Raw genomic sequence first — 135947 nt, forward strand, 5'->3', positions numbered from 1 at the left:
TGGAGGGGGTGCAGGGGGTGCAAGATTTGGTGCAAGTGGTGCAAACGACCTGGCCCTGGCTCCAGAAAAATCTGGAGCGGGCAAAACGCAAATACAAGGATCAAGCTGATAAACATCGGTCCCCCGGGTGGGAACTCAAGGTGGGCGGTCAGGTTTATCTCTCCACCAAAAACTTACGCTCGCTACGCCCCTGTAAAAAGCTCAGTAACAAGTATGTGGGTCCTTACCCTATTACTCGGGTCATCAATGACGTCACAGTTGAGTTGGCTCTCCCTAAGTCACTTCAAGGGGTACATCTGGTGTTTCATATTAGCCTGCTCAAACCATACACCGCAGCACCCCAGTTCCATCCTCAACCCAAACCAGAAATTCCTACGGTTGTGGGGGGGGGGGGAGGTGCATATTGAGGTCTCTAAAGTATTGGATTCTAAAATGAAAAGGGGGAAATTGTTTTATTTGGTTCTCTGGAAACATCTGAGCCCCGCCCAGGACGAATGGGTGGCGGCCCTGTAAAGAAAAGCAACCTTGCTCTTCTTCTGATCACCAAACTTTGGTTCAGTCTGCGGCCTTCTATGTCTTCAATGTCTTGATATCAGACTGGGAGCTGATGACCAGCTCTCTCACAAACCATTCCCGTGAGAAACCATTCCCATTTCCCATGAGAAGCCACTGCACTTCGGGGGGGAAAGGTGTGGAGACCGGAGGCATTGCCACCTCCACTTCAAAGCACCTCCATTTCAAAGCCTTCCTATTGTAAATCAGCTATCTGTTCTTTTGGTGACAATCCTTTTAGAAGCCTGACATCTCAAAAGATTGAAGGAGCCCAGATGTTTTGTATTGCTGCAGAGATGCAAATACATCTGTAACTTCAAAAGGCCTAGAGGTGTCATTCCAAATATCTTACAAATTTATTGCGTCCCCAACATCTCATTGGGCGGAATGGCCATCACCCAATGAGATGGGAGAGATAAATATGAACTCTGTTCTAATCAAAATCATGAAGCTTGGGAGGGGGACATGCTGGTCATGTCTCCAAGCGATCATCATCTGGCAACCATGAAGGACTGACACTCTGCGTGTTAGGACCAAAACTGGGTCTTGGTAACTATAAATCAACTAAAACCTTGCATTTGTTACTCTCTTGGAAACTTTGCCTATTTTGCCTGAAACTTAAAGAATTACTGTGAAGTTAGAGATTGCTAAGATTTCTTGTTTTTATGCTATCTGCCTCACAAATAATTTCCTTTCCTGTAACGAGCACATTTTAGTAAATAAACTTATAGACTTTATATTGAAGTCTGAGAAACCTTTTTTGGGTCTCAGGGCTAAATCCAAGTGCCTGAGAGTGTGTGTGTGTGTGAGAAACCACCTACCCTAGTGTTTTGTGGCAATAAGCCTCCCCTGGCAGAAGCTCTACTCTGCAGGGACGGTTTTTGCTTGTTTTGACTTTTGGGAAACTGGCTGGGGAAGAGTAGCTCTCAGCTCATCCCTGGGAAAGCCAGCCTTTTGGAATTGAGAGCTGGTGGCGATATACCTGTACTGCGCTCAAAGGGGGAATCCTGGGGCTCAGTAAGGGATTTGGGTTTCCTTAGGGAAACATTTGGTGTTTGAACTGAAGAGGAACCGGCCTGCCGGAGAGCAGACCGAGTCTCCTTGACAAGGTAGCAGAGTCTACCCGCATTGTGCTTTAGGGGGAGTCCTGAAGCCCAGTGGGAAGTTTGGCAACTTTTGACCCAAGGAGGAACCGGTTTGCTGGAGAGCAGGCCGGACTTCCTTGACAGGCCCCTCATGTAGCGGCTCCCCGGTTGGTCCAGGAGTTCCATGCCGCTTATCCCCACAAGCCGCATCCCGACGAGGCGGGGGTAGGGGGGCCTTAAGGGGGGCAGAATGTGAGGAACTGCTCTGTTTTGTCAGGCTGTTATCTCGGTTTAGATGTTTCCTTTCGTTCCTCTGCTGAACCGTCCAGACTCAAGGACGGCTACACATACCAAAGCCTGGGAACGCCACTCCTGGGAAATAATGCTCTGTTTATGCTTTGTAATCTCCCGCCGTTTCTCTGCCTTATATTTCCAAATAACGGGCAAGACAAGCCATAGCTGTCATCTTGCCTTCCATGCACTGTATTGCCTATTTGACCAGTAAAGCCATCTGCTTGGAATCTGATTGTCTCTGTGGTGATTTCTGGTTCGATGGGTCAAGAGCTCACATTATGACAGCTAACTCTTCTTCATCGATTCTTTAGTCAGGCTGGAGCCCTGGAGGGTTCGCCTGCCACTCGGATGGGAGCTAGGAGGGCGCTCTCCGAGTGAACCGTGACAACTGCTTCCTGGAACCCTGGAGTCCTCCTCGGAGGATCCTACTCTCCTACGGGACATAGTAGCTGAACTCTTTAGAACTAATTCTGAGGTTTGCCGCTTGAGTGGACTGATCCAGACGCAGTGGCAATTTCTAGTGAGAGTTCCCTGGATGTTAACGTTGGAGGATACTAATACTGGTTTAGACCTCCAGGATTTTGATCAGTTGCTTGATGATGCCCGGCTGGCAACTGAGGACTTACAAATACTAACCGGTTTATTGGATAAGCTTATTGCCCGTGAGACTCTCTCATCCACGGCTCTAAGGCGTCCTGTCACCTCGGGGGAAGGTACCATGGCGGGAGCCGCACCGGCAGGTTTTTCTTTGGTACCCAATGCAGCTGACTGTCAAGCTGAAGCCAAGAGGATCGCTATCCAGACAGCCCTCTTCTTTGCGGATTGTACAAAGGATAGCACGATAGCCACCTTGGCTCAACGTTTGACCCCGACGTTCGGGGCCGATGCACCCGCGGTCGCGGTCCGAATGCAACCATTGTTAGGTGGGGAGCCCGACCTCCTACTCACGCTCCTGGAAACGGAACTTTTACCGCACATTACCGCAGCTGCCGCTCTGAGACTTGAAAGCACACAGGCTCTCGCGGATAGGGAAGCTGCTGAAGCGGCTAAGGTGGAAGCCGAGGCTCAAGCCGCAAGGGACAAAGAGCAGCAGTTGGCTGCGGATCGGGCGCGGACAGGCGGCCGCCCCAAAGACTCCGGACGGAGCGGTCCTCCGTTGGGTCTGTCGTTTTCCCCGGTATTTGCCCCGTCGCGCATGACCCAACGCGTACGCCGCCTCGCAGAACGACGCCAAGACTCCGAGGAGTCTGAGGAAGAGGACTTATATGGGGACAGTTCTCAATGGGCCACAAGTTTTCGGACAAGCAAACCTCATCGTACAGGTGGCCCGGGTGAGGACGTTCACCTGTTACGAGCTCAGAATCGGGAGCTATCTGGCCGTGTAGATCAACTCCAGGAGCTAATGGAACGCTTGCTTCAGGACAACAGGCAGTTACAGCGGGCCCTGACAACCCCGGCACAACCCGTTCCACAGGGGGCCGCAGTACCGGTTCAGCAGGGAGTGCCAGCCCAGCCACCCGCCAATGTACCTGTTCAACCCCTGGTCCCCGGAGGTCCCGTTTTACCTGCACCCGGGGCACCCGTGAAACCGGGCCAACCCATGCCCGGTCCTTGGAAACAACTCAAATTGAAAACTACCTACGATGGGTCTCTTGAAACCCTGCCCTGTTTCTTGCATCAGGTAGACAGCTATATGCGAGAACAAGGACAGTTCTTCCCTACAGAGGACAGCCGGGTTCGCTATGTGGCTTCCCTTTTGGCAAGTAAAGCAGCCGACTGGATGGTCCTCCAGTTCGACACCCGATCCCGCTCTATCCGTTCCCTCAACAATTTCATGACTGCCTTACGGAGGAGATTTGAGGATCCCTTTCTGGGGGAACGAGCCAAAGCAGAGCTTCTACAATTGAGACAAGGCTCTACTCCAGTTCGAGAGTTTGCTGATGAATTCCAAAGACTAGCAAGCAGAATTGTGGACTGGCCCGAAGCCACCCTAATTCACCATTTCAGGGAAGCCTTACACCCTGATATTCTGAACTGGTCGTATATGCGGGGTGATCCTGACACCCTCGAGGATTGGATTCCATTAGCCGAGGAGGTGGAAAGCCGCCGGTGCTTTATTTCCCTCGTCCGCCAAAGAAACAAGGAGAAAAGCGTCCAAAAACCCCAGCCCAAGGCACTGCTCCCCAATCCACGGAAGCCCGCGCGTCCACCCCAGGATCGCGAAACACGGTTTCAAAGAGGAGCTTGCCTCACTTGTGGGGAACTGGGCCACTTTATGGCAGTCTGCCCACATTGCCCTGAACCCTTTCGCCCCAGCATGGCAACCCGAGCTCGAGGACGACCTCAACGCAGAGGCACCGCGGCCACCTGCAGCGCAGCGCCGGGAAGACCCACACCCTCTGCACTTTACGTTGAGGACTCATCTAACCTTCCTACATCGAATGACCCCGCCGGGTCCCGGATTACAAATGCCCCATTGGGGGACAACTCTCCTTCTTCTGACGAAGAGAACCCATGGGATCCTCCAGCTTTGAACCTGGAAACCCCCCTTGATTTGTCAAAAAACGGCTCCGGTCTGTGGTGAGTGGAGCGTCTCCACAGACCCCTGCAGAATCTCCTGCTAAACCGAAAGCTCCCACCAAGGTGAAGGAAGTGGAAACCACTGTTTATATGGACGCAGTTTTACAACACTATAAAGATGGTCCCCAACTACCCGTTAAGGCACTCATTGACTCCGGTTGCGGTCGCACTCTAATCAATGAGGCCACTTTTGCAGCACTCAAAGTCAAATCCGAGGCTTTACCAGCCCCCGTCCAATTTGCCCAAATGGACGGAAGCCATTTCAAGGGGGGCCCAGTTGATCATCGCACTACAGGGGTGGCGATGGGTATTGGCTCCCACTGGGAGCAAATAGACTTTACCATAGCCCCTATCCGATTTGAAGTGGTCCTGGGAATTAACTGGATTAAAGGTCATAGTCCCAGTATAGACTGGGAGACGAACACTATCTCCTTTGCCAACCCCAAATGCGATCAGCACCGACAGCAAGTTGCGGTGCTGTCTCCACCCGCTCCAGCATTAACCTCCGATGTCCCATCACCACCGTCCCTACCTGACGTATACCAGGACTTTGCGGATGTCTTTAACATTAAAGAATGTGATGCCTTACCCCCCCACCGTGCCACTGACTGTGCAATTGAGGTGGTGAAGGACTGCACATTAACCAAGAGTAAGATTTACCCTATGAGCGCTTCCGAGCGCACTGTACTACGGGACTTTTTGGACAAAAACCTTGCCCGAGGGTTCATTCGCCCATCGAATGCTCCCAACTCAGCCCCCGCATTTTTCGTCCGAAAGAAAGAGGGTGACCTGCGCCTATGCATCGACTTTTGAAAGCTCAATGCAGTTACCCAAACCAACGCCTACCCTATACCGCTGATTTCAGATATTTTGGGACAGTTGCAGGAGGGACGTATATTCTCCAAGTTGGACTTAGTGGAAGCCTACTACCGCGTCCGTATCCGCGAGGGAGACGAACCCCTCACTGCCTTCTCTAGCTTTTTTGGAATGTTTGAATTCCTTGTGATGCCTTTCGGGTTAAAAGGGGCCCCGGGGGTCTTCATGCAACTCATCAACGAAATCCTCCACGATTTACTGTACCGCGGGGTGGTGGTTTATTTAGATGACATTCTTATTTATTCAAAAACCATGGATGAGCATGTCGCTCTGGTCCGAGAAGTTCTGCAGCGCCTGCGCAGTCACCAACTCTTTGCAAAGTTGGCTTAATGCGAATTTCATCAGAGCAAAATATCTTTCTTGGGATATATAATCTCCCACCATGGCCTTAGCATGGACCCGGCCAAGGTCCAATCCGTCCTCGATTGGACCCCTCCCTCCAACCGCAAGCAAGTACAACAGTTTCTAGGTTTTGCTAATTTCTATCGCGGGTTCATCCCTAACTTCGCCCAAGTGGCGCTGCCCATCACCGACCTTCTGAAAACAAAGGGTAAGGGAAGCTCTGCTATGTTACCCTCCGCTAAGATACTGTGGACTGATCAATGCCAGGCCGCTTTTGTAGCCCTCAAACGCCTTTTCACTTCGGAGCCCGTGCTACAGCACCCAGACCCGAATCGAATGTTCATTGTGCAAGTCGATGCCTCCGACGTGGCTATGGGAGGGGCCCTTCTCCAAAGAGGACCAGATGGTCTCCTTCACCCCTGCGCTTACTTCTCAAAGAAGTTTGCGCACTCCCAATTGAACTGGCCCATTTGGGAGAAAGAAGCATCGGCCGTTCACCATGCACTTATTCTATGGCGACAATTCCTGGAGGGGTCTAAAGTACCCTTTGAAGTCTGGACCGATCACAAAAATCTAGCTGCCCTCACGGGGACCCATAAATTGTCCGCGAAACAACAGCGTTGGGCGGGTTTCTTTGCTCAGTTTCGTTTCGTCCTGAAGCATGTCCCTGGGAAACAAAACGTTCTCGCAGATGCTCTCTCCCGACTGCCTCAGTACCCGGTGAAACTCGATCGGCCAACAGACTATTTACGCCCGTGCAAAGAGAAGCCCTACCCGTACTGGCTGTACAAACCCGATCCCAAACACTGCCCCCACAACAGAAGCACGCAGTGGCCGACGCATCAACTCCTCCAACCCAACCGGCCGCCAAGCCGCCTGCAGTCAGCGCACCACCGCACGTAAGCGCTTCCCCCTCGTCGACCCCCATATCTGCTCCTGCTTCCACCGTAAAAAAGGGGGGGTTCCCGTCTCCGAATCTTTCTTAAATTCCCTTCGGGCACAATGCCTTATGGAACGCTCCGCTCAAACCCTGCCTCCCGATGTAATCGAACGAGGGGGTTGTTGGTACAAAGACTCGAAATTATACGTGCCCAAAATGCTCCGAAAAGAAGTCTTACATTTGGCTCATGGAGTAAAAACAGCTGGACACTTTGGGTTCCTAAAGACCCTTCACCTGTTGCGCAGGCAGTTCTGGTGGGGGGGAATGCGTTCTGACATTGACTCTTTCATTCGCAGCTGTCCTGTTTGCGCCACGGTGAAACGATCTCAAGGCAAACCCCCAGGACTACTGCAACCACTTGAAATACCCAGCAAACCCTGGGAAGTGATTGCTATGGATTTTATGACGGATCTCCCTCTCAGCGGGGGAAAAACTGTGTTATGGGTTATCACTGACTTATTTTCTAAGCAAATACATTTGGTTCCATGTGCCGGGATCCCCTCCGCTCAGAAGTTGGCCCGCCTCTTCGTGTCACATGTCTTTAGACTACATTCGTTTCCGCGCAAGATAATCTGCGACCGCGGAAGTAGTTTCGTTGCTAAGTTTTGGAAAGCTTTTCTCAAATTGGTGGGGGTGGAACAAGGGTTGTCTAGTGCATACCATCGCCAAACGGATGGTCAAACTGAACGTGTCAATGCTGTACTTGAATGTTATTTGCGCTGTTATGTCAATTACCACCAAGATGACTGGGTAGAACTGTTGCCTTTTGCAGAATATACCTACAATAATGCTGTACATCAATCCACAGGTTTCAGCCCGTTTTACGCGGTATATGGACAGGACTTCGGTCATATCACCCCTGTAGAAGGATCAGAGGGGGAGGGGGATGCCGACATTGCCTCATGGGCTCACACCCTCCGTACAACATGGCCCTGGCTGATTAGCAACCTGGACCGAGCCAAGCGCAAATACAAGGCGCAGGCTGACAAGCATCGTTCCCCAAGTATGGACGTGCAAGTGGGTGACCTGGGGTACCTTTCCACCAAGAACCTGCGCTCCACCCGTCCTTGCCATAAGCTCAGTGCTAGATACATTGGCCCATTTCCCATCACCCGCCTCATAAATCCTGTCACGGTGGAACTGTCTCTCCCCAAAACTCTGAGGCATGTGCACCCCGTTTTCCATGTCAGCCTTCTAAAGCCCCATGTTGCTTCCCCACAATGGCACCTGGAGCCGCCTCCTGAACAACCCATAATGGTGGGGGGGGAGGAACATTTCAAAGTCTCCAAAATCCTGGATTCCCGCATACACCATGGGGCCTTGCAATACCTGATCCACTGGAAACACTTCCCCCCTGCCTATGACGAGTGGGTTCGCGCGCGGGATGTCTCCGCCCCCAAACTCGTCAACGCCTTTCACAATGCCTACCCAGACAGACCAGCCCCCTTGCCGGATGGGAGAGGGACTTAAGGGGAGCAGGATGTCAGGCTGTTATCTCGGTTTAGATGTTTCCTTTCGTTCCTCTGCTGAACCGTCCAGACTCAAGGACGGCTACACATACCAAAGCCTGGGAACGCCACTCCTGGGAAATAATGCTCTGTTTATGCTTTGTTATCTCCCGCCGTTTCTCTGCCTTATATTTCCAAATAACGGGCAAGACAAGCCATAGCTGTCATCTTGCCTTCCATGCACTGTATTGCCTATTTGACCAGTAAAGCCATCTGCTTGGAATTTGATTGTCTCTGTGGTGATTTCTGGTTCGATGGGTCAAGAGCTCACATGTTTCTTTTTCTGTTCGGCCTGTACAAGCGGCAGGTCAGACCTTTCCTAGAATATTGGTTCAGGCTTTGGCTGGAATGTTTCCTGTATAGGCCTCTGCTGGAATGTATCGCTCGCTCTCCTCTCCTCGTTCCCTCCTCCCCCCTGACCTTGGCTTTCGCAGGATTGTGCTAACAAGCTTTCTTGAGGTCTTTGATGTCTGTTCAGTAGTCTAGCTTGGTACTGTTATCGTTTCATTCCCAAAACATGTAACCGACACCTGCAATGTAGAACTGGATATAATCTCACTCTTTTGTAATAGTAAGCACTTGCAGCTCTGGACCGTGTAAGGGCCTAGTTATACCTGATGCTTCTCAATAAACTTACCTGCTTCTGGGTGGTCGTCTGAGCGAGTGAATTTATGGGAATTGCCCAGGGTGGCTGGAAAGCCTTACAGTGGCCCATTGGCGACAGCTTGCCTTCGCACCTGACGTGCAGAATTACTTTGATGAAGTGGAGCCCGATAAAGAAGACTCAGACGACTGGAATACAAACCTCCGTGTTAGCCAAGCCTGACGGACTGGGGGGGGCTGAGGAGGAGATACATGTTTTGAAGTATCAAAACCGGGAACTGTTAGAGCGTATGGCCCAAATGCAGGCCCAAATGGACGTGCTAGTGCGCGAGTATGGACACTTGCATCAGGCCCAAACCGTACCCCCACCTGCACCGGCTCTGGTACCGCCACCCCCCCAGGGCAGCAGCCAGTTCCGGGACAACAGCCGGTACCTGGGCAGCAACCAATACCTGGGCAGCAACTGGTTCCTGGACAACCGCCACCAGCGCTGCCCCCTGACTGCCTGCCCAGCCGGGAGCCCCACTCCAACCGGTGGTACCGGTTGTACCTTGGCAGCAGCCCCGACTACGAGTGACTTTTGACGGCTCCGCGGAAGCGCTGCCCTGTTTTCTACACCAGGTGGACAGCTATATGAGAGAACGGGCATGCCTTCCCCACGGAAGATAGCCAGGTAAGGTTCGTCTCTTCTCTTCTCACTGGGAGGGCTGCAGAGTGGATGATCCCACAGTTTGATACCCAAGCCCGATCCGTTCGCTCGCTCAACGAATTTAAGCGAGCGTTAAGGAGACGTCTCGAGGACCCGTTCCAGGGGGAGAAAGCCAAGGCTGCCCTTCTGCAACTCCGTCAAGGATCTTCTTCGGACAGGGAGTTTGCTGATGAGTTTCAAAGACTCGCTAGTAAAATGGTCAATTGGAAGGTGGCTACCCGGGTGCATTACTTTCGAGAAGCCTTACACCCCGAGATTTTGAACTGGGCTTATATGCAACGGGATTCAGCCACCCTGGAGGAGTGGATCCTACTGGCGGAGGAAGTGCAAAGCCGTCGCCAGTTCATTTCTCTTGCCTGATGTCGGGCCAAGGAGGGGGGAGGCCAGAAAAACCCTCCCAAGGCCGCAGCTCCTGCCCTGCGGAGACAGGCTCAACCCTCGCAAGACCGAGTGTCGCGGTTTCAAAGGAGCCTGCCTTGTTTGCAGTGCCATGGGTCACTTCGCTGCGGCCTGCCCGTTGCGTCCGGAGCAACCGGCTCCCACTCCCTGGCTGGAGGGGATGCCTCGTGGGAGAGGACGCGCTCGGAGAAGAGGCGCCGCAGCTGATCGTTGCATCGCTCCAGGACGGAAAGCGCCCCCAGCCCTCCACAATGAGGAGTCTGCAAAGGAGCCTTCGCCAGTGGACCCGCTGGGGTCCCGGATTACAATTGGCCTGGGAGGGGACAGCTCTGCTTCGTCGGAGGAAGGCAGCTACTGGGACCCCCCTGCTCTGAACTTGGAGTTTCCCCTAGATCAATCAAAAAACGGACTGGGTCTGCGGTGAATGGCGTGACACCGCAGACCTCTGCAGGTGCTTCTGCGAATCCCAAGGCTCCCTTAATGGTGAGTGAGGTGGGAGAGACTGTGTATGTGGATGTAGTATTACAACATTATAGAAGAGGCCCCCAGTTACAAGTGAAAGCTTTAATAGACTCTGGATGTGCTCACTCTTTGATCAATGAGGCCACGGTTCAGGCACTCAAAGTTAAGTTGGTGCCTTTACCGGTACCTGTTCAGTTCGCCCATATGGATGGCAGTGATTTCAAGGGTGGGCCAGTGGATCCAGCCATCCTGGAGGAGTGGATCCTACTGGCGGAGGAAGTGGAAAGCTGTCGCCAGTTCATTTCTCTTGCCCGACATCGGGCCAAGGAAGGGGGAGGCCAGAAAAACTCTCCCAAGGCCGTAGCTCCTGCCCCGCGGAGACCGGCTCAACCCTCGCAAGACCGAGTGTTGCGGTTTCAAAGGGGAGCCTGCCTTGTTTGCAGTGCCATGGGTCACTTCGCTGCGGCCTGCCTGTTGCATCCGGAGCAACCGGCTCCCACTCCCCGGCCGGAGGGGACGCCTCACGGGAGAGGACGCGCTCGGAGAAGAGGCGCCACGGCTGATTGTAGCGTCACTCCAGGACGGAAAGTGAGCCCTCCACATTGAGGAGTCTGCAAACGAGCCTTCGCCAGCAGACCCGCCGGGGTCCCGGATTACAATTGCCCCGGGAGGGGACAGCTCTGCTTCGTCGGAGGAAGGCGGCTGCTGGGACCCCCCTGCTCTGAACTTGGAGTCTCCCCTAGATCAGTGGTCGGCAAACTCATTAGTCAAAAGAGCCAAATATCAACAGTACAATGATTGAGATTTCTTTTGAGAGCCACATTTCTTAAACTTAAACTATATAGGTAGGTACACTGTTTATTAACTTAATAAACTTTAATTAAAGTTTTAAGTCTTAATTAAACTATAGGTACACTGAATAAAACTTGATATATTTTGTGGGGAGAGGAAGGTGATTGTAAGCTGGTTTGGTTTTCCTTAAAAGGTAGAGAAAGTCAGCATATAAAAACCAACTCTTCTTCTTGTGTTCACCTGAAATTTATACTCCCCAGTCCTTACTTCCTGAGATGAGTGGACCGCTTGTGCTTACTAAGCAGGGTGGAAAAGGCAATTTGTGCATGATCAAAGGCATCTTTTTATTATTTTCTCATTTAATATTCCTGGACATTTTCTGGGCCTAAGTCCTTGTGAGCCTTATTGGTGATTGTAAGCTGGTTTGATTCTTCCTTAAGTGGTAGAGAAAGTCAGTTGGCGTATAAAAACCAATTCTTCCCTTCTATTCACCTCCTTTATGCACTCTTTAAAGTGGGGCCCAATCCACACACACCCTCAACCTTTGTGCCCAAGCGAACAGGAGCTACGCTCACACGTGCTAATCCCACCCGACGAAGCCCGGCCGCTTCGAGCTCCCCCCCCACTCCCTGGGCAGAGGCGGGCAGTGACCCTCCTCCCCTCTGCCCTCTCCCACCGCCCCTGAGACTATTTCGCATGCATAACGGCGCTTCCAGGAGGTCAATGAGAGGGGGGGAGAGACAGAGACATCCTCACAAAAGGCAGCCCAGCATGGCCTTTCCTGGCGGCCCGGAGCCCTACGCGCCCCCCTGCCCCCGACTCCTGCATGCCGCCACCGTCGCTTCTGGCATCGGAGCCAAGAGGGAAGGAGCAGCCGGGAGCAGCCCCCCCTCCCCAAGCAGCGTGGCCGTGAGAGAAGCAGCCGGCCCCGGCTCGGTGGGGCTGGACATGTCGCCGGTGAACCGGCTCTGCTTTGCCACCTGTCCCCGATGACCCCAGCCCGGCCCCTGCTAGGCACAGCGCCCAGGCGCAGCAGAGAGCTGCCGGCGCTGGGCCGGCCCCACTCGCCCTCGCCCAGACCTCCCTCTGCCCCATTTCCCGGCCAGACGCTGCAGCGTGGCCCAGGCTTGAGGAGCGGCCTCCCTGGAGCGAGGGGGGCGGCTCCGCACCGGTGCGCTCTGGGCGCATAGGCGAGGGGGAGCTGCCGCCTGCGCCTTTGGCGGGCACAGAAGGCGCCGCCTCGCTACCGCCAGGGAGGGAAGGCCGGGGCCGGCCGGCAAGCGCCTCAGAGCGCCGCCACTGCTGCAGCGAGGGTGTGTCCTTGAGCCCCCACCCCCTCGGTGCTAATGGGGGGAGGTGGAGACCGGCGGGAGGAGGAGGAGGAAGTGGAGGCGGCGGAGAATAGAGGGCCAATGGAGCCCTGAAAGGTTGCAGGAGCTGCGGCGGAGGGGGCTCCATCCTTTCTCCCCCCCTCCACCGCACACCACCCCAACCCCGGGCCGGTACCTTGCAGGCGGTGTAGACGCCCAGCTTCTTGAGCTTCTTGGCGCGGGGCGCGGAGCGGAGCTGCGCCTTCTTGCCCGAGATGCAAGCCGAGCTGGGGACCTCCTCCTCCGCTGCGCGAGCCAAACTCAAGGGGCCAAAGAGCCGCATGCGGCTCACGAGCCGCGGTTTTGCGACCCCTGCCCTAGATCAATCAAAAAACGGACTGGGTCTGCGGTGAATGGAGCGTCACCGCAGACCTTTGCAGGTGAAATTTACCATAACAATTAAAGATGTTGGGAAGTTCATGAGGAAATATAAGAAAGAGTTGTCAGGATCTACACTGGAACATCACCAAGACTCTAGCCAAGATGATGATGAGGAATCTTCAAAAGGTGCAGTAGGTGGACTTTAAAACTTTAATTCTGACATCATGGCTAAAGTTATTTCGTGGAATGTGAATGGACTTAATAAAAAAGTGAAAAGAGGACGGATTTTTAAATTTTACAACAACAAAGATTCTCCTTTGTATGTTTGCAAGAAACACATATTGCAAGGAAAGATAAGAAATATCTTCAAAGGAATTCTTTGGGGCAAGTTTTCATTGCTTCTGCGAACACAAAGACTAAAGGATTAGTCATCTATGCACATTCCTGTTTAGCACCTGAATTTGTATATAAAGATGAGGAGGGTAGAATTTTGATGATAAGACTCAAAGTGTTATGCCAAAAAATGTTGGTGGTAGGGATCTATGCACCAAATGAAGGCAAAGCACAATTTTACCAATGATTACATGAGATTTTACAACAACATGCACAAGAACAAATATTACTCATGGGTAACTTTAATGGAGTTGTAGATTGTGCTATAGATAAAAAATCTAAGGCCAAAGATGATAAAGAGGGTTCTTTACCTAAAACCTTCTTCCAACTGGCAGAGGAACTTAAAAGTACAAGACATCTGGAGAACAATCAACACAACAGCGAAGGACTGTACGTTTTATTCCTCAAGACACAACTCACACTCTCAGATTGACATGATTTGGGCAAATAAATCAATATTTACCCAACTTCGCAAGGTACATATTTTATCTAAGACATTTTCTGACCATAACCCGGTCTCTTTTGAGTGGAATAATAGACAAGCATTTCGATGGAGATTAAATGATAGACTACTGCGTGATGATAATATACAAAAAGAACTACACAAACTATTAAAGGATTATTTTGAAATTAATATGGATGGAGAAACTAATTTGAATATAGTTTGGGATGCCTTCAAAGCTGTTTTAAGGGGATTTATGATTCAAAAGAATACTGCCTGGAAGAAAAACCAGCTGCAACAAACCAATGAAATACTATGGGACCTACAAAAACTAGAACAGCAACTAATTCAAGAATGAAACGATGTCAAAAGACTTGAAATAACCCAGAAGTTAAAGATAGTGAAACATCAACTAAACTTAGTAGTTATGGAGGAAATGAATAAAAATCTGAACCACGCGAAGCAGAGATATTTTGAACAAGCAAATTGACCAGGAAAATTTCTTGCTAGTCAATTGAGGGACTCTAGACAAAAGCAAATAATAAATAAACTACAGACGGTGAAAGGATCGGTCTTTACAACTACTGCTATAAAGAATTTGAATCATTTTCTACAAAATTGTACCAAAAAGATTTGATCCCGGAGAAGAAAATGGAAACCTTTTTGAGTACAGTAAATATCAACAGGTTAACCTCAGAGCAGCGAGACATGATTGACGCATCAATTACAACTGTGGAATTAGAAGAAGCTATATCTAGGCAAAAGATTGATAAAACACCTGGCCCGGATGGTATTACAGCTATGTTTCTTAAATTGTTTAAAGAAGACCTAAAGACTCCTTTTTGAAGGTATGTAATTCTATATTGCAAACAGGTCAAGCCCCAGAGACATGGTCACATGCGTTTATATCACTCATTCCTAAGGCTGGAAAGGACCCAGAGAGAGTAACAAATTATAGGCCTATATCATTATTGAATGTGGATTATAAAATATATGCCTCAATACTATCAAACTGGTTAAAGCAGATTATAACAATCTTGATATATGAGGATCAAGTGGGTTTTGTACCTGGAAGGCAGATAAAGGACAACTTGAGAATACTATTTGATGCAATAGAATTTTACGAACAAAATATACAATGTAAAGTGGCTTTCATCTTTTTGGATGCGGAGAAAGCTTTTGACATGGTTTCCTGGGAGTTTATGAAAAAGGTTTAGGAAAACATGAATTTTGGAAATAAATTCCGAACAGGGATTGATGCCATCTACAAGGTGCAAAAAGCTAAAATATTAGTAAATGAATCGATGTCAGCTAACTGTGAGATACAAAAAGGAACAAGACAAGGTTGCCCTTTGTCGCCTTTATTGTTTATTTTGACTTTGGAAACTCTCTGTAGTAAAATACGTATTATGGAGGCTATTTGTGGTTTAAAAGTAAACAAACATGAGTACAAACTAAGAGCCTTTGTGGATGACCTGTTACTTATTTTGGATGACCCAAATCGTTCTATAAAGGAATTGCTGCTTTTGTTGAAACAATATGGTGAAGTTTCAGGATTTAAGATAAACCAAGATAAGACTCAGATACTATTCAAGAATCTTTCTAAAGAACAACAAAAGGACTTTTTGGAGATTTCTAATTGGAAGAAAATGAGTAAGGTACTATACTTGGGAGTTTGGATTACAAATAAAACCAAGGATTTACTGGTAAATAACTATTCTAAACTTTGGGAAGTAGTTAAAAAAGATATGATATTGTGGTCAAATAAAAATATCTCTTTATTGGGTCATATTGCTGTAACACAAATGAACATTTTTCCAAGGATGTTGTTTTTGTTTCAGAATTTACCAATACTAACGCAAACAAAATATTTTGACGTATGGAGGAAAGACCTGTTGAACTTTATTTGGCAAGGGAAAAAAACAAGAATTGCATATAAATATATGGTAGATGCAAAAGAGAGAGGTGGTTTTGCTCTTCCTAATTTTGAACTTTATGCGGAAGCTTCAGCTATGGTATGGTTAAAAGATTGGATAATTTTGAAAAATACACGTTTACAGGATTTGGAAGGCTTTGGGTGGCATGGGTATTTGTGGTATGATAAAACTAAAATGCATGTGGCTTTTCAACACCATATTATTAGATCATCGATAAAAACCTGGTTGAGATATAAACATCTGTTGGAGACAAAGGCACCACTATGGATATCTTCTCAAGAAATGTTAACTTTGTGACCGTTAAGACCATCACAATTTATAATATACCAAGATCTTTTAAAATGGGAAGAGAATAAATGTGCCCTGAAGGATTTTGATGAGGTTAAAGACCACTTAACATGGCTTCAATACTACCAAGTACAATCTGTATATAGCCAAGATATGAAAAAGGGATTTCTTAAAGAAAAATCAATTCTACAACAGACACTTTTGGACAATACGGATCATCTGATCTCTAGGATGTACAAGCTTCTACTGTTGCTATATACAGAACAAGAAAGAATTAAGCCAACAATGATTACCTGGGCACAAACAATTGGTCATTCTATTTCCTTGAAATGTTGGGAAAGACTTTGGTCAAGAGACATGAAAAAGATTATTTCCCAATCGATAAGGGAAAGTATCTATAAAATGATCTACAGATGATACTTGACACCGAAAAAATTGTCCGCAGTGTACAGTACAATGTCACCAAACTGTTGGAAATGTCAAGATATATTTGGCTCTTTTCACCATGTTTGGTGGCTTTGTGATAAAGCTAAAAACTTTTGGGATATGATATACAATGAGTTAAGGTTAATTTTACAACAAAATATCCCCAAAACCTCAGAGATGATGTTGTTAAGCATTATACCAGACTATATTATAACACAACAAACCTTCTTACTCTATGCCACCACAGCTGCGAGAATGGTCTATGCAGCTAAATGGAAAATGACTGAAATACCGGACAAAACTGATTGGATTCATAAAGTGTTTGAACTAGCAGAAATGGCAAAATTGACTGAGTTAGTAAATCAAAAAGATAATGATGAATTTGTCAAGGACTGGGAGGCGTGGATTGTTTATTGTAAAAATGAACTTAATGTGCAAAATGTTAAAGGCTATGACTTAGACTAATTCAACTTGATATAAGTTAAGTTTTCTTGTTTTTTCTTTCCTTTTTTAATAACTTCAGAAGGTTCTATAATTTTTTTATAAAGAATTAGAAAATAATTGCTAAGATAAGTGAAGATATAAATGAAGATAAGTTAGAGATAGAAGAAGGAAGAGGGGAAGTCAAAGTAGGGGAAGATATATATGTTAGATTTAATTGAAAATTAGAAAAGATTGAAAGGCAATGTTAATTGATTGTATAGAATGTATGAAAAAGCAATAAAAAAATTTTTTTTAAAAAAAGAATGCTACTTGCGCTGCTTCACCAATTATCACCAGGATAATTGGGTCGATCTGTTACCCCTGGCGGAGTACGCCTACAACAACTCTGTGCACTCTGCTACTGGACAGAGTCCCTTTAAGACTGTCTATGGGATGGAATTCGACCCTTTGGGGTCGGGGTTCCCCTCCTGCCAGGCGGCGACCCTCTGGAGGTATCTGCTTGGTCTAACACCATCAGAAATACTTGGCCGGGACTTGTTAAACTGCACACTACTGTTAAACAGTTGGACCAGGCTAAGGAACGGTACAAGGCGCAGGCTGACAAACACAGAGCGCCTCAGTGGGATCTTGTGGTCGGGAAAAAGGTGTACCTTTCCACCAAGAACTTAAAGTCCCTGCGTCCTTGTAGAAAACTTTGCCAAAAGTACGTGGGTCCGTTCACTATATCCCGAGTAATCAACGAGGTCACTGCTGAACTGGACCTCCCCAAAACTCTACAGGGAGTGCACCCCGTTTCATGTTAGCCTCCTGAAACCCTTTTCTCCCGCTCCTGATTGGCACCCCGAACCCCCAGAGTTACACCTATCATGGTGCAGGGGGAACAGCATTTTGAAATTTCTAGGGTCCTGGACTCCAGGCTGCAGAGGGGTCTGCTGGAGTACCTGGTACACTGGAAACATTTGAACTTGAGTCACGATGAATGGGTTGCGGCAGAACACGTGAACTCTCTGATCACCGAGTTCCATTGGAGTTGTCCCGACAAGCCTGGGAACCCAGGGAGGGGGCCTTTGGAGAGGCGGAATGTCAGATAGGGCTTCTGACAGCTCCGTCCTCAAACAAGATGGTTCCCCCGCAAACAAAATGGAGTTCTCCGTACACTCCTCCCCCCCCGTTTTGCACACGAGCTCCGGCCAGAGATTTACAATTGTATTGGGACCCGCCCGTGTAAATCTTCGATCTGATATCGGGTCCCGCGCACAAAGCCGAGAGCCCGGCCATCTCCTCCACTGATTGTTCATGATTGTTTGTTTCAGTTTTACTTAAGTCGTTACCGGCAGGAAACGACTACATTGTCTCTTTGTTCCTGTAAACCTATTGTATCAGCCCTATAAATGTATCCCCACTCCCCCTGTCGTGTATTCCAACCTTGCGCGTCTCTTACTGAAATCACTGACTTCTGAAATAAATCTTTGAATCGCTGCTCTGCCTGGATTGAAGGTCTATTGCTGAAACGCTGTGAATTTGCTGAAGCTTGACACACATGCTCACCTCAGTCAACCCCAAAGTCCAGAACTGGATAGCTGAATACAGCCATCTTGACCTTGAGGAAGACCAACTGCTCAGCATTCCAAGGGAGCAGGCATGAGCAATGTGGGCTGAGAACATCGCCCAGAAAGGGGAAAACGTACTCACTACTGCACATCGGAGGGCAAGAGGAGTTTCTGGGCCACAAGAGAGGTCCAGCCAGAATGACTCCTTCATGGCCTGGTAGTTCAGCGGGTTTGTGGACTGCAACTCATCAGGCTCCACAAGGTACTACCTCACCATTGCAGCTTTTTATCTTTATCTTGTGATGCATGGGTTTGTGGTTCCACTGGATTGGGTTCTGGGATGGTTCTGTTGGGCTTGTGTTGGTTCTTGGGGTGGGAGGCACTGAAGAAGAGTTGGTTTTTATATGCTGACTTTCCCTACCACTTAAGGATCAAACTGGCTTACAATCACCTCCCGTCCCCTCTTCGCAACAGACACCCCTGTGTGGTAGGTGGGGCTGAGAGCTCTAAGAGCACTGTGACTAACCCCAGGTCACCCAGCTGGCTTCATGTGGAGGAATGGAACCCAGTTCACCAGATTAGCATCCACCACCCAGTTCTTCGGATTAGAGGCTATCGCTCTTAAGCACTATACCACGCTGGTCGCTCACAAGCATGCTTCTTTGCTTTTCTCTGGAGGAAAAACAGGCTGTTTCCCCTCCATTGAAAACAATGGGAGGATGGGGGCCTGGGAAACTGTTTTGCTTCAGTTGCATTCAATGAGAGATTTTTGTAGGGCTGTGGGGGGGCCCTGTTTTTCAAGAAAGACGCACCAATTTGCAGCACAGCTGCTGGTGACTCTCCTCAGAAGAACCCCAAAGTTTAGTGAATTTTGGATTAGGGGGTCCAATTCTATGGGTACCCAGTTTTCCTCCATTTGAGTGCCCATAAAGTTGGACCTCATGATCCAAACTTCACCAAACTTGGGGGTTCTTCTGAGGAGTCAGCAGCTGCTGTGCAGCAAATTTGGGTGTGACATAGGTCCATTAAAGTCTATGGGGAGGTTTTGGGAAAAACAGCTCTGGGGGGGGCTGTTTTTCAAGGCAGAGGCACCAAATTAACAGCATAGTTGCAGGTGACTCTCCTTAGAAAAACACCCAAGTTTGGGGATGTTTGGGTCAGGAGGTCCAATTTTATGGGCCCCCAAATGGGGTGCTCCATCTTCCACTGCTAAGAATTAAAAACTCCATTGGATAGATGGGGGTACCCCCTTTGAGAGCCCATAAAATTGGACCTCCTGGCCCAAACTTCATCAAACTTGGGCGTTCTTATAAGGAGAGTCACCTGCAGCTATACTGCATATCTGGTGCATCTGCCTTGAAAAATAGCCCTCCCCAGAACTCCCATAAATTCCACATAGATTTTAATGGAGCCAAAAAACTTTGGAGCAACCTGGCTAGACTTTTTCTAGGGGGAGCGCGCCAGCCCACTCTGCTATGGAAACTTGCTGGGTAAACCTGAGGTAGATTAGGCTGAGAGTGAGTGGCCCAAGTTGCTCAGGTGAGTAGAGTGGTAGTCACTGCCAGGCCTAGCCAGATCATGTGAGCTGTATGGAGGTTGCTGCCGGGCTCAGGTGAGTGGTGTGGCCTCCAGTCCCGGCCACCACTACACCTGAGTGAGTTGCGCAAATGGCAGGCTACCCGGTGGCTGCTGCTGACCCTTGCCCTGCTGTGTCTTCTCTCCAAGGCAAGAAGGAGGGGAGCAGGAGTGGACTGGGAGGTCATAAGAGCCCAGGAAAGGGCCCTCCCCCTGCCTTTTACTGATCGAAACCAAGGTTTGGCAACTGCCAATACTGTTGTGGTTGCCCTGGTGTCTCTGGATTTAAGTATCCACAAGCCATATTGAGATGGATTGGTTTTTTGAGACACCTAATTAGGCAGGATAGAAATGAATCTTGAAATTTAGGATATGATTCTAATAAATGACAATAAGCAGTGTGCACAACACTTTATGGAGCAATGTCAACAAGACCCACGGGACTGGGTCTAAGAACCCATAATCTTCCCTGGAGACTGAGTAGGATACAAGCACAGCAGTATCTTCTGAATGAAACAGACATTGAAGCACAAAACTTGTACTGGAATGATTGTGAGAAATTGGTAGTCTTTTAAATAATTTATTTCCATAGATTTGTTTTTAAATGTATTCTCACATACCATACATTATTCAACAGAAAGTGGGCTGAAGAGATCAAAAGAAGAAACATTTAAACAAAACAATTATTTTACATTAGAATTGTTAATTTATCTCCTGTTGAGCATTTGCTGGAATATATTTGCAAAAAAAGCAAAATAAACCCAAATAATGCTAACTTTTGAACTTCAGGATGTTGAGAAGGAAAGTGTAATTGTACATAAGTATTTATTTTTCAACATACAAGGCAACCAAGTGAGTCAGTCATCAAGGTTAGCATCATGTTTATTTCATTCACCATACTGACATTTAAACTAAAACTTCAAACCACAAGGTCCTTTTGTGACTAACATGTAAAAGGCAAGCAAGAAATGTATGGGAAGGTTACACAGCTAAGAAGGGTTGTGGTTTGACAAAACAGGAGGATTTACGTATGGTTTCTTTTTCTTATAAGAGGCCCATCTACACACTGGACAGCAATGCTGCCCCCCAACTAGCCATGTGACAATACAATTCTCGTGAAACACATGGCCACATGGTAAGCCCATTAGCAGACATCTATTTTCAAAATTCTCTAGGCATACCACACATTCTGTACAATGCAATGTATCAGTAGGCCAAGCTGACCAATCAGGCTCTGTATCTTCCATAGCTCTGTATGACCTGGCTTTGGCACATGAACAGATCTTGGCACTGTGCAGAAGGGCTTCTTCACAGGGGTTTTGAAGGGTACTGTGCTCATCCTCAGATAGCTTTGTGCTACTACTTGGTACATCTTTGCATTCACAGTCTGAATCACTTTCACTTTGAGAGATTTCCGCCATTTCCTCTTCAGAATGGCCACCAAGACATTTAAATCGCCACACGGGCAGGTTTTTAATGTAATCTGTTGGTATTAGTGGGTGAAGCCACAAAGCAGGGAAAGCCAAGTGCTCAATGAATAGATTTGGGTCTTCATCCCAATCTGATTCGAAGGGAAAGTCCTGGAAAGACACAATGGGGTGGAAGAGATAGCTGGTGTACCAGTCCCAAAGGCTTGAGAGCCACTCCAGGTTATTGGAATTTACTTCATCACTGTTATGGTGCCGTCTTTTTTTCTCAAAATAATCTATTAATAAGCCATGGCCCAGATAAGTGCTGAGGAACAAGGCAGGGTGTGATGAGTAGAACATCCAGTCAGCTCTCACCCAGGATGCCAAGGTGGTCGTATTAGAATACCTGAACAATTTTAAACTACATTCATAGACACTGTCTAAATAAGGTAACTGCAAAAAACCTAGGACTGGTAGCCAAGAAATAATCAAGAGTGAATTATAGGTCCCCAAAGTGCTTATCAGAACAACAAAGCGCTTTATAGTGGCCCCTTGGGTAATAAATAGGTCCATCCAAGCCATCAGGTTAACTAAGACCAGACTGAGGACAAATAAATCATTCACTTCAGGTTGTAAAGAGCGCAAGAAGGAGTCCATGGCATGCAGGGAAATGAATTCACCAGTATTATTCCCATACTGATAAATGCCTTCAGGAGTTCTAAGGATGTAAGATGGCATCTTATAGATACCCATCTCTGCCATCTGACTCTTATTGTCCCAGTTTTCTACATTCACAAAAATAAACTCAACTCTCCCAGTAAACTTGACGCTTAGTGCAGAGAAGAAGGCGGGAGGCTGGTCTAACTTAGCAAACAGGTATATTTTTACTCGATACTGGTCACTTTTGTTCCATTCTTCTTTCAAATGTTCTGATTTGAAGATGGTTTTGATCCGAGAAGCTGTGTGGGCCATTATCCATTTAAAAATATGCTCCGTCTCAATTTTATGTCCACCATATTCTTTAAGCATCACTTTTCCTTTGGATGTTCTAGTTTGTGGAACTGACATAATTAGTGTGGATCTTATCCAGCCTCTCCTCTTGCAGTATCTACAAAGAAAGCAATCAATGTTTTAGAATAAAAGTCTTTATAATTTACCTTACTAATCTTAAGAATTCCAAAATGCACAAACTCTTCCAAAAATGTATACATGTGTTTGCTCTTTTTGCAATATAGTCAGAACTATTTTATCAGCTGAATCTTTAGAAGTCTGCAAAAATTCATACCCAAAGTGCCCCTCCCGTTATCTCCAATCAAGAAAGTACTAAGCCTGCCTCAAACTAAACATTTCCTTTCTTAAAAAGAAAGGTAGCCATCTAATTTCCAATATTTTAAGATATCAAAAGGCATTTCTTAAAATCTTACAGTTCTACATAAATCTCTAATAGTGTCAATGGGATACAGAATGCATCCCTCCCCCAATCTCCTGCCTAGTTTGGAAAGGGTTTGTGTGGCTGTACATGCCAAAAATGTGCCAGGTGCCACAGTGGCCTGGGTAATGGTGAAGGGGTTCTTATACTTTTAAGGATACAATTACTACCGCACCTCTTCCAAGGTGGAATGGAGGCCTGGGAAAGAGGTGTCCAGGCTCATTAGCTACTTCAGGGCTCCCCCTGCCTACTCCAGGAGCAGGAGCTAAGCTGAGTGGACACGGGACCTCCTCAGCCAGTCAGTGTGACAGAGTGGCAAGAACGTTGGACTGGGATCTTGGAGTCCCAGGTTCAAATCCCCATTCTGCCATAGAGGCTTGCTGAGTGACTCTAGGCCAATAACTCAGTCTAACCTACCTCACAGGGCTGTTGTGAGGATAGAATGGAGAACAGAACGATGTTGTAAGCTGCTTTGGATCCACATTGAGGAGACTGGTGGGCTACAAATGAATAAATGAAGTAAAACCTCTAGCACAAATTCTGTAGGAAGGGAAGAAGCCCCTCTGTCTCTAGTGAGTAAAAGAAAGGGGGGGCATAGGCACAGCAGGAGCACATCTGGAGACCTGGCACAGGCCATGGATCCTCCTTGCCTTGGCAGCTGTCCATGTGCCTCCCAGCCCTTCCCTTCCCGACCTCACTACTGCTCCTGTTGGCTGAGCCACTTGGCAGATTTACGGAGCTTGCCTTCTACTCAACAGGAGTGCCTTTCCATCCTGAAGCTGGAGGAGATACCTAGAGGCACCTGGTTGGCCACTGTGTGAACAGACTGCTGGAATTGATGGGCCTTGGTCTGATCCAGCAGGGCTGTTCTTATGTTCTTACTCCACATACATGCTTATCAAAACCACTGCCTTACAAAGAATCCTGGAGTTCCAAGTTAGCTGTTTTCAGATCTCATCCAGACACCTGTTTGTTTTCCTTCCCTGCTACCCATGCCCCCTTTCTTATTCAGGTTCTGTCTTCCCAACATCACTTGGGTCCCAAACAAAGCGGTGGAGCCAGTGCTATTAGTACACGAGCAGCCAGCTAAGTAGTCTGCCAAAGGATGTGACCCTTTGGGGTATCTGTTTGTGACCAACTTTTAGTTTCTCCACATTATGATTGTCCAACTCTCTGCCAATGTTTTCTTCCCCCTTTCAGCCTTTCTTTTCCCTCAGCTTTTCAGCACTTCCTTCTAGCATTATAGAAACCCCCGGCCCTCCCTCCCTGAATCTTCTTCCCATGCTGCCCCTCCCCACTGCCATCAGTGCTGCCTTCTTCAGGTTTCTCTTTCTCCTGCCACCCTGAAGGCTGGCAGCAGTGCGGGCCTCCCTGTTCCAACTCCTGCTCAGCTACCACCTCACTGCTTCCCCACCTCCCGCATTCACTTTGGAGGGCTCTGCCCCCATTAGCATCCCTGTGCTGCAGCCACAGCACCTCCTGAAAAGCAGGAGAATCTTCTGTCAGCTGCATCTGCCTCGCCAGCTCTCATTTCTTAGATGAGCTGTCTCTGCTGAGCCCTGCTTCTGTACCCTTATGATTGGATTACTGTACCGTGCTCTCTCTGTGGGGCTGCCCTTGAAGACAACCCCAAAACTGCAGCAGGTCCAGAATACAGCAGGGGCTAGCCAATGGGAAACATAACACTGTCCATTTGGTAGCATCTACATTGGCTGCCAGTTTGTTTGAGTCCAACTCAAGGTGCTTCACAGCCTGGGGCTCGCATGTCTGAAAGACCTTCTCCTCCCATATTCTCCTGTGTGCCAACAATGGTCTTCCGGCTGTTGGCTGTTTCACCTACTTAAGTGGCCCACCCGGCATCCACCAGAGTCTGGGCCTCATCCACCTCTGCCCCAGCTCTGTGGAAAGGGCTTCCCGAAGAGGCAAGGAGCCCCCTCCCTCACTGGAGGTCTTCAGGTACAGGGAGGCTTCTTTGTTGGCCAGAGCTTTTGATGGGATGTGAACAGGAGCCATCTTTTAGGAGGGGGGGGAGATTTTGGGGGAGAGGTATTCTACGGGGTTTTAATTTGTAATGTTTCAATTATTATTACTTGTAAGCACACTTGAGACCAGAGGAAAGGCAGGGTGAACAATTGTAATAAAGTACATTTTCTTCCTCTGGAAACATTCCACCTTTCTTTCTGGCTATTTAAACATTCATGGAACAATCTCTCTGACCCAGCTGCTTCCGGTCTCCTTTCCCAAACTTCCCTTTTCCCTGACCGTTCCTCCTCCCCATTGCCTTCTTCTGTGCTGGGCAGTACCCAGTGCCAGACTCTCCCCTTCCCTATCGCACAGCGTCCATCTTCACCATGCTGTGCCTCTTGCTGCTTGTGTGACCTGCTGCTCACTGAGTCAGTGGCTTTCTTGGAAGCATCACCCCCCTCCCTTTAGTCACTTCTGAGATTTTGCAGTCTTATGGCCCCTTTGTTTGCCCGGTCTTCACAGGGATCTCTCCAGTCAGTTTTGTCTTTGGCTCTCTGCTATTCTCCTTTTACTCACTGGAGTGACCCCATCAAGTCTGAACCTGCTTTCACTATCTGCTGATCAGGCTCAACTCTGTCACTCTGGCCTTGAACTTGCTTGGATCCGAGGACTCCTCGCACACGTCTGCTATTTCAAAACCATCCCAAATTCAATTTGTCCAATAGTGTCTAATTTTGTCTAATTGTCAATTTGTCTAATTGTCTAAACACAGATACACCTTTCTTCAGCGGTGGTGGAAGGGTGTCCCTGTATCAGCCTTCTCCTTCCTCTTTGGGCCATTTTTTAAAGGCTTCTACTATCCTGAGGAGGCGCTCAACTCCCACAGCTTTCCTACCTTGCTTATTAAAAACACAGGCAAAGATACCTTGAAAAATCTCTGCCTCTCATTTATGAACTGTGACAGTGGAGGAAAAGTATATGAAGCAGTCTCAGATGGAACAATTCCTCACGGCAGCAACAGAAGCTGAGCCAACACGAGAGGTCAGGCAGGCAACTCCTCCCCCCGGGGGCATGAGCAACGGCCTCTGTATCCACAGCGCCTGTTCTTCAGCTGCTGCTCTCTCCCTTGCAACAGTGCTGGCAGGGATGGGGAGCAGACAGCCGGCCCTCTCCCATTTCAGAGTACCAGTGGTGGACAGGACCACCGACGGAGCCACCAACAGCTCTTCTGACCACCACAAAAGTGGTGGTCAGCTGCTGTTCTATTCTCCCCTGCTCCCCTCCTCTCAGCTGTTGCTCTCCTCTCCCCTGCTGAAGCACCGGCAGGGACAGGGGATGAACAGCAGGCCCTTTCCCGCTCCGAAGCACCAGGGGTGGATGTGCTGGTTGATGGAGCCACCTACAGCTCATCTGAGCGTGTGCCTTTCAGCCCATCAACTAGACAAGGCCAGGAGGCCTTGACAAGTACTAGAGCTAAAAGGTGCCCCCCCTTCCTTGGCTGCAAGAAGAGACCCCCAAGGCAAGCAGGAGCGTAATAGATAACTTGACCACCAGGAGGGACTCTCCTCCTTCCTCCCCTCCCCATCATCCTTGACAGGATTTCACTTACCTAGCCCTCTGCCCCTACGTTATGTCTGAGCATGAAGGATATTGTGTGATCTGAGGGGGGGAGGGGGAGAAGTGAAGAAAGAAAAGAAATACAAAGCTTCTCTTGTTCTTCACCTTCCCTCCCCCACTCCAGGGGAGGCATCCCACTGATCCAGCCATTCCTTGGAGCTTCGCTCCTGGTCCCTGGCTCCCAGAACTACTCACAGGAGCAGCCATTTTAGCTCTTCTTCAAGGCCAACAGACCGCAAGGCAGGCATTCGGCTCCATCAACACTCTCTGGGGCAGTATGCTCTGCTCTCCAGCTCTGCTTCAGACTCCAGGGCTTTGGTTTAGAAAGAGGGGGAGTGGTCAGGGAGCTTGTCACTTCTTCTAACCCAGCCTCCACCGGCCTTCTCCACTGGGAGGATCTTCCACTCCTTTCTGGGGAAGGCCACTGTGACTTAAGGCCTTGCAGGACAAACCGCTCGGTGTCCAGCTCGAGCTCCTCCTCTTCTGCTGCCGCTGTCCTCTACCTTCAAAAAGTACTGGCAGGGCCGGGGAGTGGACAAGTGGCCCTTTCCCACTTTAAAGCATTGGTGGTGGACGGGTTCATCTATGGAGCTGCTCACAGCTAAGCTCAAGCTGACGCCTCGCATCCCATTGAGTATGCATGGCCAGGAAGTCTTGGCAAGCATATGTCGATTCTAAGGGTCAACCCGACTGCCGTCTTGTTTCCAAATAGATGGGGATAACTCCCTGAAAAGGCCCAGGAGGTCCTGAACCCTGCCCTGAGAACAGTGATGAGCTTTGCTCCCTTCAGGAGGATTGGGTGACCTTATGCACAAATCCCTCTTTCTGGCCACCTGTTAACTCTTTGTTCCACAGGGGCCAAGACACCTGTTGTTCTTCAATCTGTAGTCATCCCAGCCATCCTATGGAATGGGTCTAGCCTGAGTTAGATGTCCAGGGAAGTCCCCATATCTACCTAATTTGGAAACAGCCTTCAAGTGCTGGATTCCTACTGATCACCTTCTTACCCAACCACAAAGAACAGCATCATTCGAAAACATATCCAGATGTGTCAGAGCAAGCATTTCCCTGGGTTATGACAGTCCACATCTCCCATTAAACTCAAAGCTTACTGTTTTTTTTGTGTTGCAAAAGCGGCCACTATGTACGCAACAATCTCCAACGAAGCATCTCTTGCATGCACAAGTAGGCCAATGACTTGGGCTTCGGCATCTACCTTGGTAAGGCGCTACCAGCTAAACAAGGTTGCCTCAGCTGTGGCTACTTTCGACAGAAATCTTCTCAAAAAAGTAGTTCTTTAAATTGTCCCTTTTCAATTTTTCCCCACCCAGGATAAGAGAGCTTTTCAATAATCCATTCAAGGAAACCGTCATTCTGTGATGGAGAACAAAACAAAACATTTACTGTGAAAGTTTCTTCTCATCAGTGGACTGGAAGTTATCCTTCCCCGCTCTAGTTGGCAGAGGAGGAATTGGAAGAACTCAGGAAGTCAAAAGGGGACACTATCTTTTTTTTCTTCAGCCTTACAGTATCTCCACTTACAGGTCTTCAGAGAGAATTCTCTTTTATATGATTATGACGGTAGAGGTGGATCTGTCTCCGCTGGAAGCTTGGCAACTGGGGAACTGAGTGCCTCTTCAGGATAGTAGAAGCCTTTGCAAAAAAAATAAAAGCTGCCTATGCCCTGCCCAGAGAGCAAGGAGGCACACAGCCTCATACCAAGATGCCCTTCCAATCCACCGATGAGAGGAAACCTTCACAATAAGTCCAATGGTTGTTTCGAAGCCCCCTGACTTCACTAGATTTAGAAGGGTGTAACTGTTTAAAAATGGCCCAAAGGCTGGCCTGATCTCGTCAGATCTCAGAAGCTAAGCAGGGTCAGCCCTGGTTAGTATTTGGATGGGAGACCACCAAGGAAGTCCAGGGTTGCTATACAGAGGAAGACACTGGCAAAAACCACCTCTGTTAGTCTCTTGCCATGAAAACCCCATAAGGGGTCGGCTGCGACTTGACGGCACTTTACACACACACACAACTCTGTTTAGGATTACACTGTAAGACTGAACTTCTTTTCTTCAAAGCCTGCATCTTCTACAGTGTCAACATCTATCCTGTGGAACAGACACCAAGCTGTAGTCTTATCTTTGATTATTTTATCTCCTTTATTTCGTTTGTTGCTAACTTACGTCAGTTCTCCCCATGACATTTCAAAACTATGACCCTTCCTCTTTGCCCTCTGAATGGACATTCTGGTTCGCACTCCAAATGTCTCTTGTCCAGACAAATGCAATGCTGGTTATTTCTATAGCATGGTCTTTGTAAAAACGCATTTGGAAATAGGAGAGGGAGCCAGGGATGACAGTACTGATACCATCACTAGTTTTGGAAACAATCATTAAAAAAAATAATATTATCAAAATGATTAAATACTTTTAAATAGTATTTAAAACAGTGCTGTAATACTTCTGCTAAACTCCTAACTCCAAAGGTATGTTAGCATTGAGTTTGTATGACGAAGTGGGTTGTGATTCATGAAAGTTCATGCTGAAATAAATGTTGTTAGTCTTTACTGTGCCAGCAGACTTCTGTTTATTATGGATTATTAAACATACTTAAGTTTTGATGTGTGTGTGTGTGTAAAGTGACGTCAAGTCGCAGACGACTTATGGCGACCCCTTTTTGGGATTTTCATGGCAAGAGACTAACAGAGGTGGTTTGCCAGTGCCTTCCTCTGCACAGCAACCCTGGTATTCCTTGGTGGTCTCCCATCCAAATACTAACCAGGGCCGACCCTGCTTAGCTTCTGAGATCTGAAGAGATCAGGCTAGCCTGGGCCATCCAGGTCAGGGCTAAGTTTTGATACTGTATAATAAACGGAACTTAGGGTATTTGGACAAATTGAGAGTCTTCTATTTGCAAAGTGGTGGCAAGGCCTTTGTTCAAGTACAAAGTTCCAATTGTACAATTTGACTCTTCCTAATTCTCATACCTCAGATTCTTCCCTCTTCTGCATCAAGAGAAATCAGTATTTTTCAAATGCACCCATAAATTCACAGGAAAAACTAACACAATTCACACAGAGCTTCTACACTAGCAAAATAATTGTAAGTCATGCCTGTATTTTTAAAAATGTATAATTTACTGAGAACTTCAATTAAACTATGATTTACTTAATAATGTTCATGGTTTCAGTGTTTGCACGTGGCTCTTCCCTCACTGTTTTTTGTTTTTTTATCCCATTTCTTTTTATCACTCCAGCTCTGCTATCCCTTTCCCTCTTGGGACTTCTCAGATCTCCTGGACATGTGGTGCAGTCTGTCTTCCTGCCTCCCTCAATACCAACAAACTATGCTGCCACCAGGATCACTCTGGATACTCATTCAAGTTCCCCTTTTCTGGTAGCAAAGACCAACTACCATGATTGTTACCCTGAAACTATTTTCCTGAGGTAAAGAACAGTTGAGGACACAATAATTTTTTAAAAATGAAATGAAATGAATAAAACCAAACTTTATTTTAAGAATCATAGAGTAGAGAATGTTCTATCACGTCTCTCAACCTCCAGTTCAATACTGGAAAAATTTATAGATCAAGCAATGGAAAATTCACATAAGACTCAAAAAAAAAACCTAATCCTCCTTAATCTTATAAATGATATCTTCCTTTCCTAACTACCTCACTTTACAATCTCTTCTCAGCCACTCCCTCCATATATACACTGTCCTCTCAAGTCAGAACACTTCAGTCCTAGCTCTCCCTCAACCTGTCACTGGAAGTCACTCTACCTCTCTCTCCCACACACTTTCCCCATTTCCCAGCCAACTTCCTTCCCTTTTAGAGCCCAAGTCAAGAACTACGTACACAATTCACAACCAAAGGGCAGTATATACAGATCTTACCTGCATAACGTCACAATGTTCATATTATTCCCCACCACCACCCGTTTTTTTAACTGACAAGATATACTTAGACTTTCCATTAGGATAATTTTAGATGGAGAGCTGGTGCTTGTCTGGAAAAACAGAACTGGAGTCCAGCAGCACTTTAAAGACTAACAAAATTTATTCCACCATAAGCTTTTCACCGTCAGATAAAGGAAGTATTCATCCATTAGACAGGTGTATTTATACGCAAAGCTGCAAACAGCAGCAAATTGGGTGTGGGGGAGATGTCAAAGAATGGCTGGTTTAGGACGCCATTCAGTCAAAAGACCACTCCGAACAGTTGCCGGGTAGGATCCTATTCTGCCTCTATCTCAGCAGGTAAGAGTGGCCCCATCCACTCTGCACAAACTAATTATTAATTTGAATGGATATGGTTTTAACCTGGCTTCTCTTTGTAACTTTTTGTTGGTTGCCGCTTAAAGTAAACCGATTTCCCACTGGAAACACACACACGAAGTAGTTACCAGTACAGGAAGCTGTACTGGGAAAGATTATGTAAAATGCTATATAATATCTTCAAGATACAAATATTTAAAATAAGTAAATAAAATTTCAAGAACATACCTTGGGTCACCGGAGCAGTTAAAAGTACCTGTACGTACACCAAATTTTGATACTTTCTTCACCATTTGCTCCCAATGGACCTTTCCCATAAGAGGCCTGCTGTCATTTGCTATGACCTGTTTATGAAAGAATATTAAACCAAGCTTAACACTACGAAGCACACATCATAGAAAATCAGCTTATATAAGATTTATATTCTTATATACTATCTCTCCTCAACTTAAATGTTACAAAAGTAATTTATAATTAAGCACGCATACATGAAAATATCACTAGTTTTACCTCAGTGCCATAAACAGACAAGTTAACTCCGGGGGGGGGGGGAGTTAACACACACGTTCTTTGTACAATTATGACTGTTGAATCAAAGACTGCGGTCAGGGTCCATGGAGCTGCATGATTGTGCCCCAGTGTGACGTCTAACTTGTTTTGCCCTCCCAACAACTGCTCCTCTGAATCTGCATCGAAATGTTTCAAAATAGGGAAAGATATCCCACTGAGCACATTGAAGCTTTGACAATAAGACAGAAAACCAAGCCAAGTCATTTCTGCTCTGAGGTACGCTTAAGATGCCATCTTGGCTGTTTATTTAGTATGATGTTATGATTTTAACTTTGATGTTTTATGGTTTTAATGTGATTTTAGAGTGTTATCAGCCCTGAGCCTGACTTGGCTGGGAATTGAGGGCAGGCTATAAATTTGAGAAATAAAAAATAAGATAGAATCTGACAATGTAGTATACATATGAAACCAGAAAGTAAATTCTTCTTGGCCTTATGTATTGTCTCTTTAGATTCCATAAGGTGTCCCGGGTCACCTGCCTCCTGGCCACACCCAGGACTTTGCCGCAGTGTCCTACTTACCTCAGCCTCCGGAGGTGCAGAGGGAGACTCCCTGGCACAGGCCGCGGCAGTGTGGGGCCCTGAGCCGAGCAGGCCAGGAGCGAGAGAGCCGCAGAGCGGCCAAACGGCAGGAGACTCGGGTGCGCCCAGCTGCGAGGCCTCGGCCAGCGAGCCAGGGCCCCACGCCCGTCTCTCCTGAGAAGGTTCCCGGGCAGGCGCCTTGCGTCAAGCCACGCACCAGTGCCGCCAAACAGCTGACAAGCGGCTGGGCGAGGGTGGGGCAGGGGCAAGCAAAGTGGCCGGGCCTGGGAGAAGGCTCTGAGCTTGAGAAGGCCAAAGAGCCTCCTGGCGGATCACAGCCCTATATAGAGCTAACAGGGCAGGCCGAGGGAAGGGGGAGGGAGACTCCAAGAAACTAAGGATCTAGAGAGTTTGCAGCAGGGCTGGAGGGAGGGATGTGTGCCTGCACAGAAGACCACCCAACGAACAAGTTACAGGTAAGTGCAACACAAAAAAATCTGTGACTATTGCTACAAGGCAGGAAAGAAGCTGATGGAAAGTACCAAAGAGTCGTTAGCAGGAGTGAGAATAAGTAGATCCGCACCATAATAATGAGAGCAGTGAAGCAGGCCGGATGAGGCCAAAAAAAAGGGTGGCCCTTGTGCACCACAAATGAAACTTCTGCACAGCAGAACGGCTAGAATAAAAGACAAACAAACGTAGAAACAGACTACCTTGCCACAGGATTAGAAGGGCATTCCCCAGTCAAAGCGGAGCCCTGTCAGGAAAAGCCAAAGGAAAAAAAAAAAAAAAGCAACCACCTTCATAAACAAAGGATCCACTAAAGACTGAGAAAGGCAATGGGAAACAATCAGCAGGATAAAAAGGCTTTCCCTGGAAAGGATCAACAACCGACCCTCAACAGAGCAGGGAAAAGAATACAGCAGCCTCACTTGGGCTGTGCATTTCGTAAAACAGCCAAGGCACCCTCCTAAACAAGGAGGAATGTTCGAATTCTGCCACTGGCGGCTTCCACCCCCAACGGCAGAGGGACTCTCTGCGGAAGGGTGGGGAGGTCTATGAATAAGGCAGCCAAGCAAACGTTTACAGACCATAATGCGCACAATCAGATGACCTGGACCTGAACGTAGGCCTTTTCAGTAGCCTCCTCAACACCTACGAACCATTCAAAAGAGTGCCCTTTTTGTCTCCCGGGGGAATACTGAACTGAGTCGTCTAATTAACGGGAAGACAGGCGACCTCCCTGGAGAGGAGAGGTGACGAGATCTTGGGTCTGCGCACACAAAGTGACAGTGGTGTGAAAAGAATTGCAGGAAACCTGTAAGTGGTGGACAAGCCAGCAGCCCACAGAATTTTTCTCTTGCGGCGTAAATCACCACAGAGGACGGATGAATGAATTTAAAGGACTTTGGACAAGTCCAATTACCAGGGACCTTTTTTAGTAGGAGATGCCAAGGATGGAACCTGGCATCTTGCGCATGGGAAAAAAGTGCGCACAATCCTGACACACCACGTTATTGGAAGCAGGGGAAGGTGACTCTTATGGGTCCAACAACAGGCCTGTCACTCCCCGTGGAGTGTTGTCCAGCCGGACTGAGAACGCACTGCCTCTCTGTGCAGCCGCAGGAACAACCTGCTTTCTTTTCTTTTCTCTCTTCTTTTCAACACTAATTCCTGGCATGGACTAGGGCAGTCTCGAAAGACCGGCCCAGATTAAAGGAACAGACTTGTCAGGCATAGGCCACGAGACACATGGATATCTGAGAAGCGAGTCAGACTAACAAAAGCTCGTCTTAAAAGTGCCACAGGGCTGTCACTGGAGATGCTGAACAGCCTCAAGTCATCATACTTTGGCCAAAACCTCAGCTTCCTTTGAAGGGGATAGGAAAAGGGCCGTTCCAACCTCTTGTTTGGCAAATTAAAGGGAAGGCGCACCCAGAGACATTCTGCTGCCCACCCAGGCCAACAGGTTACAGCAGGTGCCAACAAGGCCAACTAAAAGGCACAACACCTCCTGACGCATAACACCTTTCAGAGCTGCAAGGCTGTGTCAATTCCTGCCTCCTAGGACTTCACCTCCAAACTGAGGGCAGCCAGGAAAGGTTCCTTCAGTCAAGCGCGTCCATGGCTAACCCTTTAAAAGAGGCCACGTGCCCAGGCCTCTGGCTCGGAAGGCAGAGCAGCCAGGGAGGGAGAAGGATCCCCTCAGTCTGGCAAAAACCTTAGAAAAGAGCCATTCTGAACTGGAGGCTCGGTCAGACCACCCCTCGCCAGGGAGGGAGAAGATGCCTTTCTCCAGGCTGGTGCGCAGCCAGAGACTCTGAAAAAGAGCTCTTTTGAGTCCAGCTCTTTACCTTCAGGGTAAAGTGGGGACAGAAAGAGCATGCAGCCCTGCTGTGTGACCCTCCGGGCAAATAAGGAAAAAGGAGAAAAAGGAGAAGACTGAGAGGTGATATGATAATCATCTTCAAATGGTTGAAGGGCTGTCATATAGAGGATGGTGTCGAGTTGTTTTCTGTTACCCCAGAAGGTCGGACCAGAACCAATGGGTTAAAATTAAATCACAAAAATTCCATCTAGGCATTAGGAACAATTTTCTAACAGTCAGAGCGGTTCCTCAGTGGAACAGGCTTCCTCAGAAGGTGGTAAGCTCTCCTTCCCTGGAGGTTTTTAAGCAGAGGCTAGATGGCCATCTGTCAGCAATGCTGATTCTAAGAACTTGGGCAGTTCTTGGGAGGGGAGGCATCTTGGCCATCTTGTGGGCACTGGGGGTGTATGGGGGAGGTAGTTGTGAGTTTCCTGCATTGTGCAGGGGGTTGGACTAGATGACCCTGGTGGTCCCTTCCAACTCTATGATTCTATGAGGATGGGCGTTTATCAGAACCTTTTAAAGCCACACTCGGCGCAATCCTGAGAAGGCCCCTTTTGAGCAAGAACGACAAAACAGAAAGCCAGAAGCTTTCTTTCTTTAAAGGTAGATTATTCCTCCCAAGAATGAGTACTGATAACAAACAAACAAAAACATTTGAGGGAACAAGTCTCCTCAGCCTTAAGAATGAGGTGAGGAAAAAATGGAGAAAGGCAGCGGAGATCCTCTTTTCAAGGTGGCAAAAAGAGAACTGAGGGAGCAGCGCCCCTCCTCCTGGTCACGTGAGGGTTTTGGACAGAGGGAAAACTCAGAGGGAGGAGAGGCGCTCCTAGTAGACTAGAAAGCACTGGCCATCTTTTCCACAGCTGGCCTGAGCACACACAGTCCCAATGTGGGACTCCATAGCAGCCATGACAAAGAAAACAGTGTTGCACTTACCTGTTACTGTTGTTCATTGATGGGTCTTCTATGCAGACCCACACTGGGACTGCGCATGCACAGGCCCACCTACTTCAAAAGCATGAGAGGGCCCCCTCCCCTCTGAAGCACGCTACATGCCATTTTCCCACCTCATGCGCTTTGAGAGGAGGTGTCAGAGGCTGCCTGACAACAGATTCAGACTCTGACGAAGACCAGATCCAGGGGCATAGTCCTCCTTCCCCACCCACACTGACAGAGAAAACAGCTGATGAGGATGTATTGCCAAGACAAACCTTAAAGTCACCGGCTAAAGAGGAGCCTAAGGAAAACTAGACACCGGCCGACCCAGGAACATCGAGGAAGCTACCAAGGGAGCCGGGAGACCATGAGGAACACATGTCTCCTGGGACTCATCGGAGGAAAATGGGCCGGGTCCTGGCAGAACAACGCCGGCGTTCAGCCAGGCTGGAGCAACAAAGAAAGAACCGGGACAGCAATGGAGATAGTGATTGAGTCTTTACAGAAGCTGCCTTCCCCAGACAGCTGCGAGTATTTAGGAGAGCTGGGTCAGCAGAAGCTGTGGAAGCAACGCATGGCAAACCTGCGACACTCCACTCTGGCTGACGATGTATCGACTCAGACTGTTCTCCCAACCTTGAACTCTTCTGGACTCCCTGCCTGACCTTGGACCCAACCTCGACTCTAGCCTCTTGCTCTGACGGATTGCCTTTCACCCTGACTGACCTTTGGACTGTTACTGGACTTTGTCTACTATGCCCATTCCCAATTAGTACAGCTGCCAGCTGTAGAAGCCTCGGCTTCAGAAATCCCAGCCTATTGCCCCGCCCGCTGCAGGCCTCTTCGTAGCACCGCGCTGCTATGGCAGCACCCCGCCCTGGTGGGCCAGCACAGGAGGAGCCCCTTTTCCCTCCGTTCATTCTTCACTGCTGCAGGGGAAGGACTGTTTTATCTCTCTGTGAGTTCTTAATATCAGCCTTGAACAAAGCACACAAGTGAAATTTTACTGTGGAACCTGAACTTGTTTCTACTCAGTTTACACCTATGCAACGAAGTAAGCAAATGGAGTAATCGTGTTCCGTTTCAGATCCTCATACTACACAGAAACCTATTGTTTTTACTTTATTAATTACTATGGGAGAAGTTTCACATTTTAGGCAGCTTTCTCCATTTTGTTCATTGTACATATGATACTGTTTCTAGCGTGCTGTTCTTTCATTCATAATCTGGATTTGTTCCCTTGTTCGTTTGTTGTCTGCATTATACTGTTTTTAGTGCATCGTTCCTTAATTTTGTAATCCAGTTTTATTGCATGTGTTGATTGTATGTATTATACTGCTTTTATCACATTTTTAATTATGTAATCCACTTTGAGAAAGGTGGACTATAAACAAAGTAGGTCAATAAGTAAATAAATAACTGCTGTGATCTTGGCTGTGTCTGTATTTCAAAAGCTGAACATGGACGAGGTTTGGATTGATGTATTTGTGAGCCAGATTTTTCAGTATCAAATGTGGGGACCGGTGGGGCAGGAGGAAAATGGGACTTTTCCCTCCTACACAAGAGGTGCACTGTGAATATTGATTTTACTTATGTAAGCTGGAGCCGTGGCGCTTGCAGTCCAATCACCAGCATGCCTTATTGGAAATGTCCTCTGGAGTTCAAGGGAGGAGACTTCCCAGAAAACGTGAACAGGACAGCTGCTACAGTTGTGTAATGATACTAATTGTGTGCAGTTTTGTTGTACATTTATCACTAAAAAGAGTATGTGAAGCATTTAAAGGTTGGAGCTCTCTGGCTGTAACATGAAATCTTGGCCATCTTCTCGTCACTAGGGGTGTGTAGGGGGAAGGTAGTTGTGAATTTCCTGCATTGTGCAGGGGGTTGGACTAGATGAACCTGGTGGTCCCTTCCAACTCCATGATTCTATGAAATGATTCATATGTTGCGTTTCTTCCAAAAAGAAATATTTAATACCTGTACTAGCCAGATACCATCCTTCGTATCTTCCACCAGTTCATAAAAATGCATCTCACCACTGAAGTTTGTGCTTGAAACAGATTCTGAAGCTTCCTCTTCTTTAAGAGCAGAATAAAGTTCACCCTCCATGAGATCACCTGTATTAAAATACAAAAAATATTAACTACATCAAGTCTTTATTGCATTAGCAAAAAAAAAAAAAAAAAGCCCTTGCAACAATACAGAACAGGGTGGGATTTCCGCCAAAACAAAATCAATAACATTAAATATATACATAGTAATATAATTTAACATAGGTTAAAATAATTAAACATTTCCCATAAAATATTAAAATACAAATACAAATTCATCATTAAAATATAATAGGAAGGAAAGATCATACAATGCAGAGACAACTAAAAGATGACAAATGACCCAGAGTAGAGCAAATACGGGTCAGAGATATTATGGTCAGCATGTCCCATCATCTTTTTATGCTTCATTATGGTGGCAGCAAATCTTGCCATTTGCGAAGTAATGTATTTGTCTCTGTCTGTCAATAATATGACTAATTTCTCCTGATCTGACCTTCCTGGGAAACGGGACAATATGGCCTGCAAAAATCAGTTACGCTCATCCTCATATCTTGGACATTGGAATGTGATGTGGGATAGATTCTCAATAGACTTTTGATCACACCAGCATACTCTTTCGCTATATGGGATCCCACTGAAATGGCCTTCCAAGACTGCGAGCAGCAAAATATCTAAGCGTGCCCTGATGAAGGCTTTTCTATGCTTGCAGTTCCTTAAACTGGTGAAATACTCTGGAAGGGTCAGGGGAGAGAGAACTGTTTATAAATATTGATGTTCTCAAATTGCCTACAAGACCTATATCAATTTGAGCACTCTGATCTAACAATCTTTGTTTTATGATTAGTTTGGCTGCGTCCTCAAATATTCTACTGAGAAGCCAAGACCAATCTCAACACAGAACTGCGCCATGAGTTATTCTTCATCTCTTCATACGCCAAGGTCAAGAGGCCTGGGGATGTACAGAAGATCTTCAGCCAGTAATTAATTATTGTTTTATTAACTAGGGTTGTTATTGAGGGTAGAGTTAATTCTACTCTAGCCACAGCTGAAGGTGTTCATGTTGGGGCCACTAACGACCGGTGTGCAAATTTGTTTTGAGAAGTTTCTAAAGATTGGAGATTTTTCAAGACCCCAAACCGGTGCTCCATATAGAAGCTGGGGCAGTAATTTCATTTGATAAATTTCTATAGTTGGAGGAATCAAACAGCCTCCTCTTGTCCTATAAAATCTAAGAAGACCAAGGACAGCTTTTTCAAAGTTATGCTTAGCGTAGTCGATAGGAGTTGCCCAAGGCCCTGACTGATGAAACATCACCCCTAAATATTTAAAGCTAGACACCTGTTCTAAGGGTTTCTCATCCATTGTCCATTTATAATAATGTGGTCTCCACCAAATACCATAATCTTGGTTTTATCATAATTAACATGGAGTAGATTTTCTTTACAGTAGGAGCTGAACTGTCTTAACAGCCTTCTAAGGCCAATTCGGGTATGGAAAATTAGCAGTGTTTCATCTGCATAGAGCAAAATTGAAATGGCATTCCCACCTACTTTGACTGGAAAGAAATGAGGACCTGACAGGAATTTTACCATATCATTTATGTATAAAAAGCAGTGGGGCCAAAATACAGCCTTGGTGGACCCCTTGTGTGGTTTTATTTGAGCCAGACAATTGGCCATGGACACCTAGTCTGATCTTTAAACTGGTGCCTTTTATACGCTCTAGCAACCTATTATTTATATTCATATTACTTTTCTCCATAAATATCTTGAGATGGAATCGAATGCGACTTTAAGATTGATGAATGCCACATATAACTGCTTAGATGATCCATTAGAGTATTTATTAATAAAATGTTGCAACAGAAGACAATGGTCCAGGGTGGAATGTCCCTGCCTAAAACCAATTTGCTTTTGTGCTTACAAGTTATTTTCAAATACCCATGTCTCCAGCTTCAGTAGATGTCTTGCATAGAGCCTTCCTATTACATCTAGGAGGTTTATTGGTCTATAGTTAGCTGGGTTGGTATGCTCCTCCTTATAAATTGGGACCACAATAGAAGAGGTCCATTCTTGAGGGAACCTACCAGACTTGTCTATATGACTAAAAAGGGTGGCCCACCAATTCTGAAAGCCTTAAGAAAATCAGGAGGAATAAAGTTTTCACTTGGGACTTTACTACTTTTCCTCCTAGAAATTAGGGATTTTATTTCACCAGCAGATACAGGGGGGCACTCAGGTGAGTTGTTTAAAGGGATCATCACAGGGCATTTAACTACACTATCCTCATGGGTTTTATCATTAAATAATTTAGAAAAGGGTTCTTCCCATTGGTCTTTAGATATGTAGGAATCTAACTCATGGTGCACCCTCCCTTCTGAAACTGCAAGTATGCGCCAGAATCTTGTAATATCTTTCTGAGTTAAAGCCAAGGCAAGCTCTTGCCAAGATTCTCGTATTGTGGCAAGTTTTTTCTCTCTGAGTAAATGTTTATATTTATTACGGAGCTCAAAAAAAAAGATTTGGGTAAGCAGTTTGTTTGTTTTTATTTATATAGGCTAATATTACATCTGAATTTTTTAAATATATATTTGAGCATTCTCTATCAAACCAGTTGTTCTTAAATTGCCCTCCTCTGTTTGATATTCTACCGCTCTTAATTAGGAAAGATCTAAGTCAGGGGTGTCAAACATCAGGCCCCTCCCCTTTGAGTTTTGAAATCCCCCTAACTACCAGTCGACTGGCTCCTTATTTGTGTGCCCTACATGCCCCGCAAATGCATAGAGCATTTGCACTTGCTAGGTGCAATGTTCTCCCTTCAGCTGTTACTTTTGGACGATATAACCAAACCAGACATTCAGCAAGGCTATGCCCCTGCAACTCAAATTCAATTGAGTCGGTTTCCCATATCCTTCTTTATTGTCCTCAGTTTGATGTTATTCGTCACAATCTACTCGATCCTATTTTAACTAATATGTCAGGACACTCGGAGGCCCTGAAAGTTTATTGTCTTCTCAATGACTTGTCAACCGACATCACTGAAAAAGTAGCTGGGTTTTTAAGTTCAGTAATCAAAAACAGATTGGATAAGGTTAATGATTGATGGTGTCCCCTATTCCTTGTTTTCCTATAGCTATTCATCATTTGTATGGAACACTTATTGTACTGTTGTCAGCGAGGGCATGCAGTCGAACCCTGGATAGCAAGCTCCGTGACTTCCCCTCCACCTTTTCTTCCTGTGGGAAAGTCTCTTCAGTTTGGGAGAGAGGTGCGATAGCCAGAGGCCCTATAGATCCCCATTTCAAAGTAACTTCCGTATTGTAATTCTGCTCTGATCTCAAGGTGTGATTTCACCGGAATCCTCTATCTCTTGATGTTGAGAGACCTCTGATGTTTTGCATTTCAAAGCTTTTACGTGTAAACATTTCTAGTGTGTGCATTCTATAAAACTGACCTCTAAATGTATGGTCTCATTCTAAACTTAAGTCGTTTTAGACTACTGTGCTCGTTACTTTTGGAATAAAGCTTTTCAAACTCTCTGCAAACGTCTGGAGTGAAGTTTATATTTCCTGAGATGCAACGAAGTCATAGAGTCTGACAACTGTATGCCAATAAAGGTCTTGAATTGAATTGGAAAAAACATAAGGCCCGTGGGCCACATCTGGCCCCCCGAGAGCTCTTATCCGGCCCGTGAGCCAGCCCCTCCCCCCCACACACACACACTGGATCTGGGCAAGGCATATGGCCCTGACCCAACCAAGTGACATTTCTGTTATATCCAGCCCCTGTAACAATTGAGTTTGACACCCCTGGTCTTTTGTGATTCAACTAACTCTCCATATAGTGTCAGGGCAGTCTCCATATCTTTTGCTACAAGCAATTTCCCCCTTATCTCAGAGAGTGGGCCCATTGTCCAGCCCCTGTTGTAATTCATTTTGAAGAGTATGCGTCCATCTCAGATGGGTATTACCTGTAATTTCAACATGAGATATTGTTGCCCCACCATTCCACAGAGCTTCAGATACAGAAATACAAAACATAAGTGGTTGGTGACCGCTTTCTGGAAGCGACCCTGCTTCAAAGTGCAATACATTATGACAAAGAGATGGTGATACTAACATATAATCGATCACCCCTGCACCCTGACGGTGTTAAGAAGTGAATTCTCCATGTTTATCTCCGTCACAGTTGCCATTTAAAATTACATGTGGCTGAAAATTACCCCATGCGTATTAACTAAGGAGTCTTTTGTATTCCTCCTATCTATCATCATCATAGATATTTCCCCTAACCTTTCAGTGACCTTTTGCAAGGCAAGCGTTAAAGTCTCCTAGCGACATTATTATCTGTGCCCTGGGGACACCGCACCGCCAAGTTCGCAGAGGCTCTTTCCCAGCCAAGGCTGAGGCCCGGGGGAGGCCCGCCCGCCGCCCGCCCGCGGCCCAGTCGCGGCCCACTCGCCCGCCCTCCCGCTCACCGGACTGGCGCACGAGGTGCCGGGCGTGTCCCTCGCGGAGGGGCCGGGTGCCCGGGTGGGCGAGGCCGCGGCACTCGAGGATGGTGCGGAGGCGGCGGAGGCTGAGCGCCACGGGGTCCACCAGCTGCGCGGCGAAGAAGCCCGTCTCGTACCACACCGCCGCCTCCAGCAGCCGCGACAGCACGAACAGCGCCGCGAAGTACAGCAGCAGGAAGCACAACTTGCACCACATCCTCGCGCCGCCCCCGCTCGCAGGCGGGCGGGCGGGCGGGCGGGCGGGCGGCGGAGCGGAGGAGGAGGAGGGGGGCGGGGGCCGAGCGCCGCCTGCCCTCTGCCCTCTGCCCTCTGCCCTCTGCCCTCAGCCTTGCCCTGCCAGGCAGGCCGCCCCCAGCGAGCGAGCGAGCGCGGCCCGGGGACTCGGGCTCAGGCCTCCCTCCCTCCGCGCGCTCCCTGGCCTGGCCTGGCCTGGCCTGGCGGCCTAGCCGAGCAGAGGCCCAGCAGCAGAGGCGCGGGCGGGGCGGCGGCCCGGGCCCACCTCCTCCTCCTCCTCCTCCTCCTCCTCGTCGCCGTCCCTCCGCTGGAGCGGAGCCCCCGCAGGACGCGGCATAACAAGTGACGTCCTCAGTCGGAGACCGCGGCCCAGGGAGGGAGGGAGGGAGGGGGGCGGAGCGACTCTTCCGGCGCGCCGCCGCCCAGCGGGGAGGGGCCTGAGGCCCGCCCGCCCGCCCGCCTCGCGTGGCCGCCTCGCAGGAGGGGCGCTGCCTCCCATGTGCGTGCGTGCGTGTGGGGGAGGGGGGATATCCCTCCTTCCCCCCCTTCCCCAGATCCGGGTGGCGGTTTTCCGTTGCCGCCCTGGAGGTTCATCTCGCCCCCCCTTCTGCCAGGGGCGATTTCGGGGCGGGCGCCTCAGCTGTATCCTTCCCTAGTGACGACCGGCCCAAAGAATCGACTCGGCTTCTCCGCACCTTCCGTAAACTCTGTGGGCCGGTCGCCCCCGCCCCCCCGCCCCCGCCCCTTACTGCTTCCCTGCACTTGTCATGCATAAAGAAAGTGTCACAGCTTTCCAACGGGATGTGTCCCCTGCCAGGCAGGGCCGGGCCGGGCCAAGCTCATCCTTTGCTGCGCCAGGCGACGATGGGCGCCCCTCTCGTTGCCCCGGCTGAGGCTGAGAGCATCCCTCGCCCCCTGGGCTGCGCTTGGGCCAGGTGGGCAGTGGGGGCTGGGTCAGACTAGGCCACGCCCCTCCTGGGCTGGGCTGCGCACCTCCTTCCACGGGGGGGGGGGCTCGCGGGCTGGCAGTGGATTGCAGATGCCCCCTTGCTTGGGGCTGTTTCCGTTGCTGTGCTCCTTGTACAGATTGCATTGATGTATTGCGTTGTTCTTCAGATCTGTTGCATTATTTGTTTGCAGTATACTGCGTGCACTGTATCGTTTTTAGTGCATTGTTCTCTAGGTTTGTAATCCAGTTTTATTCACTGTTGGTTGTATGTTTCACATCACTCTTATTGAATTGTTTTTAGCTGTGTAATCTTTATAAATATAAATTTATAAATACAATTAAAATGTATTCCAAATCAAGGATCTTTTAAGAGCCCACCAGCCTGTTGAAAGCCAGTGTGGTGTAGTGGTTAGGATCAGTGGACTCGAATCTGGAGAGCTGGGTTCCTGCACACAAATGGCAGACTCGAATCTGGAGAACTGGGTTCGATTCCCCACTTCTCCACATAAAGCCTGCTGGGTGACCTTGAGCTAGTCACAATTCTCTCTGATGTCTCTCAGCCCCACTTACCTCACAGTGGGGAGAGTAAGGGAAAGTGATTGTAAGCCAATATGAGACTCCCTAAAGGTAGCAAACCTCAGGGTATAAAAACCAACTCCTCCTCTCCTTCTTTCCTGTGATGTGACACTAGTATAAAAAGTATACAAAGTTTACTTTTCTTAGTACTAGCAACTGTTCTACTTTTAACGGTATTATCAAATGCCTTTACAGTAAAAGAAAATAACATAACAAGCCCTGCTGAATCAGACCACTGAAGATTTTTGAGGACAAACTGAATGAACAGAAAGACACTGTGAGATACAATGAATGTAAACATAAAGAAGTGGATTAACGTTTTGATCTCCAAGAGATTATTAATCAGAAAAATAATTTTCCTAATTTCCTGGATGAAAATTTCGGACCTCAAGAGAGATCTACACTTATTGCTACAAAAAATTACGAGTTCCAAAATAATTTTCTACAAACAGAGAAGATCTACAGCAGGGGTGGGGAACGTCAGGCCCCGGGGCCATTTAAGGCCCGCGAAATCATTTGGTCTGGCCCTTCGTGGGTCCTGGCAGATCTCTAGCTCAGAAGGATCTAAGACTGGCGATCCGCCCCCCCCCCCCCCGTGGACAGGAATAGCCTCTATTCAAGGCAGACGTGAGTTTGTTTTGCCAAGAAAAGGAACCTTTTTCCCCCGTTGCAGAAGAGTCATTAGCTATGGAACTGCTAGGACCGCCCAAGAAACTGTATTAACCCTTTCCCACCCGGGCCGTGGAGAAACGTATTCCCTCTGTACTGCAAGAGGGCTGGGGGCAAAAGTGGCGACAATGGAGGGGTTAAAGGGGGCAGGGCCAGAATGTGCGGGGGGGCAAGTTCTTAGCCAGTGTGTCCTCATGTCACCCCTGCAGGCGGAGGTAGCAGGAGCCGGCTGTAGAATGCGGCCCCGACCATGCGGAGCAGGAGCAACTCCGGCGTGTGGCTGGATGGCTATGCCCGGTTGGTGCAACAGACCATCCTGTGCCACCAGGTGGGCGAGTGCGCCACCGGTTAGATGCCTGCCTGCTTGCCCGCACCGTGGGTGTGTGTCATCTGGGACAGCTGCCTGCTTGGGGCTTGGTTGGCTAATTTTTAAGTTGATAATTTTGTATGGCCCGCGAATGATGTTATAAATATCCAAATGGCCCTTGGCGGAAAAAAGGTTCCCCACCCCTGATCTACAGGGTTAACATATGCAAGGAGGAACAAGACCACAAGACACATTTTGGTTAAATTCTCCCATCAAAGAATGAGAGATGAAATTCTATGGGTGCAAAGGTATACTCTATTCACTTATAACGGGAATGAGGTACAATTTTTTTTCTGAAAAAGAAAACAATTTGATGATCTAAGAACTATACTCCATAAGAGAAACATCTGGTTTTGCTGGACTGCACCTTACGCATTAAACATTTCACTACCATCAGGAAGAAGAATTGTTTAAAGCAAGGAAGAGGCTGACCAGCTAATAGAAGAACTCCTCTATCAATCCTCATAATTTTCCAGTAGTAGCAGAGAAGACCAAACTTCAACTGAAGAGGAACAGCAGGGCAGAACTCTACAATTCCTACTTTTCCTCAGTCTTTTCTTGCGAGGGAAATGGTGCTCAACATGGCATAAACAGAACACATTATGAGAGAAGGGAGTTGCAGCCTAGGATTAGAATTGGGGTAGTGCACAAACACCCAGTTGCTTTAAAAGAAACACAGTCCTCAGGGCCGGATGATTTGCATCCAAGGGTACTAAAAGAACTTGCAGATGTAATTTCTCTTAGCATTGAGAATTCTTGGAGAACAGGTGAGGTGCCAGAAGAGTGGAGGCGGGCAAATATTGTCCTTCTCTTCAAGAAGGGGAAAAAGGAGGATCCGGGAAACTACCGACCCATCAGCTTGACTTCTATACCGGGATACGTTTTTGAACAAATCATCAAACAGTCAGTCCTTGAGCATTTAGAAAGGATGGATCTGATCACTAAGAGACAGCACGGGTTTCTCAAGAACAAGTCATGTCAGACTAATCTTATCTCCTTTGTTGAGAAAGTTACTACCTTGCTGGATAGTTTATCTTGATTTCAGTAAGGCTGAAAGTTCCACATAGTATTCTTGTTGACAAACTGGGAAAGGGTGGTTTAGATTCTATTACTGTTAGACGGATCTGTAACTGATTGACAAATCGCACCCGAAGAGTGCTTGTTAATGAGTGCTTCTTCATCCACTTGGAGAAAACTGACTAGTGTGTGCGTGTGTGTATATATATATATATATATATATATATATATATATATATATATAATATTTATTACGGTCAATTGACCAGTCTCACGTAAAATTCCAAGGTCTAAAAACATTCACGCTACCATCAACCAAGAAGCACAAACCCGGGAACGCGTACTAAATGTTAATTGACTAGTGGAGTGCCTCAGTGATTTGTCCTGGGCTCTGTGTTATTCAACATCTTTATAAATGATTTGGATGAAGGAATAGAGGGTATGCTTATTAAATTTGCAGATGGTACTAAATTGGGAGGGGTGGCAAATATGGTAGAAGACAGAGCCAGGATACAGGATGATCTTGACAGGCTGGAGAATTGGGCTAAAACTAATAAAATGCACTACAACAAAGATAAATGTAAAGTTCTTCATTAAGGTAGGAATAATCAAATGCATAATTATAGGATGAGAGAGACATGTCTTATCAGTAGTGTGTGCAAAAAGAATCTTGGGGTCTTAGTAGGCCAAACACTGAACATGAGTCAGCAGTGTGATGCGATAGCTAAAAAGACAAATGCGATCTTGGGCTGCATCAACAGAAGTATAATGTCCAGATCATGCGAAGTGATAGTATCACTTTACTCTGGTCCGGTTAGACCTCACCTAGAGTATTGTGTTCAGTTTTGGGCACCGCAATTTAAGGAGGTAGACAAGCTGGAACATGTCCAAAGGAGGGCAACAAAGATGGTGAGGAGTCTGGAGACCATGTCCTATGAGGAAAGGTTGAAGGAGCTGGGTATGTTTAGCCTGAAGAGAAGACTGAGAGGGAATATAACCATCCAGGTACTTGAAGGGCTGTCATATAGAGCAAAGCTTCTTAAACTGTAGGTCTCGACCCCATATGGGGTCGTGCAACTGAATGTTGCAAAAAAAAATTGGCGATAAATGGTAAAATTATATGTATACCAAATAATTGTTTTAAAATAATTTTCTTTATGATTAATTATCAGTAAATGTTTCATATCCCTATTTCATCAGAAGTTGATTTATTACCTTATTAATTCAGTGGAATTCGGCTTGGAGGAAGGTGTCCCGCGACAGAGCCTCAGGTTGGGGTCGCGGGCTTGGAGGGGGGCACATGGCCCCCCTGCGGGGAGGAAGACGGCGGGCCCAGGGGCGCCGGAGAGACGCTCGGCGGCGCCAGGGTTGAGAGGAGTCTCGGGGGAGGCGCCACAGGCTTACCGGGTCCCTCTCCCGTTCCCTCGGGAAGGCAGCCCGGCGGAGAAGCCGGCGGTACGAGGCAGGCTGGGCGGGGCGACAGCAGAGGAGGCGACGGGCGAGACGGGGAATCGCCGGGCAGGGTGCGCCTGAAGAACAGCTGAGAGGCGGCCGGGCCAGAGCAGGGAGAGGGCGGGGCTGGCCGGGGAACACGGCTTCTCCCGCGGCGGGCCGAGAGAGCAGGAACTTATGGGCTCGGGGGCGGGGTTTGGCCGGGAGGCAATCCCCTAAATAGGAGGCGGGTGGAGGCCAATGAGGAAGCCACGACTGGGCTGAAGGAAAAGCTCAGAACGCTGGCGGACTCCAGAGGGGAAGACAGCCCAGAAACCCCAACGGAGCAATCTGAGGCCAAGGAAGCCCCTCTCCTGCGAGGGGTGACGGAAGGGAAGGCCGGGGGGGCCAAAGGGGAGGAACCCCGGACCTCCCACAGAAGGTGTTATGAAATGTCTTTTATGGGGGGTGGGGAAGACTCTTTTTGCCTTTCTCAAGTCGCCAAATTCTGCTCTGCAGTAATTAAGATCTGTATGGAAAGGATTAATAATGTTAATAACGACTCTGGCTGATTTTAACTGGTAAATTATTGCTTTTAATTTCTTAAATCTTTGGATATTTCCTATTACAAAGAGATTATTTATTTACTTACAGATTTGTAATTTGGTTCGTAATGTGTTCTGGTGAATGCTGTAAAAATAAGTTCATTCATTTCTATACCTCTTTTATATATCTATATACCTGGGGTCACATAAAAATTTCTCGGGCAAAAAGGGTCGTGAGTAGAAAAAGTTTAAGAAGCCCTGATATAGAGGATGGTGCCGAGTTGTTTTCTGTTGCCCCAAAAGGTCAGATCAGAACCAACGGGTTAAAATTAAATCAGACGTTTCCATCTAGACATTAGGAAGGATTTTCTAACGGTTAGAGTGGTTCCTCAGTGGAACAGGCTTCCTCGGGAGGTCGTAAGTGCTCCTTCCCTGGGCTGTGTGGGGGTTGAGAAGCATGGCTCATTGGCAACCTCCCTCAGCCCCGCTATCCACCCAGTTTGCCCCAGGAGAGGCGCCCCCACTTAGCCCAGACCTTGGCCGCAGCCCCCAAGAGATGGCAGGCAAGTCTAGGGGGGGACCAGGGCACCCCAGAGGGGGTTCCCGCTGAGCCCTCCCTCGCCAAGCCCAGGTGAAGGAGCTCCAAAAAAGCCCACAGCCCCCTTACAAAAGCAAGAATCAGGCGGGCCGTTTAACTATTCATCCTTTATTAGACTATACCATGGTGAGTGGAAGGTGAGAGGTTATGGGCGGGCTGTGAGCAGAGGTTGCGGCCAGTGTCTGGTTGTGTGTTTGGGGGGGAATGATTTTCCACAGAGTGGGAGTGGACAGAGGTGCCTGTCTCCTATTGCCTCCTTGCTACTCCCGGCCCACGGCATGGCGGCTTGGGTCCAGTGTGAGAGATGGATGTCTGGCGGGGTGACCCTCACTTGGTCGGGAGGGCCACTGTCAGGTGGGGGCAACGTGCTGGAGCAAGCGGGAACAGCCTCCACACACAGCCGCCTTCCACTCAGGGGTGCAGTTGTGGGTATGTGGCAGCCTCCTTGAGACAGCAGGCTCTTTGACAGCGGTGGGGGGGATTAGGCAGCGACCTAGCCCATGGACATATCTGCAACAAGAGAGGGTGTGAGGGGGAACAGCCGCCAGACCCCTGGCCGGCATCTGGGCTGGCGGCGACGGCATGGTGGTGGTCCCGGGCCTTGGCTCATCTCTGAAGCTGCCCAGGTCGTCGCCAGGCTGCCCGTGGTGACTGAAGAGGCCTGACGGAGGCCACGGTGACAGCTGCGTGAGTGGCGCCAGGGTGCCCCAAGGGGCCGGGGTTTGAAGGGGGTGCGCTCTTCCGAGGGCGGCTGTCGGGGGAGGCGGTCGGATCGGCAGTGACCCAGCAGTAAGCCCCTGTCCTGGCCAGCCCAGCATCTGAAAAAAAAAAAAAGCAAAGAAAGCCATCAGAGGCGGCCTCTCCGAGGGGTCCAGTGGAGGCTCTCGCTACACCGAGTACAGGTCTGCGCGTCCTCTGTTCAAGCAGAGAGGGTGGAGGGGGCAGCTACCGCCAGCCTGGAGAGCTCGCCCACCCACAGCAAAAGTCTACCAGGGAGACTCCAGCCTGAGAGCCGCGGTTCACAGGGGTAGCCCAGGCAGAGTCCCCTGACAGTTGGGAGTTGGAGGACAAAATGCACAAAGTCTCCTGACAGTTGGGAGTTGGAAGGGAAAAATCGCAAAGTCCCGACCCCCCGGAGCTGACCAGCAACATGCCAGCCCATGCCAGGCTTACCTGTCAAGTGAGAGCTGGCTGCAAAATTATGAGAGTATTTCCCGCCTTCCAGGGCCCTGCCTTCATGACACACCCGTTACCCTTTGGAGATCTCCCATCTGAGTACTTTCCAGGGTTGAGGCTGTGTGTGACTGGCCCAAGGTAACCTGGTTTCTGTGGCAGAATGGGGATTCGAACTTGGGTTTCCCAGATCCTAGTCTGACACCTTAACCTTGACACCATGCTGGCTCTCTACTGAAATACTGCAAAAGTGCAATTAAAACAAGGAACAGATTACTAAAACCAAGGGAATTGGTCAAACAATGAGAATGAGGTGGCGATCCTCCTTCATGGGAGTCAGTGTCAATGAATAAAATGCAACTTCTGAGTAGCATGTCCTTGAGGGTGGAACAATGGTAGTTGGGAGTGGAATGACAACCTCTCAGGAGGCATGATGGTTGCCGGGGCTGGAATGTCTGCCTTCAGATTGGAATGAGTGTCCCCTAGGACTGGTATGCAAGCCCCCAGAGTGGAATGCTGGCCCTTGGGATTGGCTGGAGTAACAGCTGGCCCCATGAGTGGAAAGGCACTCCCTGGGATTTGAATGACTGCAATCTAAACCGAGATTTCTTTTGAATGTTAATGATATTGGAGTATTTTAAACAAGATTCGTATTAGGTGGCACCACATCGCTCTGCTCATTGGACTCCTTTGGAAAAGAATACTAAATCTGGAAAAATGCCAGCTCTCAATATTTGTAAACAGTAGACTTCTGTGTAAAATGTAGTTCTGCTAAGACCCACTAATAATGAGGAAAATGTAGTTTTATTTCCAGCAATTATACCAATTAGCAATTTTTGCAATATGCTATACTAGCCAATTCTTGACTTTAAAAGTTGGGGTGTTCCTTAGAAAACGTGAAATACGACGACCTAAGACATGCTGACAGGGCATTGGCATAACCCTAGTATCAGCACAGAAGTAGGTGGCATGTTATAGGAAGGACGTCGTTTTCTCCGCTTCCCAAGACTCTCCATCCCTGGGCAACCTCCCCGCACCCTGTCCCCGGGGGCCACTGGGCTCCCAACATGGGCACAAAATTATGCTGCTGAAAACTCGGGCACATTTTTATAGCGACCTCCTCAAGCCACATGAGCAACCAGTGCAGTGACCAGGCTGCTTCAGGCTGCTCTGCTGGGGCCAGGCCAGCTCCCTGCGTCTGTCCCGCCTTCTGCACCACCGCAAGCGGAATGGGAGACTGTTGCACGGACAGGCGGCAGCAGCTCTCTCCGCGGCCCCCGTGTCCCGCCGGCGCAACCTGCGGGGAGCCTCGCTGCCCAAGACGGCGGGCCGCGCCCCGCACCTGCCCTCAGGACCCCGCCGAATGGCTCCGCGGGGCGCCCCTTCCGCCCTCAGGACCCCGCCGTCCCGCCGCAGCGCCCCCCTTCTGTGCCCCCCCACCCCCGTGGGGGTTCCAGGCCGGGAACGGTCCCCCCTGAGCCAGAGAACCCGCGGCGCCGTCTCCAGGGGGTCTCCTCGGGAGCCAGGCCCCACGGGGGGGGGGAGGAAGGGGCCGCGGCCCCCGTCCGACGGCGGCAGGACCCGCGCCTGGCTCGGCCAGACTCGGGCGCCTTTGGACGGCCTCGCCTGGCCTCGCGCCCCGTCACCTCTGGACGGCCGCCTGCGCAGGGGCAACGGCGACGCCCCCCGGGGTCCGGCAGGGGCAACGACAAAGCCACCCATCCACGAGGGATGCGGGCCCAGCGCCGGAAGGCGGCCCGGCGACACACAGCCGGCGAGCCCGGCGCGCCTCCCCGTCCCCCTCCCCCCGACGAGCAGGGCGGTGGGCGGGGCTCTCCGTCGGCGCGCGTCAGGCTCCGTCAGAGGACCCCGCAGGCTGCCCGTGGCGCTGCCTGCGGCGCGGCGCCGAGCCTCTGCCGGAAAGGCCCCCGCGCGCCCGCCCGCCCGCCCGCCCGCGAAAACAAGCGTCGCGCTGCTGGAGTGTGCGTGTGTGTGTGTGTGTGCGCGCGGCGAGGCCTGGGCCGGAGGAGCGGGGGCGGCGGGGGGGGCCCGGCCATGGACCAGTGCGTGACGGTGGAGCGGGAGCTGGAGAAGGTGCTGCAGAAGTTCTCGGGCTACGGGCAGCTGTGCGAGCGGAGCCTGGAGGAGCTGATCCAGTACGTGGCCGGGCTGCGCCGCGAGATCCTCCAGAGCGAGAGTACGTGTGGCGCGGCGCCGGCGGCGGCCTTCCTCCCCACCCCCCACCCCCCACCCCTCTCCCGTTCCCTGGGCCCAGGCAGGCAGACAGGCCGGCCGGCAGCTCCCACCCCCCGGGCCCCGCCGCCCTTCCTCGCGGGGCGGGCGGGCGGGCGGGCGGCCTCCTGCCTGGGGACCGCTGCGGGGCCCCCGCTCGCCCCCTCCTGCCCCCGCCGCGCGGCCCCCTCGCCAGCCCTTCGGCCGGCTCCCCGCAGCGCCCGGCGGCGGCCGAAGCGCGTTGTTTGGGTCCCGCGGGAGGAGAGGCGCCCCCGCCCCGCCCCGCACCTGGGCGCTTCCTCGGGACGGAGCCCGCCCGCCCCCACGCCCCCCCGCCCGCGGGGGCTTCCCTGCCTGCACACGAGCGCGCGTGTGTGTGTGTGAGTGAGTGAGTGAAAGTGGGTGGCGGGGGCCCCCTCTTCCCTTCTCCGGCACCCTCCGGCGGGGGCCAGTCGATTGGGGGGGTGGGGGTGGCGCCCCCCCCCACCCCGAGCCGGCGTTTCTGCCGGGCCTCTTCTGTGGGCGGCCGCGGTGGGCTTCCGGGGGTGGGGTGGGGTGGGGGTGTGGGCCGCCGCCGCCGCCGCGCTGGTCGGAGCGAGGCTGCCTGGGCGGCCGGGAGCGGCCTGTGGCGCTGCGTGACGGGGGGCGCGGACGGTTCCAAAGGGAGCCTCGTCCTCCCTCCCCCCCTCCCTCCCCCCCTCCCTCCCCCCCTCCCCGCCAAGCGGCAGGGGTCGCTCTCTCTGCTCCTGAGAGAGCGGCCCGGGAAGCGAAGGCAGGGGGTTTTGGGGGGGGGGTGTCTGTCTGATGATTGCGGGCGCCTGATGCGGGCGGGCGGGCGGGCGCGGACGCGCACCTGCACACACCCGCTTTGCATGGGTGAATTCTACTTGAGATCTCAGACCTTCAAAAATAACGGTTTCATTTTAAAATCGTTTTATTAGGTTGAGTAAACTTCTTGAAATTAAAAGCTGACAGGGCGACTGAACACTGTAAAGCTGAAAGCAAATGAAATCCCAGCAAGATGATGACCAGTCATGTTTGAAGAACTGGCCAACCATAGCCCAGGTTCATGTCTCTGAAAGTCCCCGTGCCGTCTCTTGCAGGAGTGCACAGATCTGCGGGTGTGAGAGAGGCAAGAGGAAGTTGGCTCAGTACACTGGCCACAGAATGCTCCACGCCCACCCCCCCTCCCAGAAACAGGAGGAAGGCCTGCCTGACAATCTTGCTTCATTGCCATCTTCCCTTATCTGCATGAGGTACGGGGTGGCTTCCAGAGGCAGCCTTCCAGCCCCTGACAGATAGTGGCTCCCTCTGTGTTTCTGCAGACTCAGGATTCCCCAGAGCTGTAAAAATTACATTACTTTGTGAATTAGAAGAGAAAGCAGCATTAAAATAAGCTCCCTGTCACTCCGTTCTGGCAAATCATTCCTGTTTTTTCTCCCTGATAAAAGTGCCATTCAGAGTTAAGCCATGACCAGCATGGCATTCCACTTTGCACGACACTACATTTCCCAACAGCCTTAGCTGTTCTTCCTAGATAATGGTAGGCAGCTGACAAAATGGGAATGAGTTAATACTGGCCTTGCATTCTGCCTACTGCATGCCTTAAACTCTTCTGTCACAGTATTATGAGGAGAATAAGCTGGAAGTCAGATCTGTCAGCTCTGACTGGGTAACACTGATCATTTCCAATCTTTACAGGATGCCTTTTCTGCTGCTTCTGGAATTTGAGGGCCCTTCCCCCAAAGAAAGAATCCTTCCCTAAGCAGATCTCAAAAGTGGCTTTGAGTGCACGAGTCACAACTTTTGCTATTTGGAATCTCTCCACTTCTGTTGTTACCAGCACAGAAAAGTTTGGTGCTGTTGGACTGGGCTAATATGTTTCTTTTGGTAATTTTCAAGAAGTTGTTGCCCAATCCTAAAATTGGTGTAAATGGAGTTGAAATGTGTGAATGGAGTTGAAATGTATTATTTCTGGAAAGTTTGAAAATGGGGGGGAGTGGAGTCTCCCCCCCCCCATTTTGCGAGGGTAAATGTGGGGGAAATGAAATATCAAACCTAAACTTATTGCACTGCCTTATTTATTTATTTAAATTTATATCCCTCCCACTGCAAAGTGGGGCTCAGCATAATATACATAATGTATAACTTAGGGTATAAAGTTGTACTATTTGGCATATTTATGGGAACGTCTTTGTTTCCTACAAACAAAATTGTAAATATACACAGTGCTTGGAAGAGAGGGTGAGAGCTGCTGTATCCTTATATGATCTTAGCGCATGGAACTTAGTTTCGGTCATCTGAGAGGTATGAAAAAATGAAAGCTGAAAGCACACGTTTTGTAGTCTAGAAAGACTAGTTCTGTAGGTAGCACTTTCTTTTCTGAAGTCATAATAGGCATAGCAGTATATTTGAATTCTATTAAATGTTAAGATTGAGAACAGGGAAGTTTCCATGTTACCATCTTACACATTAGAGCATATTAATTATGGGCAAAACTAGCCACATTTAAGCAATGAACATATCTTTTTTGTTTTATACATATGTATACACGGGATTTGCCATTCTTTAGTAATGTGTATTGTCTTACATTAAAGACTGATGCTTTTGCATAGGACCTCATCAGCTTAAATAAATTAAGAAACGACACCAACTTGCACATGGTGCACTCTTTCCAAAAATACCCTTGCTTCAAAAATGTGTAGGGTGGTGTTTCGTTTTTCTTCCCCAGTCCTTTGTGTCATCAGCTGTATCCAGCTTCACGAAGTATTGCATGTTCTGTTTTGCCATCAGGTGTGGGTACCCTCTCTTTGGGCAATGACCGCTGAGCTTTGCACAGGAGAGATGGTGGGCCTTTGCAAGGGGGAAGCCAGGGTTGCTGAGCTGACTTGCAGAGATCTCTCCAAACAACCATGTGCAGTTTGCATCTGTCTACCTTCATGGGTTTGCCACTCTTGAGAGGGTTGAAAAGAATAACCAAAGTGTACCTAAGCTCTGTTTCAGCTGTTTTCAGAGTGAGATTGTTGAAAGTGTACAGCTCCTGTGTGTTGTCACGCTGATAGCTACTGTGTGCCTTGACTAGGCAGTCCTTGTAAGGTTCTCCAGCCAACCTCAGCAATCCCAAAAAGTCACTCGCTCAGTCAGGCAAGTCTAAAGCGGGTAAACATTTATTCAGGATCCGTAGGTACAGTGTAAGCAATCCACAGGTTCAAAGCTGCTAATGGCAAACCAAACTACAAAGCATAACTTTAAGCACAGAGTCATCCCAGGTGTAAAACCAAGCGGCCTGGGAATTAGGAGATAACAGTGCCTGGTAGGAAGTAGGGAGTGAGCAAGCCATAATACTGAAGCTGCCTGCTAGAGACTCAAGGTCAGAGCAGGGGGGCGGGGGAGGAAAGGAGCGGGGACAGCTTGAACAATTCAGAGAAACAAAACCAAAGGATAATACTTGAACAGAAATGGGCCTAACTCATGTCAAGAGCCTGCCTGGACAGCATGACTCCTGATAGCTTGAACATCTCAGAGAAACAAAACCACTAGTACACTTGAACAGCAAAACCAATAGATACACGTGAACAGACACAAGCATGACTCTTGGCATGACTCGTGACGGTATAGATACACTTGAACAGAAATAAGCATGACTCTTGGCGTGACTCTTGACAGTCCTGGAGGACCTTCTTAGTCAGTGACAATCATTCTCCTAGCAGGGTGGAAGTAGTCTAAATGAGAACACAATGTAAAAGTCTGCAGTGAATTGGGCTTCACGTTATGATGGTGACTGGGACGCGTTCCATCATGCAGTTTTCCATGCATATTCCAAATGATGGTCAATCCTACCGATATAACTTTCCACGACACCTTGCAGTTCCACAGGCTGCAGCTCTTTGAAACTAGCTTGGACTTGACTATTTTTCCCTTTAGACTCTGGATTTGAGAAATTTCATTCTAGATATATAAATTTATTTTGTTTTTATATCTTAGCAGTTTAACAATATTTGTTCACAATACATTTAGCATTTTGTTTTCCTCTTTTGTCTAGATCAAGACGGGGATCTCTCCGGGACAATATCACTTGTTATGACCCAGTGTTGCAAACGAATAAAAGACACTGTTCAAAAATTGGCCTCGGATCATAAGGACATTCACAGTAGCGTTTCCAGAGTTGGAAAAGCAATTGACAAGGTATTTAATGGTGTGAATTTTCATAGAATCATAGTGTTGGAAGGGGCCGTACAGGCCATCTAGTCCAACCCTGTACTCAAGGCAGGATTAATTTAAAGCATCCCTGACAAGTGTTCGTCCAGACTGCCAGTGAGGGGGAGCTCACCACCTCCTATCCTCTTCTGCCAACAGGAACACTGTCCCTGCCCTCCTCTAAGAGACAGCCTTTCAGATACTTAAAGAGAGCAATCATGTCCCTCCTCAGACTTCTCTTCTCCAGAATGAACATTCCCAAGTCCCTCAACCTTTCCTCCTAGGGTTTGGCCTCCAGGCCTCTGATAATTTTGTTTTGGTCTCTGTGTTCTAAAATCCTCCATTTGAGTACTGTTGCAGTCCTAAGCACCATTCTAAGACCATTGAAGTCAGTTAGCCTAAGAAGGTGTGACTCTGCTCAGGAATGCACTGTAAAAGTATATTTGGTGGTATTCAGGAGCATAGACCATGGAGAACACTCTCTCACACCATTCCCCGTTCATTTCACTGTCTTTTCAGATTATATCTTGTGAAAGATTCAAATCTGAAACCAGAATGTAGGATGCCAGCACTGTGTGTGTGTGTGAGTGAAGTGCCATCAAGTCGCAGCCGACTTATGGCGACCCCTTTTTGGGGTTTTCATGGCAAGAGACTAACAGAGGTAGTTTGCCTGTGCCTTCCTCTGCACAGCAACCCTGGACTTCCTTGGTGGTCTCCCATCCAAATACTAACCAGGGCTGACCCTGCTTAGCTTCTGAGATCTGACGAGATCAGGCTAGCCTGGGCCAGCGCTGTACTCATTATTTTTTTACCGGAAGCCGGCACCTTTTTCATCTTGTCTATCTTGAAGAATCAATTGATTTTCAGTCGCTTTCCCAAGAAAATTGACTTTATCATTGTTTGCAGTAGTTTTGTTTGTATAATGTAGTTAGTGCTGAACATTTTCAGATATGTCTGTTTTCTGAAGGTTAAGGGCATAAAAATGAATACTTCATGAGAAATATTCAATTCCTGAATGAACAGTTTTCTGCTTTTGGTTCTTGTAGGTTATCCGGGTTGTGTGACCGTGGTCTTGGTATTTTCTTTCCTGACGTTTCACCAGCAGCTGTGGCAGGCATCTTCAGGGGAGTAACACTGAAGGACACACTGTCCTTCAGTGTTACTCCCCTGAAGATGCCTGCCACAGCTGCTGGTGAAACGTCAGGAAAGAAAATACCAAGACTGCTGTCACACAACCCGGATAACCTACAAGAACCAATGAACTCTGACCGTGAAAGCCTTCGACAATAGTTTTCTGCTTTGTTTGTTTTTCCCTATGGGACATTCTCATACAGCATCCTACATTCTACTAGCAGCAATGTCAAAATAATGCTCTCTGGGGATGGGAGCTTATCTGCCCCTGACTAGCGGCTGCTCCAGGTGGTGGTGGTGGTGGGGGGGGGAATGTTTGGCAGTTTCCTTGACAGCATTTCTTTGAAGTGCTTTTGCCTCATCAGCTAAATGGCAACCATGGTGGAAGACAAGTAAATGCAGATCAGTTGCCAACTGGGGAAGAGGCTGACTGGTAGTGTGAGTCGGAGTTCTTTTGGCTCCAGACTCGGCCAGTGCTGCTGCCAGCTTCATATCTACCCCCTCAGTCAAGGCCAGAGTAGGAGTTCTTGCACAAAGCTGGGAGTCCAGAGAAAGTGTGTGTGGTTTGCCAAGGGTTACAAGGGCTGCTGACTGCCTGAGGTGTTTTGAGGAGGCAAGGGCCAGAGGGTGCTAAGGCCTGAGGGAGAAGGAGGGAGGAGGAGAGGCGTGGATGCCTCCAGTGCTTGCATATTGGTAATGCTGCTCTCTTCCACAAAGCCCCCACCAACAAGGTCACCACACTGCTCCCAATGATTGACCCCACATTGCCCATCTAGGACACCTGTCATCTAGTGGCTGCATTGAGAACACCTTGATGATGTCGCTCAGCTCATTCCACTTTCCCCACATGCCAGGCACCTTGTTGCCTGAAAGCATCACTGCTCATTGTCAAGAGAGATGGTCTCCTCTGTACCAATCAGCCAGACAGTTTAAGCATCAGTTTTTGGCCATGTCATAAATGTAAAGCTGTAGCCTCTTTCCTAGAGTCATCCAAGCGTTAAAGAATAACACGGGGAGAGTTTAGCTGCTTTAAAACAGCAGTTGCATGTTACCTCCCACTGTGTTTTGACAAATGTTCCCGCTGTATGGAATGGACCATCTCTGGTTAAATTCTGTATATTCTGTAATTTGTGTGGTTGTGTGTAGTGTGTGTGGTTTTATTTTGTCAGGCTTGGCTGGTTGATTTTGACAACGATGGCTTCTGTAGAGGGTATGCTATCTGTTTCACTCTGGACTTGCTTTGTTTTTGTGGAAAATAAATGGGTGGTTGTCTGGTTTGGTCTGTGTTTCTGTTAATTGTTCAGCCGTTCCTGTTTCATGGATGTTACTGTAGTGTTCTTGTGGGTTATCCGGGCTTTGTAACCATGGTCTTGGTATTTTCTTTCCTGACATTTCGCCAGCAGCTGTGGCAGGCATCTTCAGAGGAGTCCTCTGAAGATGCATGCCACAGCTGCTGGGTAAACGTCAGGAAAGAAAATACCAAGACCACTGTTACACAGCCCGGATAACCCACAAGAACCAATGAACTCTGACCGTGAAAGCCTTCAACAATATTTTTTTTACTGTAGTGTGTTGATTATTAGAAGAAGGGAAGGAGACGCCACACTGTGGGTGCAGATTCCTATCTTTCAAATGGCAACAGCGACCCCAAAGGAAGTGATCCATTGTTCATCCCAGGGCAGGCAGTGACGTCTCTCTGTCCCCCTCGCAGAAAGTGCTTTGTCAAAAGTGGGCTGTGGGTTGGAAAGTGCACAGCTGAAAGGGCCCCCTCGGAAGCACCTGTGTGCTTCCAGAGAAAACTTCATACAAACCAACATGATACTTTTTGCTGAGGAAAAATGGAATTCTGAGTAGTCCTATAGTTGGTAGGGCCATGAGTCCCATTCTGGTCCCCATGATTCCTGGTTTTAATGAAGTTCCAAAGTCAGGTAATCCCTCCCCTCTTGGGTAGCCGCTCTAGTAAGAGTGGGAACAGGACTACAAATCCTTAACTGCTCGGGAGAATTAGCTGAGGTTATTGTGTGGGAGGACATGGTTTGAGGGTGTGTGGGTGAGTATAGCCTGCTGTAGAGTAGTGCTTGTTAGGGTGTGTTGTTTCTGTTGGTCTCTTTTGCCTGGGTCTATAGCTCTTTGAATTTAATTGCAGAAGGTGATTGCGGAAGTTCATTGCTGTTGATTGGTGAGGGTCTGCTTTGCCTGGGGCTGACTGCTGGCTCTGCCTTCCACTGGGTGAGCCTCGAACTGTGTAGGGCTCTTCCTCGCTCTTGGCCTGGGGGCCCTGTAAGAAACTGAGAAGTTTGTAGATTCTATATGTGTTAAGGTTTTTGCTTCCACAAGCAGGGAATCTAGTGAGGCAGTTTGTCAGGAGAGTTATCAGGGAAGTGCAGGAAAAAAACGAACCTCTTCTGCAATGGATCGCACCAGCATGGCTGGTGAGGAAGCTGAGGCAGTGACATGCAAAGTCTGTGGCATGTTCATATTCTTACCAGCGGGTAACAGCAATTATACTTGCAGCCAAGTGTAAGTTGGTAGCCCTACTGAAGGAGACAATACAGGGACTTGAGGCAGCAGGCTTGTGCACACCCCACTTTGTAAGGGAAGGGGAAGAGTTCATGGACAGAATGCATGAAGCACTCTTGAGAGGGTCACTGAAGGAGGAGAGAAAGGTATTGTGAGGGCCATGTGTCTCTGACTCCCCTTCCCCTTCTCGTTTCCTCTATCTCTGTTCCTTTGAACTCGTAAAAGCAGTTCACACCTCCCATGCCTTCCTGGGCCCCGGCGCCTCATCTGCCTTTCCCAGGTGCCGCTCTTGCCCTCCCCTGCTGGGCTTCCTGCATGCACTCCCTCGGGCCGAATATGGCCTTGAGGATCTGATAGTCCTAACAGCCTCTCTGGGACCCGTTTGATGTTTTGTATTGCACCAATCTATCTTGTAACTTCCCACGACAGAAGGGCCCTGTAGTAGATATATTCTGTAACCCCGATAAGCTAGCTCACTTGCAATTTCAAACCCGTGTCTGTCTTGTACTATCTGAAGCCTTCAATAAATCCTTTGTTTCTGCATCCAAGTCTGAGCAAGTGATTTTGCGAAGTTAGCACAGCTAGGTTGAGACTCTCACAGGTATCTCATCTAATGGAGGAGCACCCAACACAGGAGGAATGTAACCCAATAGTGTAGGAAGATCAGGAGACGTTCTGAGCCTCTGGTGCAAAGCAGTCTGTTCCAAGATCCCCCCATAGATATTGATTCTGGACTACTTGAACAAGGGCTATTTCCCCAGCCTCCCTGATGCTTGAAGGAAATTTCTCAGGCCCCTTTTGATTGAGAGGTCTCGAGCTTCCACTCCCAAAATAGGAGGAGGTGTGTGGTGGCAACGCATGCATTCTGTAAGACAAGTTTGTCGAATCTTTACTCAGTGGTAAGAAGTAAAGGCTTTATTGTATGTTCATTGGGTTAAGTAAGTTGGCTTAGAGTTCTGTTAGCGTAGTTGTTGTTTATAAAATGAAAGACATTCAGCAAGATTGAGAAGAAAGACTGAGGAAGCTTTGATTATAAAGCAAAACGAGGAAACATGTTGCTATCCCATTTCTGCAGCTGTGGAGACCCTGACTCATCGCTCTGCAACCGTTTAGGATTTTTGCTCCGTTGGAAACACATGAGTCACTCGTGGAGGCTTCTGAACTGTTTGCCTTTAATCTTGTATAAAGAATCATTGGCTTTATGTAGCACTTCACTGATTGAATTATTATTATTTTTACTCTACTATGAACGATAGATGAATCTTTGGTTTATTAACTTACAGGAAAATTGTTACATTACAACTTACAGACCAATTGCCATCATGCTGGTTGTTTCGTTTTTACTGTGTTATATGTATCAGCATAGGTTTTCTACTGGTTGGCTACGCTAATTGGGGGATTCCCACTGAGAGGGGTAGAGGCGACAGTGTGCCAACCAGACTTGTCTTCTCAAGAGGTATGCTGTCTACTAAGTGCACGTATCCAGGATGTGACGGAAAGGGTAGAAAGACTCATGAAACCCACAGATTATTATTCTTTCTTGGTAATCCATATGGGAACAAATGATATTGCCCAGCACAGCCCAGAACATATTAAAAGAGACCATGAGGCTCTGGATAAAAAAGTGAAGGACCCTGGAGTACAGGTTGTGTTTTCGTCAGTTCTTCCTGTCGAAGGTCGTGGCTTAGGAAGGGAAAGAAGAATACCGCAAATAACTGACTGGCTACGTAGATGGTGTTATCAGGAAAGGTTTGGTTTTTTGGAACGTGGCTCATGCTTTTGAGATGAAGCTCTTTTATCTGGGGATGGTTTGCACCTCATGAGGGCTTTAAACTAAATCCTATGGTGAGCAAGACAAAAACTTAAATCCTCGTATGATGCCAATTACGGGAGATGAGAATACTAAAGAGCCAGCGTGGTGTAGTGGTTAAGAGCGGTGGTTTGGTGCGGTGGAGTCTGATCTGGAGAACCCGGTTTGATTCCCCACTCCTCCACATGAGTGGCAGAGGCTAATCTGGTGAACTGAATTTGTTTCCCCACTCCTACACATGAAGCCAGCTGGGTGACCTTGGGCTAGTCACAGAGCTCTCTCGGCCTCACCTACCTCACAGGGTATCTGTTGTGGGGAGGGGAAGGGAAGGCAATTGTAAGCCAGTCTGGGTCTCCCTTAAGTGTTAGAGAAAGTCGGCATAAAAAAACCAACTCTTCTTCTAAAGATTGTGGGGGAGTGGCACAAATGCAAGAAAACATTAACTCACAGGTAAGCCCAGAAACGAAACCCTCAGGGCACATCAGACATGGATTCTGATGTCTCGACACTAATGCGCAGAGTATGGAAAACAAGCAGGAGGAACTTGAAGTCCTAATACAGGAAGGGGACTATGACTTAATAGGCATTACTGAAACTTGGTGGGATGACACGCTTGGTAAGAATATTAGGATTGAGGTGTACAACTTGTTTAAACACCTACTTTCTTTAAATGAAACAAAGTCCTCAGGGTCAGATTAATTGCATCCAAGGGTACTGAAAGAACTTGCAGATGTAATGTCTAAGTCCCTGTCCATTATTTTTGAGAATTCTTGGAGAACAGGTGAGGTGCCAGAAGATTGGAGGCGGACAAATGTCCCCATCTTCAAGAAGGGGGGAAAGAAGGATCCGGGTAACTGCCGACAAGTCGACTTGATATCTATACCTGGAAAAGTTTTAGAAGAAATAATCAGACAGTCAGTCCATGAGCATTTAGAAAGGATGGATCTAATCACTAAGAGCCAGCACGGGTTTCTCAAGAACAAGTCATGTCAGACCAATTTTATCTCCTTTCTTTGGAAAGATCATGCGAAGTGATGGTATTGCTTTGCTTTGGTTAGACCTTACCTAGAGTATTGTGCTCAGTTTGAGGCACCACAATTTAAGAAGGGTATAGAGAAGCTGGAATGTGACCAGAGGGGGCAATGAAGATGGTGAGGGGTCTTGAGTCCTATGAGGAAAGGTTGAAGGAGCTCGGTATATGTAGCCTGTAGAGGAGACAATTGAGAAGTGATATGATACCCATCTTCAAGTACTTAAAGGGCTGTCATATGGAGGATGGTGCAGAGTTGTTTTCTGTTACCCTAGAAAGGCGGACTAGAACCAACGGGTTGAAATTAAATCAAAAGAGTTTTGGGCTAAAAATTAGGAAGAACTTTCTGACAGAGTGGTTTGTCAGTGGAACAGGCTTCCTCGAGAGGTGGTGGGCTCTCCTTCTTTGGAGGTTTTTAAGCCTAGGCTAGGTGGCCATCTGTCAGCAATGCTGGTTCTGTGAACTTAGGCAGATCATAACAGGGAGGGCAGGAAGGGTTGCATCAGTGTTTGGCTCTTGTGGCCCTTTCTTATATGCCCAGGGAAATGCCAGTTGCCACTTTGGGATCAGGAAGTTATTTTCCTCCAGGCTGGATTAGCTAGGAATCCTGGAGGGTTTTTTTGTTTTTGGGGGGCCATCTTCTGGGCATGGAGGTCACTGGGGGGTGTGGGGGAAGGTAGTTATGGATTTCCTGCATTGTGCACGGGGTTGGACTAGATGATCCTGGTGGTCCCTTCCAACTCTATGATTGTGTGATGCTAATTGCAAAGCCCCTGCAGGAGGGATAGGGCTTCTCTTGCAAAAGAGAAGTTGTATGATACCCATCTTCAAGTACTTGAAGAGTTGGAAGTCCAACGCTGCTAAAAATGCAAAATCCAATAAATTTCTGACTTGTCTTGCTGACAACTTCATATTCCAGAAAGTGGACAGGGAAACAAGGGGATCTGCTGTCTTAGTCTTGATTCTCACCAACAGGGAAGAATTGGTTGATGAGGTTAAAGTAGTAGGCACCCTGGGTAGTAGTGACCATGTAATCTTGGAATTTACAGCCTTGGGGAAAGGAAAAACTGTACTTAGTCAGACATACACGTTGGACTTTAGGAGAGCACATTTTAAAAAACTAGTTTCTTTAAATGAAACAAAGTCCTCAGGGCCAGATGAATTGCATCGAAGTGTACTTAAAGAACTTGCAGATGTAGTTTCTGAGCCTCCGTCCATTATTTTTGAGAATTCTTGGAGAACAGGTGAGGTGCCAGAAGATTGGAGGCAGGCAAATGTTGTCCCCATCTTCAAGAAGGGGGAAAAGGAGGATCTGGGTAACTAAAGACACATCAACTTGACGTCTATACTGGGGAAAGTTTTTGAACAAATCATCAAGCAGTCAGTCCTTGAGTGTTTAGAAAGGTTGGATCTGATTACTAAGAGCCAGCATTGGTTTCTCAAGAAAAAGTCATGTTCAGTTTTGGGCACTGCAATTTAAGAAGGATATAGACAAGCTGAAACGTGTCCAGAGGAGGGCAACAAAGATGGTGAGGGGTCTGGAGACCAAGTCCTATGAGGAAAGGTTGAAGGAGCTGGGTGTGTTTAGCCTGAAGAGCTAAAGAGGGGAAGACTGAGAGGGGATATGATAACCATCTTCAAGTACTTGAAAGGCTGTCATATGGTGCCGAGTTGTTTTCTGTTGCCCCAGAAGGTCAGACCAGAACCAACGGGTTAAAATTAAATCAAAAGAGTTTCCGTCTAGACATCAGGAAGAATTTTCTAACAGAGCGGTTCCTCAGTGGAACAGGCTTCCTTGGGAGGTGGTGAGCTCTCCTTCCCTGGAGGTTTTTAAGAAGAGGCTTGATGGCCACCTGTAATCAATGCTGATTCTGTGACCTTAGGCAGATGATGAGAGGGAGGGCATCTTGGCCATCTTCTGGGGATGAAGTAGGGGTCACTGGGGGTGTGAGGGGGGTAGGTTGTTGAGAATTTCCTGCGTTGTGCAGGGGGTTGGACTAGATGACCCTGGTGGTCCCTTCTGACTCTATGATTCTAAAAGGAAAGACTGATCCACTGAGCATCAGCCTGAGTGGGGCCAGGGTCCACCTCTATCCATTCAAGTGGGTGTGATTATAGAAAAATTGATTTCATCCTGAAGGGAAAGTTCCTACTGCCTTTCCTAGGAGCAGGCAAGGCGGGAGGATTCCTTTGCGGGGTTTGGGCTCTGCAAGCCAGGGAACCAGTTTAGTCAGGTCATGTTGGCTTTCTGTGTTTTATCTGTTTTGCATTTTCTTGTGTGTATGCAGTCCTTTCCTGTTTTATTTATTTCTCTCCCACAAGTAATTGCATCTATCTTCCCTTCTTACACTCTTTCCCCCAAATAAAGTTAGTGTTTGTTGTTCAGCAGAGCATGTGTCATTCCCAGATCACCTGGGCATAAAAGCGTTGGGTTATATGTAGATCAGCTTTTGAGTGAGCCAGACTGTGTGTTTAGCTGAATGAGGTGTGCATGTGTGCGATTGCGGGAGGCAGAAGTGGGCTTGTCAGACTACCTCAGAGTGGCAGGTTGTGGCAGCTACCTGATGAGTGTGTACTGCTGTTTTAAATTTTATAATAATTTCAATATGAAAATACAGAAACAAACACTACAAAACATGGCAAGAGATCAAGGAAGAGGGGGAAAACTTGCAATGGCAATAACATAAATTAAGCTCAAGACTAAAGAAAGATTGCTAACTCTCGAATGAAGGGGTAAGAGACTTAACTGATTTTGAAAATTTGATAATGCAACTTAAGGATCATTTATTGACACAGAAATGGAACAGGTTAATCTGTGTGTGGTGAAATGGTTGGAAAACCTAGGAGAGGAGATTACGATGCAACAATGGGAGGAAGCTGTGCAAGGCAGTGGATAATAATTCAATTCAATTACCTTTAATAGGCATAGTACAAAAGGCAGCTCATACAGATTCTCACGATCGAAAACAGATCACACAAATCCCTGATGAACAAACCAGGACCCCTACAGAGTATACAATACAATTAAGTATGAAATATATAAAATGTACCATATTTTGGGATTAGTGGATAATAACATAATATTAATGATATGAATATTGTACTTAGCATTTATATAGCACTTTCCCAAAGCCTTTAGAGTGCTTCTATGAGGCTGTAGGTAGCACCTGCTGGGGCTACACCCCAGCCCTGGGCATGTGCTGGTAGCCTTCCTGAACATTATTGATCCCTAAAAGATGCTGAATGTTTGCGGACATTATATCATCCTTGACCTGCCAGGTCTCTCAGCCAATCCAGCAGTTGCCTTCCTGGGCCACACCTCCACCAGCCTGCTGGACAGTTCCCTCACTGTCTAAGGCCTTGTATTGGAGCCTGTACTGTCTAGTTTCCATGGGGGCTCCCTGCCCCTTTGGATCTGTCTTGTAGCTCCAGATATCTCCCTCTACCTCCACTTTTGGTGTCTCCTGAGGAGGAGGAGGGGGTGGTACTGTTGGGCTGTGGCACAGCAATGGCACATCACTTTCTGCCTGGCAGCACACACTGCTGATTGGGATGCAGCACCCAGCAGAGGGGTTCACATCCATGACCTTGTCAGTCTTCACTGCTCTATAATGGCAGATTAGTCTCCTCATTCCTGTACACTGAATGTGGGCTGGAGCTAAAATGGTTGGTTTTCCGTAAGGCCATCCTGCAGGCTCATGGTAGAGGACCTTCCAGTGAAGGTTCATAGCTCTGCCATCGCCCCATCGCTGTACAGGTTCCCACTGAACACTGGAAATTTGGCTCTGCTCTCTGCTATGTAGCATGTGACATGTCCTAGCATTGCCGGTTTACTTTGCACCCATTTTCAGAGCCATAAGGTCTAGAACCCTGCTATTTAAAGGAATGAAAGTTGGGAGTTTCAGACTGCTGACTTCTGTGACCACTATCAAATGATGCTCTTCACAGAATTGTGGAGTCCGTGTGATCTTAACCAGCAGTTCTTGCATCTCCACCGCTGACAGGCACAAGGTGCTTATTATACAGCCTGTTGTCAAGTGGGTTGTCTGCTGGCATTCTGTCGTCCTTCTCCTTGTTTAAAAGTTCTCTTTAGGCTGAGAGTCTTTTGGAATATGCTGAACAGCAGTACTCTTGTCAATTGACAGGAAAGAGGGGAGAAATCTTGCAAACAATTCACTGTGGATAAAATGGGCTCCAGAATGGACAGACTGTTAAGAGTCATTGAGGGTCAGTTAAATGGGAAAAAATGGCAAGGAGGGAGGAGAAATCAGGCTATTCAGCTCCCCTCCCCCCACCTAAGCATAGAGTATTTCAGAGGGGGGAATTTGAGGGAGGGTACCCAGAGATCTTTGCAGGCCCCCAGCTTTTTGTGATCAGTGCAGCTGTCACATGGTGGGATCATGTGACCTTTCCTGGCCTGTGAGGTGAGCTCAGTAAATAGGCAAAAAGTTGGGCATTAATTCGTAGCCCCGTAGATGGTGTGTTTGGCCTGGAAGAAGAGCACTGGTTCAGCTGCCCTGGTTCAGTGCAACAGTTTTTCTTCCTAGGTTGCCAGTCTTAGATTCATGAACACTGTCCGCAGGAGTGGCTGGTAAGAGACTTGTGTAGGCAATTAAATAGATGACTAAGGTTTAAATATCTGAGGGAAGAATGCTGTGGAACTCTCAGAGCTTCCCATAGCAGGTAGCCTTTCCTGTATTTAAATTCTAAAACGTTTGTTCAGATAACTGGCTGCCAAAAGCACACGCCCAGTGGTCTCTTCTTGCTGCGGGGGTGGGGGGGGGCTGTTTTATACTGAAGAAGCTGGTGGTGGGGGAGTAAGTAAGTAAAAAGTTTAATACAGTCCAAGACCAGCATAAAAAAAAACATACCAGGTGGTGGGGGAGGGGATCAGGGGCTGGAGAAGCTGAGCGTCTGCCTGGCCAGGCAGAATGCAGCAGGGCTTGTTTCTCCCCCAGCCTGAACTGTTGGGTTTGTGCTTTACAGAACTTTGACTCTGACATCAGCAGCGTGGGGATTGACGGGTGCTGGCAGGCCGACAGCCAGCGAATTCTGAATGAGGTGATGGTTGAACACTTTTTCCGACAAGGGATGCTGGATGTGGCTGAAGAGCTTTGTCAGGTAATCACAGCCCAAATTCCTCATTCCTGGAAAGCAAAATAAACATTTCTTCCAATATCCTAGATACTGATGCTAAAGTATTTTTGTCCATCAATAAAAATAATTAATGGCTGTGTGAATGTGGCTTTGTGTTTCAGGAGTCTGGGCTTTCAATAGATCAGAGTCAAAAAGAACCATTCGTGGAGCTTAACCGAATATTGGAAGCACTTAAAGTTAAAGTTTTGCGACCAGCACTAGAGTGAGTTACCCACTTTTGGGAAACCTTAAAGAATATTGGGAGTATTTCCTTTTTAAAAATTCTCAAGTTGGGACTTGCAAGTGAATAAGTATTGACTTTGCGTCCTGTTCCAATTGCATTGAGATGCCAAAGCTTGAACGGGGCTAGAATTGTATGGAGACGGGGTGGGTGGGATTGAGAGCTCTTTTGGAGCATCCATTGTTATTCCAAAATGGTCTGAGTCCAACAAAGTACCTAAATAGTGAAGTCAGCTTGCTGGATGACTAAGTTGTGAGTTAACAAACTTTAAAAGAGGCAGAACTCTGGTTCGAGCCTGTGTTGAATAACATTGTTGTGGCATCTTTGAACCGTCCCATGAAAACATATAAGAGATTGATTATTTATTATGGCAAAAATATTGCTTCAGGCTGCAGTATTGTTTTAAATACCCCAGTCAGCTGTTTCAAGCTTATTGCATGTTTGATATGGTGGAAAGGGCTGTCAAGTCACAGCTGACTTATGGTGACCCCTGGTGGGGCTTTCATGGCAAGAGATGGGCAGAGGTGGTCTGCCATTGCCTGCCTCTGAGTAGGGACCCTGGTATGCCTTGGTAATCTCCCATCCAACTACTAACCAGGCCCGACCCTGCTTAGCTTCCGAGAGCTGATGAGATCAGACTATAATTTAATGTGTCGAATATTCAAATTGGATTGATGCTTACAAAGTTATGACTGTAAATAGGAGACAGTCACGCACCTTAAAGCAAGTACACTATAAATAGCAATTATACAAACAGAAATATAGGTTGCACACAGTTAATTATGTGATGGTGTAAGGCTTACACATTAGTCACCTGGATCTAAAGTGTGAGGAAATAGCTGGGCAACAGTGTTGGCTTTCTTGATGGCTTTGAGTCACGGCCAGCACTGCCTTCCCAACAGTGTTTTTTAAACATGTGCATCTTGCTGTGCTGCATTTTTGTTTTGGGGTGGGGAACCATACAGATGACCTCTTTAACATCTGGAAACACCCACCATGTCCAGTACCATTAACCAGGCGAGGCTGCTTAAAAATACCTTCCAGCGTGATGTCTTTGCATGGCTATGGAAAGAAAGCTGCTACCACCACCGGTTAATGCAAGGAAGATCACCCAAGCCAGCATTTCCCATGTGCTGATCAATGGCTTTGAGGTAGCTGAAACACACATGATGTCCTCCACAGGGCGAGCTGTACTGGCAATGGCCTCAGGTAGCAGATAGCAATGGATAGGGACCCCCTGAAGAGAGAGAGAGAGAGAGAGAGAGAGAGAGAGAGAGAGAGAGAGAGTGAAGTCTTCTTGTGCCCCACCCACAGTTTCTTTATGCACACCAGTTCCTAAACTCTTGCATGCTCATTTCTTGTAAGAATTTGGCCACCATTTCTGGTTGCCTGAATTTTCAGGAGTAGAAATCTTGTAGGAGTTCAGGAAGCATTGTAGGGTACACATTATTTCCCACACTTTTTAGAGAGGGCTGGGTAGCAACAGGTTGGCTCACTTGAGTTTTCAGATCATGGTCTCCATTTGGATTAGAAGTGCCTTTGAGAAAGACAGCAGTTGCCACTTGTGCTAAGTCAAACTGACTGTATTTCCGTGTGTTTTTCTGATGGCACAAGATCTCATGCATTCATTTTCTGAACACTGCAATGTCTGGAAGAATGTGGAAGGTGCTGTGCAAGATCTTGTGCAAGTGGAATTGTGCTCAGTCCGATTTGGTTTTCAGTTGTGCATCGTGGGATCCAAGACGATATCTCGAGTAATGACGCATATTTTCTGGGTCATATAATTATTCTCCTTCCATTGTCCATTAAATGCATCTCTTCCCCCCGCCCCAAACAACATACTTAGATGATCACCATAGATGGTGATCTTTTGGAACATGATACCGCTTTGGTGTGGCTGACAAGGCCTCTGCCAACAGCTCTGGAAGAGTCACATCAGTATCTACATGTTGTATGTAAAATGTGCTTTTCATCTTGTAGTTGTTCAAGGTGATCAGTTGTATTTTTTTAGTCATAACTTCGTAAATATCAGTCTGATTTGGTCATTCCACAAACTAAAGGAAGTACTTTGGCTATCAAAGATGCAATAGGGCATGAAGCGGCTGGAACGGACAGCAAGCTGAAGCCATATTTTTGCCGTCAATTTGAGTTCTTTTGTTGCTTGGTCCCTTACAGCAATTCATCCAGCAAAAGTAAAGTTCCATTGCCACTATATGTTTGGTAAAACTGCTCCTGACCTTCATTTTAGTGTCTCACTTGATTAACAACTTTTAGAGGTTTGGCAGTTTTCCTGTCAGTAACCCAACCTATGAGGAACAGCGATGTGTGTCCTTGAAAATCACTTTCCAGGACATTTTTGAGGGTGGCGTTAACTCGCATTTCCTTTGACTCTTCTGTAACTGCTAGTAGAAGCCATGATGCTGTAGCCGGTCGGCGTACCTGTAAGCCTCAGAGTGAGCTGGCCCAGTTGTATCATTTCCACTAAACTAAAGCTCATTCTCTTGCAACTTTTAGCTCGTTCAGTTAAATTATTCAAGAATTCAAATGGAACTCATTTTACACAGCACTAATTCCAGTTGTTTTGGAGATGGTTTTATTTTGTAGTGTCTCAGCATTTTTGCTTGGATGTTTGAGTATAATAACAAATGTGTTAAGTGTCCAGTAGCTGTTCAGTTATACTGTAGACTGAATGACAAATTCCTGGTCTCCCTTGAATTTAACTGCTTTGATAGTTTGATTACATTAGATCTGTGCATCTGCTTTTAAGCAAACCATAGTTTGATTTAGAGAACATTGCAATATAAATACCCCAAGGAGGAATTGCTAAGCTAGTTGAATCCCAGAGCCCTGACTAGGTTCTAGCTCAGCTGAGGCTTGCCCTGGGCACCTTTTTAGACCACCTTTATAACCTTGTTTTGAATTGGCACAGGCCGTTCAGAGATTAGGCTGTTTTAGGGTTAGCGTTCCATCATGTTGTTGGTGAATGTGCTAGAATGGTGCTAGAGCTGGGCGGTCCAGTATGCCAATCAGGAATTGAGTGTTAGGTAAGAGAACGTGTGGAGATCCGATGCTCAGATTCTCTTATGTGAACTTATCCATGGAATTCCCTCACCAGGTTACATCCTGTTTCTGGTTTTAAACCAATGCTGTCTATCTCTTTTTTTCATTTGTTTTTTTTCAGTTAAACAAAAAAATTTTCATTTTCTTGGTATTATCTTTGTCTTAGAGCACAATCCTGAAGAGGGGGAATCGGCATAGGAACCGGCGTGACCTCGTGCCGGCATAAGTGCCCATTTATCCTGGGATAATGGATGCTTACGATGGCATGGGGGACTTCCACGCCGGCCCCAGGACACCACACCACTGTGTGGGGCTCTGCTGCCTGGCGCTGTCTCCTTGCAAGTGTTCCAGCAGTGCAAGTCCCTGCACCGGCGTCTTGGGAGGCGCTCCCGAGGCATTCTGGGGAGCGGAGCTGCCTTTAGGCAGCATCCTAACCCCTTTCGCCCCAAGAATGCCCCCTCCAGTTGCAACATTGCCATGCCACCTTTTTTGGTGGCGTAGCCTCGGTGTTTTCTATGGGAGTATTTCCCCCATTTTAAATTTTACTTTTGGCCCCTGCGCATCCACCACCACCCCTTCAGGAATGGGTCGCCCATTTCCAGGCTAACGAATAGATATGCAGTGATGAAGAAAGGAAGTGGAGAACTCAAATCAGTCACATGACTATTCCATTCAACCAATAAATTATTTACATTGTTTGCATTTTTATGATAACATTGAAATCAAGATATTATGGAAATTCATTCTTGGAAATCTTTTGTTGGGTCTTAAGTGTTAAGAAAAAGAGCAAGTAGGAATTGTTAGTGTGTGAATTTCATCATTGATCGGTACCTTTCTAAGCACATGTATGTGTAGCCCTAGATATTGCTGAAAGGTATTACCTGAGCATATGTATCTTCCATTGAAATGAGCATTGCTTACTTTCAGTGTTTGTGTTCAGGATTGCAGAGCAAGTTGTTAGGCTTAATAACACCCTGGCATTTTTAAAATACTAGTTTCCTGTGCCCTGTTTATTGGAACACATTGTAGAATGTGGAATAAACAGCATGACTTAATTTACGCTGGAAGATTTCAATTGTTTAATTGCAGGTTACTACTGCTACTACTAATAATAATAATACATTTTATTTGTATCGTCCAGTAATCCATCATGTAACACAACAAATATGAAATAAGTTTACAAAAGCTACTTAGCCCATTTGAAGTAATTTTGATGCATCATCAGCCCCCCCCCCCCAAGCCCACCTTTTCTTCCAGTTTACAGAAATTTTCCTGCCTGGTCAGCTGGTGGCTAGAGGTGTGCAGGGGAGTGGCTGTTCATAAGCTTGTTTTAGGGTGAGAGAGGTTGAATCAAAGGGGTTTCCCTGGAGCTCTGGCTGGGCTGTAGATAACTGTCAGCTGCTGTCATAGAGTTAGTTCTCCTCCCTCCCCCCCCCCCCCGCTTCTGTTACACCACAGTTCCGGTGAAACAGTCTTCAGATTTCAACACTGGTTTCAGAGTGAAATAGTGAATATTGATCTGGAAGTTCTGCTGGCACAGTTCCAAAAGTAATGATTGACTGAACTGGAGTTGATTTTGTTGTACCTCTAGGATGGCTCTATTGGCTTTATGTTAAGGTTCGTAGGTAAGCATAGAAAATTGGTTATTCCTCCATAAAAACTTGAGGTAAATGTTGAAATTATAAACTGCTACTCCTATTATGGTGAACCAAATTTACTTTTGTTCCAATGTCTCCTAGGTGGGCTGTTTCAAACAGAGAAATGCTGATGGCACAGAATAGCTCTTTAGAATTTAAACTGCACAGGCTATATTTTATTAGTTTATTAATGGATGGAACTGCAAACCAGAGGGAAGCACTGCAGTATGCTAAAAATTTTCAGCCATTTGCCCTAAACCATCAGAAAGGTAAGCAACATTAAACGTGATAGAGTTTGGATTTGTAAGTTACTTTTTCATAGTCTCTGTGCATCACACTGCTGGGTTTTTGCCTGCTGAGAGGATCAATTTGAAAACTTTTAGAGTGAGCATTTAGTCATGAAATCTCCTCCCCTGATAAACGCAGCTTTGCCAGGGTATCCCTAAATCTGTGGAGCTGCACCTTTCTGCTCAGTACTGTCGTATCTGCCACAGTGGCTACATCTGAGTACTTTATCAGACAACTATTATTCTCTTCTTTGTGTACTTACTACTAGATGTTTCTTGTATATAGTTTTAATTTGTAGTAGATAGGTAGCCAGCCCTGACCTGGATAGCCCAGGCTAGCCTCTTCAGATCTCGGAAGCTAAGCAGGGCTGGTCCTGGTCAGTATTTGGATGGGAGACCTCCAAGGAAGTCCAGGGGTGCGATGCGGCAATGGCAAACCACCTCTGAATGTCTCTTGTCTTGAATACCCCCCTGCAGGGTTGCTATAAGTTGACTGCTACTTGATAGCAAAAAAAAAGAAGAAAAAAGATAGGTAGCCTGTATATAGTTCTTTAGGTTTTGAGAGGAGGGAGGTGCTGTGCTGTTGAAGGCCATCTTCAGGAGTGGGGGGTTAACCTTGCATGATCACTCTATCACAAATGCTGTTTATTTTGCCTGGGTGAACGACACAAACTGGATCTGTGCATCCACTGCTAGAAATTTACAGAACAATTGAGGAACCCCTCCCCCCCAATTTACATGCCAGTCTTCAGGAGAGGGCTCTTATGGCCTTGGAGAGTATGGAAGATGCCTCAGCATCATTGGCTACCCCTTCTGTAATTGGAGTCTCTATCTTTTCTAAGGTTGGAACTAATTAATCAGGCTTGAAACCCTCCCATAAGGATAACATGCAAAGATTAGCCCCCAAACTGTCAAAACAGAAAGAACTGTCTCAGTCACTGACCCCAAAGAAGAAGTAGTTGAAGTACCACAAAATCACAATCACGGGCTTGTGGCCTGATCTGTCTGTCCAGGTTGCTAGGTATACCATCCCATCTACGTTCCCAACTTCAGCTCCTTTAGCTGTTGAATCCAAACTAATCCTAGATGCATTACTAAAACTTGGTGGGATATCACTGATGATTGGAATGTTAAGCTTGAGGGGTACAACTTGTTTAGAAGGGATAGACAGATAAGGAAGGGGGGAGGAGTAGCATTGTATGTCAAAGATGTGTACACTTGTGAAGAAGTACATGAATCTGAGCATAGTAGTTCAGAGTCTGAGTCTACGGATAAAAATAAAAGGAGTAAGAAATAATTGTGATATTGTGGTGTGGGTCTGCTATTGACCACCAAACCAGGCAGAGGACTTGGATGAAACACTCCTAGACCATATTACAAAGTTCTCTAAAGAGCCGGGACACAGTGGTCATGGAATATTCTAATTACCCAGATATCTGTTGGAAGTCCAACTTGGCTAAAAATGCAAGATCCAATTAATTCCTGACTTGTCTTGCTGACAACGTCATATTCCAGAAAGTGGACAAGGAAACAAGGGGATCTGCAATCTTAGACTTGATTCTCACCAACAGGGAAGAACTAGTTGAGGTTAAAGTAGTAGGCACCCTGGGTAGTAGTGACCATATAATCTTGGAATTTACAGTCTTGGGGAAAGGAAAAACTGTACGTAGTCAGACATATAGATTGGAGTTTAGGAGAGCAAATTTTAACAAACTTAAATGTATGGTCAGAAATACTTAAGGAGAAGGGAGTTCAAGAAGGGTGGGAGTTTCTTAAAAATGAAACACTGAAGGCACAATCACAGACCATTCCTATGAGAAGGAAAATGGGAGGAGCCTTAAGAACCCAGGGTGGCTCCATAAACACTTTTTAAAGATTTGAGAAATAAAAAAGACTCATTTAGGAAGAAGAAGGAGGGCCTTATAACCAAAGAGGAATATAAACAAATAACTAGTGCTTGTTGGGAGAGTGTTAAGGACAGCTAAAGCTCAGTATGAGCTTAGGCTAGCGAGAGATGCTAAATGCAACAAAAAGGGTTCTTTTCCTATGTACAGAGTAAGAATAAAAACAAGGACAAGGTAAGCCCATTGTGGGGACTGGAAAGTGAAATTGTAACAGGAGATGAAGAGAGGGCAGAACTCCTCAATTCCTACTTTTCCTCAGTCTTTTTTTGCAAGGCAAGCTGTGCTCAACATGGCATAAACAGAACACATGAATGAGGGAAGGGATTTGCAGCCTAGGATTGGCATTGGGGGAGTGCACAAATACCTAGTTTCTTTAAATGAAACAAAGTTGTCAGGGCCAGATGAATTGCATCCAAGGGTACTCAAAGAATTTGCAGATGTAATTTCTGAGCCTCTGTCCAGGTGAGGTGCCAGAAGACTGGAGGCGGGCAAATGTTGTCCCCATCTTCAAGAAGGGGAAAAAAGAAGATCCAGGTAACTACCGACCTGTCAGCTTGACGTCTATACTGCGAACCTTTTTTGAACAAATCATCAAACAGTCAGTCCTTGAGCATTTAGAAAGGATGGAGCCAGCACGGGTTTCTCAAGAACAAGTCATGTCAGACTAATCTTATCTCCTTTTTTGGGAAAGTTATTACCTTGCTGGATCAGGGGAATGCTGTAGACATAGTTTATCTTGACTTCAGTAAGGCTTTGGATAAGGTTCCACTTAGTATTCTTGTTGACAGGTTGGGAAAATGTGGTTTAGATCCTATTACTATTAGGTGGATCTGTAACTGGTTGACAGCTTGCACCCAAAGAGTTAATGGTTCCTCGTCCACTTGGATATAAGTGACTAGTGGAGTGCCTCAGGGATCAGTCCTGGGCCCTGTGTTGTTCAACATCTTTATAAATGATTTGGATGAAGGAATAGAAGGGATGCTTATTAAATTTGCAGACTATACTAAATTGGTAGGGGTAGCAAATATGGTAGAAGACAGAGCCAGGATACAGGATGATCTTGACAGGCTGGAGAAGTGGGCTAGAACTAACAAAATGCACTTCAACAAAGACAAATGTAAAGTTCTGTATTTAGGTAGGAAAAATCAAATGCGTAATTATAGGATGGGGGAGACTTGTCTAAGCAGTAGTGTGTGTGAAATGGATCTTGGGGTCTTAGTAGACCAAACACTGAACATGAGTGTGATGCTGTAGCTAAAAAGGCAAATGCGATCTTGGGCTGTATCAACAGAAGGATAGTGTCCAGATCTCGTGAAGTGATAGTATCGTTTTACTCTGCTCTGGTTAGACCTCACCTAGAGTACTGTGTTCAGTTTTGTGCACTGCAATTTAAGAAAGATATAGACAAGCTGGAACGTGTCCAGAGAAGGGCAACGAAGATGGTGAGGGCTCTAGAGACCAAGTCTTATGAGGAAAGGTTGAAGGAGCTGGGTATATTTAGCCTGAAGAGGAGAAGACTGAGAGGGGATATGATAACCATGTTCAAGTACTTGAAGGGCTGTCATATAGAGGATGGTGCCAAGTTGTTTTCTGTTGCCTCAGAAGGTCGGACCAGAACTAATGGGTTAAAATTAAATCAAAAGAGTTTCCCTCTAGACATTAGGAAAAAATTTCTAAGTTAGAGCGGTTCCTCAGTGGAACAGGCTTCCTCATGAGGTGTTAAGCTCTCCTTCCCTGGAGGTTTTTAAGAAGAGGCTAGATGGCCATCTGTCAGCAATGCTGATTCTATGACCTTAAGCAGATGATGAGGGAGAGGGCATCTTGGCCATCTTCTTGGCATGGAGTAGGGGTCACTGGGGGTGTGAGGGGGGAATGTAGTTGTGAATTTCCTGCATTGTTGAGGAGGTTGGACTAGATGACCCTGGTGGTCCCTACCAGCTCTATGATTCTGTGTCCTCCCAGTGTAAATCCTCACATCCTCACCAGAGAGAACGGCATCTGATCCCAGCGGCTGTGGTGTTAGTCAGTTGGAAGACCACTATCTCCTCATCATCCCTCATGCCCTTCGGCCCCACTTCCCATACCTTGTCATTGGGACAAACTTCCCCTTGCCATCAAGAGGTATCTAGAACATTGATTCCTCTAACTCCTGCTCTGTTTCAGGTGGTGTCCCTTCCTAATGAACCATTTCCCCCTGTACCATCTTTATTGGTTTGTTCTCCAATTCAGCTGCTGTTGACTCAACCGCTATTGACTTCCATTTTGACTTGACCACTGTCTCTTAGCTCTGAGTCTGGGTCTCACATCCTCAGATCCAGTGGTGCCTTTAACAGCGGCTGATTGGCAAGCCATGTCTTATCACTATTCTTCAACATCTTTGGCTAAACATCAAGAAGAACCAGAGGCATCAGACTGAATCAAATAAAACGTCCGATTTTTCTCTCTGCATATTAACTAGTAAGTAGCAAGGCTGCTGCATACTGTACCAGCTGGTATTTCTGAGGTTTTTCTTCAAGGGCATACCCGTGTAGAGTGCATTAAAATAGTCTAGTCTTGAGGTAACCTTAGCATGGATCCACATAGTCACGTCAGCCAAGTTAAGGAAGGGGGCCATCTTCCAAGCTAAGTGGAGTTGGTAGAATGCCCTTTTTGCAGCTGCAAAAAAGCTTGCTTCTCAATCAACAAACAACAAAGTGGATACAGAATCACCTCAGTCTCTTAACTGAGACAGCCAGAGACAACTGAACTCCGTCAAAAATGTCACTACTTAGAGGAGGGCAGGGAGCTGCTATTGTTGGCAGCAGAGGATCATAGGACTCACAATGGTATAAATTGCAGGCAGAAAGGTACTGGCTGGACATTAGGGAATTTTTTTTATAGTGAGAGTTGTTCAACAGTAGAATCAGCTGCCTAAAGAGGTGGTGAGCCTCCCCCTCACTGGCAGTCTTCAAGCAGCAGCTGGACAAACACTTGTCAGGGATGCTCTAGGGCCAATCCTGCATTAAACAGGGGGTTGGACTAGATGGCCTGTATGTCCCCTTCCAACTCTGTGGTTCTCTGCAAGGCAAGCAGATTCCTCACTGCTCCTGTTGACAAGGATGGCAGAAAGGTGGGTGGAATGTATTGGAAATGGCCCACTACCAGCATGTTTTATGGAGACAAATCTCCCCTGCCTTGGACCATCTCCCTGATGCTGTAAAACAGATGGCTGTAGACAAGTCCCTGCGTGTGAGCAGTTACGGGGTTGGTTATGTAGCCAAAACTGTGGCCACCACAATAGCCATCTGTAGGCACGCATGGCCTAGGTCTACATCCTTACTGCCTATGGTTTGGACCCATATAGAAGACTTACCATTTGAAGGGGAGGACTTTGGTGAGAAAATCATGGTTTGTTTCCGTCTGCCTCAGGGACACCTATTGTCACTTCTCCATCTGTCCTCAACATCGTCTGTTTCTCAAGTTTGCTGTGGATGATGCCCACTACCAGTACAAAGTGTTGCCCTTTGGAATCTCCACTGCTCTGAGGGTTTTCACTAAATGCCTGGCTGTGGTCACAGCACACATTTGGGATTGAAGGACTGCCATCTTAATATTTGTCAGCTGGCTTTTGCCTGCATCTTCCCATTCCTCTCTCTCTTTTTTTTGTCATGAGAACAGCTCTCTGTATCTTAAACCTATCTGGGCCTTTGTGTCAATGGAAAGAAGTTGCAACCAACCCCTCCGCCCCCCCCCCCAGTTGAATGGAGCAATGCTAGACTTGTGCACTGGCAAGGTAATGTGCTGTTCTCATGGACTTGGATTTAACATTCATCCATATCTGGAGACTTTTAGGTCTCATGGCATCCACCATCTTAATGGCACACTATGCCAGGCTTCATGTGAGAGTGTTATAAATGTACTTTCTACAGTTTTTTCAGCCCACACTGGATTCAAAGAACGAATTTTTCTTGTTGTCATCACTGGTACCATGGTTCACCATACTGGTCTTGCTATAGGAACTTGAACCAAGGCTTGATTTGCCCACTGTCCGGTCTGCACCTAACTAATGGCAGGCGTTGCCCTCTCGGGTCGGGGTGTCCACTGCAATATAAATTCAGTTATTAAAAACAGTCATTCCACTAGGAGCGCCACAGCAGCCCTCTAGAGCTTCTGGTGGTGCACAAGTTGCTTTGTGCTTTCCTCCCCATGCTGCAGGGCCTAGAACAGGTTACTACCAGCTACACAATCACCATGTACTACATGAACAAGCAGGTGGCGCATCAGCATGTACATTGAAAGGCCTAACTTGCTGCCTGTAAGAGAGATGTATCATCACTCATTCATGTCATAGGGGATGATAACTTCCAGTGATTTGGTGAACTGTGACTTGTCCCAAGGAAGATATTGGAGCTTATTTTAAAGGGGTCAATGAACTGGCCTTCATCCAGTGTCCCAAAGATGGGATCTCCCTGAAGTCAGGAAGTTCAGTAGTGGAACTCCCTGCCCCAGGATGTGGTGATGGCTGCCTACTTTAAGAAGGGAGTGGACATGTTTGTGGAGGAGAAGGCTATTCAGGGCTACTAGTAAAAATGGATACTAGTCATGATGCATACCTATTCTCTCCAGGATCAGAGGAGCATGCCTATTAGGTGCTGCGGAACACTGGCAGGATGGTGCTGCTGCAGTTGTCTTGTTTGTGGGCTTCCTAGAGGCACTTGGTTGGCCACTGTGTGAACAGACTGCTGGACTTGATGGGCCTTGGCCTTTCTTATGTTCATTACCAGCATGTCCTTTCTTATGTTCTTTACCACCATGCACACACCAAATGCCCAGACCAGGTGCAAATAGTCTGCTCATGGGAAACACTAACCTACAAACGTGGCTGGGGTGCCAGCTGTATATGTTCTCTCCTACCCTCTTGTATATGTTCTCTCCTACCCTCTTGTAGCCATGGTCTACCAAGGCAAGTAGAGATTGTACAGACTGCATCCTGATCACGCAGTACCTAGCCACACCAGCCGTGTATCATGAAGGTTCTGAAGTTATCCAGAGGTAAAGATTAAACTAATCAAACCTACAGATCATTACCCATTTGTGATGGTCCATGTGGGAACAAACGACACAGCTGTGAATACCATTACAAATAGAGACTGTATTCTAGAGTGTGGAGAAGACAGACTATGAAGCTCTCGGGAGGGAACAGGGGCACAGGTGTTCTCTTTGATCCTTCCTGCCAGAGGAAGAGGGACATGACAGGAACAGATGATAATGGGGATGAACCACTGGCTGCATTGGTGGTGTTGGCAGACGCTATTTGGATTCTGGGACCAAGGGCTAGGTTTTCTGGCCTACCAGGATGGCCTACTAGCATGCAATGGACTTTCACCTGTCAAGGTCAGGGAATAATGTTTTTGGTAGAAACCTGTAGAGGTTCACCAGGAAGGCTTAAAACTGACCCCACAAAGGGAAGATGATGACTAATGTGGGGATTTCATTGAAGGAGAGCAAATAGCAGAGGCCCACCTAGGAGGGCCGGGTCAAATGGTGACAAAGGTATGGGGCTTCAGGTGTCTCTGTACCAATGCAAAAAGCTTCGGCAATAAGAAAGAAGCTCCTGAATTTCTAATGCAGACAGAGAGAGATGATTTAATGGGCATTATAGAGACTTGGTGGGATGATTCCATGACTGGAATGTAGTAGTGGATGGATATGAGTTATTCAAGGGAAACTGCAAGGGTTGCTAAGGAGGCAGAGTGGCTCACTGTACTCGAGGAGAGGATTTGCTTGTCAGGAAATACTGGAGGGGGTGGGTGACGGCCCAGTGGAAAGTATCTGGGTGAAGATAAGTAAAAGAAGGACAAATAGTATTGTGGTTGGAATCTGCTACAGACTGCCCGACCAGGTTGAGATGGATGTTGCCCTCCTTGAGCAGCTTGACAGAGTATCCAGGCAACATGACCTTGTAGTTATGGATGACTTCAGCTTCCCTGATGTTTATGGGAGACCAACTCTGCTAAGCATCCATAGTCTCACAACTTCATGACCTGCCTGATCAACAACTTCCCTTTTCAAATGGTGAAGGAAGCTACGAAGGGCTTGGCCTTACTCAATATTAAGTAGCAGGCAAGAATTGGTAGGTGGGGGGGGGACCCTAGGGGGAAATGGTCATGCCCTCCTAGAATTTCTTTTGCAGTGGAGGACCAAGGAAGTTCATAGCCAGGTGTGTATGTTAGATTTTAGTAGGGCAGACTTTAATAAACTCAGAGGCATGATGAGAGTCTATGGCCAGGAATTCTGGAAGAGAAAGGAGCTAATGAAGGGTGGACTCTCTTAAAAGAAGAGCTCTTGTGTGAGCACTTGTCCCATGACAATCCCATAAACAACATCCGTAGACAAGTAGTCCGAAAGAGAGTGGATTTATTGGAAAATCCACAGGTTTACAGCAGCTAAGAGTCAAGTTGGCACTAATGAGAACTGTAAGCATGATGCAGGGTATATATATGAAAGAGCATAGAACAACTCAGGTCGCCACGGTAACCCCCCTCCCATTGAGGCAAGTTTCCCACAGAGTCCAGAGTCAAAACACATAGTTGGCAGTTGGTAGAGTTGTTAGAACTGACCTTGGGCAGCACCTGGAGAAAGCACAACATCCTTTGTCAGACCATGCCTGGCATTCTCTGCACATTGCCCAGGCTAGGCCTGACATCTTGTGAGCTCAAGCCATCACTGTTCCAACAAGATGGAAGCATAGCAGGGGTTTGAAGAAGCCAATGTGGATGAACAGGATGAGCTAAGGAAGAAAAAGGAAATGTTCAACAAATGGAGGGAAGGACATATCTCTAAGGAAGACTATCTGCAGGTTGCTAGGTCAGCCATCTGGATGCACACCTTAACGTGGTGAGGGGGTTTGTGAGTGTCAGGGAAGCTGAGAGCAATACCGTAAGGGGTCTAGACTTTATCAAGAGACTAAACTCCTAGCAGAGTCACTCAAGACGGAATGGTCACAGCTGAGACACCAGACGAAGATGCATCCACCCCCTTAAGGGATCAATGGCCACATCCGCAGAAGAGAACAGGCAGTTCCAATGGGGATGGGGGTAGAGGAATCCCTGAAGGTTAGCTACTGGGCAGCAGCAGTAGTGGAAGGTGACACTGGCGGAAGATCTTTCGTAGACAACGGCAGTGCCACTACGGCTAACTCTGGTTAGTACTGCGCAGAAGAAGGCACTGGTAAACCACTTCTGACCAACCTTTACCTTGAAAACCCTATGATGAGACAAACCAAAATGAAAAAAGATATAGTGCTGGAAGATGGGACCCCCAGGTCGGATGGCACTCAATCTGCTACTGGGGTAGAGCAGAGGACAAGTACGAGTAGTGCTGTTCTTAATGATGCGATTGGACTAAAGCCGAAAGGACGTTCAGTGGTTGACATGAATAGATGCAAAAGGAAAGTCCGAAGCTGTTCGACGCATAAAATAGGAACATGGAATGTGAGAAGCATGAATCAGGGTAAGCTTGAAATTGTTAAACAAGAAATGGAACGTATGGACATTTCAGTCCTGGGAATAAGTGAATTAAAGTGGACTGGATTAGGACATTTTCAATCAGAAAATTACAAAGTGTTTTATTCAGGGAATGACAAAAAGAGAAGAAACGGAGTTGCTTTAATAGTGAGGCAAGATGTAGCAAAGGCAGTCAGGAGCTATAATGCAAAGTCTGACCGAATAATATCAATCAGACTTCAGGGAAAGCCTATCAACATAAGCATCCTTCAAGTTTATGCCCCAACTACAGATGCTGATGAGGAAGAAATTGAAAGTTTTTATGCCAGTGTTCAGGAAGAAATTGATCACACACCTAAACAAGATATGCTGATAATCATAGGTGATTGGAACGCAAAAGTAGGAAACAAAGCAGAATCAAATGTTGTTGGCAGATTTGGGCTAGGAGCACGGAATGAAGCAGGAGAACGCCTCGTAGAATTCTGTGAAGACAACTATCTGTTCATTGCAAACACATGTTTCAGGCAACCAAATAGACGATTGTATACATGGACATCACCAGACGGCCAGTATAGAAATCAAATAGATTATATAATTGGAAGCAGAAGATGGAGAAGCTCTATTCTCTCGGCCAAAACATGACCAGGAGCCGACTGCGGTACAGATCATGAATTGCTAATATCGAAAATAAAGATAAAGCTTAAGAAAAACACCAAAACATTCATAGCACCAAAATACAATCTAAGCAATATTCCGGAAGAGTTTAAAGACCATGTAAGGAACAGATTTGCATTACTAAGTTCAAGTGAATGTAAACCTGAAGAAATAGAGATATTATCAAGGAAGAATGTGCAAAGACTATTCCTGTAGCCAAAAGAGAAAAAAAACCTCGATGGATGTCTGAGGAAACTCTTAAAATTGCCAGAGATAGACGAGAAGCAAAAGTAGAAGGTGACAGAAATAGAATCAAAAGTCTAAGTGCAACGTTCCAGCGACTAGCACGTAGAGACAAAGAGACCTATTATAATAACCAGTGTAAAGAAATAGAGAACAACAAAAAAGGAAGAACAAGAGATCTATTCCACAAGATCCAAGAAATCAAAGGGAAATTTAAAGCACGGTTAGGCATGCTGAAAGATCAGCATGGAAATACATTAACTGAACAGGACAAAATAAAGAAAAGGTGGGAACAATACACTGAAGAACTATACAGAAGAGATGAAAGGATAAAAGATTCTTTCCAAGAAGAATCTTTTGAAGAAGAACCTACAGTTTTAGAAAGTGAAGTGAAAGCTGCATTGAGAGCAATCGGGAGAAACAAATCACCAGGAGCAGATGGGATATCAATAGAGCTATTCCAAGCCACAGAAACGGAGTCCATCAAAATCTTGACAAGAATATGCCAACAGATATGGAAAACAAAACAATGGCCCACAGACTGGAAACAATCCATTTACATTCCAATTCCCAAGAAAGGAGACATCAAAGATTGCAACAACTATCGGACCATTGCATTAATTTCTCATGCAAGTAAAGTGATGCTCAAAATCTTACAGCAAAGGCTGTTACCATATGTGGAACAAGAAATGCCTGATGTTCAAGCTGGTTTCAGAAAAGGAAGAGGGACTAGAGATCATATTGCAAATATACGCTGGTTACTGGAGCGTATGAGAGAATTTCAGAAGAAAATCAGCTTGTATTTCATAGATTACAGCAAAGCTTTTGACTGTGTGGATCATGAAAAGCTATGGCTGGTTTTAAAGGAAATGGGTGTGCCACTACATCTGATCGTTTTGATGTGCAACCTGTACTCTGGACAAGAGGCCTCAGTTAGAACAGAATATGGAGAAACGGAATGGTTTCCAATTGGCAAAGGTGTCAGACAAGGATGTATTTTATCTCCCTATCTCTTCAATCTATATGCAGAACATATAATTAGGAAAGCTGGATTAGATTTAGATGAAGGTGGAGTGAAAATTGGAGGGAGGAACATTAATAATTTGAGATATGCTGATGACACTACATTATTGGCAGAAAATAGTGAAGATTTGAAACAACTATTGCTGAAAGTTAAAAGAGAAAGTGCCAAAGCAGGACTACAGCTGAACATCAAGAAAACAAAAGTAATGACTACAGGAGAATTACACAACTTTAAGGTTGACAATGAGGAAATTGAAATTGTTCAAGACTTTCTATTCCTTGGCTCCACCATCAATCAAAAGGGAGACTGCAGCCAAGAAATTAGAAGGAGATTGAGACTGGGAAGGACAGCCATGAAGGAGCTAGAAAAGATTTTGAAGTGTAAGGATGTGACTCTGGCCACCAAGACTAGATTAATTCATGCCATCATATTCCCTATTACTATGTATGGGTGTGAAAGCTGGACAGTGAAGAAAGCTGATAGGAAGAAAATAGATTCTTTTGAAATGTGGTGTTGGAGGAGAGTGTTACGGATTCCATGGACTGCCAAAAAAACAAATCAGTGGGTTATAGATCAAATCAAGCCTGAACTGACCCTAGAAGCTAAAATGACTAAACTGAGGTTGTCGTATTTTGGCCACGTCATGAGACGACAAGAGTCACTGGAAAAGACCGTCATGATAGCAAAAGTTGAGGGCAGCAGGAAAAGAGGAAGACCCAACAAGAGATGGATTGACTCAATAAAGGAAGCCACAGCCTTCAGTTTGCAAGATCTGAGCAAGGCTGTCAAAGATAGGACATTTTGGAGGACTTTCATTCATAGGGTCGCCATGAGTCAGAAGCGACTTGACGGCACTTAACACACACACACACAGGTCAGCCATCAGAGAGGCCAAAGCTCAGGGCGAGCTGAGGTTGGCCAGGGAGGCTAGCTACAGCAAGAAAAGCTTCTTCCGATATGTGAGGTGCAAACACAAAGGTAAAAGAAGCAATAGGGCCACTGTTGGGAGAAAATGGAGAAACTGACAGAAAGCAGAAAGGCTCAATGCCTATTTTGCCACAGTTGTTCCCTTGAAGGAGAGAACGGGCTCATCTAGATATGGTAGTAGGCAAGGCACGGCATATGGGCTGCTGGTGGACATGGACAGAGAGGTTGTTGAGGAGCACCTGGCTGCATAGGTTTAGTACAAATCACCCGGGCTGGATGGTATGCATCTGAGAGTGCTTAAAGAACTTTCTAGAGAGCTTGCAGAGGTCTTATCTATCATTCTCAAGACCTGTTGGAGGATGGGGAATGTGCTACAAGACTGGAGGAGGGCTGACCCAGGAAACTACAGGCCAGTCACTCTGACTTGTCCCAAGGAAGATATTGGAGCGTATTTTAAAGGGGTCAATCTGCAAACATCTGAAGGACAACTTGGTGATCTGGGAAATTCTGGCCTGGTACTTTTCAATATTTTTATAAATGATCTGGATAAGAGGATGGAGGGACTACTGAAATGTGCAGCTGACACCAAATTGGGGGGAGAAAACACACCAAAAGATAGGAGCTAGAATTCAATGAGATCTGACCACACTGCAAAAGTTGGCGGATGTGAACAAGATGCAATTCAACAAGGATAAGTGCAGAGTTCTACATCTGAGTAATAAAAATGAGATGCACACATACACTTCTGGGTAACACTGTGAACATGATCCAGGGATACAGGTAGATTGTAAGCTAAATATGAGCAGTCAGTGTGATGGAGCGACAAAAAATGCTAATGCGATCTTGGGGTGTTTCAGCAGAGGTATTATATCCAAATCGCAAGATGTCATAATCCTGCTGTATACAACATTGATCAGGTTGCACCTGAAGTACTGTGTGCAGTTCTGGAGGCCTCACTTCAAAAGGATGTAGACAGAATGGAGTGAGTGCAGAGGAGAGCGATGAGGATGATCAGGAGCCTGGAGACAGAGCCCTACGAGGAAAGGCTGAGGGACTTGTGACTGTACAGTCTGGAATAGAGGAGGTTGAGGGGGGGACAGAATTGCTCTCTTTTTTTTTAATAATGTAAGATTTTATTTTAAACAAACAAAAACATTAAAGCACAATATAACTACGTGAAGTTTGCCATTCAAAATGATAACTCGATTGTCAACTTCTTTGAATTACATTACTCTTCACATATTTTCCATATCTAATAACATATTCATTACTTGTATATTAACCATATATTACCTAAATGTTTCTCATTCCATCTCAATTTAATTCAGTTCTGTTCCAAATTTCTAACTATATAATTGAAAAAAACACTCAATTTTTCTCAAAATTCTGAGATTGACCTTTGTATGAAAGATGTCAATTTTGTCATAGTTGCATACTCTGTTAAGTATTAATCTATTAATTTAAATCTGGGTAAAATTAAATTTTTCTGCTTTTCATTTTGCTGCATGTATCACTCCTGCCACCATCACCATGTACTTAAATAGTTCATTATGTGCTTGTGAAGTATTGCTTGATAAAATAACATGTTTTTCGGATACAACACCAACTTAATTTTTAAAATATTTTGCATTTTATTAATATTTTCTTGCTTTTTTTACATGTCTACCACATATGATAAAATGTTGCATCTGTTATTATGACATTTCCATTATTTCCCATTAAGGTCTTTGTTGGCTTTTGCTATATATTTAGATATGATGCACCTCTGAAAACATTTTATACCAGATCTCTTGACATTCAGTAAACTTGATTTCTTTAGTCCAAAGATTCTCCCACTGACTCATGTGTATACTGACTCATGTGTATACTTTTTTTAACTGAAGTAAAAAAACAACAACTATTACATACATAAAAATTACATACTTACATAAAATTGGGAGAAAGAAAAAGAAAACATATCAAAATTAGATACCGTTACAGATAATAATAATAATTTTTAAAAAAGAACTCAGCTACACATATTAAAGCCAGCAAACATATTTCTCATCTTCTTCTCCACGTTCTAGATTATTGAAAGTTTTTTCCATTCTGGAGAATTTTGAGATCCAGACAGCATGTAGATCTTCCATATCTTTATCATTTTTATAATAAGTCAGCTTAATTAATACATAAGTTTGTTTAACCGTATCTGTCCAATTGTTTATATCCGGGAATTTGTTTTCTTTCCAATATCTTGCAAAGTTAATTTTAGCTGTTGTTAACATATGAAGGCATATGTCTCGTAGATCTTTTTGTATATCTGGTATATAATTTAGTAAAATGGTCTCAGCATTTGCCGGAATGTTTATTTATGTATTTATTTTGAGACTATTAACTATAATTTGGATCACTTTCTTCAGTATGTCTTAGCTCTTCTACAACCCCACCACTTGGGTAGGAAATTGGCTTCAGTAAGGTTGCAGTACCAACAATTACGAGCATCTTTGTCAAGGCTCAGCATTTTTTGTATTCTGTTGGGAGAAAGATGCTACATATGTATCTTTTTAAATAAGTTTTCCCTAAACGTAAGGCTTATAGTAAAATTAGAACCCTTTGTGGTTATAAATGGGCATTTATCCTCCAAAGTTTTTCATCCATTTTATCGTACAGTCTTTGACTTGCTCTGTTTCAGTATCATATAGTAACAGTCTATACATTTCCCCTAGTAAATAATCTCCCTTAATTAGTTGTTCAAAAGTCATCTTTTTAAAATATACGCCTTCTTTTTTATTCTCAATTTAGAAGCCATTTGATGATATAACAATAAAAGGATATTTTTTTCCTTCTTCTTTAATTGGTTCCCAAGTTTTTATATTCCCTTGTTTGTCCATCATTTTCTCATAAGTTATAGTCCAATTTCAGTCATGTGTTACTATCACAGTAAGCATCCACTTGAGATGTCAGTGGTGAAATTGAGAGACTTATTCTGCTTCTACAGTGAAACCATGTTCTTAGCAAACCATCTCTCACAATGTGTCTTCCATCTTGCGTTTGTATTTTTCATAATGACTTCTTATTCCATAGATAATTATGTACTCATAAGAGCATAAGAAAGGCCCTGCTGGATCAGACCAAGGGCCGTCTAGTCCAGCAGTCTGTTCACACAGTGGCCAACCAGGTGCCTCTAGAAAGCCACAAACAAGACGACTGCAGCAGCACCATCCTGCCTGTGTTCCGCAGCACCCAAAAAAGTAGGCATGCTCCTCTGATACTAGAGAGAATAGGTTTGCAGCATGACTAGTATCCATTTTAACTAATAGCCATGAATACCCCTTTCCTCCATGAATATGTCCACTCCCCTCTTAATGCCTTCCAAGTAGGCAGCCATCACCACATCCTGGGGCAGGGAGTTCCACAATTGTGTGAAAAAATACTTCCTTTTATCTGTTTTGAATCTATCACCCTCCAGCTTCAAAAGATGACCCCGCATTCTAGTATTATGGGAGAGGGAGAAAAGCTTCTCCCTGTCCACTCTCTCCAAACCATGCATAATTTTATAACCTCTATCATGTCTCCCCTTAGCAGCCCTTTCCAAGCTAAACAGCCCTAAGCATCTTAACCACTCCCCATAGGACAGTTGCTCTAGTCGCCTAATCATTTTGGTTGCTCTTTTCTGCACCTTCTCAAGCTCTGTAATATCCTTTTTTAGGTGGTGTGACCAGAACTGTACACAGTATTCCAAGTGTGGTCTCACCATAGATTTGTACAAGGGCAGTATGATATCAGCAGTTTTATTCTCTATTCTCTGTACTCCTTCGTTAGCATCCATTACCTTCAATTTTACTTTTCTCCTTTTCAAGTCAATAATCCAATCTTATATCCAAACTAGCGCTGCTGCTTGACAGTACAGATTGAAGAAGGATAGTTGGGTTTTTTACCCAGATTTTCTTTACATTTTACAGTCTTAAACCCGCTTACCTTCTTCTCCCCAAAACAGACATTTTATGAGGTAGGTGGGGCTGAGAGAGTTCTGAAAGAACTGTGACTAGCCCAAGGTCACCCAGCAGGTTTCATGTGGAGGAGTCAGAAAACCAACCCGGTTCATCAGATTAGAGTCCAGCACTCTTAACCACTACACCACTCTGGCTCTCTTTGATATTTGGAACAGTTAGTTTTGCTCTTCTTTTTTCATCTTGTAATAGTTTGAATCTTTTATATATATATATATATATATATATATATATATATATATATATATATATATATATATATATATATATATATATTTTTTCATTGCAGAGATTCTTCCTAGCCACAGCATTTTCAACTTTTCCCATCATTGAATATCTTCCTGAATATTTGTCCAGACTCTTAAAAAGTTATAGAGGTTATCATTATGTCCAGTTACATATATTCCCAGATATTTTATTGGCTTTTTTGTAACAATACCTTAAAATAAAATTCTCTCTACCTCTTCTTTTGTTGTCATTAATAACATAATCTTTGTCTTTTTCTTATTCAATTTATATGCAGAATAAATTCAAAATCTATTTATTTGTTCCATTGTGCTTTTTAGTGACTCTTTTTTTTAGTAACTCTTCATTCTATACTCTTCTTTCTCTTTTTTATTCCATGAATCCTTGTATCTTTTCTGATTTTTGTAGCTAATATTTCCCTTGCTAAAATAAAAAATATTGATGATGTTGGACATCTGTGTCGCATTCCTATTTCAGTTTTTTCAATTAAAGATCAATTTATTAAAATTATAGCTTTCTGTTTTGTATAAATACTTTGCATGCAATTTAAAATTTTTCTTCCATATACTATATTTTGTAAAACGTTCATTAAAAATGACCATGAAACATTATCAAGCCTTATCTGCATCTAAAAATATAAACACAGTCTTATCTCCTTTTCTGTTAGTATAGTCAACTGCACTCATTATATATTTAATTGCAAGCAATATATTATCTAATATTGTCTTTCATATGTCTTCTTGTAACAAATCCTGTTTGAATTTCATGAACTACCATATTTTTCCGTTTATAAGATGTTTTTTTCTTTAAAATTTTGCCCCCAAATTGGGGGTCGTCTTAGACACAGAAGCCTGCTATTGCTGCTGGGCCCCCCCATCAGCGACAGCTGGACAGGGCCACCAGCCTCTTTCCTTGCTTGCTGTCTTCTCCACCCACCAGCTGACGGGCGGGGAAGAGAGCGAGTGGCCAAAGAATCCTGTAGCCCTGGCCATCCAGCATTCAAACTAGTTGCCGTCACCTGACCAGGCTGGGTGGGCGGCGACCGGTTTAAATACTGGACGCCCACCGACCAGGGCAACAGGACTCTTCCGCTTGCTCTCTTCCCCGCTCGACAGCTGACAGGCTCGACAGCTGACAGGCGGGGAAGAGAGCAAGCGAGAAAAGAGGCTGGTGGCCCCGGCTAGCCAGCATCCAGCATTCAAACTGGTTGCAGTGGGCAGCGACCGGTTTAAACAGTAGACGCCAGCCGGCCAGGCCAACAGGATCCTTTTGCCCCCATTTATAGGACGACCCCTATGTTTTTCTTAATTTTGGGTTCAAAATACATGGGGGCGTCTTATAGACGGAAAAATACGGTAAATATGGAATACATTTTCTTAGTCTTTTGGCCAAAATTGTTGTAAAGTTATAATTATTAAATGTAAATTATAACTTTAGATATAATATAAAGTTATAATCCACATTTAATAATGAGCTATATGATTGCGGTAATAATTTCCTTCTTAATAAATTCGCTTCTTGCCATGTAGGTGGTATAATCTTGTATTTCATTCATTACTCTTTGTAAATTCACAGTGGGTAGCCGTGTTAGTCTGTCTGCAGTAGTAGAAAAGGGCAAGAGTCCAGTAGCACCTTAAAGACTAACAAAAATATTTTCTGGTAGGGTAGGAGCTTTCGTGAGTATCTGAAAAAGTGAGCTGTGGCTCACGAAAGCTCATACCCTACCAGAAAATATTTTTGTTAGTCTTTAAGGTGCTACTGGACTCTTGCCCTTTTCTACTACTCTTTGTAAAGGCATTGCTAATATTTCTTCAAAACATCTATACAATTATTTTGTGATCAGATGTAAATCTTTTAATTGGTACTTCTGCCAGATATTTCTCATAATGATCTGTAAAATCTTCTTATAGTTTTTTTTTAAATCCTTATTTGTTGATGGGTCTTTTTTTCAACATGAACAATTTTATCTCCCCTTTTAATCCCATGTATCCTTTTTTCTCTTTCTTTTGTTAAGCCATTTGCTAAATATCTCCCAGGTTTTATTTGCACATTCAACATGTTTTTGTTTCAAAAAAAAGTTCTTTTGCATTTTTTCTGCTTCTAATAAGTCCAGTTGATTCTTTATTCATTTTAATTCCTTCAGTTTTTACTTACTGCCAGTTATTTTATGATCTTGTTCTAAAATTTCCAATTTGTCTGTTAATTTCTTTATTGAACCCTGTTTCTTTTTTTCTTCTTCTTTGCGGCTGTTGCTAATAAAGTTCTCTAATAAAAGCTTTACTTCCCATATTGTTGTCACAGTAATTGCGATTGTGTTGTTAATGCTAAAATATTCCATCAGATCACATTACATTTCTGTACTGCATCATCTTGTAATAATAGTGAATTGTTTAATCTCCATCTTCTTTCTTAATTCTACTTTCCCATCTTATTTCTATTGGGTTATGATCTGCCAACATCTTTGGCAGAATTTCTGCTTTCTCAACTGTAGTTGTAAGTGTTTTTGAAATCCAGCACATATCTATTCTTCAATGTGATTGATTCCTGTCCGAAAAATACATCTAGTCTTTTCCAGCTGGATGAAGTGCTTGCCAACCTTCTTTTAATTCCAAGATTACCACATACTTAAAAACATTTTTAGGAAGTTTTCCTCCACAGTTCTTCGATCAATCTTTCGTATTTGTCCTTCTGGTAATCCTGCCTTCAAAATCAAATATCTTCCATTTTGATCTTTTAATTGTTCAAATACTTCCAAACTTGGATTATTGATATATATTGCGACCCCTTTGTGTTTTAGTCTGTGCTGGAGCTATATATACTTTTCATAATTTTTTACAGTTTAATATATGTTCCTGTTCTCTTTTGATACACTTCTTGGACACTGCTGCCAAAAGAAATTTAACTCCTTTAAAAAATAAAATATAGGAAAATGCTCCCATAGACTTCACCGGCGCTACAACACCAAAAAAGGTGTCAGCTATACCACTGTGGGAAGGGGCGTTCCCAGGGTGAAAGGGATTAGGAAGCTGTCTAAAGACAGTTCTGCCCACAGGAACACCCTGGGAATGCCTCCCAGGACATTGGCATGGGAACTTGTGCCACTGGAACGCTGCCAGGAGGCAGCACCTGTGCCCGAGCCGCAGTGTGGTGTCCCGGTGCCGGTGTGGATGCCACCCATGATGGTATGTGCCCCTCATCACAGATTAAATGGGCACTTACACCAGCGCAGGGTCATGCTGGCTCCTGAGGAACATCGCCCCCCTTCAGGATTGCAGCCTTAAACACTTTTTCCATCTAACTTTGTGTCTTATATCTATATATTCACAGCAATTAAAATTTACTTTTCCAGCCTGAGGAATTCTTTTTAGAGTAACTGTCCAGAAATAGAAGCTAGAAAAAATAATAAAGACAAAAAGTTGTTTCATCCCTTAGTTCTTACTCCTTAGCAAGATAACAGTGTTTATAAAGTTTGTAAAGTTCCCACACAGAGCAAAAAAAAAAAAAAAAGATAATAGCAAACAAAAATATATATACGGAAATTAAATCCCCTCTCTTCTCTTCCCTTCCTCAGATTTTCTAGACAGTTTTTATAAAGTTCCTTTGGTTATTATAATCCAATATCCAGATATAGAATCTCAATAGGTGAAGAAAATCCAAATGTTTATTCCATTTTGTAAGATTCCAGATTTCTACTACTAAAACAATGCCAGCAAAATTATAAATTTATAATCCCATTACAGACACAGCTGAGCAGACGTTTAAGGGAAAACCCTTTTAAAAAAAGAAAAAACTCTCAAGATGAAAGAGAAGTCATTCGTTAGCACTAACCCGGAATCTTTCCTAATATTTTCTCTTTTTAAATTTTTAATTTAATTATTTAGCTCACAATAGCCATTTAGTTTGCAGAAACAAAATGATGATCTGCCATCTTCTCAGCTAATCCAATTAAATGTTTAATAACTTTAAAGTCACTTTATAACTCCAAAAGATATCTTTGCAAAAGTAGCATTCTGTATAGCTCAGCTTAATTCCAAGCCCCCCCTCCCTGGATCTTTTTTGACATAGTTCCCAAGAAAAAAGCAAAGTAGAAAACAATATTGAACACGTGAAGCTGCCTTATATTGAATCAGACCCTTAGTCTATCAGTATTATCTATTCAGACCTGTAGCGGCTCTCCAAGGTCTCTGGCAGGGGTCTTTCACATCACCTACCTGCCTAGTCCCTTTAACTGAAGATGCCCAGGATTGAACCTGGGACCTTCTGCATGCCAAGCAGATGCTCCACCACTGAGCCACAGCCCCTCCCCCAAAATTTAAATTATCCGCACGGGGATACCAAAAGCTCAAGTCAGCCCAAAGTCAGCTAGTTTGATTACTCCCTTGTCGTCTATTAACAAATTCTGAAGTCTCTGTGCAGAATCCTTCTTGAATGGCAGAACACAATACCTTGCAAGATTTGGTACAAATAACTCTTAACAAGCATGCGGTCTAAATACTGTCCAAATGGGATAGAGTCCAAGTATTTCTTGAGATGCACAGAAAGACATCCTGGAGTCAGACTAAATTGGGATGATGAAGCTTTTTCAATAAGGAAACCTCATGGATGACAGTGCTGGGAACACCACCTTCGCTCTCTAATCAGATCTTTTTCATGGCAACCACCTGGTCCGTAGCTTTGCCTTTTTATACAACGCTTCACTATTCTTCTCTATTTTGTTATAGTCATCCATTGTTGTGTGATAGGATTACACCCGCACAACCTAAGCCAACTTCAGTCGCTCTTCTGCCTTTTCTTGCACATTGTTATTCAACGCTCAAGGTTGCCAATTATTTGAAATTGTTATTCAGCGCTCATGGTTGCCAATTATTTGAAGTATTAAATAATAGACGTTAAGGCAAGTTTCACAAAAATAATTAGCTGGTAGCAAATAGCCGGGCTGACCTTATCGCAGTGCACATTGTGAGCAAACTCCTGAACGGCCCTAGATTTCTTCCGATCTTCGCACAAATGAAAAGCCTCCTCAACTAAAGTCTTCCACCTGTTTTCAGATCACGAGTCTGTTTAAGAAGAGGCTGGGGTTAATTGATAACCCTGCCTGGTAATTAATGCCCCCAAACAGGAGATGCAAGAAGGCACATTTTGATATGCACCATCATTTTATTGCCATATTGTCTCTTCATAATTGCTCTCTTTTAAGTATTTGAAGGGCTATCACTTAGAGGAGGGCAGGGAGCTGTTCCTGTTGGCAGCAGCGGATAGGACTTGCAATAATGGTACAAATTACGGGTGGAAAGGTACTGGCTGGACATTAGGAAAAAATTGTTTACAGTGAGAGTAGTTCAACAGTGGAATCGGCTGCCTGGGGAGGTGGTGAGCCTCCCCGTCACTGGCAGTCTTCAAGCAGCAGCTGGACAAACACTTGTCAGGGATGCTTTAGGCTGATCCTGCATTGAGCAGGGGGTTGGACCAGATGACCTGTATGGCTTCTTACAACTCTGTGATTCTGCCCAGGATGCCAGATGTGCTTCCTGAATCTCATAGCCAGATTCTTCACACAGACACTTTGCATCTAGTGGTCCGATACAGCTAACCTCGTGGAGCATTGAGGCGGGGTCAGTTCAATGCCAGAAAGCCATATATCAGATGATACTAGGACCGTCAGTGGAAACACCTCACAGTGCTTGCTTCCCAGAACAGGTGACTTCCCTCTACTACTGCATCTCTAGTTTCTGGGATTGGCACGCTCATCTCTTAGGGTTCATTAGGCTATCATCTTGACTTCCTCTCATTATTCTCTCAAGTAAAAGTTAAATATTTCTTTCAGGGCCTTGTTTGGCTTTATGTTGCAGCTCAGCTTCTTATTTCTTCTTAGGACCCTTCCATTTGTCCCCACCCAACTTATGGATGAGTAGCCACCTGTGACTAGTCAGTCAAATTAACATTTTTAGGGATGAATTCTGCCCCTAAAAGGGCATCTGAACTCTTTGTCCTGAAGGCTGACTCCCCTTTCCTTTGTTTTTCACAGGGACTATAATAGTTCTCAGGCCAGATACTTTATTTCTGCCAAAAGTAGTGTTGGGGTTCGAGGTCAACCAAGATCTCTTCAGTCTCACCTTTTATCCTTTGCCCTGGAGGACTGCCCCGGAGACATTAGGAGTAGAGATGTAACATTTCCAGAAATGTTTAAGCCATGTGGGGGGGTCTGTTTTCCCCCTTCTTCTGGTAAAGTGGAAATTAAACTTAAACTTCCTTTATTTAACAATATAAAATGCATCATTAAAACTTAGCATATAAAATTGTACTGTTTGGGATACTTATATATTTAAATTCTAAGAAAAACAGCAAGTATACCCAGTACTTGAAAAACTGCTGCACCCTCTGCTGCCCTTGCCCGTGTATCTTTAATTTTTGCCTTCTGACAGGTAGGGAAAGATGAACATTGAAGGTAGAAAATAAATTCTGTGGTAAACAAAAGCAGTATTTTATCTGTGTGGAAACGTTCTTTTAGAGTCACAACAAATGGAATATCAACATGTTTGGATATTAAATTTAATGTTACGCCACTGTGTTAATAATGTGTTATCATTAAATGTTATAGCATATTAATTGTTGTGGAAATTATTTACATTTAAGCAAAAAAAAAAAAAAACACAGTATGAGTTTATTTTTAGTGATTCCCCTATTTCCCCAAATTGAGGGAGTTGAGATATTTTCATGCAGTAAATTTTGCATTTGAAAAACTACACGTTAAGTAATTTTATTCAAAGAGAAAATGTTTCATAGGAGGTTTCCCCCCAGTGCTCACCCAACATTTTTTTCCAATGGAAAAATTACAAAACGTCTTGGGGGTGGATACATGAAACTGCTTTTTGCAAATGTAAAGAGATATGCATCTGCTATGCAGGTCTGTACAAGACACAGAGTTGCATCTCGGAGACTCTGCAAGTGGATCTCTTGGATAGTCCAACTCTGTTATGTCCTGGCCCACAAACATGGAGAATAGGGGCCCATTCCACTGGAGCTAGGGCTTTTTCAGAGTGGTACCTCTTCCAGAACTGTGTAGAACTGCCAGCTGGGCTTAGCTATGGGCTTTCATGCATTATCCTGGACAGATGCTTCTTTTGGATGAGCTGTTCTGTACGGTTCAACTGATGTACCTGTACCAGCCTACATCCAGTGTGGTATAGTGGTTAGTGTTTGGACCTGGATCTTGGAGAAGCTGGTTCAAATTCCTACTCTTCTGTCGAAGGTTTCTGGGTGGCCACGGGCCAGTCATTATCTCTGAGCCTAACATATGGTTGATGTGAGTCTACAATGGAGATGGGAGAATGTTTTTATAAATGACTTTGGTTACCCATTGGGGAGGAAAGTGGGATAAAAATGACAGTGATGCACGGAGACTGCAAAGAAGTAAAAACAGGTTGCTTACCTGTCATTATTCTTCTGTGCATTCAGACAACCCACCCACCTTCCCCATAACAGGTGCCTTTCAAGGGCTGTATACAATTGGAGGGACTGAGCAGGAAGGTGTGACTCCACCCCTCTAGGGATGTGTCGTCTGAAACTGCGTCTCTGAGGGGAGGAGATTTTGTGCCTAAAAACTAGCTCTAGAAGTTTCTGAATTGCTATTATGTGCAGGTGCAGAGGGCTTCACTGCAAACGCACAGACGAGCACTCAAGCAACAGGTACAGGTAAGCAACCTTTTTAAGGTGGTCATTTGTACTGAATCTAATGTGTTCTTTTTCTGGGTTTTATTTCATTATTTATCCTTGTTGCAGCATTTACATCAAGAGGCAAAAAATAACAGACTACTGTACTATCCCCCATTTTTCTCCATGCCCTAGCAATGCTGTCCCTGTTTGTAAAGGCTGTTTATTTTTTGGTTCTTGTAGGTTATCCGGGCTGTGTGACCGTGGTCTTGGTATTTTCTTTTCTGACATTTCACCAGCAGCTGTGGCAGGCATCTTCAGAGGAGTAACACTGAAGGACTGTGAAGGACACACAGCCCGGATAACCTACAAGAACCTATAAACTCTGACCGTGAAAGCCTTCGACAATATACTGTTTATTTTTATTTCTGAAAGATGTGAATTTGACCTTTCCAAGGTTAGGTACCATGGAGCTGTTTTAAGCAAGCACAAAAGGGATTGTGCTAACCAAGTAGAATTCTGGACTTCTTACCTTTGGATCCCCATCTCATATCATGAATTGATTTGCACTTCCTGTCTGGTGACAGGGAGGGGCTGTTCAAGGAATGTGAGTGCTGAGCTCTCCCTTGAGTACACAGAACTTGTGGTTTCATAGGTCTTGTCCCAGGGATTGGTGGTGTTATGCCGCTGACTCCTTCCTGTTGATGGGGCTGAAAAATATGAAAAATCTAGAAACTACTCAAAGTTAATCCTTCTAATTTCCACTGGCTTCAGTTAGCAAGTTAAATACTTATTAAATCTGTTAGTACTTTACCTCAAATATGGCTCAACCTTTGTGTAAATCCATTAATCTCGCCTGTCTGGGTCACGTCTTCTGAGTGGTCTGGTTATGATGCCGAAGGCTGATTCTGAGGAAATTCTGTCTGGATTCCTCTCATCCGAGACACCAGTGATTTGTTACAGGTTAGATATCACTACTTCCACTATGAATTGTTTCAGCATCATGTCAAAGGCCAGGGACATGGAGGAAAGTGTTTTAAAAAACTGTTTTTAAAAGACCTCGTTCTTAAGAGATTTTGTCCATTGAAGTTAGCCCCTGAGGGACTGCAGCAGATGGTCACAAAAGTAGAAGTAATTTTTTTTAAACCCAAGTTTGGTTTGTTTGGCATGTGCTCTGAAGCAAACTGTTACATTGACTCCTGTGCACTAAGGAAATTTTGCCTATCCTATTTTTACTTTCCCCTTCCTCCACGTTTCTCATGACAGAGACCGGCTTTATTCCCCTTTTTATCCTCTCAGTAACAAAGGTCACCCACTGAACCTCATGGGTGACTAGGGGGTTTAACCCAAATCTCCTTGTCTGGTGCTCTTAACCACTATGCCGATATATTAAGTTGTACTTAATATGACACTGAACAACAGTAAGACAGACATTTTCTGCTGATTTGTGGTATGCTACAGCCGCTGAAAGGTATGAACCAGAAACTCCTCAGTTCATACTTTGAGAATCCATAAAGTGGCTCTCTCTGGAGAGTGGGCTCTCAATAGTCTAACCTGCCCTCTAAATTAATGTTTTGTATTCCAACAGAATTGTGGCCACATCCCTTTTCTAGAACTGTCACCTTATGAATAATAAATGCAAGTTGATTTGTCTCTATGTGTTTAGATGGTGCTTGTTTCTAGAATAAACTTTTTTCCACTTGAATTTATCTTTCACATATATATTATGAAATATCTGATCTACAGATCTGTTCTTTCACAGATATTCAGATTTTGATGGGAAGTCTAGTATACCTGAGGCAGGGAATTGAAAATTCACCGTATGTCCATTTACTGGATGCAAACCAGTGGGCAGACATCTGCGACATCTTCACAAGGGATGCCTGTTCTCTGCTGGGACTCTCTGTTGAATCGCCTCTAAGCGTTAGGTACGCTTGCTTTCCTGTTTGATGATGTTAACGTTGGCTGCCTAACAGTGCAGAGCTACACCCATTGATTTAGAAGAGTGTAACTCTGCTCTGGACTGCACTGTAAACCTCACCTAGTCACCAGTTAAATTCCGTTAAATAGAGAGAACTATGCAATGTATGTTGTACCTGGAAAAGCTTTGCTGTGACAATTCATCTTAGAACTCTGTGTGCGTGAAGGGCCATCAGGTCATAACTGCCTTGTGGCGACCCCATGGGGTTTTCAAGGCAAGAGATGTTCAGAGGTAGTTTGCCATGGCCTGCCTCCACGTGGGCAGAGAGAGTTCTGAGATAACTGTGACCGGCCCAGAGTCACTAGTAGACTTTTATTTCACACAAAGATTAACGTTGGATGCCAAAATTTGGTCTCCAGTGGGAAATACCTCCGGTGCCACAGCCTCCCCCTCCCTTGTGCTAAGGTTGATGCAGTGATGCTGTCCTGGAGGTCCCTGTAGGCTTAGTTTATTGATCAGTTGACCAATATGTTGTCCTGTTTATTTGGCCGTGGGCAAATATCCCAGAAAGCCAAGAATGCTGCTGTGTAGCCGGCAGCTAGCTTTCTTTCTTTCTTTCTTTCTTTCTTTCTTTCTTTCTTTCTTTCTTTCTTTCTTTCTTTCTTTCTTTCTTTCTTTCTTTCTTTCTTTCTTTCTTTCTTTCTTTCTTTCTTTCTTTCTTTCTTGTTGATTGTGGTGCCTTTTGTTTTCCTTCCATTTCTTGAATTATGTCCAGCTTCATTCGTGTAGGCCGCCCTGCCCTGGATAGCTAGGCTAGCCTGATCTCATCAGATCTTGGACGGTAAGGAGGGTCAGCCCTGGTTGGTATTTGGATGGGAGACCACCAAGAATAACATGGTCATGACGCAGAGGCAGGCAATGGTAAACCACCTCTGACTATCTCGTGCCTTGAAAACCCCATGGGGTCTCCATAAGTCTACTTGACAGCAAAAATAAATAGACAAATAAATCTGTAATTAATCCCTTTGGACTTTATTTGTATAGGCAGCATTATTAATAAATAAATAAGCCTGTTTTCACTTCTGAAGGGCCTCTCAAAAATTTACCAAAGAATCAGCTGACCCAGCATTGTTCTGGAGAGAATCTTCTGGGTCCTTTTCCTGTGATCCACAAGTAAAGAATTGCCCGAGTTTCCCCTTTTGGTGATTTAAGTTCTGTTTACATCATAATGTGATCAGGATGTGATCTAAAACTATGATATTTCCAATATCTCTTAAAATAGTTCTAAGAATCCCAGTGGACATTTAGAAGTAATTTCATCATCAATTTGAATACCTTAATTTCTTTCCTTAGAAAATAAACAGCTAAATTCCCTTCCTTGCTTCATTTTCTAAAATTCTTATGTTCAGCGGTTTTGTTCTGAGGAACTATATTTATCATACTATGTACTGTTAGATTTATCTGATTTATCTGCCAAGTCCACTTTATTTTCCCAGAAGCTGGTCTTAGTCACAGCTGCAGATATATTGATTTGCCCTTCATTATTTTGGTTAATAGATTAAGGAGGATTTCTGGAGAAAGGTCCACTTGTCCTTTTTGTCTTTTAAACTTGGCTGCTATTTACTTTCTCTTAATAGGATGGTTTTAAACCATTAATGTTTTGCAAAATAGTATTTTCCACACATCATTAACACATATAAGCTATTATTCAGTTCTGTGAGTTTTCTATTCCTTTTCATTCTCCTGGATGGAAGAAGCTACAGAAGAGGCACTGATAAATTCCCCTAATTGATCCTCCTGTTTCCCTTTTTTCCTTAAGGGGTTCCCCATTTTTAACAAATATGGCTTAGCAAGTGGAATTCTTGACTCTTTTTCTTTTAGTAACTTCCACCCGCCCACTGTACCGTCTCACAAAGGGCTCACAAAAGTGTCCTTTCTTTCAAAAGCAATTTGCTATGCAGAAGGAATGGCTAATCTTCAGGGAGGAAAGCCCATTCTGAAGCCCTCTGAGGCTCATGATTCTTAGGATCCTGGCTTAGAAGCTGGGCAACAAACATTGTTCCATGTTTGGAAGGCTTATTCCATCAAGTATTGAAGGCACAGTGCTGTGGAAGGGGCCCTTCTGACCAATGTAATTGCCACAGTCTTGTAATGGGGGAGACTGTCTAACGCTTCTGCTCAGCTTCTGGCTCCTCTGGAGCTAGCCGTGGTGTCTCCCTTCCTTTCTCTCCAGGCCAGTTCTCTGGCTCTGGGGCCTGAGTAAGGTCTGCAGCTCAGGCGATGTCCTGCCATTTGTACTCCCGCAGCTGCCAAAGCCACCGGCCATTTGGCATCTATGAGTCGCTGCAGAATACAACCTCCACCTCCCTGTCTCATTCCTCTTTCGCTTTCAGTCCATCCATCCTGCTTTCCCTTTCCTCAGGTTTTTGGCATGGGCTTCTAGCACTGTGGTACCCCTCCACCCCAGTCTGATCCCCAGTCATTGCCCCCTTCGCATTTCCATTTGTTCCTATTAGAATCACTGCTCCTGTGCAAGGAAGGCAGATCCTTTCTAAGATTTTGTTCTTGTTTTCATCCCCCCAGCCACTTGCCTGCATTGAAGCCTCACACACACACCGGGTACTGCTACCATGGCTGTAAACTCCTTTGTAAACTCCTCTCTCGTTTGCCTCCCATATTCTATATGTCAATAGATGCTGCTGCTGCTTCCTTTTTCAACATGGCATTTTCTCTTTGTCCCCTCAGTGAAAACTCTTGTTCATGATCTGATGGTGAGCATGACTGCTGAGAGCCTTCCTCCCCTCATCTTTCTCTAGCGCTCCTCTGCCAGAATAAGTTCTGGGTTGTCACTCTGCTCCTGTGATATCCCTCCGTCAGTTTCCTGGCCCTCCATACATCCAGCACAAACTCCTTGGCCTTTCCTTAAAAGCCCTCCACGACCTTTCCTCTTCCCACTCCGTCAGCATCAGTGTAAAAGATTCTCCTGCCTAGTTTCATTTGCTGTCCCTTCTAACTGAGGCTGCCGCCTATGTACATGACATTATTTTCCTCACACCCCTTACATTGTCGAAGGCTTTCACGGTCAGAGTTCATTGGTTCTTATAGGTTATCCGGGCTGTGTAACCGTGGTCTTGGTATTTTCTTTCCTGACGTTTCGCCTCTGAAGATGCCTGCCACAGCTGCTGGCGAAACGTCAGGAAAGAAAATACCAAGACCACGGTTACACAGCACGGATAACCTACAAGAACCAATGAACCCCTTACATTCCTCCCCAAATCCTACCTTTTCCATGAAGCCTTTGGCTGGGCTGTTTGATCATCCCCACTGACTGATGCTAACGGAAATGAATCCACCCACTCACAGCACGCCCTTTACTTCCTACTCTGCTTCCTTTTCCTTTTCCGTTTTTTTTTTGGGGGGGTCTTCCTCTTTGCTCTGTCTTGTAACTGGAGATGATGAATGATGCCTCCCAGGCCCTTCCATGTCCTATCACAGTGAAAGGCTACTTTAATACTTTGGGTGGGGGGTTTGAATGCTAATGGAAGAGATTGCTAGTGCAAACAAATGTATTAGGATTGTTTGTGTTCTTGAGGAAATCATAGATACATAAAGTTGGAAAGGACCACCAGGGTCATCTAGTCCAACCCCCTGCACAGTACAGGAAATCCACAGCTACCTCCCCCCCAACACACACACACCCAGTCACCCCTGCTCCATGCCCAGAAGATGGCAAAAAAACCCTCCAGGATCCTTGGCCAATCTGGCCTGGAGGAAAATTGTTTCCTGACCCCAAAGTGGTGATCGGCATTTTCCTGGGTGTGTAAGAAAGGGCCACAAGACCCGAGCGCTGACACAGCCCTTCCTGCCCTTCCTCTCAAGATCTGCCTAAGTTCACAGAATCAGCATAAATTTTGAAACAGAAGAAAATGTGCATTTAAAAAAGAAATGCTAGCCATGCGGATGGGCCATTTTCAAGAGGTGCCTGCTTGGTGACTCTCTTTCTTGGGCTTTGCTGAGAGGGTGTTGGAATTCAGTTATTTTAATCACTCATCATGATTAATAGACAGAAGTAAGTGAAGATTCTTTCCTGGTTTCAACTTCTCAGAATGCTTAGTAATGTGCTCCACGAATTGGCAGATGGCTGCAAACGAAGTGGACGTGCTTAAAGAAATGGCCTTTCTGCATTTTGTAAGCTAAAGAATGCTGGTGTCCACGTCTGTAAAATACCATGGAGTGCTGAGTGGTGGCTTTTACCATCTCAGATTATGCCATACTGGTTTGGTCTTGGTTCTGTAGTAACTTTTGTCATTAGTGATGAAAATTAAATTGTACTTGTGTATTTAGGGCAGTTCTGTTTGGGGCTTATTTTTTCCCCTCATTCTCTTCATAAAAGTGGACAGGATGTTGCAATTCACATGTGTTTTCCTCTCTCCAGTAAGGATTGCCATATACAGAGGAAAATGAACCCAGCCATTTATGTATGGAGCTACTCTTAGTTTTCATTTTCGTTTTGTAAATTCCATCGTGCTTGATTACTTTATAAGCACTAATGGTTCAAAAGTATATAAAGGAATGCAAGCATCTGTTGCTCTGTCCTCTGCTTATTGCAACTGAAGTCTCAAAGTGTCCCCCTGCAAAAGAACCTCAGGTCTTAACGTATTGCTCTGTTCCCCAGCTTTTCAGCAGGTTGTGTAGCGCTGCCTGCACTAATTAATATCAAAGCTGTGATTGAACAGAGACAGTGCACTGGCGTTTGGAATCAGAAAGATGAATTACCGGTAAGTAGCTTTGTGTGTCCGTTGTGTGGAATTAAGCTAAGCATTTCACTTGTCATGAAATCTACTGTGTATTCTGAGTCTTGGGCAGGAGAGCAAGCAGCAAAAGGTGGGGCCTTCTGCAAAGAATTGGCTCCCTTCAGAGGAGAGGCACCCTCTCCTGGCTTGGCCTTCATCTGAAGAGTCTGGTGGTGCCAGTGTGGGAACAAGCCTCATCTTCATGTTGTTTCACCTCACTGCTTCTTTTCTTTGCCCAGCCTCCCTTCTTTTCTGAGACAGAAGCAGAAGATGAGGGGGCTTCCCTGTGGCCATGCCTTCTCACAGTGGTGCCTCGCTTTGTTGTGGAGTGTGCTTGGAGCTTTTCTTTTCTCCTTGGTTCCTAACCTGCCCCACTCTGGGGAACAGTGCCTGTCCCCAGTGACTCTGTGCCAATGACAATGGGGCCCAGAATCCGACTGGGTTTGGAACAGGAAAAGGAAGAGAGTGTCCAGACCAGTCTCTTTGCACTCGTATCTTGGGAGTGGGGGGTTGGCGTGTTTCAAAGTGAGGGGAGCTTAGCATCCCGTCAGAGTTAAGAAATGGATGGAGCTCTCCTCCCAGTGACTCCACAGTCTTCCCAAGGACCCGGAGAACCGTTTTGAAGACTGTAAGTTTATTCCTTGTGTGGGGGCTCAAAATGGAGGTGGTATTCCACTTTTTCCAGCTCGTCACAGACTGCTGACATTTGTCTATAGGTTTCATCACAATTTCATACAGAGTCCCCCCCCTTTGAACTGTCCTCTTCTGTTGTCTTTTTTACAAAGTTATTAATGGCATTAATGGTGCATCTCTGCATTTGAGGGGCCACAATTATCTTTATTTAGTTTATCTATATCATGTTCCAGATGGGAAAAGTATCTACATAAGCCTTTGGCCTTCCTGAAAAATTCACAGTTTCATAATCAGTCAAAAGAGGTCCTTCATCTTATTTGTAATCGGCACTCTCTGACATTCATGAATATTGTTCACGATGAAGGAATGTCATGGCACCATTCAAGATGCCATAGTTGAGACAGTGGTGAGATTTATGATCCTTGTCCAGGTTCTGGGAGTCCTGATAACCCACGTTCACATCATTCCATGGACAAGTTTTCATTCTAGGCCACTACAGTGGTTTTGCTTCCATTCCAGAATCAGCCCCCTAAAATAGTCCCCCAGAATCAAGATTCTTTAGACTGTATGCACATCTCAGTTCTCATGACTGGTCAGGGAGATGCCTTGCTGAGATCTCATCCACATTCAAGTCACCAGTAAAATGAAATTATTGATTTTAAAACATTTTTATTTTATTTAGTTTTATTTAAAACTATTCTATCCTGCATTTCCCGACAGGGCCCAATGCCTTTTTCCCTAGGAGTCTTGCCAAATTTTAATCCCCAGAATATCCTGTCCCTGTCACTCAAGGGGATATCATTCAAGTTGTATGTCAAAGTGCCCTTGGTGTATAGATTCACAAGTCACAGGACCTGTTGTTACCTTTTTGCTTCCTACAAACTTGAGTCCCTGGAAAGAAAAATCAGAGCATTCACTATGAGCAGGCCAGTTTTAGAATGAATCTTTTCATGTACAAATTCCAAACACAAAAAATGTACAAATTCTACCAGGAATTACTGCCCATGTACTTGCCAGGAGGAGGGGGGTGGTCACTTCCGGATTCCTTCTAACACTTTTCTGGAGCATATTGGTAAGGCAGCAACTTTTGTCAGGTGTGGGGGTTGCTTCGACTCCGGTGACTTGGCCGAGGCTTTCTTGGGCAGGATGGTCCTTCCGTGGGTGCTGTAATTGGAATGAACCCCCCTCCCTTGTGTCACATGCTGCTCATCATCATCCCCATCCCTTTGCTGACTGCTCTTCTGCCCACTGATCAAGAGTGGGAAGTTGGGGCCCCCCTGAGGTTCCATCCTCGGGTTCTTAACATGGGAAAGGACACCTCCTGAGTTCGTTAAAGAGAGACTTCATTTTCTGCTCATCCCTGTCTCTTTCTCTTGTTTTCTTTGCCACCACAAGCCTTCCCAGGTGTTCTCTTGTTCTTTTTCTTCCCCCTGCATGAAGCGCTATTGGCTCCAAATTTAAATATTCCCTTGCCTGCAACGGATTACCTTTGTATTTCCTCTGCATGGCTTCTATTCAGTCCCACATTGGGACGGTGCAGGCCAGCCACGGATAAGATTTGTCAGCTTCTAGAAAAATCTAAGCGAGAGTTCTCCGCTCCCCCTCAGGGCACGCAATCTTCCCGCCCAAACAATCACATGACCCGGGGGGAGGGAGCACTCTCCCCTCCAGTTCTCTTTCTGCCGCCACGTAGAGAGAACGTGCTAGCTTCTGCTCTGACGATGGAGTCCAAAAAGGCTGCTCTTTTCAAGAAATGCCATACCTGTGACACCAAAATGGCGAAGACAGACACCCATCAAGATTGTCTTCTTTGTTTGGGAGGTCATATCTCCTCTACTTGTAGAAGTTGCGCCAAACTTACTACAAAGGCCTTGAAGGGCCGTTCAGCTCGCCTTCTTTCTCACTTATACAAAGAGTCTCTTCGACCCGACCCAGCAGCAGGCCCATCTACTTCTTCTCAAGGTCAGTTGGATCAACCAGGACCCCCAATGAAAAATTATCATCGGGCTGCGGGAGGGACTTCCAAAAAGGACAAACCTTCCCAAGGCTCCGACCTCCCAGGTTATTAAACCGGTAACATTTATCGCCCCGGGATCGCAAGATGGCCGCGGCCGCGGTTCTTCTTGACGCCCGTCTCATTCGAGGTCGCCTCGACACCGTTCACCCTCCTGCTCATCGAGGTCGTCTCAGCGCCGATCACCCTCAGGATCACCTCGACGTCGATCCCAACCTAAGTCGCCTCATCCGTTGGCGTCTCTTGCCTCTGATGTCGCTGGACGGCAGCCGATAACCATCGAAGACTCGCTGCCACATTCCCTGGCCACCCCCTTGGCTCCTTTACCGAGAAGGGCCCAGGAAGATAAAGAGCTTTTCAGCCAACATCTCCTTCATATGTACAAGGATGTGGCTTTAACGAAGGAAATATCACCTTCGCATCTCAGCACCGAGATGGGATATGCGTCAGTGGTCACCGTTGTCAAGGCTGATGGCGACGACTCACAATCTCTCCAGGGCTCCAGACATGCCTCCATTGCCAAGAGTCCTGTTGTCTCCAAGCAAGGATTGAGTCAGCATCGACTCGACGCCTACTGAGATTCTGGATCCTCCCGTTCGCATCGCCACCACTCACCTTCTCGTCGGCATCGATCCCGGTCCCACCGCTCAACCCATCGGAGCTGCTCCCCTTCGGTGCTTCGGGACCGGTCAACACCGGCTCATCACAGTCTCAGCCGATCGGTGTCTCGACATCTCTCTGTACACCGGGACCGATCTTACCGCTCTCGAAGCCCTGTTCGCCATCGGCGCCAACACTCCTCTCGGAGCCAATCCGCCTCTCGACGCCGATCCTATTCTCGATGTCGTTCCATTTTGTCTCGCCGTCGATACTCTTGAGGCCGACACTCTACTACACCCTCTATTTATTCGGAGTTGGCAGCCGTTCCTCATTGAGGTCACCTCATCGACGCCAACACGACCATCGAGACACCAGATCACCGTCACGTACTCGGCGCCGCCATTCATCAAGTTCGCCATCTCGGCGCCATCAGCCTCAGCATTGTGAGAACACTCAAGGTTCCACTACTCCTCGTCGTCAAGAACATCTCAGGCAAGAGTCACGCCGTGAAATCACACTATCCAGATCTCCTTCTATGTCGAGAGACACTGGTCATTCGGAGTCTGATGCGGCAATCTCCCACGACTCCGATGGAGAATCCCGCACATCACTCCCCTCTCCGGAGGACACTGTCGGGGACACTAAGCCAGTTTTCCCTGCGGGGGACGTCCGTATGTATGCGGAACAACTTATCCACATGGCAAAACCCTTAATATTGAATTTAAACCAGATGATTCCGGTCCCATTGATACCATCATGGATATCCTCCATTGCCCCAATGCCGGACCGGTAGCCTTACCTATGATAAAGAGCATTTTAGAGGTCGCCCATGCGAATTGGGCTAAACCTGCCTCCGTCCCCTCCTCTTCTAAGAGGGTAGAAAATTTATATACAATTCACAAGGAAGGTGGGGAGTTCCTCTACCAGCACCCTCCCCCTAACTCCGTAGTCGTGGAAGCGTTGCCTGGTAAATACAGGTCTGGCGCACACTCTTCCCCTCAGGATAGGGAAGGGTGCAAACTAGATGCTCTGGCCAGGAAAGTTTACTCCTCTATCGTGGTCGGTCTGCGCATCTCTAATTTCCTAGCCGTTATGGCGAGGTATCAATACACCCTTTGGGACCGCATTACCCCGCAGATTTTGATTCTCCCAGAGGATCAGCAGCCCTCTGCTAAGGCCATTCAGAATGAGGGCATGTCCTTAGCTAAGCAACAACTTACGGCTGCCCGCCATGTTGCCGATTCATCTAGTAAGTCCATTGCCTCCGCCATCGTAATTAGATGGCATGCATGGCTTAGACCAGGGATGGGGAACCTTTTTTCCGCCAAGGGCCATTTGGATATTTATAACATCATTTGCGGGCTGTACAAAATTATCAACTTAAAAATTAGCCGACCAAGCCCCAAGCAGGCAGCTACCCCAGATGACACCCCCCTCCCCCGGGTACAGGCAAACAGGCAGGCCTCCAACCAGTGGGGCACTCGCCCATCTGGTGGCACACGATGGTCTGTTGCACCAGCCGGGCGTAGCCGTCCAGCCACACGCTGGAGTTGCTCCTGCTCCACATGGTCAGGGCCGGATTCTACAGCCGGCTCCTGCTACCTCCACCTACAGGGATGAAATGAGGACACACTGGCTAAGCCCTTTCATAGTACAGAGGTAATACGTTTCTCCACGGCCCAGGTGGGAAAGGGTTAATACAATTTCTTGGGGGGTCCTAGCAGCTCCATAGCTAATGACTCTTCTGCAAGGGGGAAAAAGGTTCCTTTTCTCAGCAAAACAAACTCACATCTGCCTTGAATAGAGGCTATTCCTGTCTGCGAGAGGGGGGCGGATCACCAGTCTTAGATCCTTCTGAGCTAGAGATCTGCCAGGACCCACGAAGGGCCAGACCAAATGATTTCGCGGGCCTTAAACGGCCCCCGGGCCTGACGTTCCCCACCCCTGGCTTAGACAATCCGCATTACCTTATGATACTAGGTCGTGGATAGAAGATCTACCCTTCGAGGGTACCTCACTTTTCAGTGACCAAACTGACACCTTCCTAGACCACCTTAAGAAAAATAGAAATAATGCCAAGTCCCTAGGCATTACACCCCACGTGCCTACATTTAAGCCCATATATTTTGGTCGCCAGCCCACCCAGGTTTCCCGCCCTTACCGTTACCAGGGCGCCTTTTACCAACAGACCCACTTCCGCCCATCCTTCCCTAATACTCAACAGGAAAGGAAATTCCAGAATAGGCCTAGGGCCCGAAAAGGTCCCAGGATGTCTCCTGGTCGTCCCAACAAGCCTAAACAGGCATGACTAGAGGTTCCTGGTTGTTTTACAGACCGTTTGTCTGCGTTTTACCATGCTTGGTCAATAATCACAGATGATGTCTGGGTTCTGAAAGTAATAAAAGTTTATAGAGTTTGACACATTGCCTCCATACCAACCCACGGTGTATTCCAAGACACAGGTACCCGACTTATTGCTACAGGAGGTTGCAATAAGTAAATAACTCTCCTAGCCAAAGGGGCTGTTTTAGAGGAGATATGACCTCCCAAACAAAGAAGACAATCTTGATGGGTGTCTGTCTTCGCCATTTTGGTGCCGCAGGTACGGCATTTCTTGAAAATGTTGGAAATTATCGTGGAGAAATTTCCAGTATTTAGCAGAGTGCATTAAGCTTAGCTAAACGGCAGAAGCTACACGTGCGTGTGAGTGTGAAAACAAAAGGAGCATCAGTCGTTTGCTCTAATCAAACTAAAGATACATTTATTGTTGAAATACACATTGGATAGGAAAGGACAAACAAGGGTTCCTATCCTGATCTACCTTGCTAATTCTCTAGGTATAGAAGGTATCTGCTTTCCACTCCATCTTGGGGTGGGAAGGCCTGAGGACCGGAGCCCTCGGCTCTAGGTCTTGCTTGGATGAAGGGCAGATGAAGAGAGAGTGAGAGAGGAAGTTTCCCTGACAATATATCTCTAAACATAAAAGGTGACAGGAAATGAGGATGAGGTGTAACTAGAGATAACCTTCCCGTGTCCTGTCTATCTTATCTGACTCTCTGGTCAGTCCCCCCCTCTTAATGTGCAGGCAAGTGACACCGTCTAGAAGGGTACATTTTCCAGTAGAAAAGAGGAGCCTTTTTGGACTCCATCGTCAGAGCAGAAGCTAGCACGTTCTCTCTCCATGGCGGCAGGTTGGAGAACTGGAGGGGAGAGTGCTCCCTCCCCCCGGGTCATGTGATTGTTTGGGCGGGAAGATTGCGTGCCCCGAGGGGGAGGGGAGCACTCTTGCTTAGATTTTTCTAGAAGCTGACAAATCTTATCCGTGACTGGCCTGCGCCTGCTCAGTCCCAATGTGTGCCTGCATAGAAGACCACCAGATGAACAACAGTTACAGGTAAGTGAAACTCTGTTTTCCCCCCTCCCATTAGTTGGTGGCTTTGTGATGGTGGTGCTGCATGCCATGAAGATGGAAGGGTCCTCAGAAAGAGTGTATATCATTTGCAGGTAGCCCTTCAACTTTGTACAGTCTGCTGCTCCACTAAAGTGAATTGAATCATCTGACATAACCCAATAGGGAGGTTTTCAATTAGGGAAATTTTTCATTGTGTGTAATGACCCCATTTGAAGGAGCATCCACTCTGCTTAAGAAAATATTCCTTTGTTTCTGTTGCACTATGGCTTCACCTAAATCGTTTTCAATTTTGAACTGATTTTCTCTTTTAAATGTCTAAGCTATATTTTCAGGGTTTTGGCCCTTTTGAGAATAGCATTTACTTCAGTGAAATCAGCTATAAATTTTCATTATTCAGCGTGCTGACTTCAAACCTAATTTTTTTTATGCAATTGGACTTATTACAAGTTTCTTGCAGATTTATAAATAATCGTAGGTATTCTTGGTGATGAGAAGCTGTTCCAGGTTACTTTCTTCCAGCTTCTAGCAGTGTGACGGCATTCTTCCTACAATGGAAGGGAATTAACTAATGGAAGAATGCAGTCTTAGTTCATGGATTCCTGTTGAGAAAAGTCAGCTGTGCCTGTGTCCTCTGGCCTGGATCACACTCTTTGCATTTTACTTCTTAAAAAACCTGTGGTTTCTGTGGTGAAGTTTCCGTGTTCTGCAGTAAAAATGTGGGCTGAGATAATGTCCAGTGCATAATTTACTCAGATTCTATTTTTTTAACTGTTAGATATATTAGGATGAGTGATGTATAGAGAGGTTTTATGTAGATAATTAATTTTATAATGCTGCTTTTATCTGTTACTATTTGTTTTTCTCTTCTGAATGACCTGCGGGCCATCATAAAGACTGAACTAAACTACATCTATTTGTAACTGACTTAGGAAGTCAGTTTGGTGTGGTCTGAATTGAGCCCTAGCAAACCAGAATTAGACACTGATCCAAATTATATTTATAAACCGTGATTTGTGCTCTGTATGATTTAGCATAATGTTTGCATTGACAAATAATAGCTACAGGTGTTGCTTCACCTCTGGAAGCGTCTGAACCATAGGAATGTGGAAGAGACAGAAAATAAAAATGAGCCTCTCTGAACAGTGGTTAGTGCAAATCATGGTTTAGTGTGATGCCTAAATTGAGCCATTGTGGATAGTTACTTGAGAAGGATTTTTCTTTAACAAACTAGTAAGGAGGCAAAAATTGGAAATGTTCAAATTAAATTTCCCCTTATAGCTGTAACTCTGTGATCCCTGAATCAGCATCCTCTTTGACACCCGTCCTGATCTCATTTCTCTTGAAGTCACAGAATCACAGAGTGGGAAGGGACCATCAGGATCATCCAGTCCAACTCCCTGTACAGTGCAGGAAATTCACAACTTCTTTCCCCCTCCCACACGCCCCAGTGACCCCTAAGTCCTAGGATGAACTTTTATGTGCTAGTATGTGTACTTTCATGCTCTCTCTGGCTTGAATTAACCCCCAGAAGAGGCAGTGATTCCCAGCATTCGCTTGAGTACAAGTAGCCTTGCTTCGATTCCCAGGAAGGAAGCAGCAAAACCAATAGATACACTTGAACAGAAACAAGCATGACTCTTGACAGAAACTGCCCTGTTGGCGCTGCTGTGCTGGTGCATCAGCAAGATCTCTTTGCCATGGACATCAAATACAGCAACCTTGAACTTCTCTTAAACTTACGGATACCCATGTGAGTTTTTGATCTAAAACTGGCCATGACATTAATCTTTTATTTTTGTATAGATTGAAGTTGACCTTGGTAAAAAGTGCTGGTATCATTCAATATTCGCCTGCCCCATCCTTCGTCAGCAAACAACAGATAATAACCCACCTATGAAGTTGGTTTGTGGTCATATTATATCAAGAGATGCTCTGAATAAAATGTTTAATGGCAGCAAGTAAGTAAAAATCCTACTCATTTAAAAAATTCAGTTCATTTTAATATGACATATGTTAGCGATGTGGTATGGTATGAACAAGTAACTGAACTGTTGTATTCATGATTATGAAGAGGTTGGAAGCAAGAATAATATCTGGCAACTGTAAACAAGAGCAACATTTTTCGAAGATTATACGTTGGCTGCTTTTGTAGAGACCTGACAGAAGACTCCATATAGATTTGGTTTTCCTTTAAAAGCATTTCCATGTTTCAGAAACTATGTCTCAATAAATCATTGCTTAACTGTGGCTTGGGCTTTCTATGTATTGTCTTTGTGTTGATGATAAGGTTAGATTAATTAAAGTGAGAAGCCACCAGACCTTTGGATACAATCATTGAAACATTAAGCAGGTATGCATTTCTGCAACAATAACTTCAGCAATACTATACAGTTCATGAACTGTCAGCTAGACAAATGCCTCTTTGCCAGTGTGGTGTAGTGGTTAAGAACAGTGGTTTGGAGTGGTGAAGTCTAATCTGGAGAACCGGGTTTGATTCCCCACTCCTGCACATGAGCGGCAGATGCTAATCTGGTGAACTGGATTTGTTTCCCCACTCCTCCACACGAAGCCAGCTGGGTGACCTTGGGCAAGTCATTCTCTCTCGGCCTCACCTAGCTCACAGGGTGTCTGTTGTGGGGAGGGGAAGGGAAGGTGATTGTAAGCTGGTTTGATTCTGCCTTAAGTGGTAGAGAAAGTCGGCATATAAAAACCAACTCTTCTTCTAATAGAAATTGTGACAAAATTGTGTCTTGGGCGGAAAAGCACCAGTACTGAATAAGATAAGCAACATATGCAAAATATTAACCGTTGCTCAGCAGAAATTCGTCAAAAACTTAGTCGAGGTTCAAAAACTGCTGAACAGAATTGTCTCTTCATGGGGGTGGGGTTAGAATGCAAGATTTATTAGAAAAAACAAATGAAAATAATGATGTTGGCTGTCAGGTGAGTAATGTAACTCATATGATTTGAGGCTCTGGTTGCTTGGCTGGCTGTTTGTCAAACTAGGTTGAAAACATTGTGCTATTGAGGGGAGATGGGAAGGACTATTCCAATAGGTTTTGAGGTTGCAAAAACCAGGCAACCATCAGCAAACTAATCAATTTTCTTTGTCTTTAGATTAAAATGTCCCTATTGTCCCATGGAGCAGAGTCCAGGAGATGCCAAACAGATATTCTTCTGAGGACAAGATTGACTGTGTAGTTCAGATCAGACACTGACTTATGGGTTTGCTTTGGAAGACCTGCAGTAGGCAAATGTTCCATCTTCACAGCATCAAATGGAATGTTCCCTATATTTGTTTAAGCCTCTAATGCACCAGAATTTTTTTGCCCACTCATCCTGTATCCATATGATTGGAAAAATTGCTGAAGTAATATCTATCCTAGGGCTTTACTCTAACCTTGGTCTCCATAGCTGATCAAGATACTACACCAGCAGTTGTTGTTCAATGCAGAATTTTGTACTTAACTCTATGGTGACTTCACTTTTTAAAGCAGATGGCAAACAACCTCCGTGTAGGTCTAATATTTGTCCTGCTTTAATTTTATTGCCTTGATTGATAAATGCCTCCATAAGGAATGTGTGGGGAAAGTTTTATTTCTTTAGTATGTATATTATTAAGACAACTTCAGGAAAAAAATTGATAAGTTGAATAATAGTTATAAAAGTATTTGTATTTCTGTTCATATTTTGCAACCCAAAGCTGTAATAGTTTGAGGATTTTTTTCCTTTTGAACATTTTTTCAGCTTTTAAACAGATTTCCAGTTTAACGTGCTGATAAGTAAATGACATAAATATATAATACAGAGTTTAAACCATTTCTAATTTAGTAAGATAGCAAGTGGATAAGGACTTGGGAATCCTCTTCAGTTGATTTCCTGATCAAGAGCTCTTTGTGTGGTTAAGAGTGTTCAATAAAATGGAGCTCTGGATTGGAAAGAAACTTTTCTCAATGGATCTTTGAAGCTCTGCCCACCTTCGTCTCATGTTGCTGTACAGTTTACTAGTTATGTTATTTATAAAGTTATTGGAACCAAATAAACTGTTGATAATGATCATTGCTAAGATGGGAAAAGAATCTAGTAATGTATTGCAATGTGTAGATCGCATGAACAGAACAGATTTTTATTACAGCATTGCCATTCTAAGAATACTTGATAAAATTGTTCACAGTGCATTGTGTAGATCCCATGATTGGTGGGTGGGTTCCAAGCAAGGGCTCAAAATAGCCTCCCTCTCCCCATAACAGACTTGTGCACAGACTAGCTTGAAAGTGTTGCAGCGCTGGCCCCCCAAAGCTCCTCTGCTGGATGCATCAGTGGTCGCTCTAAGTTCTTTTTGACAGCCTGGACAAGGACTCGTGCAGTGAGCACAGGGAGTCTGTGTTGGAGAAACATTTTGAGGCATCTCTGGGAGCAGCCAGGGCTTCTGCAATGGATGTGGCCAGGAAGCTGAGGCCCCCAGACTAACTCAGGGCTGGGGAACAAGTGAAGAGGTAGTTCCCCTTCTGGCTCTGTGACCATGTGGGGAGCTGTGGTGTTTGGCCCCAGCTGCAGCACCGACAGCAAGTGAGGCACCTGGGTCTGCTGAGGGGGGCACAGCTTCCAGGCGGACCTGGATGCCAGGGTTTTTACTCTGCCCTTCCCACATTTATTGGGCTGCTGCTGAGGCTGTAGTCATCAGTTGGAGGACGAAAGCAGTGTGGATTTCATTGGCCGCATCAAGGGAGTTGGTAGCGGCAGCGAGGAAGCCCCTGGGGGAGCCATTCTGTCGGTTGTGGCCATGAGGCTGAGAGGCAGCATGCTGTCCCCACCACCCAGGAGCAGCCATAACGTCCCGCTCCCTCCCCCCGGCTGAGAAATCACCCCACCCCCAGCTGAGATTGCTGCTTCTCTCCTCCACAGGTGAAATTGCCATCCTACCTGACAGTTTGAGCAACATTGGGCCATAGTGGGGCCTGTGGTGGCTACGCACACTCTCCCGCCCCCCCCCCCCTGTCCCCACTAGCAAGGGACTGGCTGAGTTCCCTTCCTCAGGCTGCTCTTGTGGCTGCGCTCTGCCTTTCTGAGATCTTTGTGTGTAAAGTGCCGTCAAGTCGCAGCTGACCTATGGCGACCCCTTTTGGGGTTTTCATGGCAAGAGACTAACAGAGACTGGTTTGCCAGTGCCGCCTTTAGGCTTGTCTTTTTCAAGTATTCACTGAGGAGGGAGAAGGGTGCAAGCAAAAAAGGGGAGACCGTTACAGATGTTCTTACATCCCATGTCCTCCAAAAGAGCTGCAACAACTGGCCAGGAGTAAGGTGGGTTCCTTACACCTTTGTGGATGACACCTGTGGAAGGGAAGTGATTATATAAAGGCTAGCAGGTGACAAAGGTAGACCTTGCTTTTAAAATAAGGCTTTGCCCTATGCTCACTTATTTGAAAATAAACCCCACTGAACTCCATAGGATAGATATACATAGGATCTGCAGTACAAATGGGTGTGCTGCCTTCTACAGACAGGAGGAAGTTATGTACTGGGATACAAATCATAGCTTGAATCTGGAAAAAAGCAAAGTGCTTTTAACACCTTAAATACCATTCTTTTAACACCATTCACTAACCCATGCTTTTAGGCCATGGGTGACAGATCTCCAGCATCTTGTAACATGAAGATCTACTTAAAATATGCTTGTAATTTCCATGTATTCCTTTATCCTTTAATCAAATAGCCGGGAACAGTACAGTGGACTTACACATTTTGTTTGAGAATGAGGAGGACATCTTGCCATGCCTGTGTACTTCTCATCCTTGGAGGCAAGAAATAGATTGCACTTTCCACCGCCAATGGGGAGGGGAGTGCCTGCCTTCTTCAGCTCAGAGGTTCCTGTATTACTAAAGAGACAGCTCCATGTGCCTTTAATCCTTCCTTAATCCTGACCTTTGGTCTGGCTAACATAACTTAAACAATGTTAGGAACGTGTAACACTGCAGAAACAGAAAGGAACAACTTGCACAAGATGTCCCAGTTGGCAGATGGTTCTCTCCCCACTGGATCATGTCAATCCACGAAAACATAGGTGGGTCCAAGATGTCCTTGGTTTCAAGCAAAAGGAGCCTTCATGCTTAAATCCAATGTTCCAATTTAATTTGCAGCAAGGAGGATGTCCCACCATGCATGGGATATTACAAAGTTATTCTAGGAGGGTCTCATAGAAACATAGAGTTGGAAGGGACCACCAAGGTCATCTAGTCCAAACCCCTGCACAATGCAGGAAATTCACAATTACATTCCCCCCTCACACCCCCAGTGACCCCTACTCCATACCCAGAAGATGGCCAAGATGCCCTCCCTCTCATCATCTGCTTAAGGTCTTAGAATCAGCATTGCTGACAGATGGCCATCTAGCTTCTTAAAAACCTCCAGGGAAGGAGAGCTTACCACCTCATGAGGAAGCCTGTTCCACTGAGGAACCGCTCTAACTGTTAGAAATTTGTTCCTAATGTCTAGACAGAAACTCTTTTGATTTAATTTCAACCCGTTGGTTCTGGTCCGACCCTCTGGGGCAACAGAAAACAACTTGGCACCATCCTCTATATGAGCCCTTCAAGAACATGGTTATCATATCCCCTCTCAGTCTTCTCCTCTTCAGGCTAAACATACCCAGCTCCTTAAACCTTTCCTCATAGGACTTGGTCTCCAGACCCCTCACCATCTTTGTTGCCCTCCTCTGGACACTTTCCAGCTTGTCTACATCTTTCTTAAATTGCAGTGCGCAAAACTGAACACAGTACTCTAGGTGAGGTCTAATCAGAGGAAAGTAAAGCAATACCATCACTTTGCATGATCTGGACACTATACTTCTGTTGATGCAGCCCAAGATCGCATTTGCCTTTTTAGCTATTGCATCACACTGCTGACTCATGTTCAGTGTTCAGTCTACTAAGACCCCAAGATCCTTTTCACACACACTACTGCTCAGACAAGTCTCCCCCATCCTACAATTATGCGTTTGATTTTTCCTACCTAAATACAGAACTTTACATTTGTCTTTGTTGAAGTGCATTTTATTAGTTCTAGCCCACTTCTCCAGCCTGTCAAGATCATCCTGCATCTTGGCTCTGTCTTCTACCATATTTGCCACCCCTCCCAATTTAGTATCATCTGCAAATTTAATAAGCATCCCCTCTATTCCTTCATCCAAATCATTTATAAAGATGTTGAACAACACAGGGCCCAGCACAGATCCCTGAGGAACTCCACTAGTCACTTCTCTCCAAGTGGATGAGGAACCATTAACTAGCACTCTTTGGGTGCGATCTGTCAACCAATTACAGATCTACCTAATAGTAATAAGATCTAAACCACATTTTCCCAGTTTGTCAATGAGAATTCTATGAGGAACCTTATCAAAAGCCTTATCAAGATAAGCTATGTCTCTATTTCATTTAAAGAAACTAGGTGTTTGTGCACCACACCAATGCCAATCCTAGGCTGCAAATCCCTTCCTGCATCATGTGTTCTGTTTATGCCATGTTGAGCACCGCTTCCCTCGCAAGAAAAGACTGAGGAAATGTAGGAATTGAGGTAATTAAAATCTCCCATGACCACCATGTCCCGTCTCTTTGAGAACTTTGTAATCTGGTCTAGGAGTGTTTCATCCAAGTCCTCTGCCTGGTTTGGTGGTCGATAGCAGACCCCCACCATAATATCACGATTATTTCTTACTCCTTTTATTTTTACCCATAGACTCTCAACTGAACTACCATGCTCAGATTCGTGTACTTCTTCACAAGTGTACACATCTTTGACATACAATGCTACTCCTCCTCCCCTTCCTTATCTGTCTATCCCTTCTAAACAAGTTGTACCTTCAATCCTAATATTCCAATCGTGAGTGATATCCCACCAAGTTTCAGTAATGCCAATTAGGTCAAAATCCCCTTCCTGTATTAGGGCTTCGCGTTCTTCCTGCTTGTTTCCCATACTCTGCTCATTAGTGTACAGACATTGGAATCCATGGTTTATGTGCCCTGAGGTTTTAGTTTCTGAACTTACCCGAAAGTTTATGTTTCCTTGCATACATGGCACTCCCCTCAAATCTTTATTGTTATCCTCTCCAGTTATTGTCATCACGCTAGGCTTTAAGTTCTTGTCTCGCTCTCCCATAGAATTTAGTTTAAAGCCCTCCTTATCAGGTTGGAAAGGCTCTCACCAAAAACATTTTTCCTACTCTCGTGAGGTGCAAACCATCTCCCAGTAGAAGAGCTTCCTCTCGAAAGCTTAAGCAATGGTCCAAAAATCCAAACCCTTCTTGACGACACCATCTATGCAGTCAGTAATTAATTTGTAGTATTCTTCTTTCCCTTCCTAAGCCATGACCTTCAACAGGAAGAATTGATGAAAAAACAACCTGTGCCTCCAGGTCCTTCACCTTCTTACCCAGAGCCGCATAGTCTCTTTTAATACATTCTATGCTGTGTCGGGCAATATCATTTGTTCCCACATGAATGAGCAAGAAAGGGTAATAATCTGTGGGCTTGATGAGTCTTCCTACCCTTTCTGTCACATCCTGAATGCATGCCCCTGGTAGGCAGCAGACCTTTCAAGCCCACAAGTCTGGTCAGCACACATAGGGAATCCCAAGTTACCAGAACACGCCTCTTCCTAAATTGGGGAGCAGAAGATTGAGTCCTCTCATACGCAGGAGCCTGAGAAATGTCTTTAAAGTTTTTTTTTGGGGGGGGGGTAGCCCGTGTTCCAGTGGTCCAGAGTCAGTATCTATGGGGAGATCCTGGAACCGATTGCTGAGCAACAGAGGATCAGAATGACTGCTGATTTTCCGGCTCCTGTGGGTCACAGTCTTCCATGCACTCCTGTGGTGCTTGCGCCTCCATTTGTTGAGATTCCTTACTCTACTCCTCCTGTTGCCCCTTCATGCGTTCTGTCCATGAACTCTTCACCCTCCTTTATAAAATGGAGTGTGGACAAGAGTGCCTCAAGTCTCGAATTACAGCCATGTCGCCCTTTGGCAGAAGGATGTGTCTGCTGCTGCCATGGAGTCCATTTTCTACTATCTGATAAATGATGGATGCCCAAGTCACTGCTTTGCCTTTGACCTCCACTGAGGCATTAGGATGTAAGGCAGCTGCAGCAGTAGTGCAATATGTCATGATTCCTTCAGGCGGGGCAAGGCTTTGGGACGAGTAGGTTAGCAAGATGCCCTTTTCCAGCTGCCTGGTAAAAGCAGATTTGGATTTTTTTTTTTTTTTGCCCTGCATCACTGGGAAGATCCAGCAAATGCTGTTTTTTTCTCTTTTGACTGTGATGGCTGAGGAAGGTAAGTGCAGCTCTTGTGATCTGTGAAAGATGGGCACAGTTGTCTCAGTTTCTGGGGGGAGTGGGGGACAAGGCTGAACATGGACCAGGCCCATTTTCCTGCTACACATAATACACAAAGAAGTGTTGTATAAAAGAAAGAAAAGGCACTGTAGTCTCCATTTATTTTGTATTTAGTCTGTATTAAAAGCTGTTAATTTATAAGACTTGTATTACAAATGTAATATGTACCTTTGTTACAATTGAATTGATATTCATGTATATACAAATACATTTATGAACACATTAATATTCATGAATACTTCGTGAGTCTTAAATATGTACCAAAGGTTGGATAACAATTGATATATTGTTTGTCATGATGCCACCTGGCAGCCTGGTGGGGGCATTGCCCCCTCTGGGAAATCCTAGAAGGGTCTCGAGCTGCTCCTTCCAGAAGTTTATGCCCTTGAATGACTAAAGTCGCTTTAGGCCCAAATGTGGGATCCAGGCATAGGAACCCCCCCCCCCCGTGTCTTTATGGAAGACACAGTCCCTTGGAAATAGAAAGCAATCCTACTCTGGATGCTGTAATGTAGTTAAAAGAGTTTCAATCTAAGGCGCAACTCCAACAGGTTCATGCAAGCACTCTCAACTAACTGAACTGCCTATGTGGACATGTGACCTTAGGGAAGGTATTCAAATTAACACACTAGACCAGCATAATGGAATATCTTGAAGTTATAAATTCCATCACAACAGATGCTCTTTTTGTTGATGTGACCAGGACGTCCAGTGTCAGGAACTTCCCTCAGGGGCTCAGATTGTGGTTTCATTAGAGCCTGGCGCACTACAAGAAGCCTCCACATTAGGAACCTCAGAATTGCCAATTAATTGGGTAATGATGTACCGTTAAGAAGAAGAAGAAGAGTTGGTTTTTTATATGCTGACTTTCTCTACCACTTAAGGCAGAATCAAACCGGCTTACAATCACCTTCCCCTCCTCACAACAGACACCCTGTGAGGTAGGTGGGGCTGAGAGTGTGTAACTTGCCCAAGGTCACCCAGCTGGCTTTGTGTGTAGGAGTAGGGAAACCAACCCAGTTCACCAGATTAGCCTCTGCCGCTCATGTGGAGGAGCGGGGAATCAAACCCGGTTCTCCAGATCAGAGTCCCCTGCTCCAAACCACCGCTCTTAACCACTACACCACGCTGGCTCTAATGAAACCTAATGTTTGCTGGATGCCTGGAGAGAGGAAAAACAAATATACTCAGGGACAGTACTTGTCTGTGCTCCCTGTATGGTCTGAGACCCTGAGACAATCCATTTTGCAAAAATTAAAAGATCAGAGGAAGACTTGCAGATTGTGGCTGGCAGTGCTTCTGCCGGCACCATTTCACATACGCTTTCTAGGTGTAGTTGTATAGATGAAATGTATACAGTTTACATGTGGGTAACATTGTGTATGTAAGCTGTTCTGAAAACTCTTGAGCTAATAATGCTTGCCACGCAATGTCCAGGCAGTCAGACGCAGCCATGAAGGGTCTGAGCGGGGGCCAAGGCATGTGGGTAGTTCCCATGCTGGTTGAGTGGACAGTGGATAGGCTGAAAAACCACAGCCTCTTGGGCCACTTCTGGCCAGTGGGTCTGGACTGGTTGCTGCATCAATTCAACTGTCTTGATTTATTCCACAGATTTCATCTAATTAGCCTCTGAACCTAAGCAGGGTTAGAATCATAGAATTAAAAAAAGTTGGATGGGGCTTAAAGACCTTCCAGTCCAACCCTTATATCATGCAAGATGACCTAAAAATTCCCTGACAAATAATCATCCTCTGCTTAAACACCTCCAAGCAGGGAGGACCCACAACATCCCTCGGCAACTTATTCCACCAGTGAACTGCCCTTATTGTTAAAACGTTTTTCCTAATATCCCGTTGCTATCTCCTCACCCATAATTTTAACCTATTAATTTTAACCTATTATCCTCCAATAAACAACTGAAGAAAAAAAGGGGGGGAAGAAACTCAACCTGACAGAGGAATACAAAGGGGTTGAGCTAAACACTATCTATTATAACAATTATATATTGTGCACAATTGTATTTAAAAACACAGGGCCTAAAATGGAGCTTCCTAAAAAGCACAGAAATGTTTACAAATATTACCAACACATATACAGCGGATATTAATACATACAATGACCAAAATAAGACCAGACGCATTTTAGCCCTTTAAAGGCCTTCAGTGGTCATACATGCATAATTTTACAATACACATCCTGCTATTTACAGACATAATAGAAGGTAAAAAATATATATTAAAGCCTTTTGGAAGGAGAAAAAAGGGTGAAAAGTCCAATTAGTATTATCTTAATAAATAACATGACCCCCCCCAAAAAAAATTTACATTGAAATTACACATTTACCTATTATTCTGTGTGCCTTTATATACAAATATTTAGTCCATATGTCTTAAAACATGGCTCACAGCTCACACTTGGGTCAAGATTACACAATACGTTAAATTTTTTTAAATTATTCCCTGTAAATCAAGGGACTTCGAAACCATTGAGCATGCCCTCCTGAATTGTAGTTTTTGCACATTACCCCATTCTAAGTTTATTGAGCCCCTCTTATTGAGAATGGGACCTGAAAGGGCAGGAGAAAAGATTGAGATGCTCCTACAAGGTTGCGAAATTTTGCACGGCAGCAATGAAAATTCTTCGCCATAGAACAGTCTCTTAGCCCAATTGGAAGATGTATCTCCAATTGTTATTTCTCTTTTTAAGTTATTTCTGTTTTTTCTCTTTTTAAGTGTTATAAGACTCGGACTGTAATTCTTTGTTTGTAAGAATATATTAGTCAATGGACCTTGTTTTATCTGGCTAAGGGCTGTAAATAAACTATCTTAAGTTATTATGCCCATAAAATAATGTATATTAATAGCAGCCCTCCCATTCCTTAGAAATATCCCAAATTTCCAAATAAAACTGATCTTATAAGAGATATCCAGCATTTCAGGATTTGTGAAGAAAAGAATTACATTCAGCTAATATATCTTAATTGAGGATGATGCAATCTCCCCCAAGTATTGCCTTATCCAAAGATAGTGGGGGGGGGGGGAGGAGAGGAAAGGGGGAAAAACTTTGTGCTCAGTCATTCGCACAAATATATTATTCAAAATATACAGCTGCTATGGCTATGTGTTACAATAAATTGTTATATTCATACAAAACAAAAACAAGGTGCTGTTGCCTAAAGTATAACAATTTTTATACTTGTAAATTCTAACACACACAACAATAAATGCACTTCCAATTTCTATAGTGCTGCTAATTTATACAGAGAGAGAGTTCTTTTCACATGCATCAAGTCCATATTCAGCAGTAAGTGGATACAAAACGATCAGTCACACAAAATAGAGGGGGTGGAACAGGATCCCAGTGAAAACTCCTGTTTCCCAGTCTTCATCAGCCACCCACAATAAATAATAGAATATTGTCCACTTCCTTTCTTTTTGCAGCCATGTTGAAAGCTAATAATGTCAAATAACATAATTTACACTCCTTTAACAATGTTCATCAAAATACAAAACATATCAAAATGCATATGTTGATGCCTTGTTAAATTCAATACTTACAAGCTTAAGCTTCTACATATGTTCAGTCAATATATGAAGAAGTCTCAGACTAGTTTTCTTTGTGTCCCAGTGGATTGAGAAAAGAGGCTTGGCAAGAGAGGTTTTAAACTTTTTTCTTTTTAACATTCCTTAAAGATATATTCACAAAAAACCTGTGTAGTCACACATAGCATTTAACCCATAAGGTTCCATAGATTTAAAGAGAAAAATGAACTGAGATTCCTGTTGACACAAAATTTTGTCCACATTTGCCTTTTGAAATTTCTGTGGTTTATATTGTCAAATGGCAAAAAAAACTAATATCATTATCCACATGTTTTAACTTTTTGTAATGTGCTACTACAGGAGATATATTTTGTGAATATACAGGGTCATCAAGTCCAACCCCCTGCAGAATGCAGGACATTCACAACTACCTCACCCCCACACCCCCAGTGACCAGAAGATGTCCAAGATGTCCTCCCTCTCATCATCTGCCTAAGGTCACAGAATCAGCACTGCTGACAGATGGCCATCCAACCACTTCTTAAAAACCTCCATGGAAGGAGAGCTTACCACCTCCCAAGGCGCAAAATGCTTTGTATGTCTTTGTGTACAATCTTCCAAAATTGCTGGCTTTTTTTGCATGTCCACCATTGGTGAAATAAGATCCCTTCAGTCTGAGCATTTCCAGCAATTCACATGATTTGGTTTTTGCATTTTTGCAGATCTTTCGGAGAGAGGTACCATCTGTAAAACATTTTATACTAATTTTCTCTGATCGCTTGTGAAAAAGAAAACTTGATTCCTGACGTCCATAAACATTCCCATGTCTCCATTGGAATCATTTCACCAAAATTCTGCATCCATTTAACCATGCACACCTGTGAGGAAGTCTGCTGAATTGTTTCTTTCAACTCTGTTGTCGGGTCTGGCCCGTACAAGCGGTCAGATCCTGGTTCAGGCTCTTGACATGTGTTAGGTCTGTGTTTGCTGTTCTGTTGCTCTGTGATTCCCACTCCCTGTTCCTCACCCCTCCCGAGTCTCAACCTTGAGTAGCTAACGGCCAGGCCGTGTTTAGATTCCTGTTTCACTCCTTCTTCCCTCCTTTCCCCTGTGCTCTGCTATCTCGCTGTTTCCCAGGCCGTTTGATCTTGCACCTGTGATGTAATCGTGTAAACATGCGTTAAGTTAGGCTTTGCAGCCCAGGTCTGTATTGGCAGCTTTGAAGCTGCAGTGTATCCATGCTTACTAGATGCTCTCTCTTTTTTTTTTTTTAACAAATTTTATTGGTTTTATATCTTTTCCATTAGACAAGCAACAATTTAAAAGTATATACTATATACCATTTAAATGTCTAGGTATGTTGCTAATATTCTAAGTACATAATGATAGAAAAATAAAAGAAAAAGAAAAGAAAAAAAAATTTGACTTCCCCTTCACCTCCGTCTGCCTCTTAATAAAATGGTTAAATTCCGTCATGATGGGTTCTGATCCTAATTCTTTCCAATAAAACCATAACATTTTCATTCCTAAGCTATATAATCTATTTAGTATTAATTATTAACGTTATTATTATCACATGGATCAGATTAATAAGTATTCTTCCATTTTTCCCAGTCTTAATTCATGTTTACAGTAATTCATCCAAACCTCCCACTCCCCCATAAATTGCTCACTGTCCTTTTGATTTAAAATAGCTGTAAGTTTCGCCATTTCCACCAGTTCAAACATTTTTATAATCCAGTCTTTTTTTCCAGGAATATCTGCCCCTTTCCATTTAGCTGCATACAGCAGTCTTGCAGCTGTTGTAGCATAGATCAAGAATGTCCTTTGTGTTCTCACATCATCTGGGATCATGCTGAGTAGTATCAATTCCGGTGTTTTGGGTAAGTTTCTTTGAAGAATTATTCTTATTTCATTGTAAATCATATCCCAAAAGTCTTTAGCTTTATCACAAGTCCACCACATATGATAAAAGGAACCAATTTCTTTACTGCATTTCCAACATTTAGGGGAAGTCACCTTATATATCTTTGCAATTTTCTTAGGTGTTAGATGCCATCTATACATCATTTTGTAAATATTCCCCCGAATTGATTGTGCATTTATTCCTTTCAAATCCTTTGACCATAGTCTTTCCCATTTATCTAAGGTTATATTGTGCCCCACAGTTTGCGCCCAATCAATCATTGTTGGTTTTATTGTTTCCTGCTCACAGTAGATTGTTAGAAGAAGACTATACATTTTAGAGATCAGTTGAGTCTTATTGTCTAACAAAAGTTTGTGAAACACTGACCTATCCTTAGCAAATCCATTCTTCATATCTTGCAAGAAAACAGATTTAATTTGATAATATTGGAGCCATTGCAGGTCTTCTTTTAAGAGTTGAAAGTCTTTTAATGAATATTTTGTTCCATCCCAAACAATCAAATCTTGATAGGTTAAAAACTTGTCTGGTCTAAGTGGGCGCAAAGTTAGCATTTCTTGAGGTGAGATCCATAACGGTGTTGTTGGTTCCAAAATGTGTTTATACCTCATCCAAACATGAAATAAGGAGGACTTGATTATATGATTACTAAATGATGCTTGTATCTTAATTTTATTGTACCACAAATAGCCGTGCCATCTACTTATATTGTCAAATCCTTCTAAATCTAACAGTCGTGTATTAGATAAATTAATCCAGTCTTTTAGCCATACTAAAGCAGCCGCTTCAGCATATAATTGAAAGTTTGGTAACGCAAAACCTCCTCTAATTTTAAAGTCCACTAAATATTTATATGCAATCCTCGGTTTCTTCCCTTGCCAAATGAAGTTTAAGATATCTTTCCTCCAAATATTAAAGTATTTGATATGTGAAATTATAGGTAAATTTTGGAACATGAAGAGTATTCTTGGTAGAATGTTCATTTGGACTGTAGCTATACGTCCTAAGAATGAAAAATTTTTATTAGACCAGATGATCATATCAGTTTTTATCTTTCCCCATAACTTAAAATAATTATTGATTATCAATTCTTTATTCTTTGCCGAGATCCAGATTCCCAAATACTTGACCTTAGTAGTCTTCTCCCATCCTGTGTAAAAGATAAAATCTCTCTGTTCCATTTCTGTCAGATTCTTAAATATCGTTTTTGTTTTTTCTCGGTTCACTTTAAAACCCGAAACTTTCCCAAAAATGTCCAAAATCTCCATCAAAGGCTTCATTGATTGTGTTGGTTCTTCTAAAATCAACAAGAGGTCATCCGCGAAAGCTCTCAATTTAAATTCATGTTTCTTGATTCTTAGTCCGCGGATGTCCTCCAGGTCTCTTATTTTACAGCATAATGATTCCAACACCAAAATAAAGAGTATCGGAGATAAGGGACATCCCTGTCTAGTCCCTTTTCTTATTGAACAATTATCTGACATTGATTCATTTACTAAAATTTTTGCGTACTGGGATGTATATATTGCCGATATGCCTCTCAAGAAACAGTCTCCGAAGTTTAGTTTCTCCAATATTTTTTTCATAAAATCCCAAGAGACCATATCAAAAGCTTTTTCTGCATCCAGAAAAATAAAGGCTGCTTTTTGTTGACTATTCTGGTCATAATATTCCAACGACTCTAATAAGATTCTGATGTTATCTTTGATTTGCCTTCCTGGAACAAAACCCGCTTGGTCTTCATGTATTAAATCTTTAATAAAATGTTTTACTCTGTTCGATAAGACTGAAGCGTAAATTTTATAATCCACATTCAGTAGTGAAATAGGTCTATAATTGGAGGTTTTTTCCGGATCTCTTCCTTCCTTAGGTATCAATGATATAAATGCATGGGACCAAGTCTCTGGGGACTCCCCCTTATCCAAAATTGTATTGCAAAGTGATAAAAAGATCTCCACTAAACTGTCTTTAAATGTTTTATAAAATAACGCAGTTATTCCATCTGGCCCGGGTGTCTTGTCCGTTTTCTGTTTCATTATTGCATCTTGTAATTCGTCCTTAGTGATTGGGGCATCTATTATTTGTTGTTGGGCCATTGAAAGAGATTTCATTTGTATTGAGTTTAGAAAATTGTCCATTTTCTTATTCGAAATATTGTCTCTCTGATATAACTTAGTATAAAATTGTACAAATTCTTTTTGTATATCTGTAGTTGTATACACAGGTCCTTTAGATGATTGAATTTTAGTTATTATCCTTTTTTGAAAAGAATCTTTCAGCTGAGATGCCAAAAACTTCCCTGGTTTATTTGCATGTTCAAAATATTTCTGTTTGGCAAACTTTAAATTTCTATTCATTTCTTCCATCGTTACCAGATTCAATTGATGTTTTGATGCAGATATCTTCATTAAAATATATTTCTTTTCATCATCTTGTGTTACTGTAAGGAGTTTCTGTTCCAATTTTTGTAAATCCCAAAGAATATTGTTGGTAAATTGTAATTAAGTTTTTTTCCATGCCACATTTTTCTGTATCATAAATCCTCTTAATACTGCCTTGAATGCATCCCAGACTGTATTTAGAGATGTTTCTCCATTGAGATTTAATTCAAAAAAGTCTGTAATTAAATCCTGTAGTTGCTTTTGAATCTTTACATCTTTTAAAAGTTTATCATTCAATCGCCATCTAAATGCCTGCTTGCTGTTCCACTCAAATGTAACTGGGTTATGATCAGAGAAAGTTCTAGGCACAATTTGAATTTTACGTAATTGCGTAAAAATTGATTTGCTGGTCCATATCATATCTATCCTGAAGTGTGAGTCGTGTCTTGCTGAATAAAAAGTAAATTCTTTGGCTGTAGTATTCATAGTTCTCCAGATGTCCTGTAATTCCAGTTCAGAAGCCATGGAGAAGAAGGTTTTAGGTAAACATCCCTCATTTTTGTCTTTTGCTTCTGATTTTTTATCCGTAGTCGGTGAAACAACGCCATTAAAGTCTCCCATCAAGAGAATCTGTTCATTTGCATATTGAGAGATTACTTCATGTAATCGTTCATAGAACTTTGCTTTCCCTTCGTTAGGTGCATATATTCCTACCACAATTGTCTTTTGTCCCAATATTTTTGTTTTAATAATTACAATTCTTCCTTCATCATCTTTATACAGTAGTTCAGGGCTCAGACTAGGATGTGCGTATATCACTACTCCCTTTGTTTTTGTATTGACTGAAGTGACAAATGCTTGTCCAAGCACTTGTCTATCCAAATATTTTCTATTTCTTGTTGCAATATGAGTCTCTTGCAGACAAATTAGGGAGTATTTATATTTCTGTAGATATTTAAAAATTCTGGCCCTCTTTATTTTTTCATTCAGTCCATTCACATTCCATGAAATTACTTTTGCCATACTGTAATATTATACAAAGCAAAATGTTAAATTTATTGATCCGCACCACCTTCTGCTCCCTGTGGCTCCTCTTCCTCTTCTTCATCCTCTTCTTTTTGTTCCGAAGTTAAGCCCCTAAGTTCTCTCTTATATTTTCTCAAAAATTTCCCAACATCTGTTGGTGATGTGATTGTTGTCTTTATTTCTTTGTAAGTAAAGGCCAAGCCCTGTGGCATTATCCATCGGTATTTGATACCATTAGCTTTCAAAACAGATACAAATTCTTTGTAATTACTCCTCTGAGAGAGCAAATGTCTTGGTATGTCCTTAAGGAGTATCAAAGAAGTGTCTCCTACTGACACTGGATTGTCATAATGAATCTTCATCATCTTATCTTTAATCCTAGTGTCATAGAAGACTATCATAAGATCCCTTGGCTTAGATCTCTTCATTCTTGCCGGCAATGGTATTCTATAGGCTCTATTTATTGCTTGGCCTAATACTTCTTCTTCCATATTAAATAAATAAGCCAAATTGGGAAGGAGAGTGTCTTTATTCTCACCCATCGCCTCTGGTAAATTGCGTAGACGAAGGTTGGTTTCTCTGACCTTCATCTCCATCATGGCAATTTGGTCCTTTGCAACAACCTGATTGCCTTGTATTGCTTCAATCTGTTTTTCTTGGGATTCTATTTTTTTCTTTGTGTCTTTATGTTCTTCCACCACCTTTTTAAGTGATGTGTCCATAGCCTGCATATCCATCTTCATAGTTGACATTTGAGCTTTGACATCTTTTACATCTTTAGTAACAACATCCAGTTTCTGATTAATGGCTTGGGTCGATTGACTAAGCGTAGTCATCATAGAAGTCAGTTGTGTCATCTGTTCAAACTGCTTGGCATTAGCCTCCGATTGTTTGGCTAACATATCTTGTAATTTCTTATCCATGGTGTTCTGTGTGGTTTCTGTAAGTTTAGTGAAGGCAGGACTATGTAATGAGCTGGAACGAGGGGGGCCAGACATTTACATATGTTTAAAGCTGGAAAAGAAAGTCACCTCTGGCAGGATTCAAACAAGCTGTCAATAGAAGGTAGGCCCCTGATCAGCTTTTTTTTTTTAAAGTTCGGGTCGAATAGAGTAGTTTTCCACGTAGATATAATCCTGTAAAGTTTTAAAATACCAACGAGTTTCCGGACGCTCTAGGTCGGCAAAAGCAGGAAGTGTTCCGGAAGTTCCTTACACCGCGGACCTTCTACTGCCTCTTCTCGCTGGTTATTTCCTTCAGGAACTATAACAGTGTAACGCGAGTGGGACGTGTTTCCGGTCCTGCGGGTTGGTTTCTGGTGTTACTCAGATGATAGAGAGGGAGTAAAGAATACAGAGTGTCTTCCGGTCTTGGATATCCCCTGTTTTACAACGTGGCTGGAGGACTCTTTAAACCAGGAAGTCCAAAATTTGTTCTCCCTCCCCTTCCTCTAAAAGACATGCATCTTATTGGTTAGGAGTTCATTCCATCACAAGTCTATCCGTCCGGTTCGTTGTTTTGGTTATAGCTGATCAGTTTGATAAGGTTCCTGCCGTTTATGCTGGTGGATCTTTTAATCCAAATTCATCTGGTTACTTTTGGGGAGGGCCAAGGCTACTGGGAATATTTTTTCTACCCCCTCTGTTATTGGATATGCCAGTAAAGAGACGAAGAATTCTCATGTACTCACTTGGGCGCCTGGAGGTGAGGTGCTTATCTTGATGTTATCCTTATGTTGTGAGTGAGATGGTGGAGGGTAGAGTCTTCAGCCAAAGTTGCGTTTTGGCAATTGTATTCCCTTGGTGCCCGCGTGACCGGCGTCTAGATCTCTGGGGGACTTAAGGAAGCTCCCTCAGAGTATCTAGGAGGTCAAACCGCACGGTGGGCTGCAGGGAGTTCCTGCTATCCAACCCACTTGCAAGGGTTGGGTTGGGGTGAAATAAATAAACAGGTCTCCCGTCTCAGTGCCTGGCTGGATACCCCCTGCAAATGGGCTCCAGCAGGGGGCATCACGGAACGTCAGAAGCAGATGATGGCCGACATGGAAGGGCTGGGGGTCAACATGGATCGGCGGGACTCCCTTCTACGGCACGAGTGGGAAGAGGAACGTCGGCACCTGCAGTTTGAAAGGCAGGAGATGGCCGATCGGATGGATGCCATGTATGCAGTGATACAGGACATGGCACGTGAGTTGGATGACTTGCGTCGGCAGCCGCCCCAACATGAGCAACCCAACAGAGGAGGCCAGCCTGTTGTACCTGCACCTGTGCTCCTGGGTGGCCCTGCTCCAGGCCCACCCCATCGCCAGGATTTAAAGGTGACTTTCGATGGGTCAAGTGACTTACTGTCTTATTTTCTGGTCCAAGTGGACATTTTTATGCAGGAGCAAGGTGAGACCTTCGCCTCGAAAGAGAGCCGGGTGCAATACGTTGCTTCACTGTTGCAAGGAGAAGCAGCTGCGTGGATGGTGCACCAGTATGAGCTAAACTCCCACATTTTGCGGAGTTTGGATGACTTCATGATAGCTCTCCGGAACCGGTTCGAGGATCCGCACCTGGGGGAGCGGGCCAAGACAGCATTGTTGCAGCTACGCCAAGGGACTAAGTCTGTGGTGCAGTATGCAAGTGAGTTCCAATTGCTTTCGAGCAAGATACTGGACTGGAGTGAGGCCACTCGAGTTCAGTACTTTTGTGAGGGACTTAACCCGGAGCTGCAGCATTGGGGGTTTATGCAGGGAACCCTCCCAATGTAGAAGGATGGGTCTGGCATGCAACCAATATTGAAAACCACCGGCAACTACTGCAGCTCTCCAAGCAGCGGACAGTCCGAGAGACCAGACCCTGTGGAGACAGACCCGGCGCCCCCAAGGACGCTCGTTCCTGGCAAGGAGGGGGGCAGTCAGTGGCAGAGCGGCGCAAATGCTTTGAGAGTGGAGCCTGTCTTCGTTTGCGGAGGCTTGGGTCATTTTGCCTCGGTGCCCGTCCCGAGCCGGAAAGCCGGGTTCTTCCCAACCAGTGGCAAGGGAAGCGGAATGTACCCGCACCGAGGAACAACCACGCCGCCGAAGCGGCTTGACAGGGAGATGGAGTACGTCCTCAGCTCTTCAAGTGCAACCCGACCAGGACCTGCCAAAAGCTACTGGCCCATCGGAGCCGCAGATTACAAATCTAGAAACTCCATCCTCCAGTGATGAGGAGGAGTGGGACCCGCCGGCAAAAAACGCCGTCGGTCTGCTGTGAAGGGAGCTCCTCGGCAGACCGCTCCGGACCTTGAGCAGGGAGCTCCAGTAATGGTAAGTGAGCAGGAAGACAATGTGTACGTGGAGGTTGCCCTAGCCTTACCCGGGGGGGGGGGGGAACCTATCCTAAGGGTACCAGCTCTGGTAGATTCAGGCTGTGCTTGGACTTTAATTAACGAAGAAACTGCCCGAGAGTTACAGGTAAAAAGAGTTGAATTACCTGAACCCGTTAAGTTTGCCCAGATGGACGGTAGTGACTTTAGGGGTGGCCCGGTCCGCTCTAGGACTGCACGAGTTGCCTTGGGAGTGGGGGAACATTGGGAACAGATCCATTTGACCATAGCTCCCATAACAGCCCCCATAGTTTTGGGAATGAACTGGCTTTTGAATCATAGTCCTATCATAGACTGGAAGAACCGAACCTTAACCTTTTTGCAAGCTCAGTGTGACCGACATAGGAGGGAGGTGGCCTTCAAAGAACAAGTGGCTGCGTTATTGGAAGTCGTCAACGAGCGTTCCACCGCCTCAACTCCCCAGGGAATATGCCCAATTCGCTGATGTATTTGATGTGCGTGAATGTGATGAGTTACCCCCTCACTGTGAGACAGACTGTGCCATTGAAGTGGTGGGGGAGGGCAAACTCTCGAAAGGGAAAATCTGCCCGATGAGCCCAAAGGAGAAGGTGGTGTTAAGAGACTATTTGGATACTAATTTAAAGAGAGGGTTTATTCGTCTGTCCTTATTCGGCACCTGCCTTTTTTGTAGAGAAAAAGACTGGTGACCTCTGTCTCTGCATTGACTTCTGTAGACTTAATGCGGTCACCCAGTCTAATGCCTACCCCCTTCCTCTCATTCCAGACCTGCTCGCTCAATTAAAAGAAGGCCGGATTTTTACGAAACTGGACTTAGTAGAAGCTTACCATTGCATCCGGATTAGGGAAGAGGATGATCAGAAAACAGCCTTCTCTTGTTGTTTTGGGATGTTTGAGTATTTAGTGATGCCGTTCGGACTAACAGGGGCTCCTAGTGTCTTCATGCAAATGATCAATGAAGTGTTACATGATTTGTTATACCGTGGAGTAATTGTTTATCTGGATGACATTTTAATTTTCATGAAAACCATGGAGGAACATGTGGCTTTAGTCACCGAGGTGTTGAAACGTTTGCGGGCTTACCAACTGTATGCTAAGGTGTCCAAATGTGAGTTTCATCAGCCATCCATCACTTTTCTTGGGTATATTGTGTCACAACAGGGACTTGAAATGGACCCCGAGAAAATACGGGCAGTAGTGGAGTGGGAGGCACCCACCACTCGTAAGCAGTTGCAACAGTTTCTCGGGTTTGCTAATTTCTATAGAAACTTCATCCATGACTTTGTGCAAGTAGCCTTGCCCCTCACCTCGCTGTTGCGAATGAAAGGGAAGGGGCCCGCTGCCGCTTTGCCTTCTGCCAAGCTTACGTGGACTCCCGAGTGCCAGCAGGCATTTGATTCCCTCAAACAGTTGTTCACTTCTGAGTCAGTTCTTAAGCATCCCGATTGTGAACAACCTTTCATTGTACAAGTAGACGCTTTCGATGTTGCTATGGGGGGTGCCCTCTTGCAAAGGGATGAGAACTGCTAATTAAAGCCGTGCGCCTTCTTCTCCAAGAAGTTCTCTCAGGCCGAACTCAACTGGGCTATCTGGGAGAAGGAGGCTGCGGCTGTTAAACATGCTCTCACGATCTGGAGACATTTCCTGGAGGGGGTGGAGGAGCCCTTTGAGGTCTGGATTGATCACAAGAACCTTGAGGCGCTCAAAGGTTCTAGGAAGCTGTCGGCCAAACAAGTTTGTTGGGCACAATTCTTTGCCAAGTTTCGTTTAGTCTTGAAGCATTGTCCCGGCTCCCTCAATACCGTGGTCCTATTGACCGTCCGGTCGAATCCCTCTTCACCCCGGAGCAACGCGGGGAGGTGTCCGGTCTGGCTGTGATCACTCGGGCTCAAAGCCGGGCGGAGGTTCCCGCTTCGGTCAGCGGACTGCTGGAAGCCTTCCGAATAAAGCTGGCCGAGGCCGCCCTGCAGGAGGAGGGGGGGCAAGCTTTACCCCAAGCCCTCACTCACCACGGGGACTTGTGGTTTCATGGCAACACGCTCTATGTACCTGAAAGTGTTCGGAGGGAGGTGTTGGCTATGGTGCTAAAACCGCAGGACATTTTGGTTTTGTCAAGTCTGTACACTTGTTGCGGCATCAGTTTTGGTGGCCGGGAATGAGGGCGGATGTGGAACTCTTCATGCGCAGTTGTCTGACATGCGCAACTTCGAAAAAACTCATGGGGAAAACTCCGGGACTTCTTAAGCCTTTAGAAACCCCATCAGTCCCCTGGGAGGTTATTGCCATGGACTTTATTACTGATCTGCCTCCCAGTCGGGGGAAAACCGTGTTGTGGGTTGTAACGGACTTATTTTCCAAGCAAGTACATTTTATTCCCTGTGCTGGTTTGCCTACCGCCCAAAAGCTGGCATGCATGTTTGTTACACACGTGATGAAATATCATTCCTTTCCATGCAAGATAATTTCCGACAGGGGTTCCCAATTTGTGGCTAAATTCTGGAAAGCCTTTTTAAAAATCATGGGGGTAGAACAGGGGTTATTGTCTGCACATCACCCCCAAACGGATGGACAAACTGAACGAGTTAATGCTGCTAGAATGTTATTTGCATTGCTATGTAAATTACTATCAGGACAATTGGGTGGATCTTTTACCTTTTGCTGAGTACGCTTACAATAATGCCCCCCATTCCTCCACAGGTTTCAGTCCGTTCCGGGTGGTCAATGGTAGGGACTTTGGTCCTTTTGGAAATGCTGCCCTTTCCCAAGACATGGGGGGTACTGCTGATGTTGATGAGTGGATTCAGGTTGCTCAGTCTACATGACCCTGGCTCCAGAAAAACTTGGACCGTGCCAAATGCAAATATAAGGAGCAAGCAGATAAACATCGTTCCCTGGGGTGGGAATTAAAAGTGGGGGATCAGGTGTATCTGTCCACTAAGAATCTACGAACCTTGCGTCCATGCAGAAAGCTCAGCGATAAGTATGTGGGTCCTTACCCCATCACCAGGGTTATCAATGAGGTGACTGTGGAACTAGCTCTTCCCAAGGTGCTTCGAGGAGTTCACCCCGTGTTCCATATCAGCTTGCTCAAACCGTATACCACAGCCCCTCATTTCCACCCGGAGCCCAAGCCGGAGGTTCCCACTGTGGTGGGAGGGGAAGTGCACCTGGAAGTCTCTAAGATTCTGGATTGTTTGCAGGGTGGTTTGCCAGTGCCTTCCCCAGTCATCTTCCCTTTACCCCCAGCAAGCTGGGCACTCATTTTACTGAGATCGGAAGGATGGAAGGCTGAGTCAACCTTGAGCCGGCTACCTGAAACCGACTTCCGTCGGGATCGAACTCAGGTCGTGAGCAAAGCTTTCGACTGCAGTACTGCAGCTTAACACTCTGCGCCTTATCTTGGAACGAACACTTGGCTACAATTAAATCAATAGCCATGAGATCAGTGCTATTTTGAGATTGTATTTTACAAAGGGAGGGTTTCTTATAATTCCTGCCATCAAAATATTCCTCAGTAAAGTTATTTCCCAACTATTATATGGCATTGAAGTGTGGGGATAGAACGATAATATAATTTCCAGCTTGGACTCCATCCAAAATTATTTCATGTGGAGCATTCTTGCCCTACCTAGAGGGACTCCTGCAGTTTTGATGCAGGCGGAACTTGGTTTACCCTCTATTCGCGCCCACGTGTGCATGTTGCCCTATTAAAACATCGGAAAGAGAACCCTAAAGTTTCCTCCAAACCAACTGGCCATTTAGTTTTGAGGCAATGCTCTCCAATGCCAGGGCTTGGTTAGTGTTAGTAACATCCTCACTTGCTATTCTATTGTGAATGATTTATAGGGTACTCCTATCCCAGGTTTTACCTTGAGGGACTGGGTATTTAGGTGTGATGCCGCATCAGACAGCCAGATAATCTCCCAGTCTAGATTCTTTCCCTGGTTCAAGTTCTTAAAAAGGAACCATGAAAGAGCCTCCTATCTAGCCAATATTTCTGCATACAAGCCTAGAGTTGCTCTCACATCAATCAGATTCCAGACCATGCCAACAGCTGTGTTGGCTGGGCACTGTGCCCAAATCCTGAGCGCCTCCCGCTTATGCATCTGCGGATCTTCTGAAATTCAGGACTTACCTCATTATGTGTTGTACTGCCCTTTATACAGTGAACCCAGATCTAAATTCCTTGCTTAATTTTTTTTCTAATATCAGCTGTTTTTAATGTTCAGGAAAAGCTTTATTTTCTGCTGTCTGATAATGACCCCATAGTTTCTTACAATTTGTCTTTTTGTTTTGGTGCCAAGGAAAATTTGAGCCAGCATTGTACTTAAATCAGATAACTAAATGTAATTTGATAACAATGTATATCTGTACTTGGTTTTATTTGTAGAAGCAGTTCTGATTTATGTTTATTTGATTGTAAGGGCCTTTGGCTATATACAATAAACGTGCAGCATGCCGTGTTGGGGCAATG

The 135947-nt window shown here is 45.4% G+C and overlaps 2 protein-coding genes and 1 pseudogene across 3 annotated transcripts; 1 reads left to right on the top strand and 2 right to left on the bottom strand.

The window, feature by feature from the left end:
- Nucleotides 1–20752: 20752 nt before the first annotated feature.
- On the bottom strand, nucleotides 20753–41748 carry RNF103 (ring finger protein 103). The gene is made up of 4 exons (XM_056863202.1): nucleotides 41517–41748; nucleotides 36964–37103; nucleotides 30817–30932; nucleotides 20753–22405 (listed from the first exon to the last, which is right to left on the bottom strand). Exons 1-4 carry the CDS (start codon nucleotides 41746–41748, stop codon nucleotides 20878–20880), a joined length of 2016 nt encoding a protein of 671 aa, XP_056719180.1. The 3' UTR covers nucleotides 20753–20877.
- Nucleotides 41749–51149: 9401 nt separating this feature from the next.
- Nucleotides 51150–113181, top strand: RMND5A (required for meiotic nuclear division 5 homolog A). 2 transcript variants are annotated; one of them, XM_056863782.1, is made up of 9 exons: nucleotides 51150–51267; nucleotides 55386–55528; nucleotides 67018–67152; nucleotides 67290–67390; nucleotides 72208–72374; nucleotides 98276–98441; nucleotides 103110–103212; nucleotides 111690–111844; nucleotides 113004–113180. In XM_056863782.1, exons 2-9 carry the CDS (start codon nucleotides 55424–55426, stop codon nucleotides 113065–113067), a joined length of 996 nt encoding a protein of 331 aa, XP_056719760.1. In that variant the 5' UTR covers nucleotides 51150–51267; nucleotides 55386–55423; the 3' UTR covers nucleotides 113068–113180. The 2 variants fall into 2 exon arrangements, with proteins under 2 accessions (XP_056719760.1, XP_056719759.1); XM_056863781.1 differs by having other exon boundaries at nucleotides 51156–51308; nucleotides 113004–113181.
- On the bottom strand, nucleotides 93253–93647 carry LOC130489768 (cyclin-dependent kinase 1-like; annotated as a pseudogene).
- Nucleotides 113182–135947: the final 22766 nt, after the last annotated feature.

This window comes from Euleptes europaea, chromosome 18 (genome assembly GCF_029931775.1).
Source record: "Euleptes europaea isolate rEulEur1 chromosome 18, rEulEur1.hap1, whole genome shotgun sequence".
NCBI classification, from domain to species: domain Eukaryota; kingdom Metazoa; phylum Chordata; class Lepidosauria; order Squamata; family Sphaerodactylidae; genus Euleptes; species Euleptes europaea.

Bases quoted from the DNA above. Each gene is read 5' to 3' on its own strand.
- RNF103 (XM_056863202.1), bottom strand. From the start codon at position 41,748: ATGTGGTGCAAGTTGTGCTTCCTGCTGCTGTACTTCGCGGCGCTGTTC. The intron at 37,104-41,516 runs GTGAGCGGGAGG...ATTTTAATACAG, and splicing joins GCACCTCGTGCGCCAGTCCG to GTGATCTCATGGAGGGTGAA. The intron at 22,406-30,816 runs GTATGTTCTTGA...CTTTCTTTGTAG, and splicing joins AACTGCTCCGGTGACCCAAG to ATACTGCAAGAGGAGAGGCT.
- RMND5A (XM_056863781.1), top strand. From the start codon at position 51,167: ATGGACCAGTGCGTGACGGTGGAGCGGGAGCTGGAGAAGGTGCTGCAG. The intron at 103,213-111,689 runs GTAAGTAGCTTT...ATTTTTGTATAG, and splicing joins ATCAGAAAGATGAATTACCG to ATTGAAGTTGACCTTGGTAA. The intron at 111,845-113,003 runs GTAAGTAAAAAT...CTTTGTCTTTAG, and splicing joins AAAATGTTTAATGGCAGCAA to ATTAAAATGTCCCTATTGTC.